General features: G+C 41.1%; 2 protein-coding genes across 9 annotated transcripts; one reads left to right on the top strand and one right to left on the bottom strand.

The window, feature by feature from the left end:
• Nucleotides 1-36348: 36348 nt before the first annotated feature.
• FGF20 (fibroblast growth factor 20) lies at nucleotides 36349-41051 on the bottom strand. The gene is given in 6 exon segments (XM_068171237.1): nucleotides 36349-37441; nucleotides 38151-38254; nucleotides 40535-40863; nucleotides 40865-40959; nucleotides 40961-41024; nucleotides 41026-41051. Coding segments are annotated over 6 exon segments (864 nt in total). The 3' UTR covers nucleotides 36349-37195.
• A 6276-nt stretch (nucleotides 41052-47327) lies between these two features.
• Nucleotides 47328-111216, top strand: MICU3 (mitochondrial calcium uptake family member 3). Of its 8 annotated transcripts, XM_068137504.1 has the most exons (15): nucleotides 47328-47622; nucleotides 63331-63484; nucleotides 68126-68157; nucleotides 69060-69138; nucleotides 72847-72894; nucleotides 73968-74050; nucleotides 79108-79179; nucleotides 80509-80547; nucleotides 84048-84143; nucleotides 88707-88807; nucleotides 90501-90672; nucleotides 97154-97262; nucleotides 99023-99180; nucleotides 103496-103570; nucleotides 108133-108217. In XM_068137504.1, exons 1-14 carry the CDS (start codon nucleotides 47341-47343, stop codon nucleotides 103562-103564), a joined length of 1494 nt encoding a protein of 497 aa, XP_067993605.1. In that variant the 5' UTR covers nucleotides 47328-47340; the 3' UTR covers nucleotides 103565-103570; nucleotides 108133-108217. The 8 variants fall into 8 exon arrangements, with proteins under 8 accessions (XP_067993605.1, XP_067993603.1, XP_067993606.1 ...); XM_068137502.1 differs by lacking the exon at nucleotides 103496-103570 and having other exon boundaries at nucleotides 108133-111216; XM_068137505.1 differs by lacking the exon at nucleotides 80509-80547.
• The last annotated feature ends 7082 nt before the right edge of the window (nucleotides 111217-118298 follow it).

The following is a 118298-nucleotide window of genomic DNA, read 5'->3' as shown; positions in this document are numbered from 1 at the left end:
AGTGACCATAGCTCACAGGTTCCTTGTCCATATCTTGATTCATTATGTATTGAAATTATCCATAATTCCTACTATATGGCATCAACTGGTTTTTACTGCCTTAAGCAAAGCAAGTAATAAATAGTCTTTGGAAAGCATTTAATAGAAAACAATCTGTGTTTCTCCAGATTTCTGCTGACCCTCGAAAACAGGAGACCCTAGGCATTACTTTATGTTCATTTGTTCTCAAGTCAACAATGATAGCATATTTTTCTTCTGTCTCTAGATTCTTTTTGCATCCATGCTTCTGGTCCTGTTTCCGGCTGGGACTCAAGTGTAGTCCATGCTTTAAAATGTTCTGTTTTGTAAGAGGTGGTTGTCTGCCACTATCATATTGCTCCATCAAGATAACAACAAATTGGTCCTAGTTTATTGCCACATTACAGAGTCTCTGTATCACGCAGGCCAATATTAGTAAGATTCTTAGATAGCAATTTAATTAATGAATTATTAAGGTTGGAGTATTTCCACCAAGAGCAAAAAGGAAAAGAAAAAGAAAGAAAGAAAGAAAAAGAAAAAGAAAACAAAAGGGAAAGGAAAAGGGAAAGGGAAAGGGAAAGGAAAAAAAGGAAAAGGGAAAGGGAAAGGGAAAGGGAAAGGGAAAGGGAAAGGGAAAGGGAAAGGGAAAGGGAAAGGGAAAGGGAAAGGAAAAGAAAAAAGAAAAAGAAAAAGAAAAAGAAAAAGAAAAAGAAAAAGAAAAAGAAAAAGAAAAAGAAAAAGAAAAAGGAAAAAAGGAAAAGGAATAAAGGAAAAGGAAAAGGAAAAGGAAAAGGAAAAGGAAAAGGAAAAGGAAAAGGAAAGGGAAAAGGAAAAGGAAAAGGAAAAGGAAAAGGAAAAGGAAAAAGGGAAAGGGAAAGGGAAAGGGAAAGGGAAAGGGAAAGGGAAAGGGAAAGGGAAAGGGAAAGGGAAAGGGAAAGGGAAAGGGAAAGGGAAAGGAAAAGGAAAAAGAAAAGGAAAAGGAAAAAGAAAAGGAAAAGGAAAAGGAAAAGGAAAAGGAAAAGGAAAAGGAAAAGGAAAAGGAAAAAGAAAAGGAAAAGGAAAAAGAAAAGGAAAAGGAAAAGGAAAAAGAAAAAGAAAAGGAAAAAGAAAAAAAGAAAAAGAAAAAGAAAAAGAAAAAGAAAAAGAAAAAGAAAAAGAAAAAGAAAAAGAAAAAGAAAAAGAAAAAGAAAAAGAAAAAGAAAAAGAAAAAGAAAAAGAAAAAGAAAAAGAAAAAGAAAAAGAAAAAGAAAAAGAAAAAGAAAAAAGATTCCCAAATTGCTTCTTTAGTTGTTTTTTTTTTCAATATAAAACATTTGGCCTCATTTCTCTCCAGTGGTACAGCAGCAGTAGCTTACATGGTCTTACCTGGATAAGAATTCTTTGGCTAACAGACCATACCATTTGTGATTTGAATAGAAAATCAATGCCGGTGCAGGTGGCATTTCATCCAGTAAACATGACATTCCAGAATGTGAATGTGAATGGTGTGGGTAAAATCCTGCTTTGAAGGCATTCTTAATCTCCAATAGACCTAAGCAGGGGCCACTTTTCACTTGATGAGTTCTACAGTTTGTCTCCAAAAATCTGAAGGTAAATAGCTGATAAGCCAGGTTAAGATGGAATCACTTGAAAAGTGTGAAAGGCATGAGAAATTCTTGTCTCTGCCTGAATGTTTCCAGTGAATTTGTGTTTCATGATGGCCTGACATTTAAATGAATTAAAATGAAAGTGAGCTCTAGCCATAAGAAAGCAGAGAGCCATAAGAAAGCATGTGAAAAGAGCATATATAATGTCATGGTCTGAAAAAAAGATACTCATGCCCTTTTAAACAGCAGAGATTCCAGTCTCAGGCAAGGTTAGTCCCTCCCAAACAAGCTTTTAAAATGTCTAATTTTATATCTCAATTAATAGATTCTCAGAAAAGCAAGGTGTTCACAGAATCTCTCACTTTTCTACTCTCTTCACAGTATCACAGTATCACAGTATCACTTAGGTTGGAAAGGACCTCGAGGATCATCTAGTCCAACCTATCAACACAGACCCCATGACTAGACCATGGCACCAAGTGCCACATCCAATCTCCCCTTGAACGCCTCCAGGGTCGATGACTCAACCACCTCCCTGGGCAACCCGTTCCAATGACTAATGACTCACTCAGTGAAGAACTTCCTCCTCATCTTGAGTCTAAACCTCCCCTGGCGCAGCTTGAGACTGTGTCCTCTTGTTCTGGTGCTGGTTGCCTGGGAGAAGAGACCAACCCCTTCCTGGCTACAACCACCTTTCAGGTAGTTGTAGAGGGCAATGAGGTCACCCCTGAGCCTCCTCTTCTCCAGGCTAAACAATCCCAGCTCCCTCAGCCTCTCCTCATAGGGCTTGTGTTCAAGGCCTCTCCCCAGCCTTGTTGCCCTTCTCTGGACACGCTCAAGTGTTTCGATGTCCTTCTTAAACTGAGGGGCCCAGAACTGGACACAGTACTCAAGGTGCGGCCTAACCAAAGCAGAGTACAGGGGCACTATGACCTCCCTGCTCCTGCTGGCCACACTATTCCTAATGCAGACCTCTCTCCCTCCCTTCCCAACTCTGCCCTTCTCTCTCCTCTCCAATATGACTTCTTGAAGGTCTGTGAACAGTATCAATCACACTGTTTTTTGCCTGGAAGAATGGCATCAATGTAACCTCTCCTTCTTCTGCCTGGTAACCTCTTTTAATGGAAATTCAGAAATCTTTGACACCTCCATCCCCATGTTAAATTTGCCCTGCAAACTGATTTTTCTGTTTGAAAGCTGCTGGGGTCTTCCAATACGCTCAGTCATATTTACCCAGACACATATACCTGTGCTATGTTTGCAGTCATTTATGTATGAAAGCAGTCTGACAAACAAATTGGGTTGTATTTTAGTTCTCTTTGATGTTATCATTTTATGTGAATATATAAATCTCATTGAAGTCCCACAAAGTAATCCCAATGGGTTGGGTTTGGTTTTTTTGCATGCATAAAAAACCCCAAACAACAGATGCCAAGAATAATCTGCAATGATCAACCACAAAAACCACTAGCTAGAAATGAACCCCTTAAACCCTTCAGATTTGACAACACAAGAACATAGATGCTTACTTTACATGGCCTGAAAAACTAACCCTGAAAGCTTACTGTATCCCACAGATTCACGATCCAGATGACTGCTTCCCTCTTCTGATATCTTTTGCCTCTATATTTCCCTTCAGACTTGGAGTGCTTACACTCTGCTAGCACAGGTTCCTCTGAAATCCACCACTGGATTTCAAAGTAACTCCAGTGATGTAAACTCAGATGATATCCATAACACAGAGTGATACTTAGATACATCACATTGATCCTTGTGGTCCCTTCCAACCCTGACTGATACTGATACTATGATCACATCATGCAAACTCAGAGCTGCAGAGTTCATCCTTGGAAAACAACCTTGGGAGTATGATTATGAGCTATGAAATTCACAACCAGTGCTATTCATAGCAATGTGAGAATTTTCTGTGCTCTCACCAGGAGCTTCTAGCTGTGCACACGTAGCAATGATTAGGATTAAAAGTTAAACAAGCAATTACAATTTTTCACAAGGGCTGCAGCTGGATAGTTTCCACTCTTGAAAACTGTTCTGCAGGGAAACAAAGGTATGTTACCAAACTGCAGACTGGTGGCTGATTATTAGCAGCATAAATTGTACCTACACAAATTCTTTATCATATATATAAATCAGACTGTCACAGGTACTGTATCTGTGTGTATTCATATGCCTATGCTGCACTGTAAGGTTTGGGAAATGAGAAGTTGTGTAATTTGAGAGTATTCAGCAAAGAAATCACAGAATCATAGAATCAACAAGGCTGGAAAAGACCTCAAAGGTCATGAAGTCCAACCTGTCACCCAAGACCTCATGCCTACTAGGCCATGGCACCAAGTGCCACATCCAATCCCCTCTTGAACACCTCCAGGGACGGCGACTCAACATATGCTTTATAAAAGCAACTACAGCGAGTATATTTCATATCTAGCTGCAGGAAATTTACCAGCAGAAACAGATTGTTGACTGAAATTTATTTGCTTAGCTTTGAGAATTCCTATGAAAACTTTAAACCAGAGGCAGAGTCCTGCATCACAGAAATAAAAAGAAAAATACTGCTTTCATTTGGCTCAAAACATGAACCTACTTCAGAGAAATTTGCATACTTAAGGACATACAGAATACTGAACTGAAATACACTAAAAGATTGACAAGACATAAGAATCAGAAATGTTTATTATAACACCTTATTCAGTTATGAACAGTTAAAAATACAGTATTTCAAAGGGCATTTCAGAGTCCCCTGAATGTTGCCATCTTGGCTATTTGGGAAAGTTTAGGGCAAAGTCAAAAGTAAATTCTACAGATCTGGGGTCTATTTAGCTGCTTGCTGGTGTCTTGTGGTAGGGCAAACACACTCCAGGTGCTCCTGTTCTGCTCTCTGTCTACTCTCTGTTTCCAGGATGTGACTGAAACGAGTAGCAGCATTTGAAGTCTTTAACCTTTAGACAGTTCTAAAAGCATTCCACATCCTCCTGAACATCACATAAGCCAATGTGCTGTTATATGCGCTGGACCCGTAGCCACATCTGATTTCCAACATGCAAACCCTTACTTGGGGGCTTTGATAGCCTGTTAGAAATGACAAGGAAAACAATATAAATGCTGCACATAGATTAGCAGATCATTATTAGCCCTTTGCACACTAAAAGCTGAAACCTCCTTGATCCTAGACTATAAAAAGCCTTCTGAAGCATTTTGAGCTTCTCTTTGATTCTTGGCCCAAGCTTTAATTTTCTCACAGTGCTGCAGCTCTGGGTTTCATTAGGGCTATCATCTCAAATTCCTTTGTGCCTCTACTTGTTTGGAAGTGTTACTTCCACCCTCACCTATGCGTACTTCTCCATCTGTGTCAAAAGTTAACTGATGATATCAAAATGCTTCAAACAATGCCTGTTAATGAGCATTGTTTATTTTTTACACCTAATACAATTTGGTTTTAGCATTCCCCTGGAGTATAAAAAACTCCTATCATCTGTCTCAAAGCAATCCATTCGGTGCCATGTTCTCAGTTTCTTTCCAAGTATTTATATTCTGATGCATTTTCAGCTAGTTAATTCTTTTCCCCCCCGGAAGTTTATTTTCCACTAAATATTATTTTTTATTTATGTTGAATATGAACTTTATTTTTTTGGTGGTGGGGTGTGTGCAGCCAAACCCACAGAGACTTCTACCTTGCAAGTGTGCATCTGTTACTCAAAAATATAATGCATTATACTCTTAGTACCTTTAAATCATTGTGAATAGACACTTTCAGAGGGATTCTGATTTGCAAACTATTACTTAGCTAATGTATCACAGTATCACAGTATAACCAAGGTTGGAAGAGACCTCGAGGATCATCAAGTCCAACCTATCAACGCAGACCTCATGACTAGACCATGGCACCAAGTGCCACGTCCAATCTCCTCTTGAACACCTCCAGGGATGGTGACTCCACCACCTCCCTGGGCAGCCCATTCCAATGACAAATGACTCACTCAGTGAAGAACTTCCTCCTCACCTCGAGTCTAAACCTCCCCTGGTGCAGCTTGAGACTGTGTCCCCTTGTTCTGGTGCTGGTTGCCTGGGAGAAGAGACCATTGCTCACTATTGCTCACAGTCATGATAAGTATATCATAATATTGCTGTGTATTGAGGGAAGGTCAATAGTGGACACCAGAAAGTCACATTTTTCAAGCTGTTTGTAGCCAGGTGGGGGTTGGCCTCTTCTCCCAGGCAACCAGCACCAGAACAAGGGGACACAGTCTCAAGCTGTGCCAGGGGAAGTTTAGGCTGAAGGTGAGGAGAAAGTTCTTCACTGAGAGAGTCATTTGTTATTGGAATGGGCTGCCCAGGGAGGTGGTGGAGTCACCGTCCCTGGAGGTGTTCAAGAGGGGACTGGACATGGCACTTGGTGCCATGGTCTAGTCATGAGGTCTGTGGTGACAGATTGGACACGATGATCTTTGAGGTCTCTTCCAACCTTGGTGATACTGTGATACTAATACAATGATCATGCTAATCCTTTGGTTTTGCTTGGCTTCTGTTCATCAAAACACCGATATATCTGTTAATAGACTCCTAGAAGTTTAGTTTCTGACTCATTTCACTACCTGTCACCTTATCTAGATAATAATCCTAAGTATTAATTAAAATATAAATTACTTCTATTAGTGGAAAGTACTAAACATCTTCCCAAGATCTAGAAAGAGTCAGGAGGGAAAGGAAAGCTGCACCAGGGGAAGTTTAGGCTCGAGTTGAGGAGAAAGTTCTTCACCGAGAGAGTCATTAGTCATTGGAATGTGCTGCCCGGGAAGGTGGTGGAGTCACCATCCCTGGAGGTGTTCAAGAGGAGATTGGACGTGGCACTTGGTGCCATGGTTTAGTAGTCATGAGGTCTTGGGTGACAGGTTGGACTCAATGATCCTCAAGGTCTCTTCCAACCTTAGTGATACTGTGAAAGAAAGACAAGAACATCAGAGTTAAAAGCAGTAACAAGGAGGAGAAAAGGCCATTTTGATGCCTAATTTTCATCTCTTCAGGCAGAAGAGATTACACTGATCAGAACAACAGGATGAGAAAATGCAGAGTTCATTGTGATGATAATAATAATAATAATGAACTCATTGCTTGAGATAACTGTTCTATGGAGCTAATAAATAATTCCAGTGAAATTTAGCCTTACAAACATTTTTTTTTGCTTCATCCAAAAAAAGTTTCTTGAATTCTTTGACTGCAAAAGCCTCATAACTGGTTAAAATGTACTGGGTGTTATGATCAGGTCTGAGAATATGTAATAGGAAAAAAGTAGTTATTTTTATAGCCTAGTAGTGTCACAAAACTGGCATCTGAGGTATTTCTCACTGTTACATTTGCATTTGAAGTGACTTTGTATCTCTAGCCAGACTTTGTCTTTCTCATGATGAACTGATTGAGGAAGATTTCAGCTACACCAGCACTGCCTTTTCTGAGAATGAAATTTTGGTACTTATCAGTCTCAAAGCCTCTTGTACTGAGAAGCTTCTATCTCCAGGAGCAGAGATCTAGAAGTTGTTTAGGCAGTGGTCCTGATGTGAAATGCACTAATTTCTATCTCTGAAAATTTCACATTACAGTGGTTGAGCTATGCCTTGCAAAGACTTCTGTTTGCATATGGTCAGCCAAGGTTTCCATGATTCCATCTGTACTGAGCGTACTGTTGCCCACAGAGGCAAGGATGAAATAGGACTTTTTAATGATTTCTCCAGCTAATTGCTAAATTATGTGACACAGGACCCTGGAGCTGAAAGCAAAATGTCAGTTTCTCCAACCCTCAAGTACCTTTCAGCTGGCTCCCACACAGTGCAGCTGAAAAGGAAACTGCTTATCTTGAATGCAGAAGAGTGACAAGCTTGGAGAGGCAGGTTGCAAGTTTGAGAGCTGTTGTAGAAAGAGAAAATCAAGGAAGGAGTTACAGAGTTAGGGGAAAAAGGGATACAGAAAACACAAATATCTGGAGTTCAGAAAGAGGAGCAAGGGTACTGTGAAAAACACATACAGAAGAGAAACATGGGGAAAAACTCATTTATTTCAGAAATAGTTAGAAAGTGCAAACTGAAAGAGGTGAAAAAAAAAGAGTTGAATTCACTCAAGTTTTGCATGATGCAGTTACATACTCAATGAGACATCTCAGTGAGATATCAGATATTTGCAAGAGGTTGCAAGGAAAGTCAGTGAGCACTGCAAGTCTGTACTAATTGCTTTCAAAAAGTTAAGTGTTCTTAAAAAGTAACAAACAAACCAAAACACAAATTCTCCATATGTCAGCCTTGGTACCCACAAGTGGACACAGTAAATTTGGCCTTAACCTGTTTGCACTCGGGTATCATAGCTGCAAAAGCAGGACACTGCTCATACACTTTCAAAGGGATAATAAAGACAGGTTTAGGAGCAGCCATCAAACAATTAGTTGGTGTGATAAGAGAATCAGAGAAGTTCCCAGGGAAAGAAATTAATAATTCTGCAGTCAGTCAAGATTTTGGATGCTGTAACATCAATAAGGCCTGAGGGTAAACCACATAGTGAACAGGATAAAAAGAAACGTTGGATAACCACTATTCACCTTATAAGCCAAAGGTTTCCTGGGAGAAAAACTGTATGTGATGGTGTAATTAAAGATTATATCACAACATTTATGCACAAGAGGATGAAATAAAGTTGAGTGGGAAATGTTCATTCCTGCCTGTCTTTCTTTTCTGTCTTCCAAAATGTCAGACCTACTATTTCAAATGTCATGTTAGAATAGAGAAGCATTGATGAGTTCTGCAAAGGCATAGCAAATAGAAATAACATTTCAAAATAGGGAAAAGTCACATCAGCAATGTAAAAGAAAACTGTTTGGTTCTTCAGTTAAAGAGACAACATAACATTATTCCACAAAAGAACCGGTTCAGAACACTCACATACAGCTGAAGTCACCTGTCGCTGCTTCATTCCTACAGTAATCACATGGCATAAATTCTCCTCTCCATAGGAATTGCGAAACACAGCAGACTGTAAATCACTGGGATATCTGCTGCACACCAGCATTCTTAGATAGCTGAAATTCTATCAGATTCTCATTATCCTGCGCATTTTCTTACCATTTTCTCTTTGATCTTTCCTGTCCAATGGAATCCAGAGGAACTTTCTGAACTCTGTCTTGGCTTTGAAATACTTTGCCAGCGTCAGCATTACAATGGATATCAGAATATACACAGGGAAGTCTGGAGTACACTTTCCCCCCCTCCCCCCCCTTCCCCCTCCCCCAATCCATTTGCATCACTTGATTGCTGGCACTGAAGTAGCTCCTGGGACAAGACAGATAAAATACCAACACATGCTGAAGATCCAAACATAGTTATTTAACTGATGTCAAGAAAATGTGTATGTTGCACTTTGCTATGCAAATACTGAACAAAAACTTTGTCTCACTACTTTCTTCACAACCAAAAGTGGATTCCCTCTAAATATAAACTTCATTCAAGATGAAAATGAGATTAAAATAAAAGAGTATGTGTTCTCCAATGCAATCTAAGATTAGCTGTAATTCTCATCACTGTCACTGGCTTTCTTGTTTCAGTAGCACAACTGATCCACTATTACTTCTGTATACTGGGGATGAAATCTCTATGGTAAAAATAAGCCAGCTAGCTTCCTTTCTTGCTGAGACACCTACTGATTTTGACAACCCAGCAGCTCTTTTAACTCTGGAGTTAATACAAACATAAGTCCAGGTTTAGGATTCCAACAACTGAATCAGAATTGCTGCTACCTTGTGACAAAGAAGGCTGGTTTATTTAAGTCTGTTTGGACATGGGAGTGGGTATATTTCTCCTGAGAGACTTTATGATGGACCAGGTTTCATATGCCTGTGGGCTTCTAACTGTAAGCCAAATCAATATTTGCTATGTTGCAGCAATGCTAAATGGTACATAAACCAAACTTGTGGAGTCTCCTTCTCTGGAGACTTTCAAACCCCCCCTAGATGCATTCCTGTGTGGACTACCCTAAGTGATGGTGCTTTGGCAAGGGGGTTGGACTCAACGATCTCTTGAGATCCCATCCAACCTCTACTGTAGTGTGGTACTGTAACTGTATTCTATGTTCTGATCAATTTGACAAAAGGGAATTATGGTTTTACAGCTGAACTACATCAAACTTGGTTTTAGTCAGATAATTTAGTGGATTACTGGTGTTCTACTAATGACCACAAATCCAGTACTGCCAGGAAGGTAGAAAATTCATTATTTTAGCTGCTCATCATTGATTTGGGGAAACCATTCTTCCTTTGGCACAAGGGATCAAAAGAATTTGTTTCAGGGAATTTTTAAACAAAATCTCTTTGTTGTTTTCATTATTCCTTTAGTTGCTGTGTAGCTTTCCTCCACTTCTCCATTTCTCTCCTTATTTTAATGCTTCTCTTGTATGTCCTGTGGCCATAAATAATATCTCACTGATTTGTATATCATTGTAGAAGCTGTCAGAAAAAGAATAATGACTGTCCTCTGCAAAGCCAGAGAAATGTAGAAAAATATGGTCTAAAGCTACACTGAACACATATAAAAGCAAACACCTTTCACAGTTACCAGTTCTCACTGGTAGCTCTGTTGAACAGGAACCACTTTTGCCTGAATTTTGTGTTCAGTTCAGACCTTTCTTTCATTGATCTGTAATGTGGAAAAACAACTGGCCACATTGAGTGTCCCTTTATTATCTTAGCTTCAATATAAGACTTAATAAAACCAGATTAACCCACTTCAGATTACAATCTACCAGATCACATGAAATTGAAAATATGGGTATGTGCAAAAGGTGTATGGAATGGAATGGAATGGAATGGAATGGAATGGAATGGAATGGAATGGAATGGAATAGAATGGAATAGAATAGAATAGAATAGAATAGAATAGAATAGATCAGGTTGGAAAAGACCTTTGAGATCATCAAGTCCAACCTATCATCCAACACTCTCTAATCAACTAAACCACGGCACCAAGCGCCCCATCCAGTCTCTTCCTAAATACCTCCAGTGATGGTGATTCCACCACCTCCCTGGGCAGCACATTCTATTCCATGCTATATGCTAAAGTTTTAGGGTGGGAGGGAGGGCTAGAAGGTGAGTATGTCTCACCTGCAGGTATTCACAACTGGTTGATGCATCATTGTGAGTACTTGTGCAAAAAACCCATTATATTCCCTGATTTTCAAGAGAGATATTTTACTGACATCTTGAGAACAAGCTGCAGTAGCCACTTTAATTTTTTAGGCACAGTAAATATAGCATTCACCTGATTTTATTTTTTTCCCCTTATCATTAGTGGGATTGATTTGTGTGGAGCATGAATGAAGTTTGTTTAGAACGTATGACATTTCAGGCTATTGCTGGAGAAAGTGGGAAGGAATAAAGTAGATTCGGAGGATTAGGGCATGATAACTGGATTTGAATACCTTTGAGAGCCTTCCTAAGTCCAACACTTCCCATTCTTTGAGAGCTGCATTTTATTAAGATGACACATTTAATAATATTTTACAGAAATGGTGCTTTAAAATCATTAGTGTTGTACTTTAATACATTGGTTTATTGTTTTAATACATCAGTTTATTGTTTTACTACATGGATGAGGTGTGGGTTGAATTATTAAGCCTCAGACAACTTTAGAAACTACACAGGTTTTACTTTCTGCTGTTTTCCAATCCTGAACATCCTGTTATTTTCAAATACTGAATTTTCTTCAGTCTTCACATCTGGAATGTCTTTCTTCTTAGTTGTCTTCCAATTCCAGCAGTTCAGAAAAATATTCCTCAATGTTCATGGCCAAAACTATTTAAAAGGATATTTTTAGAGCTTTGAAAATCAAAATAGCATTGAAAATAGTCCATGAATAGAAATAGAAATGTCGATGTATATCAACACAAAACCCAGGGCTGCTCTTAAGAATAAGGTAAAAACAGTATTCCCCTTTTGGCACCTGAGCTCCAACCTCTGATTTTTTTCTAATGCACTTCACTGAAAGTTAATGAAGTCGTTCTCTGTCACTCATGTTCAGACATGAAAGTGATTCAAAGCACAACATTTGCAACTTTCAGTTTAGGTTTCACAGGGCAATAAAACAGTTTGCTAATAGAGAACAATTGTTAAACTCGCCTGATTATCCGAGGAGAGGGAGGATTCCCAAATGGAGCCCAGTGGCAGACATTAAACCAGCAGCTGGTTAGCATTACCAAAATGAGTAATGAAGCACCAGTGACATCTGGATGGGTTCTAGGCAGGCTCTGATGTATGGAGAGATTTTCTCAGTTTTAAGGAGTGATCCTTTCAGTGTCATTGACCTGATGATAAAATGCTTCTTCACTTAAGCTGTGAGGTGTGTAATGAAAACCCAGAATTACAGTACCTGCTAAAAAGATTTGAACAGGGAAATGAATCATGAACAAAATTTCCTTTCTTTCCTAGTCAAAGCCATGTGTTGGGATGAGGAGATAATTCAGTAAGCATCACAACAAAATGACAGAAAGTCAAGTTTAACCTTTCTAAGTGTTTTGAGCTTATGACACAGCTGACAAAATCTCCCATATACAGAGTAACTTTTGGTATGATGATTTGTCCAGACCATAGAATTGTTTTCAAGCAGCAAATGCCTTGCTTTATAGCTTTCCATACGACATAGTTTTCAGTTCAGCTCAGTGACACAGAAATTATAGGACACAACCTTGTATGAGAGCATGTCCTTGTGTTTGCAGTTTAAAAACACACTGATGCCACAAATTTCTGGTCTATTATTATTCTCAAATGCAGCAGTACTTTTGAAGAATTATCTTTGAATGCACTTGAAATAGAAGTTGGTGAGTTAAGAAGAAGGAAAAAACACTTGTGTGGAACAGTTCCAAACTCTTGTGCTCTATTATTGCAAGCATTACTTGAGTATTCAAAAAGATGAATGCACCTGGGGGCTTAGAAGCAAGAATGGCTGGCAGCAAAATACCACTATTCTCTCCTTGCTGACAAAATATAGGACAATATAATTACTGTTCAACACTTTAAAAAACTGCTGGTGTATGTCTAAGGTCAAAGTTACACAGCTACCAGGAAATTGCTCAGAAAAATGGGATCCCCTAGTTGCCACAGATGCAGAATGACATCTTTGAAACAAAGCGAGCCAGTTCCTTGCTTTTCATACTGCCCTGTCACCCAGGAATACCAGGATACTCTCCTGAAAACCCTTCCCACTACCAAGTCAATACCTGCAAATAAGACAATTTTTTTGTAGGAACAGGTTTGGAAACAGATAGGAGGGATTGTGTTTTCTTTTCAGCAATTCTAATTATCAGACTAGTTCAAGCAATTTCAGGTGAGTCCCTGAGGGAAAGAAAACATGTCTTAAACTCACTCTGAGTTTCTATCCTGCGTGGCCTCCATGCAACATAAAGTCATGAACAACAACCATATGAGAGACCAGCTGTTCAAATTTAGTTCCACCACTCTTAATATGAAGGGACTAAACAAGTGGCTGCATGAGTGTTATAATTATTCAGAAGACTTTCATTATACTTTGTCAATTCGTAGAGGCTGGTGAGAGGCCTCGAGCACAAGCCCTATGAAGAGAGGCTGAGGGAGCTGGGGTTGTTTAGCCTGGAGAGGAGGAGGCTCAGGAGAGACCTTCTTGCTGTCTACAACTACCTGAATGGTGGTTGTAGCCAGGAAGGGGCTGGTCTCTTCTCCCAGGCAACCAGCACCAGAACAAGAGGACACAATCTCAAGCTGCGCCAGGGGAGGTTGAGACTCAAGGTGAGGAGAAAGTTCTTCACTGAGAGAGTCGTTAGCCATTTGAATGGGCTGCCCAGGGAGGTGGTGGAGTCACTGTCCCTGGAGGTGTTCAAGAGGGGATTGGACATGGCACTTGGTGCCATGGTTTAGTCACCTTGGTGATTCTGTGAGGACAGGGCAGAAAGAGGCAGTGATAGTTACTTGAGAGAAAGGAGTTGCTCTGCAGACTCTACTGACATTGAAGACACGTAACCTCTGCTAATCTAAAGGAAGAGCACCATTTCAATATCCATATTTATATGTGAAATGTATTTTGCAGCTGTTGAAATATTTTGAAGTTAAATGAGCTCTTTGTTTCTTCATTGTTTGTTCTTTAATGCTGCATACATAATGCAATTCAAAATGATATTTTTAATCATAAATTAGAAATGTTCTCCATTTTGCCAGCACATCTATCAGATCTTTCAGCATTTTTTCCCTTCTTTTTTTTTGGTAAGTTCAGACATGTACTACTGGCATTAAATGCATACATTTTATTTACCACATTTCCCTGATTATTTATCAGTAATTGCAGATTCAATTCATTGTCAGCTTGCTGTCCTTTACCTCTTGTTGCCTGTGCTTGTGTAGAGGAAGGTCTCCAGTAACATAAACCATCAAGCTAAAAACCCCCTCCACCTCTTAGATTGACAGACATAGCTGTGCTAGTCTTTTTAAACTTCAGACCAATAAGAAATACATTCTGTTTTATCCTATTCAGCCAAAACAACAAAGCAAGGGGGGTTTTCCTACAGATTTAGTGTAAAAGTCCCCAGATGACAAACACAAAAGCCTAGATATCAAACAGGATGAAAATGCTGATGTTCAACACCTGCACTGTGTGAGGGCCAAGTAAGCTAAAGCCTTTGCTAACCCACACACCTGCCTGACTGTGCAGTTTTTAACCCTTTCCTCTATCTTTTCAAATGCCTTACTTAAAATTGGAGAGGATTCTAACAAAATGATGCCATTAAAAGAGATATTAAAGCACAGTTTTAAAATACATTCTTCCTTCTTCTCAAGTTTTATCAAATCAGCATTTTATTAGTATTAAAAAGCTATTTAGCCTGACAATTTTTTAGTAATAGGGAAAAGTATTGTTTATGGTTATGAAATTGTGTATGAAAATTACACAGGATGTGTGGAACTGTTTTCTGTGCCTACCAAAATGTTTGTGTCATCATGTGATTATATCTTACCAGGCATATGCTGCTAACAAAAATGAGTGGTCTAACCTTTCTCCCAGCTTTTCAGAGACAGGTAGTGATAGGACTAGGGGGAATGGAATGAAGCTGGAGGTGGGGAGATTCAGGCTAGATGTGAGGAGGAGGTTCTTCACCATGAGAGTGGTGAAACCCCGGAATGGGTTGTCCAGGGAGGTGGTCGAGGCCCCGTCCCTGGAGGTGTTTAAGCCCAGGCTGGGTGAGGCTCTGGCCAGGCTGATCTAGTGTGGGGTGTCCCTGCCCACGGCAGGGGAGTTGGAACTGGCTGATCCTTGTGGTCCCTTCCAACCCTGAATAATACTATGATACTATGATACTATGATTAAAGGCCATCCAGCCAAAGCTGAGCCCAGGTATACACTGGGTCTGCTTTTGCAGTCTGTAAGCACTGAGTATCCATGCTGAAAGCACAAAGGGCTTATGTGTAAGGTCACAAACTCAGGAACAGGGGCCCATGTTGCAGGAGTTCTTACAGTCTATCATTCTTCAGTCCTTCAAAAAGAAGAATATTTGACTTTTTTTGTACAGGGTCATAATTAACACTAAAAAGGAAGGTCACATCATTGGGTCACTTTTAACATAATCTACAGAGGCTAATTGCCATTGTAGGTAAAAGCAGTTTGCCTAACTGTGAAAACTTGTGCAAGTGGCAGCTGACACTTAATTTAAAGCTGATGTTGCTTTCTGCTTCCTTCGCCAGCCCACACAGAAAACTCTTTCTAGTGTCTTCCATTACTGCTTGGAGAGTTCTAAATGTATTTGAACCCCCAAACTGTATACCAGAATAACATGAGGTATTGCAATGGGAGATGGTTATGCTTCTTACGACAGAAAGCAGAGTTGAGGCGGAAAGGATGCACTCAGTACAGTATAGCTGTGCAAATGGCTGAATCCCCACATCTCAGCTATACCAGGCTATGATTATAGAATAATTTCTAAATTACTTATAGAATCAAGCAGATTGGAAGAGACCTCCAAGATCATCCAGTCCAATCTACCACCCAGCCCTGCCCAATCAACTAGACCATGGCACTAAGTACCTCACCCAATCTTTTCTTGAAGATCTCCAAGGATGGTGACTCCGCCACCTCACTGGGCAGCCCATTCTAATGGCAAGTCACTCTCTCTGTGATGAACTTCTTCCTAATATCCAGCCTGAACCTCCCCTGGTACAACTTGAGACCGTGTCCTCTCATTCTGTTGCTAGTTGCCTGGGAGAACAGACTGACCCCCACCTGGCTACAACCTCCCTTCACATAGTTGTACATATCAATGAGGTCTCCCCTGAGCCTCCACTTCTCCAGGCTAAACAACCCCAGTTCCCTCAACCTCTCCTCATAGGGCTTGTGTTTCAGGCCCCTCACCAGTTTTGTCACCCTTCTCTGGACACATTACAGTACCTCAACACCTCTCTTGAACTGAGGGGCCCAGAACTGGACACAGCTTACTTACAGATTACACCAATGAAGCAGCAGCAGCAGTTCTGATTTTGTTGGAAGGATTAGCAGAAACTGGTCCTGTATAAAAATAAGTGATCCCATCTAATACCAAGAACTTCACTTGGTTTTAACATGAAGCATATTTGCATTTTTTTCATCTTTGCCTCCATATGAGGAAAAAAAAATAATAATCTATAAAACTACTCAGCAAGAGCTTTTAAACTTTTATTCATTCATATGACACTTCAGTTAGATGAAGAGCTGGCTGTCATTTAACTTAACCTATTTTTCAAGCCTGAACCCCAGAGAATAAATTCAGCAACGAGTAGCCTGATGATAAATTGACATCCCTTGATATGGCTCAGGAAACAAATCCTAGAAAATCCTAAATACAGAGGGTTTCTTTTAATAGCAATTTGAGAAAGGCTGACTGGTGCAGAAAAGAAGTTATATGAATAAAGAGTAGAGGATAACAGGTTTCATTAGGATCTCTAAATAAGCCTGTAAAAGTGTTCAAAAGGCTTAGGGTAACTGAGGCCGGACACCCATGTGGTTCTTATTACACGGTCCAGATTGGTGTATTCCCCTGCTAGTTACAATACAACAGGTAGGATTTTCAGGCACTTGGCAAAATCATTCTTAGCCAAACTGAATTTTGTGTCTCTTCTCTGTAAAATCAGGGTGTGCATAATGTTGGTGATCCAGAAAAGGGTCCACTTAGTTTACAGTACCTAATGAAGCTACCGTACAGGATTGAAACTGTACCAGAGCAAAACCATACGCTTATGAGACCTGCCAGTGTGGCAAAGGAGCTAAATGGTCATAGTTAAAACCTACTGAAGGGTAAATCCAGAGCAGAGTCTGCCACATTGGGACACCAAGCAGGAATCCTAGTTGGAGTCTCCCCAAAAGGGACAAGTATACCAGGGCACTAGGAGTCAAAATATTATCAAGCAAAACATGGGCAAATGTGGGAATTTAAGACATCTGGGGAGAGTGGTATTAAGATGGTGAGGTCACTCCTTCTTTCTTCTTGACTGTCTTTGGCTTATTTGATAGAAACTCCTGAAATGTTTTCAGTAGTGATAAAAGAAAAAGCATTTTTTATGCTGCATGGCCTCAGAGGCTGGGACATGGGCAATGTTAAGGTTTATTACTTCAGCAAGGATGTTTAAAGTATGCTTCACAAGAATATTCACTTCTCTCTCACAAAACAAAATTATAGCCAAAAGTTTGACAATATCCAAAATTATAGCCAAAAGTTTAACAATATCTGTGTGGAAACAAAGAAATGGCAGAACAAATTTCTTTTGACACGCCACCTCCTCTAGCCCATCCTTTTAACCTCCATTTGAACCTTTGCAGTAGTTAAATTGTAGATTGATGCTTTAAACAGAGCTAAAAAGTGCTGACAGTTTTGGAATAAAAGTTTGAACACACTAATAGGTTTTAGTGTCTGAAACTTTTGATAATCTGGCCCTGAGTGTCATGGGTCTCTCTGAGTGGATTCCATCTGTCCCATAAAGTTATGTATTGAAACGTAACACAGCCCTTTGATCTTCCCTGTGTGAAGATCCTTGTGTTCCATAAAGATCAACAAGGTGCTCTCATTCACTGAAAAGTCAGATCTTGGGCTTGGTGATTGGCAAGATTATACTACTTGTCAGTGTATGTGCCTTTCCCTGTCAATTTTCACTTGCAGGATGATCCCAACAACACTAGTGAAAAATCAAAGCCTTTATTATTATGACATAGCCAGCTAGCATCTGGCTCAGCTAGGCATAACATCAACTGAGACTGCAAAATAAACAGCAATGCTTACACTCTGTAGCAAAAAAACAAGTAATAGACATATCAGCAATGTTGTTTGTCTTCAGTGAAGCGTTTTAACAACTGTAGGTGTTCTTCATGGTGGAATTTATTATACAAACATGACAACTAGCAGGGTTACTTCAGCTTAGCATTGCTACAGTAGTTGCTTTTCCTTACCTCAGTGTGTAATTAGAAATAAAACTCAATTGAAAGCCCACTTGCAGGGTTACACAAAATACCTGTGCTCAAGCTACCCCAGATAGACCCGAAAAGCAGCTTGGAGGCACGAGATCTTTCCAGGCCAACCAGACATCCACAGTCCATAGCACAGCGTAGAGGGGACATGTGCATGGGCTTTCCTTACTGAGACATTCAACCCTGCCAGCAAGCTACTTAGGAGCCTTGCAAGACCACCAAAATCACCACTACAGAGGAAATCCAAACATGGCTGAATCCCAGCTGGCCTCCAACAGTCCCAGAAAAGAAGGCACTGTAAGCCCTCAGGGGATCCCCTCATCCTGCCTTAGCATCCAGATAGCAGGGCTGCTGTGTGTGAGCAGTTTCATGCAGTCAGATGTCAGGCAGCATTGGTGACTTACCAAGTTCACTTGAGACCTACCCTGCAAACAGAGCCCAGGTGCATTTAATGCCTATACACCCATCCCCAAAACTCATGTAGGTCCTTATGTGGCCTGTCTGGTGAAAACAGTGACTGCCACAGTTTAAGATTGCCTGACAGCCAAGGCAGGGAAAAAAATCCTATTATTATTGTAAAATGATTGACAGAACACTAAGGGTTGGAAGGGACCTTGAAAGATTATCTAGACCAACCCCCCTGCCAGAGCAGGGTCACCTAGAGTAGGTGACACAGGAATGCATCCAGGCAGGCTTTGAACATCTCCAGAGAGGGAGACTCCACAACCTCTCTGGGCAGCCTGTTCCAGCATTTTGTCATCCTCACAGTGAAAAAGTTTTTCCTTATGTTCACACAGAACCTCCTCTGCTCCAGCTTGCACCCACTGGCCCTTGTCTTATCATTGGGATCTCTGAGAAGAGCCTGGCTCTGTCCCCCTGACTCACCCTTCCCACATTTATAATCATTAATGAGGTGGGGTGTTTTCCCAGCCACTTGCCATATCATAAGCTAATGATATTATTAGTACAATTCTATTCATTAATAGAGGTCCTATCTTGCTATTATTATAAACACTATCAATATTGAAGTTGTATTTTGTATTATTCCATGTACTTCCAAGAACTGATGACAAAAGCATGAAATGTTTTCATGTAATTTACAGCTATCTCATTAGATGGCAGTGTAACATTCAAAACAAATGTTTGATTCTTTTCATAGTTTCATAGTTTCATTCAGGGTTGGAAGGGACCACAATGATCATCTAGTTCCAACCCCCCTGCCATGAGCAGGGACACCCCACACTAGATCAGGCTGGCCAGAGCCTCAGCCAGCCTGCTCTTAAACACCCCCAGGGACGGGGCCTCAACCACCTCCCTGGACAACCCATTCCAGGGTTTCACCACTCTCATGGTGAAGAACCTCCTCCTCACATCCAGCCTGAATCTCCCCACCTCCAGCTTCATTCCATTTCCCCTAGTCCTATCACTACCTGAGATCCTGAGAAGTCCTTCCCCAGCCTTCCTGTAGGCCCCCTTCAGATACTGGAAGGCCACAATTAGGTCACCTGGGAGCCTTCTCTTCTGCAGACTGAACAGCCCCAACTCCTTCAGTCTGTCCTCATAGGACATTTTATACATAGCTATTTCACACTCACCAAGACAAGCAGTTAATTTTATGTTAAGTGATCCATGTTTTTCCTAAAGAAAAATTTACTCTTACTTTTTGAAATGTTCAAAACTAATGCCCAGAAGTGCATCTTAAAAGCAAATATAAAGTATTGATAACCTGAATGATGAGATTCTTCTTCTTGCCATAAAGTTATAACTTTTAATAAATAAGATATTGTTTGTGGTCTTCTTTAACTCCTATGGCCTAGCCAAGAAATGTGTTGCCAGGAATTATGATTTTAAGCAATCTTCATACCTTTTTGATCCTTAGGTCAGCTGAGAGTCAAGTCAGCTCCAGATAAATAATAGTCTGCTCTAGTGTGGGGTGTCCCTGCCCATTGCAGGGGGGTTGGAACTAGATGATCCTTGTGGTCCCTTCCAACCCTGAATGATACTATGATACTAAAAATCTGGAGCTGCTTTAATACATTGTCCTCAGCAGAAGGAGCCTTTACAATGCCAAGGATCATTACAGAATTGTTCCTCTTGTATCATAACTACCTGAAGGGTGGCTGTAGCCAGGTGGGGCTTGGTCTCTTCTCCCAGGCAACCAGCACCAGAACAAGGGGACACAGTCTCAAGCTGTGCCAGGGGAAGTTTAGGCTGGAGGTGAGGAGAAAGTTCTTCACAGAAAGGGTTGGCCATTGGAATGTGCTGCCCAGGGAGGTGGTGGAGTCACTGTCCCTGGAGGTGTTCAAAAAGGGATTGGATGTGGCACTTGAAGCCATGGTTTAGTAGTCATGAGGTGTTGGTTGACAGGTTGGACTTGATGATCTCTGAGGTCTTTTCCAACCTTATTAGATTCTATGATTCTATAAATACCTGTGTTACACATTTCCTACACCACAATCTGATTTGTGCTGCTCCATAGCATGGAGCATACAGGATCTTTAAGGTCTGTTCCAACCCAGTCCATTCTATGATTCTATCATAGTGCAGATTTGCTATCTCACTTTTCAGAAGATTTAGTATTTCTAGAACTGGAAGCATATCTGGGGGCATTTTCTTTCCTAATTCCTTTACACTCCTTTCTCCCCTTGGTACAACTATTAAGAAGAAAGATTTAGTAAGAGACAAAAAAGAGCTTCTGCATTAAGGGCTACTAAATCTAAGGAAGATTGCATTCATGTAGTTGGTATGACCAGTAGTGAAATAAATCACATGTGTTCAAAATATCTCAGCTTCATATTCTCCTGTATTTACAATTTTAAACTTACTAATGCAGCCAGTCCTGGAATGGCTTTGCAGAACTGGCCAATGGTAATTTGCTTTGCCTGGGGAAGAATCTGGAAATTGAATCAATGATAGTTTTCACAATAATAAAAAGCACAAGACCTCTTCCCTAGGCTACAACTTATTAATTACAGCATATTCCCAGCATGCTAGTATGCATTGCTTGGACCTCAAGAGCTTCATACATGACAATTTATAGCATTAAGAATCATAGAATCAATAAGGTTGGAAAAGACCTCAAAGATCATCAAGTTCAACCTGTCACCCAACACCTCATGAATACTAAACCATGTCTTCAAGTGCCACATCCAATGCCTTTTTGAACACCTCCAGGGACAGTGACTCCACCACCTTCCTGGGCAGCACATTCCAATGGCCAACAACTCTCTCTGGGAAGAACTTCAAGAAGACCCAGATGGCTTCCCTTGAACACATTGGTTTATTATGGATTGATGGGAAAAAAGAATTGCTCTGATGTGAAGAAACTAGTCAAGAGGTCTGTGGTGACAGGTTGGACTCGATGATCTTTGAGGTCTCTTCCAACCTTAGTGATACCTTGAAGTACTATGAAGCACTGTGAAACCCAGCCCCCCATTAGAGTTGAGTAACATAGCTTTGCATGAAAAAACAAAACAAAACAAAACAAAGCAAAGCAAAACAAAACAAAAGAAAACAAAGCAAAGCAAAGCAAAGCAAAGCAAAGCAAAGCAAAACAAAACAAAACAAAACGAGAAGTTGTTATTAAATCTAAAAGCCAATTGCAAAATGTGAAGAAGGGTATTTTTTTAACCTACTGACCAGGTAGCTGAAATGATACATGAAATTCATTCCAAAAAAAGCACATGGAAAAAAGATATTTTACACAGCAGTGGAATCTGAACCAGCTATTATGGCTCAGGAAAAAGATTCTAATGTTAGAACAGCTAGTTCCATGAAAATAGAGCTTTGCTCAGCAATCGGAAGCAGTCCAGAAAAAAAAACCCAAACCAAAACAGAAAAGCAAAAACACTAAACCAAACAACATGGAAGATGGTAGGACTTATTTTACTTTAATTCCTTCTTAGAACACAAAACAAAAGCCACCCTTATAATCCTGCATATCTGTTTTCTTGAATTTAGCAGACAATTCCATCAGCAGTGGAAAAAACAGCAAGAAGAAAATAAAAACTAGGAATAAGTATGTTCGAAAGTATCCATATGAGCTATGAGTCAGAGAGACAGAGTGAAGGATGGAGACAGTTACTCACTGAATGTGTAATTACCTTGTGGAATTCTCTGACAGGGATAGATTTAGTTGCTAAAAGTTTGCATGAACTCACAGATGTTTAGACAAATTTGTCAAAGACAGAGCATAGAAACACAAACTTTTGAATACAAAGGCATTGACTCCAGTTCAAGGAATACCTGAGCTGCAAGGAGCTATCTAGAGAATGAAAGAACTTTGCTGGGCAAGTATTACTTATAGGCTTGTCTTAGTCCTATCTACTGCCCTTTTCATCTGGCATTGGCCATTAGATGAAATGCTGAGACTGACAGACACTCTGGTCTGGCCTTCTACCACTCTTCATAGGGAAAACAAGTAATAAAACTTATTCATGCTAGGTTAAATGTTTCACTTCATAACTCAGATTGTTCTCAAGTACTGCATGCTCCAGATGATGTCATGGTGTTGGTTTTTTTTCTGGGAATGACTTCTTCTACTGCAATATACAAACTCAGTTTCCACCTACAAACTGTTTTCAGCATTTTGACTCATTCCATCCATGCAGATCTATACTTTTGTGCTTGTTGTAAATTGATAGTGTTGTAAATTGACAGTCTCAGGCTGCGCCAGGGGAGGTTCAGGTTGGATGTTAGGAAGAAGTTCTATACAGAAAGAGTGATTGCGCTATGGAATGGGCTGCCCGGGGAGGTGATGGAGTCGCCGTCATTGAAGGTGTTCAGAAGGAGACTTGATGGGGTGCTTGGTGCCATGGGTTAGCTGTTTGGGTGGGTTGGATTGGTTGATGGGTTTGACACGATGATCTTGAAGGTCTCTTCCAACCTGGTTTGGTTTATTCTAATAAAGTTTATTCTAATAAAGTTTATTCTGATAGGTTTTCAGCATTGCTGGAGGAAAATGATATTAAAGAATTGCACTAGCTCTTCTTCAGTATTTCTTTATCATCTGCTGTTCTGACAGTGGAACTTTTTTCTGGGGAAAAAAATAATTCCCAGTTTAGAAAAATGGACTTTACACCTCTCCCTCTTTACAGCACTGCTACCAATGCTTGCTATCTTGCTTCCAACAAGGTTACTGAGGTACTGTTTGTTTTGATTGTTCTTTTCAAGGTTACAGGACTCATACTGCAGGTGCCTGGTAAGAGACAGCACCCTCCTCGATGCACTGATCTTCAGTATACGGAAGTCTCAGGCAGCGTGTTGAAGTGGAATGCTTTTGTTTCACACTATTCCTTGAGGGATTTGTATATTTTCAAATACTGTCTGATGTGACAAGCATTTTAAGAATCCCTGGTTCTTTAAAATTCCACCTATTCTTGTGGAAAGGCATGCTAGCAAAATGCCATGTCCTTCCTTTACTGCCATTTACCCTGAAGGCTAGGAAAGCATTTCTGTGAAAGGTGGAGCTCTGAGGATACAGAATTACAGTGGATACGCTGCAAAGCCCTGCTTATGCTAGTTGTTATTTTTGCACCCGATCAGAACTGACTGGATTTACCCATCCATGTGAAACCAGCATGTTTCCCCTTTTTTTTTTGATTCCCAGTGTTGTACAGCAGTGCAAGCATTTCACAGATTTGGCCATTAAGCTTGTGTCTCCAACAGCAATGCCTCTTTGGTGCCCTGCCTTGGGTTTTGTTGTATTTTAAATGGCACGCTTGTTTGTCCCCTTCTTTTCTTTACAACCTTTGATAACCATATTAAATTCTCTTCATTGCATTTCCCTCTTCAATTTATCAGCAAGTTACCTCAGTTCCAGGAAACTGGAAAGCGGCAGGGTGATGTTGTCATTGGGTTCTTGAGAGCAGGAATCTATACTTAATGTGAGATTACGTAAGTCTACTAAAGTAGAAGGAAAAAAACACAGGCCAATTATAATATATGAAAACAAAACCCTAAGTTGTTTCCCTTCCCCTCCCCATCTACATGGCTAGGAACTAAGCTTATTTTCTGTGGCAGCTTTGATCTAGCAAGCAGAAATGTAACTCTTAAACTAACCTCTCTAAAAATGAAACCCAGAAGTTTTTATACTACTACTACTACTACTACTATTATTATTATTATTATTATTATTATTATTATTATTATTATTATTATTATTATTATTTCAAAAAAGATATTCTAGACCATGTTTTATTAGCTTGTTAAGATGCATCATAGGTGGCTAGAGTTCCCAGTGAAGCTGAAGCACTCAGTAATGGCTTGTGTCCTATCATGTCTTCACACCTTCTGGCAAAATCTGTCTTCTCACTGGATACAATCAGATATTAACTCCAATTTGAACTACAGCATTCTCACATCCATCTTTACTGATATACTGATGTTTCAAATTAAAGGAATAATAAGTTATTGGAATATAATTAAAAACAAACAAACCAACCCTGAAAAGAAAATCAATGTGCTATATATTAAAGGGATTTAGGAAGATTTCAAGTGTAAACTAGACACAAAAATCTACAGAGGTGAACGTAAGCAGATAACTATGGTTTTATCTCTGAGTGGATGTGTCAGTCCAAGGCAGAATAGACAGAAAGTCTTTGTTTTTTTGTGTCATCAGTCATGGATAACAGAAAACCACATTACTATAAAATTATAGCTTGATCAGCATTCCCTATCAAATAAATTAATGCTCCTCATACAGTTTGTAGAGCATGAGAACAGCACCACTGTATTTGCTAGTGATCAGCTTGTTTTGACTGCTTATCTGGCTTGTAAATAAAATACAGAATGCTTAGGGATACAAAAACCTGTACCACAAGAGGCCTCAGGTGCAACAGTTCAGAGCAAATGGAAAGTGGTGTGTAAGGTTCTTCACCATGAGAGTGGTGAAACCCTGGAATGGGCTGTCCAGGGAGGTGGTTGAGGCCCCGTCCCTGGAGATGTTTAAGACCAGGCTGGATGAGGCTCTGGCCAGCCTGATCTAGTGTGGGGTGTCCCTGTCCATGGCAGGGGGTTTGAAACTAGATGATCCTTGTGGTCCCTTCCAACCCTGAATGATACTATGATGATGATGATGATGATGATGATGATGATGATGATGATGATAATAATAATAATAATAATAATAATAATAATAATAATAATAATAATAATAATAATAAATAAACCCGCTCATCTGCCTTGTAAGGACAGCCAGCCAATGAGATTTTCATCAGATCAGTTTCCAGATTCTGATGCTGCTTCCCAGCTATATAACCAAGGGCTAGCAACTAGATAACCAAGGGCTAAATGCTAGCAAAGCAGTTTGGTCTCAGACTGCCATTGTCTCCCCTCCCTGTACACACACTGTGGCTGCTAAGCAAAGCCCCTCAGTGCACTGCTCATACTCAGGCACTTCCTAGCCTTGTTCCTTCACCAGTCCCAGCCATGTCTCTTTGCACAGAAGCACACCAGAGTCAGTGCTGCAGGTTAAGGTGGGTGAGCCATTTGCCATGTCTCAGGGGGGAAGACAATGTTTTCTTCAGGAGCAGTAAGAGATGCCACTTGGTTAAAGCTGGGGCAGCTGCTCAGAATCCAGGGCTGCCCCTTATGAGAGTAAACACTAAACAACACAAGCACCTGTGGCATAGACTTCATCAGGAAAGTCCATCTCTCCCCAGTGGAACATGGGACACTGGTCATCGAGGGGTTCAGGCTACACTTTCTCAAAATGTGGAGGTCATAAGGAAGATTGGATTTCCCCAAGAACTTGAATGTGGCTTGTGAAGGGAAGATATGAGTCTACGTGTACAGAAGTATTGGTGACTGAGAGATAACTTTGGGAAGGAATCAGCTTCACGGAGAGCATAGTTTGGACAAATATTCACAGGTACTGAATTGATCAGTACTGGGAACTGATCATAATATGTTAATTCCATCCTGCCATTCTCAGTGCTTTGGACAACTGCCTAATTCTGTCTAAGGAGAAGAGAAGCAGAAATGTTAGACAGTTATGATTCAATTACATGAGCATTGCCATATCATTCTGACAAACTTGTAAGAGACTCATTTCCTGCTAAACTGTGTATGAGAGTGTATGTGTATGAGAGTGTATGTGTATGAGAGTTACACCTCTGTGAAATCCTGTGATTCTGTGATAAGTCAGCAGCAAAATACATTCACTTTAATATCATTACACAGTTATGAATTGTATATAGAAAAGCAGAATACCAGCCAATTTCCTTCTCTTTTATTTTTTCTCCAGCTATGTGAAGGAAAACCTGAACAAAACAAAACAAAACAAAAAGTTCAAATAAGCTCAAAGATCAAAAATATCTATCTTTTGATTATTTTCCCTCTACTATCAGATCTCTTCTGCTGATTTGAATAGGTTACCTAGGAGAAACAATGTGTAGAAGTCTGTCTTCAGATCTCTGATAGGAAATCCCCACTGCAGCAATAAATATTGTATCTATGGCAGGCAATTGGCAAGCTACCTTGATCATGATAGTCCCTGGCTGACAATCACACAAAAGTGAGACCAGAAAGTATATCTTAAATGTTTCAGCACTTGGATTTTCCTAACTACTCCTTTCAAGTTCTTTATGAACAACTTGTATATAGATCAAAACATGCTAATTTCATCATTGCTGGCCAGCATCATAAAAGAATCATGGGGAAACATATGGACACACTCACCAACTTTTAAAGCAACCAAATCTTCCATAGAGCTATTGAAGTTTCTTCATGAGATAAAACAGTTTTGCTGTTTTGAAACAATAGCACCTCTTCTTTTATTTCTTTTTTAATGTGAGTGTGCTCTGTGTTATACATCACCTGTCAGCTTTTCATTTAAAACACTGTCATGGTGCTGCCTTAAAATGGGAAGGTAGCAAGGGCCAGTACACTGCACAGCCAATAGAGGTTTGGGGTTTGACCCTGAACACAATGCCAAATTCCCCAGAGCAACAAGCAGAAAATATCAAAAGACATATGCAATACCTGGCTATGAGATGTACCTTATTTTCACTCTCTTGGAACAGTCTTTGAAGGAGCACTAAGGAGCTGTAAGTGATCTGTTCTGAGATGTTCAATGACAGAAAATGCATCCTAAAGAATGACTTAAAGAAGGCAAGAAGAGGTAAGAGCATTAAGGTGGCACTTGGTGCCATGGTTTATTCATGAGGTCTGTGGTGACAGGTTGGACTTGCTGATCTTTGAGGTCTCTTCCAACCTTGGCGATTCGGTGATTCTGTGTGAGTCTGTGAAATACAGATTTTCCATAGGAAAAATTGTCTCTAGAGCAGCTGGAATGGCTCAAAGCAAACTTTGCTAATAACCTAGAATTAGATCAGTTGAGATTTTCAAGGTGTATATGCCACCAAGAAAATTTACAGAAACATCTACATGTTCCTTACTGCACTCGTTAGCCTAGCACCATCATCAGAACAGAGAACACTTTACATAGTTAAGATTAGCAGACACATTCCTAGATAAAAGAATTTACCTCTTCATTACAGTAAACTTCAGGAGTTATCTATTAAGAACTACAGTTCTGAAAGTTTGACTGGAGGACCAGCAACAAAGCATAGCTTTTTAGAACCATGACAAGAAGTCTCTGGACAGATGGGCAGAGTCCAACAGCATGAGATTTAACACATCTATGTGCTGGGTTCTACACATTGGCCACAACAACCCCATGCAGTGCTACAGGCTGGGGTCAGAGTGGCTGGAGATCAGCCAGGCAGAAAGGGACCTGGGGGTGCTGGTTGACAGCAGCTAAACATGAGCCGGCAGTGTGCCCAGGTGGCCAAGAAGGCCAATGGCATCCTGGCCTGCACCAGGAATAATGTGGCCAGCAGGAGCAGGGAAGTCATTGTGCCCCTGCATGCAGCACTGGTTAGGCCACACATTGAGTACTGTGTCCAGCTCTGGGACTCTGTTTAGGAAAGATGTTGAGTTGCTGGAAGGTGTCCAGAGAAGGGCAACAAAGCTGGGGAGGGGTTTGGAGCACAAACCCCATGAGGAGAGGCTGAGGGAGCTGGGGTTGCTTAGCCTGGAGAAGAGGAGGCTCAGAGGAGACCTCATTGCTGTCTACAACTACCTGAAGGGAGGTTGTAGCCAGGTGGGGGTTGGTCTCTTCTCCCAGGCAACCAGCACCAGAACAAGAGGACACAGTCTCAAGCTGTGCCAGGGGAGGATTAGTCTGGATGTTAGGAAGAAGTTCTTCACAGAAAGAGTGATTTGCCATTGGAATGGGCTGCCCAGGGAGGTGGTGGAATCACCATCACTGCAGGTCTTTAGGAAGAGACTGGATGGGTTGCTTGGTTTAGTTGATTAGATGGTATTGGGTGATAGGTTGGTCTCAATGATCTCAAAGGTCTTTTCCAAACTGGTTCTGTTTGGTTCTATTCTATTCTATTCTATTCTATTCTATTCTATTCTATTCTATTCTATTCTATTCTATTCTATTCTATTCTATTCTATTCTATTCTATTCTTTCATAGTGTTAATGGATTATGCTGTTTTTTAGCAGATGGCCAAAGTGGTGCTAAATCTAAAAGATGAAGAAACAGTATTTGGCTGGCTGTAAAGAAGAAGTTTCTGGCTTGAGTGCCAAACCTGATAACCTAGTAAGCAAGAAAGATGTGCTAACTTTGAAAATCAGCTCATAGTTTGCAAAAAGTCTTCAGAATATTCTCTTTCTTATCATTTCGACTCCATCATGTTCATGCCAGCTCCAGACAACTGGCTTCCATCCATCCCTCTACTAGAAGAGGAATTTAAATTTTCTGGTTCCAGCAAAACAAGAGACATAGCAGTATCAAGATACAGATGGCTTGGTAGCTAATGTTTCCTCATGCTCCTAACCCAGGAACTTCCACACAATAGGGGTCAACTGCTAAAAACTTTTAGGTGTAAGCAGAGTTACCTATCAACACCTTCAGGTATCTCAGCCATGTACAGATGAAAATATCCTAAGGCAAATCTATCCACCTTGAGACCCCTGTTCATGGCTATGGCACCTTATAGCTACAGGAATTGTGAGACAGAGGGAAGATCTTGCATGAATAATAAAGAAACTAACATATTCCCTGAAAACAGTCAACAGTGAGACTGTTACTGCCAGGAACAAAGGAGACAAAAAGCATCTTTCATAAATATAATAAGCATATGCTAGGGTAGATATTTATATTTGTATATAAAAGATGGCGCTTGGGAGGTAAATGTGATGACTTAACTTGGGCTCTCTTCACTAATCAAGTAACACTCATGTCTTGAAGATAGTCATGATAGTGATAATACCTGGTTTATGATACTAAAAGCGATACTACCTGGTTTGTGATACTTATAGTTTCATAGTTTCATTCAGGGTTGGAAGGGACCACAAGGATCATCTAGTTCCAACCCCCCTGCCATGGGCAGGGACACCCCACACTAGATCAGGCTGGACAGAGCCTCATCCAGCCTGCTCTTAAACACCCCCAGGGACGGCGCCCCAACCACCTCCCTGGACAACCCTTTCCAGGGTTTCACCACTCTCATGGTGAAGAACCTCCTCCTCACATCCAGCCTGAATCTCCCCACCTCCAGCTTCATTCCATTCCCCAAAGTCCTATCACTACCTGAGATCCTGAGCAGTCCCTCCCCAGCCTTCCTGTAGGCCCCCTTCAGATACTGGAAGGCCACAATTAGGTCACCTCGGAGCCTTCTCTTCTGCAGACTGAACAGCCCCAACTCCTTCAGTCTGTCCTCATAGGAGAGGTGCTCCAGCCCTCTGATCATCCTTGTGGCGCTTCTCTGGACACCTTCCAGCACCTCCACATCCCTCTTGTAATAGGGGCTCCAGAACTGGACACAGTACTCCAGGTGGGGTCTCACCAGGGCTGAGTAGAAGGGGAGGATCACCTTCCTCGACCTGCTAGCCACACTTCTCCTGATGCAGCCCAGGATCTGATTGGCTTTGCGGGCTGCAAGTGCACATTGAGAGCTCATGTTGAGCTTTTTGTCCACCAGCACCCCCAAGTCTCTCTCCTCAGGGCTACTTTCCAGCCAGTCACTGCCCAGCCTGTATTTGTGCCTGGGATTGCCTTGACCCAGATGCAGGACCCTGCACTTGCTCTTATTGAACTTAAGTGTGAACAAACCATGATTCAATTTTCCTGTACACAAAGTATCTAAATCAAGACTTTACCACAGAAAGATTTGTCTTAAGCTCACTTTCAAGACTGCCTTTCTAGCACTCTTGCTCCTTTCCCTATGAACTGCATTTACTAGAGATGTGCTGTAACAAAAGAACAATGTTAATAGCGTGTTGGATATGTCCGAAATACAGAGAGCTACTGTCACCACTGCTTCAGTTCAGTGTTTTCTCTTTTGCCTGAACTTCCAGAATGGTTCTAGTGTCTGATCATGTTGCAGATGAAATAGTTATTCTGGCAAGCTGCCAACCAATTTCTGTTTGAAATTTAATCTCTCTCTCGAACTGGCAATAGAAGTAACCGTTTGACCTCGTCCCTGTTTGGTTTGCTGGTTTGGCTTTTTTTTCCCCTTCCTATTTGCTCACAACTTATTCACAAAGATGTCTTGGGTATGTATGTTTCACCTGAGAAGCTTTTACACCTTTCTGGGTTTCTGGCTGTGAATTTCTGACTGCTATGAACCTATACAGCATTGTCAAAAAAGCTGCAAAACTCTGTTTCAAAAACTTAGCTAAAATTAATGCTATAAAGTGAAAGCTAAAATTAATGCTATAAAGTGAACTGTCCTCATTAACATTTTGATGGCTTATAAGAGCTTCAGAATGTTCTTTTCTTTCTCTAGCAATATATTTATTGCCTTGTACTGAGACAAGTACACATACATCCAGATGCACAGTGACACCAAGTAGACCAACAGCAATGAATTCACCACAGCAGCTGAATCTACTACTGCAAAGGAAATTGTTGTAAGAGAAATGTCTGCTGAAGTGTATGTTGCTGTAGACACATAGGAAGTGTGAAATTTCACCATCATGTTCTTCAACACTGTGAAATGTTTACTTCACTTTTTTTTGCTCCATAAATGGAAATGAGCTAGAAGAGGAATTACTTCAGGTCCTAATTCTAGTCAACGTTCTACAATGAATGCCCAGAATGAAGACATTCAAGACCAGACTTGATGTGGCCCTGAGCAGCCTGATATAGTTGGAGGTGTCCCTGTTAGCTGTAAGGGGGTTGGATGAGATGGCCTTTGAGGATCCCTTCCAGCCCAGTGCAATATATGAATTTCTGAATCTGTGAATATACACCTCTCTTCTTACTTTCTTCTCCATGAATGGAGATGCTCTGCTGTTTGATCTCATGCAGCTGTCATTATATTCATATAACTAGAGCCTTCAAATGATTCCACCACTAAACCCCCCTACCAAATCATTGCAGAGAATGTAACAGAAATTAAGCAAATCGTTTTTTCTCACATAAAAAGCAAAAAGAGCAAAGGCTATGAAGACTTCCAAAAGGTCTCATTACTGATAGCATCTCCATGTAGCATGGAGGAAAAAAAAAGAGCAAAGCTTAAGCATCTTTTCAGTATGTTCTCAGTATTTATGACACAGGCTTGGTTTTAAAGCAATAATCAACATGCATTTGTGGTGTATAAAACTGCTGTACCTCTGTTCAATTCTCTGCTGTACAGAAAAAGGAGTGAAGCAAACGGAATGGTTTGCTGAGGTGTAACTAGAGCCATGGCACAGTGGTACTAGTATGATTACAGAAACTGAAAATAAATAAATGAATAAATAAAACACCCTGTCATGGTTTAACCACAGCCAACAATTAAGTACCACACAGCTGCTGGCTCACTCCTCCCTCCCTCCTGCCAGTGGGATGGGGAGGAGAACTGCAAAAAGAAAAGTAAAACTCCTGGGTTGAGGTAAGCAGAGTTTAATAACCAAACCACTACAATAACAGAAGTGAAAAAGAATGTCACCAAAAGTGAGAGAAATAAAACCCAAGAAAAGACAAGTGATGCACAATGCAATTGCTCATCATCCCCTGACCGAAGCCCCAGCAGCCATCTGCTCCTCCCAGCCAACTCCCTCCCAGTTTATATCCTGTATATGACATTCCATGCAATAACAGGGATGACAAAGCACATCAAGAAATGAATAAAAAAACATAGCTGGAAATGAAAGCTCTTATGAAAATGTACTTGTTAAATGACTCTCACATGTCAGAAACTATGAATTCTGTACAAGCCTGGAGTGGTAGCAGGGTGCATGGCAAGCCCAGTGATTTGAAATTCCAAGGAGAAACAGTGCCTTGAGTGCTGTGTCCAGTTCTGGGCCCCTCAGTTCAGGAAAGATGTTGAGTTCCTGGTATGTGTCCAGAGAAAGGCAACAAAACTGGTGAGGGGTTTGGAGCACAACCCCTGTGAGGAGAGGCTGAGGGAGCTGGGGTTGCTTAGCCTGGAGAAGGGGAGGTTCAAGAGAGACCTTATTGCTTATTGTTGTTTAGATGGTGTTGGGTGATAGGTTGGACTTGATGATCTTGAAGTCTTTTCCAACCTGGTTAATTCTGTATTCTATATTCAGTGCAGCAGGCTATCACAGCTGAGCACAAAAACTGACATCAGTAAGTTTACGACAGAAAACAGAAATATATTGACGGGACCAAACTGCTCCATGTAAGCACAAATGGTTCAGATCAGTTGAAGCACTCTGTGCCTTTTAGACTAGCTGTCCACAGTTTCCTGATTATATCATCTCTTCTAATAAAAAATACCCATTTGCAAAGGCGCTTGAGTTCTCTCATATCCTGTAAATAGTACAGCTGGAAGTCTTGAGAATCCTGCCTTCTACATTATGACCATAGTATCATAGAATGGTTTAGACTGGAAGGCACCTTAGACATCACCCACTCCAACCTCCCTGCCATGGGCAGGGATGCCTCTCAACCAGATTCAGCTGCTCAAAGCCTCATCCAACCTGGCCTTCAACAGCCCCAGGGAGGAGGCATCCACAGCCTCTCTGGCCAACCTATTCCAGAATCTTGCCACCCTCATACTGAAAAACTTCTTCCTAAATTCCAAAAGAATGAAGATTAATATAAGTAACAATTTCACTTCAAATATGCCCAGAAGGGAAGTTTATTCCTGGATTTTAGGAAATCTCCTGTATGGCTAGTATACTTACTGACATAGCTTGGAGAAGGGAGCATCAGAAACTCAAGTATGTGAAGAAATACAGAACTGGCATGGAGCACTCAGTTTCCAGCAATCTGAGACCAAAGGGTCAAATTTTACTGCTACTAGGAGAATCAGTGAGAAGCAGAAAGCGGAGCTGCCTCTGCTGTACAAACTGCATAACCACCTTGAATGGTTCTCTTTCCTGGATTAAAAAAAAAAGAAAGAAAGAAAAAGGCAGAAATAGGGCAGTCAGAGATGCAGGGATTTATTTCAAAATGTGACATTTTCTCTTCCTTCAAAGATTTCCTCTGAACCTTGAACAGCGTCACCTCCTTCAGATTACCCTCTTCATGACATTAATGCAACTCACAGCTTTTGGATTAAATGAGTAGTAAGTGAAATGATTAATTCTACTGGTTAAACAGAACCAACCTCTCTTTCTCTACCCAGTGGATCTTTCTGAGTGAAAAACACACACACAAAATCCCCTCAATCAATGGCAACTAAAGCTGTTAGTTTAATGTCATATGAAAATAGCTACTTTGAGGTGTTGCTTCTGCCACTTTGGAACTGCATCTGAAGATCATGATGGGAAGCATGTAACAAAGAGTAAATAATTTCTTCAAGCAAAAAGAAATGAGAAGACACCATGTCTCTTTCTTCAATATCAACACACCAGAATTAAGAACAGAAGGCTGCCACAGCTTTTCGATGCTCATGAAGTTTTGGAAAGTCATTCATCACCACCCTACCTGCTCCATTATGTTTCGTTCAAGGATTCTTGGCATATAACTAAAATGGGAATGGGGCAAGAAGATGACAAGGGTATAACACCCTTCTTCATCTGTATGTTGGCTAGGGTCTTTGGACTCAGAAGTTTCAGGTGATTTCATATCTTAAAGCTATCCTCAGTTACTGATCTGGACTATATTGTATCTATGAAATAAAGATTCATTATAATAATAAGGATGATTGCAACTCTTGCCATCTTCAAAGTACATTTGAGGTAGTTGCATTAACTGTAAGCTGCTAATCAAAAGAAAGATAATTCTTTTATTGTAATGATTTGAACATGAGTGTGCTTACCAGAAACATAGGGAGAATAGAATAGAATAGAATAGAATAGAATAGAATAGAATAGAATAGAATAGAATAGAATAGAATAGAATAGAACAGAACAAAACAGAACAGAACAGAACAGGTTGGAAGAGACCTTCAAGATCATCGCATCCAACCTATCAACCAATCCAACCCACCTAAACAACTAAACCATGGAACCAAGGTCCTCATCAAGTCTCCTCCTGAATACCTCCAATGATGGTGACTCCACCACCTCCCTGGGCAGCCCATTCCAATGGGCAATCACTCTCTCTGTATACAACTTCTTCCTAACATCCAGCCTAATAGGCCCTGAAAGCAGCCACTGTTTTGTTTTGGTTATTACCACAAAACTTATATGGCATAAAACACCTTTTAAAATGCAGGGGAGGCTTTTTCTATTGAAAGCACATACTTTCATCTTCAATTACTGATCTCTATCACTAACAGGATACAGTGTCACCCATAGGAATGGAATGGAATGGAATGGAATGGAATGGAATGGAATGGAATGGAATGGAATGGAATGGAATGGAATGGAATGGAATGGACCAGGTTGGAAGAGACCTTCAAGATCATCACATCCAACCTATCAACCAATCCAACCCACCTAATCAACTAAACCATGGCACCAAGCACCCCATCAAGTCTCTTCCTGAACACCTCCAATGATGGTGACTCCACCACCTCCCCGGGCAGCCCATTCCAATGGGCAATCACTCTCTCTGTGTAGAACAACTTATTATTATTTTATGGAAAGTTGAAGTCTGTTACAGTACTATTTTTACTCAGCTCAATTCATCACACTGCAGATCTTCCACTGCCTGTTTTTCAGCAAAATTTAATGAAGCCTTCAGCCACAGTAATAGTAATATACATATCACTAGCCACAAAATGCTGAAACAGCTTTTTCTGTATCTGCACTCAATTTCTATTTAGCAGAAAGCAAAATGATTTTGCCCACAGTCCATTAGTAATTTATGTGCATCCACTTCTCACTATAGATTGGAAGAAGTTCTGGTACAGTGATGGTTCCAGAAAGTGTGTTAAAATATTGGAAAATGCTTTTTGACAGTATTTAGATTCTGTGTAAGTGCAGTACTTTAACAATACACGCTTCCAGAAGGCTGAAATAAATTCAGTCATCTTGAGCTGCAGCCCACCAGAAGTGTTGGCACCTGAAACGTGAGACCACCTCTGGTACAGCATAAATATTGCTGCCCTCTCCTGGCCTGCCTTCCTCAGTCCCTTTCATGGACCCACCGTTCACCTGGAGGTGGCAATCATCTGATAGCAAGCTTCAGCAGGTTTAGACCTAAATCATATAGGGACTGCCATTAACCCTTAGTGTTCCTACAGAGAACAGAGACTTCCTCAACAGGCAGATGAGTTTGTGCTTCATAATTGATAGTCTTGAACTAAATTAGTGCAAATTAGTGTGATCTGTCCATTGAATAACTGCAACCAGCACAGAGACACAGCTCATCTTTGTCCTGACAGTCTTCACACAAAAACTTATTCTGAGATTATTCCCTAAAGGAGAAATTCAGAGAAGAAAGCAGCCTCCTTAGGCTCCTCCACACTCAGTGGAGAAACAACCTTCACTCACAGAAGCTTTTCATTCACTGATACCACAAACTTCATACCCTGGTACTGTTTCCCATTAAACATATCGATAGGCAATATAATTAAAGCAGCTCACATAGTGATGAGAATTCTACATGAATTCTTTTTAGTAATACAGAGAATACTAATTTTTGTGCTGGCTAACATAGTATGAACCATCTGGAAAAAAACCCACCCAACCAAAAAAAAACCCCAAACCCTATCAAGCATGTTGCAGTTTGAATTCATATTTCAAGAGCCAACACTACTTTTTCTTTCAGGGTAACTGCAGTACACTCTTCCCAGATGTTGCAGGTTTGAACTATTACATGTAGTGTGCTAGGAGCCTCTCAATCTAAAAATGACAGGAAACCAAATAAAGTCAAATATTGTTTAATTCCCTTTCAAAATGTGCACTGGAGTTCAATACAGATCTGTAAGGCACGCTCATAGGTAAAAAAAACCCAACCAAACAATAACATCCTTTCCAATAAGGATAGTCACAAAGAAATGGTATGTGTATAAAATATAACCTTATCTGTAACTGACAAACAATGAAATAGGAGGGTTCAGGTTTGAATGCATTGCAGTGTAATGTCATTTCTGTATCGTGACACTACTCAGAGTAAATATTGGCACCGTAAATGGTTTCTCGTCGGGGTTAGGGGCTTGTATTCTCTTCATATCCCAGTAAAAAATAAACTCTTTAATAAATAAATATATAAAATAAATATATGCTATCTGGAGATGTATAAATAAGTCCATCCTGAAGGAAAGTTCCAGCTCTGGCTATGATGCATTGACATCTAAGGTCCACCACTACAGTCGAGCCGCTAAAACTTCATATACAGTTCTCAGGATTTATTACCAATTCACAGTCCAATTCATTCTGTTTCTTCCAGCTGTTGCCTCATCCACACAATGCAGGTAGGTCTTTGCTAGTTTATAGACCACAGGTAATCCAGACAACACTGCCAAGAGTTTGTCACTTTTGAAAAAGTCACACTCCAACTTCCCTCTGGTTACTGGCTGCCAAGCAGTTCAGCAAGTCTGAATGAGGCTGCTCCACTCTTAGCTTTTAAAGGCTTTGTCTCCTAAATCCAAAAGTTAGAAAACAGAGGTTTGCCTATCACAAAGTAGCTTCTTCCAATCCAGCATCCGAGACCTCGGCAGGTTCCTCATGCTGGCACTGCTATGAAAGCAGGGGCAATGGCTCCAGTATGGGGTTTTTATCCCCAGTTGCCTCCTTCCTCAGCTGTATCCTAACACATCTTTGTACAGTTCTGGAACTCTTTCAGGATCCACAGGCCGGGGCAAGAAATGTGTAAATTTCTGGTGTCTTTTGGACCTTGCCCCATCTCTGGGAGTACCATCTTTGTTAAGTGCTACAAAATACCGCCGCCCTGAATCTCCGTGTTTGTAGACATTGGATGAGTAAGTGTTATACCAGTTTTCCTCAAACTGTTCCCTGAAGATGCATTCAGCAGTTAGTTTCTCCTGCAGGAAAGAAACAGTGAAGAAAAATAAGTCAAACTGCCACTAGATATCCAAGCACACATGAAAAAGATACCATAAAAATAAACACAGTGTGTTAGGCTTTGATTGTTAACTGTCAAACCAAACCCAAGCAGGGCATGTGGACTGGACACTGAGTTTGGAAGCCCATTTTAATCTTTATTCTTTAGAAAATAACTGTGACTCCTTAACTGTGACCTATGGCATTGTCCTCTTTTTCCCAGAATTTGAAAGAAAGATTCATGTTAAAAAGCCAGTGCCTGGAAGTATCACCTGCTGATTGGTAAAGAAGCATTAGGCTGTATACTAAGTATTTCATGGTACTATATTAATTGTTGTTTGCTTGTTCCATAATTATCCTTTTAACCTTTTCCCAGTTGCATTCAATGTTTTTGATCATAAAGTATGCACTATGCCACACTTGCAGGGTTGATAAAATGAAAATAGAATAGCAGGCAACTTAAATGTTGCTTGAACAGCTGGCTTAATTTAGCTGGTTTTGTCATCATTTAAGAGGACTGTTTCTTTGTTTTATTTATCTTCATCTAGGACAGGGAAATTTTCCCCATCAAATCTTTAGTATCCAAAGCTATACTGTACACAACAAATACATTAAACTGCCTGAGGAGGTTTGTATACTGCTAAGTGAATCAAGACATCGTGTATGAGCTGACATGAAAGTGGTACTTACAGAGCCATAGAGCTCTCCCTTCTCATTCATTCCGAGGTAAAGGCCACTGTCCACGCCTCTAATACTGACCAGTCCCACTGCCACACTGATAAATTCAAGGATACCTGGAAAACAAAAGAAGACACTACTTTAATTCGATTTGTAAGCATGCAATACGTAGCATCCAAAATACGGCTGATAAGTGGAAAATATCATAACAAACGTGCCTTTGTTCCTCTGAAATTTCAAATGCTGTGTAGAGATGTATACAACACTTACAGAAAAGCAGTCTGAGAAGTCTCATCTACAAGCAAGAGCCCTACACCATTTCAGAAACTTTACAGAACGTTGAATATGAAAGGATTTTATTCAGTGCTGAGGCTGAAGCCTTCAGTACCATGCAGTTGGTATCTATAATGATTATGCACTATTTGCCAAGCTGCCTACTCAAACACTGGAAGATAGGTTTGAATTACCTGAAGATATACTTTACTTACTCTATAGCATTATCTTAAAGAAACACATTCATTATTAGATCATTTGAATGGAAATCAAAGTGCAGATGGGAATTTTATATAATAGAATCTACCCAGAGGAAAGAAAGGATAAAAAAGCATTTAGCTAGCATATGGGTCCGCGCCTCTTGAAACAACTTGCTGTCTTCAGTGCAGGCTTTTTATGTGCATGAAATATGCTGCTGATTTGCTAGTGCTTGGATGATAGCATTATTTATATTAATTTAACAAAAATATGCAAGGCATATTAATAATATAAAGTATTTGAGAGATGAAGCACTATTTGAAGCCTGAACCTGGCAAGGGTATGCCAACATACTTAAGCAACTGATATGCACAGATTACAGTACATATAAAACATGAAAGAAAGGGAACGTGTGAACTGGCTTTTTGGAAGTTGTTAACAATGTAAACAAAGCCTCAAACAGAAGTTGTTCAAGGATCATACCTAAGATTTTGCTGTGCAGCAGCAAACCCACGAGACATTCAAATAACATCTGAATTTAAGATACGTGATTTTTAAATAGTGCATCTGATTTTGATTACTTTCTGTCAATTTGCTGTATGTCCGGTTAGCCTCTGGTGCTGTTTTCAAGTCCATTTTTCACTCTCAGACAGATGGATTGTCTGGACTACACCACATTATAAAATGTTTTTAATTTTAATTGAGCTTTGGCAGCTTTCTTACTTATGCTACCAAGCAGCAGAGAAAATAAATCCTTTACAAAGAGTAAGCATAGAAACTCTATTGCATGTAAATCATCCTAGTTTCCCAGTTCCTAAAGCATAAAAGTCCCATAAAAGAGATGGAGGTATTTTGTCTTTCTAGTATCATTTTCAAAGCCATCCTTTTTCAGAACTGTAATAAGCAGGTGATCCAACCCACAAAGCAACCACATCAGACAAACCTGCCGAGCATAGCGGCAGAATAAAGGAAGCACATTTCTAAAAAGCCCAGTAAATGTTTGATCTGGAGCTAACTATTTTCCCCCCCTTTAAAGCGAAGATTTATTTCATGTTTACATGCTGTAGGAAATCTTCCTTCTGAGAAGAACTATCTGTTTGACTACTTCGCTTTTACTTCTGAAAACATCCATGTGTTATAAAAGCAATTAAGGGCCATTCCAGCAGATTGTTTTGACTGTGGGGAGGATGATAGGAAGCTCTTTAATCACCTTTTTACGACTGCTAAATCAATACACACAAAACCTTCCTTGTAGTTGACAATGGCAGGTTTGTTCAGATGTCCAGTCCTTTAGCTACTCTTTAGGATCTACTCTTAGATCACAGGAAACATTTACATTTTGGGGTTCTCTTCACCTCCTTTTAGTTTATTGACAGAAAAAGTTGACTGGGAAGCATTTTAAGTATTTAAGCAAAAGGGTATTTTAGGCCCTTCTGCTTCAACTTTCTGCCATGCAAAACACAGCAGTCTAATGCATGCCCAAGTCTATGATCTAGAATATTCCATAATAACTCAAGAAGGTCCGACAGAAGTAATGCATACAGAAAGTATCAGTCTAACTTTTGACCTTTCCCACTAGACCTGCAGGCGTATGCATGTGTTTATACACACCCAGCCCAGGCTCAGCCGGGCATACATACATGCCTATCTCCTGCCCTACATAGCATGCACAGACCTCTCTCAATACCTAGCCGTGGTGCAGCCCCCATGGGTTCACGCCGAAGGATGAAGCCAATAGTGAGGGCTCATCCACCTGCCCCAGCACCACTGCCATCACACATCCCTCCCATGAGTACTGCAGCTCACGGCCATGTACACATGCATGCACTGACATACACAGACGCACCCAAACACACGCACACTTGATGCATACACGTGAGAGCACACGCGTGTATGCCGGCCGGGGCCGTGCCGCAGGCGCCTACCGAAGAGGCTGTGATCCTGGCGAGTGCCGCGCACGCTGCCGTCGGGCAGGATCTGCAGGTGGAAGCCGGTGCGGCAATACAGCTGCCGCCTTCGTAGGATGCCCTGCAAGTGCGCCAGGTCCGCCGCCGCCGCTGCCGCTGCCGCACCGCCGCGGGCCGCCCGCTCCGCCGGTGCCCGTCGGTCCCCGAGCAGCGCCGGGCGCTCCCCGGCGGGTGGCAGCAGGAAGTGAGTGCCCACGGGCTGCCCCAGGCCGTCCAGGCCGCCCAGGAAGCCCCCCACTTCGGACAGCGGAGCCATGGGGGCACGGGGCGAGTGGGCTAGGGCGCGGGAGAGCGGCTGCCGGCCTTTCCCGGAGGGCATGTGGGGGTGCACGGCGGGACCCCAAGCATGGGGAGCCGGCAGGGCAGAGCCGAGCCGTGCTGAGTCGAGCCGAGCCGTACCGGTGCGAGCCAGGCGGCGAGGTGGTGTTCATACGCCCCGCATGTGTATATATATATACGGCGGTCCCCCTGACATATGCTAATGAAGCCCTCTGCGGGGAGGCTGCGTTTGAAATTGTAAACCGGTTCCCCCTCTCCGCACCCTCCTCTGATCCGCGGTGACGGCGGGGAGCGAGCTCCCGCCGCGCCTCCCGCGCCCATCCGCGCGCAGTCGGTCACCCGCGGGCGCGCAGAGGCGCGGAGGGGGCAGCGGGGGCGGGGGCAGCCCCTGTGCGGAGCAGAGCGGGCAGCGGGGGGCGGGCAGCGGGGCCCGGGCGGGAGCTGCCGAAGCATTACGTGGACAGGTGCAAGGAGAGGCAGGAGGGAAGAAGGAGCAAGGGCGTTACCTGAGGGTTAAACCTGCCCAGACACACATGAAAGAAAAAACCCAAAGATCTGACAGTTTTACTCCCTGTTTCTAAAGCGCTCATAAAACCTACATGCATTACCCTTCCCTTTTATCGCTTCAGCTACAAGGAGGGGAATTTCTAAAGAAATTGGCATAGTCAGGGAGGTGTTTTCCCCTCTGCAAATTCTCCCTCACATTTCATTTATCATTAATGTGACACGAAACTGATCTATAGCGTTTGGGTATTGACACAAGGTCTTAAAAACATAAATGGGCAGGCCCCTGGTTTGGGATAAATATTTGCAAAACTTGCAGAGAAGAAGGAATGAAATATTGATAGATTACTCATATGACTCATCTAATCGATCTTCTCAGGGGTTTTGCAATGGACCTGTAACCAAAGTCTGACTGTCGCAACTTAGTGTTGATATCACCTACTGAAAGACCTGTGTTGTCTTTTTAATGTCTAGCATCTGTTTAGGACTTTGCTGTCCTGCTCCAGATGAGCACATGCTTTTTTATTTTCAATTCATCCCCAAAGTAGAACGGTTCACGCATGAAAATGTCTTGGTGGAACACGTGTTCATTATTAGCAATGGTAAAACAATGGTATATTAAGACTAAAAGCTTGGGGTTTGCCTTCTTTGCTACGTCTTCTGTAATGTCCAGTATATTTTAGGGCTCAAACTACAGCTTTGCGTTCAAGATAAGCAGTGCAGTTCCTTGCCTACGTTAAAATATGGTACAAAATGCAAAGGTCTCATAGTTAATTCTTTCAAAAGTTTGAGAGAATTGCTTGGCAGTTTAAGGTTTCATTTAAACAAAAACGTTGCAGAGAATCACGAAAGATTAGTTCTCCTGCCTTGCTTCATGGTCTTTTCAGGCAGAGTCTAAAGCTGAGAGATCAAATGGATTTGCCTGCTTAGCTTTATTTGCTGCGGAGAGTATAGGGCTAATTAATTGGCAGGTGCTTTAAAGCAGGTAATGCTACACCTTTTCATCACTGCAGTCCTAAGTACTGCCCCTGTGTGCACCTGAATTATAAAAAGGCTGCTTTAAAGCAAGTGATTTACTGTGGAGGGATTTAAAACTGAAAAAACTAACGCTAAATACAATGATCAGATAAATCACCTCAGAAGAGAGCGCAGGCAGACCTGCTCTGAAGGCAGTTACAGATAGATGTTATATTATTTTACCTTTCAGATAACAGCAGCTTGTCATGTGGTGGGACCCAAAAATCCACCATAATCGAAATTTCAAAGCACATCTGTGTAAACATTATCACATCAGTGTAAAACATCAACCAATGAGCTTTCTCTTTGAACCAAATCTACTTAATTGCAATGCTAAATCAAAGAAATAGATCAAAGTCGAATAATCTATATAGCACCTATTTCTCAAGTAGCCTGCACACCGGTTACTCAAATATACTTTAAGCATTTGAAACACGCATCAAGTGCTTTTATTGACACGATTGGCAGGTCAAAATCGAACTTCTTCACAGCTGCTAAGTTGCAGGACACGCACTAGGATGATACAGCTAAATTAAGAGGTATATTCCTCTAAGCCTACACATACTCCAGTACAGATAATGTTACCAGGTCCAAGCAGTACTCTCCAAGTCCTACAAACAGTAGAGGGTTCTTCTGGTTGGATGGCACCACTGTCCCCAGCAGAGAAGGTTTTTTCTTTTTTAAAACAAACCAACAAACTTCAGCCATCACAGACTGGAAGACCCTTATGACTAAATCTTTCCTGTTGTATAATGGACACATTTAAAGTAGAGTGGAATATGTAACACGGATCTTTTCCGAGTGGAGGCTTTAATGTCTGGGCGCTAAACCGGTTATGCTGTTTTATAAAGTACCAGAAAAGAAACAAAAAGATAAGAGTATTTTTGGTGTTTGCACTAGTCATGTGACAGGAAAAGATAACACTAAAGATTATTTTTTTTTGCACCTTCTGAGACTATACCATGGGAAGTTAAATAATTTTGAAGAGAGTACATAATTCAACTTAAAGTATACAGTACAATCTAATCAACTCGACATATACTTCCTAGAGACTGCACTTTCAGTGTTGTTGAACAAATACATATGTGGTCAAGTCTTTATTGCCAGAGCAATTAGTTAGGGCTTCTATAGACAATATAATTACTGTGTATTTCCTCAGAAGAGCTTGTTGTCATAGGAAAAAACTTGGTGGCTACCAAGGCAATGGAGAAAGCAACAGACAGAAATCTTTGATATATATATCTATACATGTATATAAACACATACATATATATGTGTGTGTATCATAGCATCATAGTCTCATTCAGGGTTGGAAGGGACCACAAGGATCATCTAGTTCCAACCCCCTGCCATGGGCAGGGACACCCCACACTAGATCAGGCTGGCCAGAGCCTCAGCCAGCCTGGGCTTAAACACCTCCAGGGATGGGGCCTCAACCACCTCCCTGGACAACCCATTCCAGGGTTCCACCACTCTCATGGGGAAGAACCTCCTCCCCACATCTAGCCCGAATCTCCCCACCTCCAGCTTCATTCCATTCCCCCTAGTCCTATCACTACCTGAGATCCTGAGAAGTCCTTCCCCAGCCTTCCTGTAGGCCCCCTTCAGATACTGGAAGGCCACAATTAGGTCACCTCGGAGCCTTCTCTTCTCCAGACTGAACAGCCCCAACTCCTTCAGTCTGTCTACGAGCGATTGGTTTGGGGTTGAGCAGCAAAAAGAAAGGAAAATTAAAAGCAAGTGATTTTGGTGTTTGCTTCTTGGTGGGAGAAATAGGTTCTCTTCAGCCTGAAAGGAAGTGTTTCATAGTTTCATAGTTTCATTCAGGGTTGGAAGGGACCACACGGATCATCCAGTTCCAACCCCCCTGCCATGGGCATGTGTGTTTATTTATTTATTTATATATCAGGTTGGTTAAAAAAACCCTGTTAGCTGTAAAATTTTATGCCCTGCAATTTATTGCACCTTTACTCGTTGCACCTTTATTCATTGCACCTTTAAAACAGTGCTGCGCCAGCCATAAAATTTTAATGATCTACTAAGATATTGGCTAGGAGAATGAAGGTTCACAAATAGATGTAGAAAGCAAACACAGGATGAAACAAGAGTAACTGAGGAGTTATGTCCAGCTGGAGCTACCTATGTGTCATGCTATGCAACTGGTTTTTCCTAGCTTTGGACCAAAAAACCATGGTTGGCTGCCTTCGACAAGATGGGCAGAACATGCAGAAGTTACAGTGAGAGCCCTTCAGAGCACTCAGGAAGTCTGAGTGAAGTAAGATGTATTTTCATGCAGGATTTACTAGGAAGAAGGGAGGAAAACAATTTTCAAGGCTCTGTGTACAAATCATGTTGCAAGCTGACGAACTAAAGCCTTTTAAATGGAACACATGCAGACTTTAAAAGCATTCAATAACTTTTTCTTCTGAACTGATACAGTTACAGGTACACATATATGCATACATACATGCACATGTAAAAATATTTTCCTCTGGCAAGGAAGTTCTACATTCCTTGCACCTCCTTTATTATTTTTTTTAAATAAGACAGAAATTCATAGGGCTTTTTAAGACTTGTGATTTTGTTATCCACATGTTTATGCAGATGCACGCGAATAACTCCTACATAAGTAGAATGGATACAGAGAAGCTAGGTAGTCAGAGCACATTTACAGCCAGTTACTTCCACTGAGAATTAATCTTTTCCACATTCAAATGCCTCATCTGGGAGCTTTTTTTACTAGTTCTGTAAGTGGATCATTGGATAAAACCACTTTGATCTATTTAAATTACATGGTTTCTCAGCCCTCATACATAAGATGTGTAGACAGCTCACGATTTTTGACTTGCTGCACAAATAAATTGTACTCTTGTTCCTGAGCAAACACCTCACTAGGGAAGTTCTGACTGACCAGGTGTAAGTAGTTACAGATGTGTATTGGACTTTTTGAAGTGACAAGAGATTAGCCTAAAGGTGTTATTGAAAAGCCATTAAAATGTGGCTAAGCAGTTTCAGGGAAACAATGTGAGCAGGGAGGTAACTCATGGTTCATGTCCACAGTTTAGATGACTGATGAGTCATCCAGCAAAACAGTTTACTTTGGGACACTACATTGACCAGAAGTGGTTTATTTTCCAATCAAATGGAAAAAACTAGACTAGCTGTTAAAGGCAATTGTATTGGTGAATGATGTCTCCTAATGAGGCAGCAAGAACTGAAAAGATCCAAGAGTGACGTTCTACAGACTGGATTCTTAGTCACATAACTGCAGGAGAGATACTTGAGTTTCAGTCATGCCAAGCATTTGTAACTATTACTGCCTTGTCACCTAAGTATCAGTCTTTTATCATTTAGTACAGAGATGTAGCTCAGAATTGGTGACAAGCCTTTCAATTGGGAAACATACATACAACATCAATAAAGCAGGAGGCATATTACCTCCAAAATCACCCCCTGAAAATGTTAGGGTTTTTTACAGCAGGGAATAATGAAGTCAAGGGAATTACATAGGGGATGAACTGGCTGATGGTATCTAAAACTATTGAAAGAAATGCAGTTACTCACCCCGGAGACCTGCTTTTCCAGATACAGCCCTGAGGTAATTCTACCTTGGCCATGTGTAGTTGTATGATCTGTCAGGCTGTTGATTGATGAACATGGCCACAGTTATATGTAATATATATATATGAAAAATATATTCACTGAATATATTATCATATGATCATATATTCAGTGACATAATCACTGTTTCTTAGAAACTGAAAATGTGCATCTTAAGCCTACCTAACTGAACAATAATGAATTATAGTTTGTGTATTTTCTGTAATCATAGTAATATACAAAGCTATCAAAGATTTATGGGGGGAAAAGAAGTAAAACCAGTTGAAACTTGGGAAGAACATATTTATATAAAGAAGTGAAAGACTTGAAGCTGCACTTGCCTACTGCAAAAAATGCTATCAGGTGTTCTGTGACTTTCAAGGTAAGGTAGATGGCAATGCAGGTGGTACCATGGACAATGCCCTAACTTGAACAAGGCCTCACAAGGCTTAAGGCTAATCAGTACCACACAGGGGAAAAAAACCCACCAACAAACCAAACACTCAGCAATTGGTCTTTAACTGGTGCTCGGTTATGCTAAGAAGGTTGCCTGCAGCCAGTAATATTTGTAACAGGAGAGGCTGCTGACTGGCAAGTGTCTGTGTTTCACTGATGAGAAAGCCTCCTAACACCAAGAGGATAAAAATGCAGGAGATACTGTGGCCACCTCCAGCCTTCAGGGTTACAAGGCAAACGAGGGAGGCTTTGAAGCTCTTCCTTCTCCAAAGCTAGCGTTCCCAGATTGCTGCAAAGGTGTACTGACGGGTCCTGCAGGAGAACTCGAGAGCAAAGCCACAAAACCCCAGGGTTAGGCTCTGGAGCACGTTACTGAGCACACATGGCACACGACGGATCTGTGAACCAGACTGCAAAGGGGCCCACGCACGGGCTCTCTCCCTAGCCACGGCAGTTTCCACGCATCCCCCTTTCCATGCACTTTGGCTTAAAACGCAGGTCCGTGCCTGTTCACCACATCTGGTCTAACCGCCTCGTATCTCCACTGTCTTGCCTGCGGCCCGTGGCGGACAGAAAACGTCTCGCTGCCTACCGCTGCCTTTCCCGAGAGCCGGACGTACCCCGCAGCGGCCCATCGGGCACCCCCGCGGAAGCACCACCTGCCACAGCCACGGTGGCAGCGGTGCCTCCAGCCCCGCCGGTGGCTGCAGAAGGACGGGGTGCACCGCCCTGCGGGCTGCGAAGCCGCCACCGCGGGCAGGCCTGCGGGGACAGCGCGGCAGAGCAGGTGGCGCGGGGCGGGGACTGGAGGGGGCCTCTCGCTTCCCCACCCCTTCCCCGCTTCTCGCGAGGCTTCTGCCGGCACCCCGGGGGCTTCGTCGGCCAGTCGGTAGGGCGGAGCGGCGGCGATGGCCGCCCTGCGCTCCCTGCTGCGGTGGCGCCGCCGCTTGGATCCCGCAACCGGAGCTCAGCCGGCGCGGCGGCTGTGGGCCGGCGGCGGGGCCGGAGCGGCGGGGCCGAGGCGGTGGCGGCGAGAGCTGGGCTGGGCGGTGGGGGCCGCCCTCGCCGGGTACGTGGGGTACCGGCTGACCGAGCGGTGGCGGAAGCCCTCCCTGGAGCCGGCAGCCGTCGGGCCGGGCGGGGCCCGGGCGCTGCTCCCCATCCCTGTGGCGGCCGCTGCCAAGGAGACGGTAGGTGTGTGCGCCGCGCCCCTCCCGCCTAGCGGCCCGGCGGCCTCTTGCCCCCTCGCCGCGGCCTCGCTCCTTGCCGCGCTCCGCGTGTTGGCTCGGCGAGCCAGAAGCGGCCGGATCCGACGAGGATGGGGGGTTCCCTGCCCTGCCGCTGTGGAAACGTCCGAGGCGGTGACGAGCGGCTTCCCGGGCTGTCGCGCAGAGGTGACCCTGCGTGAAACTGGCCCCTGGTCTGGGAGGCGAGGCAGCCTGAGCGGGCGGGACCCCCGGGGACGAGGACAGAGGCAAAAGCTTGTCACCGGCCCTCCATCAGGAGAGAAGAGCTGTCACTGCGGCGGCGTGGTGGGCAGCGGGGCCTTGGCACGCCTTTGCTGCGCCTCGGAACGCAAACCGTCTGCATCCTGCTCTGCTTTTCGTCTCTGGAGCTGTCCTAAGCAAACTTATTTTTCTTTAACTAGTTTGTAAATGGAACTGCTGCTGATAGTGAGTTCATCAAAACCTGTGTTCATCTTCTTTATGACAGTTGTCTGTTTAATACACAGTCTTCCGTAGATGGAAAGTGTTATGCAGAGCGCCCTAAAACGTGATACTGTAGCACTTGGTGAAAGTAAGTAACGCTGCAGTTCAAGTAATTCAGCAAAAAAAACATTGGTTGGCGAACGATGGGTAAGAAAAAAGTGGAGGTGAACCTGGAAAACAAAGTTTCCTGTGACAGTATTGCACCGTGTTGCAGGTAACATATGGTAATGATGTTGGGGTTTTGTCAGGGGTTTTTTCCTTGAAAAAATGAGGGCTTTTTTAAAATGTCAAGAGCCCCAAGGGGACAGTTTGTAGTATGATACCGGCTAAGACTGGAAATCAGGGGTGCAAATGGCCTGCTTGCTGTAGATCACGTTTATCTTATATTGGGGAAGAGGGTCTGCATTTTTGCAGTGGAGGCCTTGGGCGTAGATATGAATGTTGTTAGCCCTTTTGCCCTGAGTTGTTAGTTGAAAGGCAGATTCTGTTGGCAACATCCTGTCTGAAGAGAAGTTGAGCGAGGCAGTTTTGATTATTCATGTACAGAGTGCCTTCCATTCTGTATTGATTTGACAGAACTTCACATTGTTTAACTTAGCCGGTCTTCCATTTCAGTCATCTTTCAAGGAAAACGCGCCTTGGATAAGTCAATAAATTTAGTGTGATGCCTAAGACTGCATTTTCACACGCATCACTATGAAAGCATTGAGGTTGCAAAGTCAAAATTGAGGTTATATTTGAATAAATTTACTATTAAAATATGCATGAAATGTATCTTCTGTGGAAGCACAGACTATGCTTTGAAGACAAGTGCTGTGCTCCTATGTGGAAAAGTGTTTTAATTAATTCAGTTTTCCATCTGCCTAGCAGAATATTTGGAAGATTAACTTGAAATATGTCATTTCAGATTGTGTGGCCAGACTAAATGCACAGGCTGACATCTCAGAACACTAGCCTTGGGGTTTAATTTTTTTCTTTTTGAACAATTGACCTCACTGATTTCAAATTGCGTGGAGCACTTGGCATTCCTGATAAAGTATCCTTTCAGCTGAAGCCTCCTAAAAGTGAGGATCAATTAGGTGTGCAATTTTTGATCTGAGTTAGTGGGGTTTTGTGCTTTTTAAATTGTTGGCTATTGTGATGCAGAAGGGTTTATGTGACAATGGGGAAAGCCCATAGCATGGTACTGGATCTAGCTGGTGAGCTACAAAGAATAGTTTAACCATGAGCTCCATCTGTGATCTGTATTCCATTTATGACTGCACTCCACACCTGTGATGAACACCAACTCTTTCATTACAGGTTTCTAAAACACCTCCAGAGGTGCCTTCCAGGGAAAAAAAGCCAAACATGCAAATCCTGTTATTATTGACATTATGGTATTCTGCAATGGCATTGTGTTGTAATGTCCTTTATTAGAAGGCTGAATTAATGATGTCTGAGTGACAATAACTTTTTAAGTGCACCATGTGACAATCTGAATAGTATTTACCAGTTTAAAAGAACTATAGTAACATTTGAAGTATAAGTGTCTGTGTTATTAGGGTTAAGGCTCTTAGATCCACAGCAGAGTGTGTTTAGAGTAATGGCTGGAGTAAATATGAGGTATTCAGAGTGTTCAAGAGTATCCAAGATAACCATGGCTGTCTCATTCATACTGTTGGAGTTTAACCCAGGCCAGCAGCTGCTGCACAGCTCCTGCAGTGGGGTAGGGGAAAGAATTGGGAGGGTAAAAGTGAGAAAACTTGTTGGCTGACATAAAGATGGTTCACCAGGCAAAGCAAAAGCTGCTTGACCAAGGAAAGCATATTAAAGAATTCATTCAGTACTTCCCATCAGCATCTGTTCAGCCACCTCCAGAAAAGCAGGGCTCTATCACATGTAACAGTTACTTTGTGAGACAGACATCTTAAGTCTGAATGTGTATCTCCTTGCTTTCCCCTCCTTCCCCAAGGCATTTATTACTGAGCATGATATCATATGTTATGAGATATCCCTCTGGTCAGCTGCAGTCAACTGTCCTAGCTATGTCCCCTTCTAACTTCTTGTACACCCTCAGCCTACTTGCTGGGGACAATATGAGAAGCAGCACCGACGAACTTCATGTGGGCAGTACAAAAAAATACTTGCATGGCCAAGCGTATTGTTGGAGGTGTTCTGATAGAGAGTAAGATTTGTACAGAAGTGGTGTGGAGCTCATATCCCTACTGAATTGCCTTTTCCCAGACAATTCATAAGAATAATTCAAATGAGAATAATTCCATTCCTGAGGAGTAAGAGTTTACATGTAACTGCCTGGAGCAGAATCTTGAACACTGTAATAAAGCAACAGTTTTAATTCCAGGGTTTCTGCCACATAACGTTTCAGAACCAAAGTAAAATTGTGCATGCAAGAGCTACTGTTTTTGTGTCTGAATGTTTTGGTGAAGACTGGAAGAGCTCTATCAGCATACAGCTCCTTTGAAGTCTAGGAGGTGCTTATGGAGAGCAGGAAACTCTGTAAGAGCTGGTTTTGATACCAATTTTCTATACCGACAACTGAGAACAGTATTGATCCAAGAAAAGCCCTGATCCAGTGTCCTGCTTACGAGGTATTTCCCTTGTTGGAACAGCTGTTATAGTACATGTTTTTCAGAGAAAACCAATGATTTTAGAAAAGCATAAGCCAGTGTCATAATTCCTCAGAGGAATTAATACTTGCCTTCCGGTTCCTTGCTTCCATGTTCCTTACTTCAAAAATACCTGTGTCATTTGCAAAGGTTATTAAAATGGTCTTGGAAACAGAAATGATGTCTCTCTCTCCACTCCAAAGAAATCTTTTCTGTAGTCACGTTGTCATTTTGTAAAGGAATTAAACTCCAGGTCTCTTATTTATTTTTACAGAATATTCTCTAAGAATTAATTCCTTCAGATATTGTTTAGGAATTAAAAGAGGGCAGGGAGAGACAGACACACAGTAAAGACTTTATCACATTTCTTGAAGGCCTACTGAGTGTCAGGAGGAGGAAGGTGTGTACTTGGGGTGCTATTTTTTTCCCCCCTAGTACCTTAGCAGTACTGTCAAACTCTCTCTATGAAAATACTCAAAAGGTCAAGTTTATTTGTAGCAGCACATTTCTAAGTGGATTACATCATGTATTTCTGTCTCTCTGAAATGAAGAACAAATCTTTAACTCCAAAAAGTAAGGGCAAACTTCCCTTGGGAGAAGATTATCCTGCCTGCTCAAAGACGATACTGTTCCAAGAGATGCATAAAGCATAATTTTTACAAGAGCCACCAACTAAACTTTATTTTTCCATAAGCATTATGCATTTTATGTCACAGGTCAATTGCCCAGTGTAGGAAGATGGGTTTATGCTTTGGCTGACGACATCTGAAGCTCCTAACTGTCATGCTGAGAAGGACCTTGGTTGCTAGCCAGCTGTAGTGAGAGCCATGCTGAAGGAAAAGAAAGATTTCTCTCTCAGCATTAGTTCTGTGTTCCTCAAGGTGTTAAAAAAGGGCAATACATATCTGGGACAGACCGATCCATCTGGAGCCCCTATTCTGTTCTGGAGCCCCTATTACAAGAGGGATGTGGAGGTGCTGGAACGTGTCCAGAGAAGGGCCACAAGGATGATCAAAGGGCTGGAGCACCTCTGCTATGAGGACAGACTGAAGGAGTTGGGGCTGTTCAGTCTGCAGAAGAGAAGGCTCCGAGGTGACCTCATTGTGGGCTTCCAGTATCTGAAGGGGGCCTACAGGAAGGCTGGGGAGGGACTTCTCAGGATCTCAGGTAGTGATAGGACTAGGGGGAATGGAATGAAGCTGGAGGTGGGGAGATTCAGGCTGGATGTGAGAAGGAAGTTCACCATGAGAGTGGTGAAACCCTGGAATGGGTTGTCCAGGGAGGTGGTTGAGGCCCCGTCCCTGGGGGTGTTTAAGCCCAGGCTGGACGAGGCTCTGTCCAGCCTGATCTAGTGTGGGGTGTCCCTGCCCATGGCAGGGGGGTTGGAACTAGGTGATCCTTGTGGTCCCTTCCAACCCTGAATGATACTATGATACTATCTACTAGTATGTTCTAGTCTTGCATGCAGTGAAGCATATGGACATGTACAGCAGGGTATACATGCTGACCAAAGCTTCTTGAAGATCTGAGAGACATTAAATGACTTACATATGAAACTAATATAAGAAGGCCTGTCAAAGTATGTTTTGCTGTAATACTTATTTTGGAGGCTTTCTGGAATAGCTGTGCTTACAGATAAACATTGTTACCCCAAGGATTTCCTGTAGTGGTTGTATTTGAGCAGGGCCCTTTCTACAACATTTTAAACAGATTCCAGCTTCCTGTGCTTGTAAATATTTTAATACAATAATGTCCTTATCTCACTGAAGCGGGATCAACTAACAAAATTGTTGGCTGTACTACTTCTAAGTAGTCTGCTAGAAATACAACTTCAGTAAGCATCAAAACAGTTTTGTCTGCTTTGGGATTTTCCCACACTGGGAACGTGACGTTTAACCTTTTGGCCACCCAGCATGAAAACAAAATCATGCTACTTTTATCTACATGGGAGCATATTAAATAAGCCTGAAGTCAAATATAAACGAAGGAAGTAAGGAACAGCATCTCTTTGAAAACCTTTTTATTTTAATAGTTTGCACAGATTCTCACTGATGGAAGACAGATTACTTTGCAAGCGAAAATTCAAAGAAACTCACTCACTTGAAATAAATGAAAGAGTAAACTACTGTAACAGAACATAATTTGGACTGCAAGCAAAAGATAACTTTTAGTAGTAAATGTTGGCTTGTTTAGCTAAAATAGTCTCGCCTTTATCTCAGCTGAAAGAAGCAAGAACACGCTGATTTGACTTGGAACACAGCAGAGTTGTGGTTTATTGTGTGATACTTTTTGCCCCATTTGCACGCACATACAGCAGGCCTATTTTTACCTATTTGTAGGTATTTTCAGAATGTGGGAGATGGAGTAGTGTTCTGGGTTTTGATAATGGATTCTTCCAGATTACTTCTGCAGAGCTTGAAGGCATCAGTTTTTCTAATTCTCAAGTGGAAAATCCTGTAGCTGGCATTTAAGCTTGTCTCTGTGGGGAAACTAGGTATTCTGCCACTAAATAAAACTTCTGCATTACTGACTTAATGTAATGGGAGACAAACACTCGACAAAGAACATTTCTGTTGTATTTTTTAATAGAAAGGGTAATGAGGTCATGTTTTATCTTGTTCACTTTACTTCCGGTGAGCCTGAGCCAGCTCACTGTCATTTATTCATATTTCACACAATTTGGGGTCATAACTACTGCACAATCACAATTATTGTAACGTCACTCATGTCCTGTATTAGGCCATCTTACAGCAATGTAGAGTTATCACATGGATTTCACTGCAAGGCCATGCAGATTCATTGATTCATGTAATTCCAAATTAAGACACACCGTATCTCTGAGGTAAGAGAGTCAGTAAGACAAACATGAAAGCAGAGTGGAGATTAGCCCATGCTTCAAGGAAGTCCCCATCCCATGCTACAAACGTGGGGAACAATGGCTAGTGAGGTGTGTGGCAGAAAAGGCCCTGAGGGCATTGATTGACAGGAGAGTGAATGTGCCCAGTTGGCCAAGAGGGCCAACAGCATCCTGGCCTGTATTAGAAATAATGTAGCCAGTAGGAGCAGGGAGGTGATTGTCCCTCTGTACTCAGTGCTGGTGAGGCTGCACCTTGAGTCCTGTGTTCAGCACCACACTACAGGGAGGACATCGAGGCACTGAAGTGGGTACAGAGAAGGGCAGCTAAGCTGGTGAGGGGCCTGGAGAACAAGTGCTGTGAGGAGTGGCTGAGGGAGCTGGAGCTGATTAGTGTACAAAAAAAGGAGACCGGGGGGAGACTTCATTGCTCTCTACAGCTACGTGAAAAGAGGTTGTGGAGGTCGGCATTGGTCCCTTCTCACAATGATAGAATGGGAGGGAATGGCCTCAGATTGCATCAGGGGGGGTTTAGGCTGGACATTAGGAAAGGTTTTTTCATGGAAAGGGTTGTCAGACACTGGAACAGGCTGTCTAAGGAGGTGTTGAGTCACCATCCCTGGATGTGTTTAAAAGCCATCTAGATCTGGTGCTTGGGAACATGGTGTAGTGACAGACTTGGTGGAGTGGGCGAAATGTCTGGACTTGATGATCTCAGAAGTTCTTTCTGGCCTTATGATGTGATTCTGTAATACATGAAAACCTTTGGTGGGAGCACCAGACTTTCAGTGCAGTTTGAACTTGTCTCCACTGGTAAACACAGGAGAAGAAAAATGAACCCCAAAAGGCAATGGGCTTTGGACACTAGTTTTGCTTGATAGAAATCCTACATTTTCTTCCCCCAAAGGGGAGAAAATACAGATGAGTATCATTCTGAAAGGTTTGACAAGGAATGCTTTCAAAATGGATTAACTTGAAATGTTGTGCTCATAAGAAAGGCCTGTTAGTCAGAGACACATGGCAGTGTTACTTCAGCCTCAGATGGCCCTCTAACTACAGTACTGGTGAGAGAGCATTATCATTGTGTTTTAATCTGCATAATGAAATTTTTTTAGGCCTTTTCCAGATATTTTAGGCTGTTTGTAATAAGTTTGTCACACAGGTGGAAGCACAATGGAAGCACACGTAATTGAAGAGTGGTTCCATTCAAAGGAGTATTCAGCCACATTACTATTTGGTCTTCAGTTTAATTTTTTCTTGCCTCATTTTGATGAGCTAATGTTAAAATCTACCATTTCTGTGAAAAAACCTTCCCTCTGTTTCCCTTGTCTGGTGGTGGCTGGCATGTAAGTGCTGCGTCCATTCAATGCATTTTAGAATGTGTTTTGTAATGTCTTCTGTGTGTAAGAATTAGGCATGCATTTCTGCATTAGGGAATGGTAAGATAACAGGCCAAGATCACTTTTTGATGTTCACCTGATGTAAACTGAGCTTATAAGAGCCACACAGTCTCTGTTCTTGGTTTTGCAGAAGGCAGATGGAAGCCAAGACACTGAAAAGGTGCTGCATTCCCCCTGCAGTCCTCCTGCCAGAGTATGGTACAGGAGATAGGAAGTGAAATATGGAGCAATAAGGCAGCAGAGTTTGAAAACGGAAGGATGACAACCATGAGCTGTTGGATTACAGCTACTGGAATTTTTGGAGAATGGGGAAAAGATAATATATCATTCATGAGTGCTGGTGAGCTTGGCCACAACAACCCCATGCAGTGCTACAGGCTGGAGTCAGAGTGGCTGGAGAGCAGCCAGGCAGAGAGTGACCTGGGAGTACTGGTTGATACTAGGTTGAACATGAGCCAGCAGTGTGCCCTGGTGGCCAAGAAGGCCAATGGCATCCTGGCCTGGATCAGGAACAGTGTGGCCAGCAGGAGCACAGAAGTCATTGTGCCCCTGTACTCAGCACTGCTTAGGCCACACCTTGAGTACTGTGTCCAGTTCTGGGCCCCTCAGTTTAGGAAAGTTGTTGAGTTGCTGGAATGTGTCCAGAGAAGGGCAACAAAGCTGGTGAGGGGTTTGGAACACAAGTCCTATGAGGAGAGGCTGAGGGAGCTGGGGTTGCTTAGCCTGGAGAAGAGGAAGCTCAGGGGAGACCTTATTGCTGTCTACAACTACCTGAAGGGAGGTTGTAGACAGGTGGGGGTTGCTCTCTTCTCCCAGGCAACCAGCACCAGAACAAGAGGACACAGTCTCAAGCTGTGCCAGAGGTGGTTTAGTCTGGATGTTAGGAAGAAATTCTTCATAGAGAGAGTGATTGGCCATTGGAATGGGCTGCCCAGGGAGGTGGTGGAGTCACCATCACTGCAGGTGTTTAGGAAGAGACTGGATGGGTTGCTTGGTGCCATGGTTTAGTTGATTAGATGGTGTTGGATGATAGGTGGGACATGATGATCCTGAAGGTCTCTTCCAACCTGGTCTGGTCTATTCTATTCTATTCTATTCTATTCTATTCTATTCTATTCTATTCTGTTCTGTTCTGTTCTGTGCTGTTCTGTTCCGTTCCGTTCCGTTCCGTTCCGTTCCGTTCCATTCCATTCCATTCCATTCCATTCCATTCCATTCCATTCCATTTTCTTTACCTCATGAATTGTAAAGTTGGAAGATGAATATTCTGGCTGACAGATTCTTGGTTCCACCAGTAGGGCTTCTTTACCCCCTGAAAGTTCTAATAAGAAAGTAGGTTGGTGTCCATGTGCAGGTAAAGCAGAGTTAACTTGCTATACCTAGGATTAAAATAATACTGCTATGAGGAGATGTGTGATATTCTGCTTGAAGGAAATGTCTGTATCTTAATTCAAAAAGGCAGAGAACCATAACATGATACAAGATCATAGTAATTAGTAAGCAGGATTGCCAAGAGGGTTAGTAAACAGAAGCATACAAAAATCTCCTTTCTTCTGTTTGTCAAGGAGATGGGCTTTCATGAGACTTTTTGAAGATTGTTGATAATTACAGAGAGATTTTTGTCTGGATAAGCTCTTGCAACTTCAAATAGAAATTGGAATCTTAGTGAATTTTGTTCACTCCTTCACCAACAGTACCTTCCCTGAGGTGTATCACATCAACCCTCTGTGTCTTGTTTCTGTGTCCATTGGATACTAGGGTTGGGCATAAATATGGAATAAATCCATTGTGACAATTGGTGTCACTAAGTCCTATTACCTGCTTCAGTGCACTATGATCTGCTAATGTGGGGGTAAACAGGAAACATTTCATCATTATGTGTTGACATTCATTTCTTAAATGAATGCTTGAATAGATGTGACATGAGGTCACTGAGTTTAGAATGGTGTGGCTTTTAATTAGCATAATGATTAGTCCCTAATAATTATGGAGGCTTGACGTCTCACCTCTGTGCCTGGAAAGATCATGGAGCAGATCCTCCTGGAGTCACTACTCGCTCAAAAGAATAGTGAAGAGGTGATTGGGAACAGTCAGCATGGCTTTGCCAAGGGCAAATCCTGCCTGACCAACCTGGTGGCCTTCTATGAGCAGGTGACAAAATTAATAGATGAGGGGCAAGCAACTGATGTCGTTTACCTGGACCTGAGCAAAGCCTTTGACACTGTCCCGCACCACATCCTCGTCTCCAAACTGGTGACACATGGGTTTGATGGGTGGACCACTAGATGGATAAGGAACTGGCTTGATGGCTGCACCCAAAGAGTGGCTGTCAATGGCTCCATGTCCCAGTGGAGGCCAGTGACAAGTGGAGTCCCTCAGGGATCAGTCCTGGGACCTGTCTTGTTCAACATCTTTGTGGGGGACATGGACAGTGGCATTGAGTGCACCCTCAGCAAGTTTGCTGATGACACCAAGCTGTGTGGTGCAGCAGACACGCTGGAGGGAAGGGAGGCCATCCAGAGGGACCTTGACAGGCTGGAGCGGTGGGCACAAGCCAACCTCATGAAGTTCAATAAGAGCAAGTGCAGGGTCCTGCATCTGGGTCGAGGCAATCCCAGGCACAAATACAGGCTGGGCAGTAACTGGCTGGAAAGCAGCCCTGAGGAGAGAGACTTGGGGGTGCTGGTGGACAAAAAGCTCAACATGAGCTCTCAGTGTGCACTTGCAGCCCACAAAGCCAATCAGATCCTGGGCTATATCAGGAGAAGTGTGGCTAGCAGGTCGAGGGAGGTGATCCTCCCTCTCTACTCAGCCCTGGTGAGACCCCACCTGGAGTACTGTGTCCAGTTCTGGAGCCCCTATTACAAGAGGGATGTGGAGGTGCTGGAACATGTCCAGAGAAGGGCCACAAGGATGATCAGAGGGCTGGAGCACCTGTCCTATGAGGACAGACTGAAGGAGTTGGGGCTGTTCAGTCTGGAGAAGAGAAGGCTCCGAGGTGACCTAATTGTGGCCTTCAAGTATCTGAAGGGAGCCTACAGGAAGGCTGGGGAGGGACTTTTCAGGATCTCAGGTAGTGATAGGACTAGGGGGAATGGAATGAAGCTGGAGGTGGGGAGATTCAGGCTGGATGTGAGGAGGAGGTTCTTCCCCATGAGAGTGGTGAGACCCTGGAATGGGTTGTCCAGGGAGGTGGTTGAGGCCCCGTCCCTGGGGGTGTTTAAGCCCAGGCTGGATGAGGCTCTGTCCAGCCTGATCTAGTGTGGGGTGTCCCTGCCCATGGCAGGGGGGTTAGAACTAGATGATCCTTGTGGTCCCTTCCAACCCTGAATGAAACTATGAAACTATAATTGCTGTACCTAAATTGACAAACAGTAATAGAAGGAGGAAAGCTCTGGTCAGGAAATGTGGACAAAAAGTTAAAATGTTCTCAAAGTTTTGTTTGTCAGTTTGCTGAGGTATGTATCTGGAGTCTTCTGTAGCCAAACCTTGCTTTTATTTGGACATTTAGTGTATGGACCAGGGCTCTAATACATATTAAGCCCTGTCTATGCTTGTTTGAATTCATGTTGTATCAACAGCAGAAACAGCTTGGTTTGAGTCTCGCAGATAAAAGCACAAAGTTTAAAATAAAGTCATATTTTTGTTCCTTAGAATAAAATTATGCTTGAACTTGCAGTTTTCTCCTCATTAACTTGAATTAGGTGGAGTTTGCTGCTCAAACAGGTGACAGTTTATTTTCTGTCACCTGCAGGTTCCTGTGGCCTAGGTTTTGTTTAATTGAGTAATTGAATAATAATTGAATAATAATTGGATAATTGAATAATTGATCTTGTGGGATAGTTATAAGCATTTATCTGACTTAAAAATAACGCCACAAAACCAAAAATTTTCACTCAGACTGGTTCCCTTATCCTTTTTGACATTTAGAAAAATGAACAGAAGGAGCAAGGGCGTGCAGGGTATGGAGCCTTTAACGAGGCACTTCTCTTTCTGGTGTTAGGCTGTATTCATACTGCATGACATGACTTTGAACCAGAATGTGCTCTTTAACATCTTTATTAATGATCTGGATGAGGGCATTGAGTCCATCATCAGTAAATTTGCGGACGACACCAAGCTGGGGACAGGAGTTGATCTGCTGGAGGGTAGAGAGGCTCTGCAGAGAGACCTCGACAGGCTGGACAGATGGGCAGAGTCCAACGGCATGAGATTGAGCACCTCCAAGTGCCGGGTTCTGCACATTGGCCACAACAACCCCATGCAGTGCTACAGGCTGGGGTCAGAGTGGCTGGAGAGCGGCCAGGCAGAGAGGGACCTGGGGGTGCTGGTTGATACTAGGTTGAACATGAGCCTGCAGTGTGCCCAGGCAGCCAGGAGGGCCAATGGCATCCTGGCCTGCATCAGGAACAGGGTGGTCATTCTGCCCCTGTACACTGCACTGGTTAGGCCACACCTTGAGTACTGTGTCCAGTTCTGGGCCCCTCAGTTTAGGAAAGATGTTGACTTGCTGGAACGTGTCCAGAGAAGGGCAACAAAGCTGGTGAGGGGCTTGGAACACAAGCCCTATGAGGAGAGGCTGAGAGAGCTGGGGCTGCTTAGCCTGGAGAAGAGGAGACTCAGGGGTGACCTTATTGCTGTCTACAACTACCTGAAGGGAGGTTGTAGGCAGGCAGAGGTTGGTCTCTCCTCCCAGGCAGCCAGCACCAGAACAAGAGGACACAGTCTTAGGCTGCACCAGGGGAGGTTCAGGCTGGAGGTCAGGAGGAAGTTTTACACAGAGAGAGTGATTGCCCATTGGAATGGTCTGCCTGGGGAGGTGGTGGAGTCGCCATCGCTGGAGGTGTTCAGGAGGAGACTTGACAGGGTGCTTGGTTGCATGGTTTAGTTGGTTGGGTGGTGTTGGATGGTAGGTTGGACACCATGATCTTGAAGGTCTCTTCCAAACTGGTCTGGTCTGGTCTGGTCTGGTCTGGTCTATTCTATTCTATTCTATTCTATTCTATTTTATATTGGCATTACTGTATAGTCAGCAGGACACTGTAAATTGGCTATAACGAGGGAGAAATTAAGGTTTTATAGATTTGGATTCTCAGTTAGGTGTAAGCATGTCTTGAAAATTCCATGCCTACAGTGTGTTATTTTATATTTATAGCAGCATAGAGTACTTGAGATAATGTTGAAATATGTGTCTGAGAATTTAGTAAATGTTTTTGTGTCTCAAGCAGAGTATTTGGCAGTAGTACCTGAGATAGTGTGAATTTCTGGAGAGCAAAGAATCTCAACATGCTTTCCAAATACTAACAGTGATCAAAACTAAGACAACATTTCTTGAGGGATACTTTATCTATGGATCCTCTTGATTACAGGTGATTGATTATGGTCGATTACAATTGATTCTACATACTGCATGTGGAATATCACCTTGAAGCAGTTTCTTCTCTGAGAATTGATCTTGCAGAATTATTGCTTTATTCCTCATGCCTACAAACTGCATATATTCAAAGGCATGTTTGCCATAGTGATAAAATAACATTTGTATCCAAAATAAGATAGATTATTAAGATTCAAATGCAGAGATAATCAGTTATGTTGCTTAAGGTTCTACCAAAACAACTGAGTCCTGCAAATCCCACATGAAGGCATAGCTTGGATGCCACTGGACTGCTGAAGGATCCGTAAGACCATAATCAAATAGTGAGATAAGACAGAAGTATTTTGGCTTGCATCAGGAGAAGTGTGGCCAGCAGGTCGTGGGAGGTGATCCTCTCCCTCTACTCAGCCCTGGTGAGACCCCACCTGGAGTACTGTGTCCAGTTCTGGAGCCCCTATTACCAGAGGGATATGGAGGTGCTGGAGCATGTCCAGAGAAGGGCCACAAGGATGATCAGAGGGCTGGAGCACCTCTCCTATGAGGACAGACTGAAGGAGTTGGGGCTGTTCAGTCTGCAGAAGAGAAGGCTCCGAGGTGACCTAATTGTGGCCTTCCAGTATCTGAAGGAGGCCTACAGGAAGGCTGGGGAGGGACTTCTCAGGATCTCAGGTAGTGATAAGACTAGGGGGAATGGAAAGAAGCTAGAGGTGGGGAGATTCAGGCTAGATGTGAGGAGGAGGTTCTTCACCATGAGAGTGGTGAAACCCTGGAATGTGTTGTCCAGGGAGGTGGTCGAGGCCCCGTCCCTGGAGGTGTTTAAGCCCAGGCTGGCTGAGGCTCTGGCCAGCCTGATCTAGTGTGGGGTGTCCCTGCCCATGGTAGGGGGCTTGGAACTAGATGATCCTTGTGGTCCCTTCCAACCCTGAATGATACTATGTTACTATGATACTACGTCATGTGAGTATGCCAGAAGAGAATTCAGCTTTTCTTTTCCTGGCATTCTAAGGTGAATTTCTGGGCTTTGCTGTTAGATTTTTTGCCCCCCTCTCCCCATATTTAATTTAGTAATCATTTGAAAATTACAAGGTCTAGGTTTAAAGCTGCTTCTCAGGCAGAAGTGCAGAATATTTGTATGCAGGGCAGTCCACTGACAATAAAATAACTGTATAAGCATTTCTATTATACTCACTTTCTATGGCCATTTTTTTTTCTATCAAAACAAAACATTTTCAAACACACACAACAGAAACAGTAATTTGAAAATGATTAGAGACAGCCCAGTGAGAGAACTATGAAGTCAGTTAAAATGCCTTAGATAATGTACTGAAGCACTAAGATTCCCATATATAAAACCAAAACATAGGGAGTTTTCTGTTACGTTGTGACTTCACATGTGATCTGGTTTGGGTTTAGTTGCTTTCCACATAGAAAGTGTCTGACATGTTCATTTTTTATTTGTCTGCCTTACAGACATCATTTAATCTCCTAGTTACAACTGAAGCCATAAAATTTTGTTTCACTGCAGTTGCCTCACTGATGTGTTATTTTTGAAGGAGATTGTTTGAAAAGCAGAAGGAAAATAAGGCCAAATATTTGACTGCCCAATAGAAATGTGCCTTTGCTTCCAAACACTGAACTCTGAAACCTATTCTTAGAAAGATTTTGGAGAACCAATTTCCATTTGTTGTTCTTGTTGTTGCTTTTCCTTAGTTTGACACTTGAAGAATTTGAGGGATACTTTATGAAATGACAAGAGTAGTGGGGACAAGGTCAGCTTGTGGTGTTCCACTGATAAAATGCTGCATTCTTATTTAACGTACTGGGAGAAGTTACCAAGATCATTGCTTTACCCTTTATGAAACAGTTTAGGTTTGGGTTTTTTCATCACTGAAAAAAAGTTCAAGGTACTTGCATTTTCTAGTCATGGGTCTGTGGTGACAGGTTGGACTCGATGATCCTTGAGGTCTCTTCCAACCTTGGCGATACTGTGATACTGTGATGCTAATTCCACAGAGGAGTTTGCCTTATTATGAGCTTAAAAAAAAGGTTTGAGGTGGCAGTAGCTAGTTTCTCCTAAAAGGTCTGACAGCCTAAACCAGAAATTTAATAATTCAGAACACTTACAGTTTTGTACTACTAAGTTCATGTGTAAATCAGCTGAATGGTCAATATATCAGGAACTTCTGAGGTCTGTAAACTCTTGTAAGATGAGAACTTAATGCCATACAGCACTTTTGTAACTCTGGAGGAGTAGTTATGTTCTTCTTCTGTTCCTCCTCCCAGTATGGTAGCTTTAATTGCATTGGATGCTTGAAATAGCAGTATCCCAAGAAGATCTACACTGGAGTATAAATACCTATTATGGAGGTGTCTTGATATTTTTCTCAGTAGCTGCAATCTAAGAAACAGTACACAAAGTGTTATTCCATTGTAGTTGTACTTGTTGCCTTTCCTTAGTTTGGGACTTGAAGAATTTTATGGATACTCTATGAAACAACAAGAATAGAGACTCTTCTGGAAATGTCAGGCAGTTCAAATAACTGGACTTCCTTGACTTAGAATTGTCCCTTTCTTGTGATTCAAGATCCTAACTTACCTTTTTCTCCTTCTCTCTCTCTCTCTCTCTGTAAATATATACATATATATATATATATATATATATATATATATATATATATATATATACATATATATATATATATATATATATCCCCAGCTGGGGTAATGTCAAAAATTTCTATGCATAGAATTGTAGGAGACCAAAAATTACAGTAGTGAAATCCTGATTCTAGTTTCAGCTCTTAAACATACTAAAAACATTTGGATGCATTTGACTTTGAATCACCACCTATGCATTTACAGTTTGTTTGGGTTTTTTATGATGAATGGCAGTGACAATGTAAACCAAAACTTGTTTTCGTATGTTAAAATGGTTTCCTTCTGTCTTTGAAGGTTGCAGAAAACAGATCAGACCTTGAAGATTTACATCTGTATGCAACTCCTCGGGAGCAGCGGTTCCGTAGGTTTGCCAGTTTGGAATTTGAAGGACAGCTCTATATGACTCCATACGACTTCATTCAGGCTGTCACGAGTGATGAGCCCAAACGTAAGCAGGAGGGGTTTTTGTTGGTAAAATTGCTAAGGGCAATGCCAGTGGTGTATGTTATTTTTCCATTTGCTTTTGATGACTACTGCTTCTGTTTCTGACTATGGTAGAAAGGTACTGCATCTTCCAGAATTCTATTTTATTTAATAATCAGTTTCCTGATACTTATTAGATTGTAAACATCTGTGTGTTAGTCATTAGTTAGAACATTCATGCCACAGAGGTTACAGACAGCTCAACATGCACTCAAGACAAGAAGCTGATTTGTATCATTGTCATTGACACCGTTACAGTTGTGGTTTCTTTCTGAGCAGGCCCATACTGCTGTAAAACTTTGGCCTTCTCCTCCGTATAGTCTCTGTAAATAGGCAGGCAAGATATGAGGTCTGGGAGGGTTCTTCTTCTCCTCTACTCTGCCCTGGTGAGACCACATCTGGAATAATGTGTCTAGTTTTGGGCTCACCAATTCAAGAGAGAAAAGGGATCTACTGGAGGGAGTCCAATGGAGAGCTAGGAGGATGATTGTAGGACGTTAACATTTCTTCTGCAAAGAGAGACTGAGAGACCTAAGGATGTTTTTTCTTGAGATGAGAAGGCTGAGAAGGGGTCTTATCAACCTCTGTAAATATCTGAGGGATGGGTGTCAAGATGAAGGTGCCACTCCCTTTTTAGTGGAGCCCAGTGACACGACAGGGAACAACAGGTACAAGCTAGAACACAGGAGGTTCCACGGGGAGACACTTCTTTATTATGAGGGTGATGGAGCAGTGGAACAAGCTGCCCAGAGAGGTGGGCTCTCCTTCTCTGGAGGTTTTCAAAACCCAACTGGATGTGTTCCTGTGTGGCCTGCCCTAGGTGATCCTGCTTTGGCAGAGGGGTTGGACTTCATGATCTTTGGAGATCCCTTCCAGCCCCTAATGTTCTGTGATTCTGTGAACAATTTAGGATAACATTGTTTTGCCATTTTTACCATCTTAAATTGTCATTTACTATCATGTTGGGATTTTTTTGCCCTACAGAGGTTTTACATCCATATCATGGCTTTTGAATAACATGCTTTGAGGAAGAGTTTCAGTCCTCCAGGGGATCAACTTTCTACACTTAAAAGTTGCCGGAGTTAGCACTGTGTGTTAGTTAAATTAATGAAAAACAAACTATCAGCTTTAGTTCACTTACTGCAAATTTTTTGCTTTAAATATCAAAGACTGACTAAATAGTAAGGTGATCCATTTCTGATCTAGTTTGATTTCCTGGCCCTCAGGCTTGCAGTGCATTGGTAGCAGCACACAACTTCTGGGGAAAGTGAATATCTTTTCTCAGGTGTGACATGTATAATAACTTACCTTAGGACTTTCTTCCTCAGGTCTACACCACAAAGCTAGTATCAAGAACAATCAAAAGCAGCTAAAACAGTCAGAGGAAGCTTAAAGCTCTGTGCAGATGTTAGATTTTCCCCCTTTGTTCTCTTAACAGTAAAGAAACAAAGGGAAACAATTCAGCTATGGCACATCAGTGATAAAACTTTAGTAATGTTTGAATAAAGATATAATCTCATTGTAACAATAAAGGCAGAAGATAGACCTTAGCTGGTGAAAACTTGCAATACTTTGAAACTCTTAGCAGAAAGGAAATTAATTACATTGTTATTCTTTTTAATTCCTCCACAGCCAAAAGAGAGGAAGCAGATTCCTTACCACAGAAGTAAATACAAATACACATCAGCACTTTATATCTACTACCTCTGTCCAGATCTCCAAGTCTTCCTTTTTTCTTATTACTGTTTTTTTTGTTTGAATTGTTTGTTTCACCATGTATGGTCATGAGGTGTTTGTACCATATGGCACAAATGTTTAACTGGATGCAAGTTAAATATTTCATTTTAACTCCATTTTATGACAGCTTGACGGGTTCAGCTATTAAGGTTTTTCTATGTTAATGACTTCTATGTTTCCTCCTCTCTCACAGCAAGCATTCAGGTTTTGAAACCAAAATGAAAAGCATTAAGTTCTTTCATGCCAAAGGAGATCCAGAGCTGAACACTCAGACACCTTTCTGAGTTCAGTGTAGCAAGCCTTTTTTGTATCAAAATCCTTCCTGTGCATCCAGTGCATCTCTGAGGCTGAAAGCAAAACTAACCTGGATGTCCTTTAGTTTATAGACTAGTATCAGGGATTACATGATGGAGATAATTATTTTAAGGGACAGTGTAAGAGACTTACTAAGAAGTGGATGACTTAGTTGTAGTGGAAGTCATATTGTCTGGGGTATTTGGACAGAAGGCTGACAAGTAGGAAGCAATAGATGACCTGAAATAGATGACCTGTAGATTACCACTTCCAGCTTCTGATCTCTATGTTAATTTTAACCTTTGTACCGCAGCTTTGACAAAGTACTGCTTTGTCTGTTAGGGCAAGTCTTAGTTGTCTGTCTTGCTCTGTTGAAGGTGGTAAGTTTAAGGAAGGTATTTTTCAGAATAAAAGAACACATTCTAAACTTCTAATTTTGTCATTTTTGGGATCATTTTCTAACTACGCTGCAAGTTGTAAATAGTTTGATCCATTCAGGCTGACACGCTAAAGCATCTATATTTTGCAGGAAAATACCCCAACGTACACCTGGGTTTTTTTTTTTTAAGGGATGAAGACTAGAAAAGTCTAGTTTTGTCAAAAATGCCCTTTGAAGGGTAGTAATAGTAGCCCTTTATGTCTGCTGTATAGAAAAGCTAATAATACTAGACTTGAATGAGATTTGTGATGGAGTGAATGCGTCTATTGTGATTGATTTACTTTGGAAATCTTGTAAACCCTACAAATGTCAAGAGGGTGTTCACTTCCTTTTTTTTTTTGATTAAACACTAACTACTATGGTAAGAGTATGTTTTCTTTTAGAAAATGTAACTTTTTTACTCCAAACAGTTGTTATAAAAATATAAAGTAAGTGGCTGTAATGAACTTCTTGTTGCTGCCTTTACCCTGCAGGCTTTCATTGGGGAAAATGCAATATTTTTAAGCAGGCATGCATGATACATTTTTACAATCTCAATATATGTTTATATAGTTAGAAAGCCAAGTAAAAGAAGAGAAAATAGATTTTGTTCCCTCTAGCTGTATCTATAGTAACTTTATCCTAATACTGAAGTGTAAGGTGCATACACACATATTTTCAACTTGCCTGCCTAGAAAGAAAAATCTATAGATAATGCATGAGGCTGGGAAATAGATGTATTTATTCATCAAGTTTTTTATGGTAGGATTAAATGTACATTAATTTGTGGGGGAAATTGTGTGGTTTGGATTTTGTTTAGTATTTTGAGACAAGACTTTAACATTAGTGAATTAAACTGGAAAGTATAACACAATTTTGCATGCTCATGTTAGGATGTTACTTCATATTGTTCAGCAGTAGAGTTAAAGTGGATTTCGTGGACAGTCTTGGTGATAGCCTTCACCAAGATGTCAAGCTAAAATTTCAGTGAATTTCTAGCCATGACCTAGTGTGTGTAGCTTCTGTTTCATGTTAATTATTTAACAAAGCATGAAGTTCATCATGAGGAAGGGATTTCTAATACCACAGAATGTTTTGCTCTGTGGAGATGAGCCTTAACCGACCAAAATGTTATGAATTTGACCATATGCTGTTCTACCTCTTATATCTTTGTGAACTCTGATATTCACAGTGCTTTTTTGGAATACTGAATCTGCACAGGGGTTTGTCTTGAGAGGGAGGCAGTGAACCTTGAGTTTTGAATTTTTGGATGCTTGTGGACAACTGTTATAAAATGTCTTTCTCTATTCCTGGAGTCTGTCATATGAGGTGTTAGGAAGAAAGCATCTGCTCACTCTTACTCATCAGTTTTCATTGTTAACAAGCAGTTCCAGTTCTGAACCGGGGGCCCTCTTCACATCCTCTACTCACAAAAACATATGCCTGACAGAAGCTGTAAAAGGGAGCACAAATCTGAGTTAGAATGGCTGAAGGGAGTCTTCAGCACCTGGTGTGGTTTCAAAGATTGATTGATTGATTGACTTTTCTGCATTTGCTTTAGAAGGTATAAGTAGTCCCTGAAGCAAGAGTCAGAATCCAGGTCTCCCAATAATCTGCATTGTAATACTACTGCTACTAAACAATCATTTCAGAATGTTGATACCACAGGTTACCATGAATGTCCTCCATTTCCTGTTTAATGTTTTTAATGGTGTATTTTGGAGGCAGAAAATATTTCCTCTCTCTGAAGAAGAGTTGGATTAAATCCTGTACATCCAAAAGGGTGTTTTAAAATTAGGAGTTTAGGAATATGGATGCCCCCCATCCCTGGAGGTGTTCAAGGCGAGGTTGGATGAGGCCTTGAGCAACCTGGTCTAGTGGAAGCTGTCACTGTTCATGTCAGGGAGGTTGGAACTAGATGGTCTTTAAGGTCCCTTCCAAGCCAAACAGTTTTATGAATCTATAAATATATTGAGCCAGTTATTTTTTTGATAACATAAAGAGAATTTTTTTGAACCACGTTGAAGTTTAGCCTTATAGGGCAGGAAAAATACCTCTTCTTTGACTAGAAAACACAGTATAGGTGCAGTCTAACTTTACAACACCCCACTGGCATCACTACGTTCTGTGCATTCATAACTTTGTCTTTTATTGCAGGTACTAAAAAGTGGCGATCCCTTTCAAAGCAGGTAGGCAATAATTCCTGTGCTGTCTTAAAATCATAGATGTTTATGCAGTTTCTTTCATTATGTCAACCTAGAGTCACAGAAAAAATAAGGGAGTTTCTAAATCTCTATTTAAGAAAAAAAAGACAAGAAAAAAAGTCTTTAATTTCTTTGATTTTGTCACTTCAGGCTCAGTTTAATCCAGAATCTCAGATGCTTGAGCAGCTGTGTCTGTGCTGTTGGATTTACTGACCTGCTCAAGCCTGTGTCAGTTCTTTCCTTAGCCCGTACCTGACAAGTTTCTTCAGTGTGTAACAGGTTTATCCAAAGCTGCCTGAAGTATGGATTTTAAGTAAAGTATATTCCTATTCATGGGTGATGTTTCCTTTATTTCAGGTTGAGATTTTTAAAAGAACAGTTCATTGGGCCTTGCATTGACAGCTTTACTGAAATCCAGAGAGATTCCTCATTGGCTTTACTGAATATGAACAGTTGTTAGTAGTTTCAGCGACAAATATGTTGCATGTCCCTCTCCCACTCTGTAAACACTTAGAATTCATGCAGATGAGCAATTCTTGGAATAATCATATGTGCAAAAGTTCTGTATGTGTTTAAGACCAGGCTGGACGAGGCTCTGGCCGGCCTGGTCTAGTGTGGGGTGTCCCTGCCCATGGTGGGGGGCTTGGAACTGGATGATCCTTGTGGTCCCTTCCAACCCTGACTGATACTATGATACTATGATACTATGATATGTGCTTGAGTCCCTCCAAAATCATTGTGGTAAACTGAAATTAAATCAACTGGTAGATCTGCATGCAGCTCCTTGTGCTTTCTATTGGTTTGCTATAATTTACTCACGCTCTGTTAACTACATAATTAAGTATTTAAATATATACTTCTATCTCTTTTGTAATGTCATTTTTTAGGAACTGAATCAGATCCTTATGGAGACGCCCCCAGTTTGGAAAGGATCATCTAAACTTTTTCGTAATCTTAATGAGAAAGGTGAAGAAGAAGTTCTTTTCCTGAACTAGGTTATCACTTGTATTAATTTATTGTGGCTAGAGTGATGTTGTATTTTAATCTGCGTCACGTCTTCAGAAGGGTGAAAAGCGTTTGTTGCTTTCTACATGTTACAGCATGGGAAAGTTCCCTTCAGTGTTTTAGTTGTGACATCTTACAGCTAGCCTCCGTAGGTGGATTAGTGCCTTGGAGTTTGTTGAATTGATGTTTGAATGTTTCGAGTTCAGTTTGTGTGAACACTGATCTGTAGACCACAGAGAGAATATTGTAAACCACAAAATCGGAGCACTGAAGGAAGGCTGAGAAAAGTGGGTTTGTTCAGCCTTGGGAAGAGAAGGCTTAGGGGAGACCTCATAACCATGCAGAAGTACATAAAGGGTGTCTATCATGAGGAGGGAGACTCCCTTTTTGAGTCACATGGTGAAGACAATGGGTAGTGGACGCAAATTGCTACCGGAGAGATTCAGACTGGATGCCAGAAAATTTTTTTGCACCATTTGAACTATTAGACATTGGAATAAACTCCCAAGGAAGGTGGTGAATTCCCCTACATTAGACAGTTTCAAGCTTGAGAGGGTGCTGGGCCATCTCATTTAAACTATATTCTTACCCTGAAAGGTTGGATTAGATGATCTGGGAGGTCCCTTCCAACCTGGTATTCTATGAAACTATGAATCTTTTTACCTTTTTCAGTAGATTCAGTGATGTGATTAATTTTAAAGACAGTAATGCTATCCTCCATCACTGAATAAGCATTTTCTTCTCAACATAGAGGCAGTTTCAGAAATGCTGTATATCCCGTTAAATTCTGCAGATACAGGCTTTGATTGCTTTTAAAAGTCAGGCTTGGTAAAGGAAGAGTCAAGAGCGACTCATGGTCTCGCTTCTTCTTTCTTAATAAGCTCTATCCCTTCAAAACCAATAAACACAGAAAAAAAAATCCCAACTGTGGTGTCTTGTATGCAGATATTTAAAAGCTATTTATGATAAATAATCACATTCTCTTTTGCTTATATTCAGAATGGCAAATGGAGCATTCTAAATCTATTTAAAAGCAGCCACAAGTACTTGCTGTAAAAGAAAGACACTTTATGAATGTTTAAAGTAAGCATGACAGTAACAAAATTCCAATTACATGTGTGCATGTAACTGAGTAATTCAACAGTGGCTGAAGTTTATCAAAGGAGTAAGTATGCACCTACTCTCAGAGGAGGGTCCCAGCTCAAACCACTAGTCTATGGAGACACTCCTATTTCCCCCTGAGTCTGCAAGCAGAATTCCAGAGAGGCAGAAACTGGCACATCTTTTCATCGTATGTCATGGAATCATAGAACTATGAAATGGTTGGGTTTGTAAGGGACCTCCAAAGGTCATCTAGTCCAACCTCTCTGCAGTGAGCAGGGACATCAGGTTGCCCAGAACCCTGTCAAGCCTTGCCTTGAATACCTCCAAAATTGGGACCTCAACTACCTCTCTGGGCAACCTCTTCCAGTGTGCTACTACCCTCATGGTAAAGAACTTCCCCCTAACTTCTTTTCTTTCCTTCTCTTTCCTTGCTCTGTATAGTCAGAACGGCGGACTTTGGAAATATTAATTACATAAAAATTCAGCTTCAAAATCTGTTAAATCAGTACATTATCAGTTTGAAAGAAACATCTGGATGCTGCTTATTAAGTCTGTAATAAAATGTTGATAAAAAATAAAGCGTTGATTCAACAGTATCATACTGCAGTTTTCTGCCAGTGAAATTCTGCAGAAGCTGATGGAATGAAGAGGACTCAGAACTAACACAACAAGCTGATAAAATTAGCAATAATATTTAGCACTTATATGGGTTTTCAGTATGCATCACAAAACAAAACTAAGTTTGTTACTCCATTTTATAGATAAGAAAATATGGTAGGTCTTATGACTGATAAGACCAGTGAAAAGTATGGCAGTGGACTTTTAGGTCACTTCATTGTGATTTGGTGTTTATTTAGTACATGACATGAAAACTCCAAGATTAATTTACTTGTTTTCTTTAAAACTGTGTAAGTCAAATTTTAAAAGTCATTTCAACATCTAAAGATGTGGCTGTTTGTAGAAACACTTTTGCACCTGACTTGGACTGAAATCAAGGAGACAGCCAGCAGCTTTTGAAAATTTCAGCTGATAGACATCTTTACTCTCAGGCATTGAAATACTTTTTTTTCCTTTCTCTTTGAAATAGTCTAATATTGAGGACTGACTTAACACTTGGTTTTGGAGGACAGACAAAATCATTTGGTTGGAAATTAGGAACCAGTTTTGCTAGTTCAGCCTCAAAGCTCATTAGAGCTAGGGCTTTGGGGAGAGCTGCAAGTCATTGTTTTCAGTTCTTGCTGAGCTATAAGATGCTTCTCTTCATTGTTACTACAGACACCAGCAAATTTACCTCTTTGCCCCTGAGCTAGAAAAGTAGAAGTACAGCTTATATTACTAGCCATGCTATTTGAATATGATCTCATCTCTAATTTAAATTTTGCCTTCTGAAGATAAAAAAAAGGTGCCAGTGAGCACTGTAACTGCCCTTGGACATTTAATGAAAGGTGAAAAATCTTAGCATGTATTCTTTATGGATACTCTGGTGAGGGGTTTGGAGTACAAGCCCTATGAGGAGAGGCTGAGGGAGCTGGGGTTGCTAGCCTGGAGAAGAGCAGGCTCAGGGCAGACCTTATTGCTCTCTACAACTGCCTGAAGGGAGGTTGTAGCCAGATGGGAGAGGTTGGTCTCTTCTCCCAGACAACCAGCACCAGAACAAGAGGACACAGTCTCAAGCTGCACCAGGGGAAGTTTAGGCTGGGTGTTAGGAAGAAGTTCTTCACAGAGAGAGTGATTGGCCACTGGAATGGGCTTCCCGGGAAGGTGGTGGAGTCATCATCACTGGAGGTGTTTAGGAAGAGACTGGATGGGGTGCTTGATGCCATGGTTTAGTTGAATAGATAGTGTTGGATAGTAGGTTGGACTTGATGATCTCAAAAGTCACTTCCAACCTGGTCCATTCCATTCCATTCCATTCCATTGTAAAATGTGCATATAAAAGTAAGTGCAAAGCCCAAATCTGTGCTGAAGTTATACGAGGCCAAGTTTTCAATTAATATAGGACATGCATTTATAAAACACATCTTAAAGACAAGAACTGTACTCAAACAGCATGTTTGAATCAGGAGAGAGCACTATTAATGTTCTCAGAGTAAATGTTTTCATACTGTTGTCATGAATTATTGGTGGGTTTTTTAATCAAGGAAAAGAAAAGGGAAAGGGAAAAGAAAGGAAAAAGGAAAGGAAAAGCAAGGAAAAGAAGGGAAAGGAAAAGAAAGGGAATGAAAGGAAAAGAAGAAATAATATTAATGTCTAAGAATCTAGTGTTTAATGACCCATTTTCCACTGACTGTAGTTGTTTATTTACCATATTTAATGTATTCCTTCCCTAAAAAACCAAAACCCAGTCAAAAAAAACCCAAAACCCAAACCCCAAACACCCCATAGAGCAATATTTTTAGACAAATAACTCACTGACTAGGTTGAATGCAGCCACATGCACACAAACATGAATAATTCTCCTTATACATAGATTGAATATTCTTTAAGTTTATGATGTGAATACAAGATGAAACTAATATGGCATAACCTGACATCTTTTTTTTTTGTTGTTGTTGTTATCTCCAGGTGTGATTTCTTACACAGAATATTTATTCCTCCTATGTATTTTAACAAGTAAGTATTTTTGGAAAGCCCAAATGCTTCTTTACAAGTTTCTTACAAAGATCAAATTGTACTGATGTGCATTAGATTGTTTTGTTTTGGGGTTTTTCTTTGTTTGTTTTGTTTTGTTCTTCTCCCACCCATAACCCCAAAACAGAAGAACTTGTAGTTAGAGTAAACTACACCTGATATAGACTTTGATAATTGGAAAGGTGTTTTCTGGGTAGAGGTGAAGTATCTTGCTTGTCTTTCATTTGTATGTAACTAAAACATTCCTACTGGATTCACCCTCTTATCCAGGGTATTTTTCAGACATGATCTAGGCTCTTACTATGAATTAGAGCAGGAGCTTGACCCTGAACAATTACAATCCCTAACTGCTGGAGTGATGCATGTTATTCCATAATGTCTTTGTTACCTGGATTAACAGTTGGCCATAATTCATCCATATTGCATCCATTTGTATCACTAAAATGTTGCCTAAAGGCTTCACTTACTAATACCTTCAAAGTCCCCATGTGTTGGAAATAAGGTAAAATTCTGATCTGATTTCAAATTTCAACGATTCTGAAGCATGGAACCAAGAAAATGCTGCACTTTTTTCAACACATGATTAATAAATCATTAATAAATTAATCATTAATAAATCTGGTCAAATTATTGACCAGAAATGGCATCCTGTACCCATGTCCTTTTAAATACTGTTTTCATTGAAAATGTGTCTTCTACAAATTTGTGTCTTCAAACATAAAATGGACTCTAGTTATGAACTAACACTCTTAACTATCCAACCAGTCAGTATTATGAGGTACTTCTCTTGTCTATTTCATGTATTTCTACTGGCTCTTTCCTCTAATCTATGAATTTGTGAGCATGCCTTCTGTTTTCATAACATGGGTAAGACCGTTTTGCAGATGCTATGATTTGCATTTAGCATGTGCACAGATGTCCTAATTTAAATTAGATGAGGGTATGGCTTCTAGTAAACAGATAGCAAATAAATTATTAATTTTTTTTTTTGAGTTTGATATTTGCTTTCTTTCCAAGCAACTAAATAATTGAATGGGTTGGGGTTTGGTTTGCAGAGCCACATGCAGGTTTTAGGATCGCGTTCAACATGTTTGATACTGACGGCAATGAGATGGTGGACAAAAAGGAATTCTTAGTGGTATGTATTTATAGATTTTGATGTAATCTTGAAAACTCTTTGTCTGGATGGTGACTCATGGTGATATCCATGATCATGAGGACACCAGCTGTTCTTCACTGAATGCAGTTGGTTGGTCATTTACTGCAAATAGTTAACATAGTGTAAATTGTAAAGAGTAGCTCCAGATTACAGTGGGTGGGTGTGTTGTGTGTAATGAGTTTTGAAGTTTAATTCCAGGTTTTATTCTGGATGTTTTTAATTGCTGCTGTATTCACAGATAATTAGGCTATTAAAAATATATTGCTGTATCAATGGTCAGCACCATTCTTTAATTAACATAATGATGGAGGGACCTACAAAAGAATCTTTTTCCTGGGAGAACACTTCCTTTTGTTGTTCATTTTGCTTAGTCCCTGGTGAACCTGGGTTGACTGGCATCATGTAGCACTATCATCTGCTTTGGACAAGATTTGTCATGAAATAAAGTATGCAGATAATCTAGCTCAGCCCACAAAATCCATATGCTGCAGCAATTTGCTAAAGTGGGGTTCAGCAATTTCCTTACAAGGAGAATATTCCACAGCAAAATTTACTTTGAAATGAGTAATTTTTGTATGCTGTGGAACAGTTGGCAGGACATCTAGAACTTGGCAGCAGTTTTTGTTGCATTCAAGGTTTTGTTAGATCACAAATCTGAGTTATACAGTTTTTTCAAGCTAGAGCTTGACTCAGTTTAATGCTTGGGAAAAGCAGTTCTCTGAATTCTTATTAATTACTTAAGCAAGAAGTTTTGGGTATGTTTGTTGGGGTTTTTTCTGATTAGAAATTTAAACAGTTCTAAAAGGCCTGGACTTCAGAAAAACATACATTACATCATTGAGATTTGTGCATTAAGAACAAAAAATCTTCAGAAATCTTAAATAATCCAGAGTGTTTTGATTTTGATCATGATAGACCTCATAATTGTTTCTTAAAATTTGAGTACTATGACATTTTTCAAGTTACAGGATCCACTAAATACAGGAGAATGCACTGACAAGTATAAAATTAAAACTCCTTGGAGCACAAGGACTACTTCAGATTTATGTTCATTTCATGTATTTTCTGGTCTCAAAATACATGAGAGGAATAATTAAGTGAATGTCAGTGATGAAATAAAAAGTTACAATTAAAAAATCGTGAAATGCAGAAAACATTCAAGGTCATCAAGTCAAACCATTATCTAACTCTACCAGGGGCCACTACTACACCATGTCCTTGAGCACCATATTTAGACTGCTTTAAAATACATCCAGGAATGGGGATTCAACCACTTCCCTGGGCATCCTGTTCCAGTCATAGTATCATAGTATCAGTCAGGGTTGGAAAGGACCACAAGGATCATCTAGTTCCAACCCCCCTGCCATGGGCAGGGACACCCCACACTACATCAGCCTGGCCAGAGCCTCAGCCAGCCTGGGCTTAAACACCTCCAGGAATGGTGCCCCAACCACCTCCCTGGACAACCCATTCCAGGGCTTCACCACTCTCATGGTGAAGAACCTCCTCCTCACATCCAGCCTCAATCTCCCCACCTCCAGCTTCATTCCATTCCCCCTAGTCCTATCACTACCTGAGATCCTGAAAAGTCCTTCCCCAGCCTTCCTGTAGGCCCCCTTCAGATACTGGAAGGTCACAATTAGGTCACCTCGGAGCCTTCTCTTCTGCAGACTGAACAGCCCCAACTCCTTCAGTCTGTCCTCATAGGAGAGGTGCTCCAGCCCTCTGATCATCCTCGTGGCCCTTCTCTGGACACGTTCCAGCACCTCCACATCCCTCTTGTAATAGGGGCTCCAGAACTGGACACAGTACTCCAGGTGGGGTCTTAGCAGAGCTGAGTAGAGCGGGAGGATCACCTCCCTCGACCTGCTGGCCACACTTCTCCTGATGCAGCCCAGGATCTGATTGGCTTTGCAGGCTGCAAGTGCACATTGAGAGCTCATGTTGAGCTTTTTGTCCACCAGCACCCCAAGTCTCTCTCCTCAGGGCTGCTTTCCAGGCAGTTACTGCCCAGCCTGTATTTGTGCCTGGGATTGCCTCGACCCAGATGCAGGACCCTTTCAGTGTAGTTTCTCCTAATGTCTAACCTAAACCAACCCTAATGTAACTTGATGCCATTTCTTCTTGTCCTGTTGGTTTTATTATGTGATTCAGTATAACAAAATGCAGTGGAATAGACTGGCAAGCTGGGTTTTTTTTGTTTATAAATGAAATGCTGCCATTGCAACAGCTAAATGTGACGAAATTGGAGCATGAGGCTTTGTCTTTCAGAAGCTGATGCTGGAAATGGCATCAAGTATATAAGGCAGGAAACAAGCACAACATTTAACTATAGATATTGCATCTAGTTGTCTTCACATCCTGGTTTTATTTGTTGTCTGTCATGGTCCCTGATAAGAATTTCCCTTTCTTATTATTTTTCTGTTACCAGACTTGATGAGTAGAAGAAAGAAAGGAAAACTTTCAAACATTAGACAGTTCTTCACTTAGTACTCTATTTAACTAATTTGTATAGATTAAACCTGACCCTAATGCTGCTTGATGTGTGCATCAGAGACCCTTCAAAAGTCAGAATGTTGGAAATGACAAGAGCTAACATAGGTAGGTAGATAGTTACTGTGTAAAGAGAAATCACTATGAAAATCAAAGTTGATGAAGTGATGCTGCACCTTGTGATAGACTTGATACCAGAACATACATTTGGCATCTGTGCTCTCTTTGCTTGGGTATGCATCATTTCCTGTGTGCCTGGAACCAGGAGTCTGTAAGCTTTGCCACTTGAACTATACCCAGCATTTGCAAAATACTTCTCCACTGATTAGAGCCAGCCATCATAAAACTGAAAGTACAGTTAATACTATTCAGTTTTGCAAATAAGGAGACTTTGAAGAGATTGGTGTAGGGATCATATGTGATTCTTGAAGAGTATGTGTAGTGCAAAGTTGAAAATTACTTGATTTTTCTGGTAACAGCTTTAGCGTTTTTGTAAACTAATTCCACAGCATTTGTCCTTTCCTCTCTGCTTATGTCATAGGGGTGAGGTCAGGGAACAGAAGGATTGTGTTGCCTTGTTACAGGAGATCTTGGTTTTCTGCTTTCAGCAATCAGTCTCATTATCCTGTTTCAAACAATGTTCCTATGAAAGTACTCCTGGATCCATTTTGCATTCACTTTTCTACTTGCTGGTATCCTATAGCACTCCTTCTGAACAAAAGATCCATTTCCAGAAGCCTTGCAAGTGCTTTAATGATGAATGCAACAGAATCCTGCTCCCTTAGCCTCTGTGGCAGGGGAAGTACATCCAGGGATGCATTGGTTTGTACCAATCTTGTTTGGTTTTTCAATTACTGCCACTCTTCTCTCCTTCTTGACGGCTTGTCACTTCTCTTTTCACAAGCTATTTTCTTTCTGCTTCTCTCTCTTCATTTACCTTTCTTCATGCCACAGTTGCAAAAGGCCATCCAGCTAGATGTCCTATCCTTATCAGCATATGTTACAGTAATTGTACCTGTAGGCTTGCAAAAAACTAGAAAAAAACATGCTGAGGTCTGTAAATTGATCCCATGCCCAAACCCAGATGCAGTGGCACACACAATATTCTGGTCTGTATTTGCCTTACAGGGAGCTGAAGAACAAAGCAGTCAATTTTAGAAATTCATAAATTTCAGATATGTTTGCAATTTAATCCCTAAACATGGTTTTCTTTTCTTTCAGTGTTGGGTGTCCTATTATCTCAGCATTGTCATACCCTTGCAATAGAGCTTGCTGATGCTTTTGTCTAAGTTGTCAGCCTTCTCTGAAACACGGTGTTCTGAAATGAAATTTGGGAAGTTTAATTGCAAAATCCATCATACACTTTATCTTCCCCATACCAATCCCTGGGGACCTCTGTGTGCAAGCCATTACAGTATCAGGTTTTGTATCAGACTTCTGGTAGGTAAAATCAGGTCTTTGAAAAGACTGCCACAATTGTTTCTGTATGCCATGTTCGGTTCTAGGTAGGACAGCTTTGTCAGCAGCAGTGTTTATTGTTGTTGTTTTTTTCCAGCCCACTCTAGCAAATGCTACAAGTGGCAGTACAATATTTTCATGTGCAATTTTGGTGAAGCTGAAGTTTACTGGTAGGAATATCGATGGCATCATAGTCGACGCTGCTCTCTCTTGCTGTGAAGAGTCGACACTGACACTTGTTTGCTTTTCTAATGGTTTAGGAATACTAAGAAGTATTACTATAAATAAAAATATGTAAATAAAACAGATACAAAGGAAGTTAAGTACAGACCAGTTCTTGCTCTGAAGACTTTATAATTAAAAAAAGAAAAAAAAACCAGTTCAAGAATCTGTATGTTTTAAGTCTTGTATTTGAGGTTTCCTCAGAAGTCATGTTTAAAGCTCTTAGTGCAGAGAAAGTTGTGAAAGGGGTATTTTACAAGTCCTGAAGGTATTCTTTGAACAGACTTGAAAAAAAAAAGGGTACTTGATGAATTACTCCTGAATAGTAGTAGTTTGTTGCTGCTGAAGGGGAATGTTTCGCCCCTACCAGATGTTTCCACCCCTCCTTTGTGCCAGCAGGAGTAAGAACTGATCTGGTCGGAACCTGGTGATATGAAAAAAGGATTGGTTCAGCAGACTACATAGTCACACAGATAGTAATTACTACCCAACAAGAAAGGATATGCCTAGAGCTGATGAAAAAGGCTGGAACTCCCCCTTCTCATCTAGGCTGGACTGGCTAAAATATGAAGTTAAATAGGATGTGCTTAGTAGACAGTAAATGTGCTTAGTAAATAGAATTATTAGCCTAACTTTGTGGAAAAAAAGTGTTTCCTTTTTCCTTTCTGTGTGATGGGTAAGGTCACAGGATGAAATGATGGCATTAATATGAACAATAAAACCTCACTGAAACACTGATATTTTGGTAAAGAACTACATTTTTTTATAGTTTGCAGTGTTCCCCACAATCAATGATTGTTATGCATGTGAAGTAGCCTGAAAACTAAATGAGAGCAAAATGGTTTGGGCTTTTTTTTTTTTAGCTGCAAGAGATTTTCAGGAAAAAAAATGAGAAGAGAGAAAGAAAAGGAGATGAAGAGAAACGTGCACTGCTGGTAAGTAAAACTATAGTTGCAGCTGGTAGTTGGTTCGTTTCTTTGATGTAAGGACAAAATTATGTATAGATGTTTCACTAATTCATATTTTTAAACAATACATTCATGTCATTGAAAGAATATGAATCACTTGTCTCTAATGAAGAATGTAATATTTAGCCTAAACTGTAGTTATTGGGGAGGGAGGGGGGAAATGTGGGGAAAACCTGTAGTTACTGAGGGGAAAAATTGTGTTTAAATACTGCCACATATTACAGTGGTAGTGTTGATTCTATTCAGAGTCTAATGATCAAGGAAAAAGTGAAGTGTGAATAATAATATCCCACTCTTATTGTCTAGAAGAGTGAGAGATCTCAGCAACAAGACCAAAGTATACTCCTATCCTCATAACTAACTGAAGCTGTTCATGTAGTCATGCTGATCCTTGTATTTGTTACTAAAATAGTAGTTTAAAAATAGCTGATGAAATATTGCAGGTAAATGTAGGGGTTTTTTTTCCAAACTTAGATTTTTGTTAAATACTGCTTATGACCCATGCAAAATTATTATTATGGTTGCTTATATAATCTGAAGAGATTTTTGTGGAATGCTGGATGCTCCTTCTTATAGACTGTGAAATTTGCATTTCTTATGAGCATACGAAAGGTAAGTCAGAAATAGCCAAGCCTGTGGTCATTTTTCTGGAGGATGGCAGCAGGAGCTCATTTTACTGTTGGACAAGTAAAAATCAGGGTCCAGCCTCTATCAAGCACACAGTAGAAAAAATCATGTTCATTTGCAATTTGAATATTTGTGGCAAGAATTCCTTAGCATAAGGAACATTTTGACCTATATGCAAAGCTTCTCGCAGTGCCTATTACATTTTGGGCACTGTAGGTGCTTCATCTCATGTCTTTGTCCCTGCAGCTGTAGGAAGTTTGAATTTCAAGAATTAATACTTTTTAAACATTCCCTGAGCATAAAAGGGAGCTTTTCTTCCATCCCAGAGAGACCTCTCCTTCTCAGCCATTCAAAACTATATGTCAGTTGTTGACACTCTCACACACTCTTTACTTTGAACAAGAAAACTTACACTCAAAGGAAGAGCTTTTGGAAAAAGTAAAGATGCAAAAGAGTAATCTCTGTAACCCTGTTCTTCTCCTCTGAAAATCTGAAGAGTTTGAGGATAAACCATTTTTTCATCACTGTCTCTTGAAAAATAAAAATATATATAAAGATTTGCTTGTCTTAACCTATTCTATTGTCTTTTTTTTTCCCCCCACCTTCTTCTTATTTTGGCTTCATTCTGACATGTGATACTTGGCTTGGCCCGTTTTTACTCTATGTCAGCGTCTTCAACTTTATGGATATCACACTCCTACTAACAGTGTATGTACTCTAATTATCTTCCATTTATGCCTTCTTCACCAGTGAGGACAAATAGTGTGCTATAAGAAAATTTGCTATGGTTATCTCTTTCATCAAGTGAATTACTTCTGCTAATCAGTAAAAATGTGCTGGATCATTAATTGCATTGTGCATGCTTGTTGCATGCATTCTGGAACAAGCAAGCCTAACGGGAGGAAAGGTTGCTGCCTCTGTTTACATAAAATGAAGGAAAAAGATATTTTTAAGTGAAAGGACAAAAGTTATCTTAAGAAATGATAGACTTGTTTTTAATTAAGGCATATAAATTAAGTCATCCTGCATGAGTCATTTGATCCAGGTCTGTCTGATCTGCTTGTGTAAAATGTGAAGCAATAATTAGTCAGATCAGCTCTTCATCTCTTTGTTCCACACTGCACACAAACAGACCCTCAAAAAATAAGAAAACCAGCAGACAGCTTTTATACTTTGGTGCTTCACTCACAGAAAAAGTAAGAACTATCAATGCTGAACTGTATTGTGTAGGTGACAGCAAACTTTTTTCAATCATTTTTGTGAGAGAATTAGCAAGAGAGAGAGCTCTTCTGCATTTCATAATGTCTTCATCATGACTTGGTTAATTTTTGGATCACAGCAGAACTAAAGTTGTTACTAAAAACAAAAAAAAAAAAGGATTCATTTGCTGTTGAAACAGAACCATTAAACATGGTTTGGTGTGATTATTTTTCTATTCAAATCAAGGGGAAGGAACACACAAGAATCAGACAACTAGTGAAATTCCAGTTTTAAACTCTCTTTCTTTATACAGTCATTCATAGGAATGCCCAGATTTATTTCCTGTGAAGTTGGCACATACAACTGGGGCAATGTGCAGGAAGGAAGGCTGTTCAATGGAAAGGTGCAGTGACATGATGTAGATGCTGCAATGCTCCCAGAGTAATGTGGTAGGAAATGTGAGGCCTTATGCTTCACTGGATTTTAGATAAGGCCTTACTGCAGTGAAAGATGCTGACTAGCAGTTACCATATTCCTGTCCTGCCTCCTGTTTTAAACTGAAACCAAACTAATTAGGCTTTCCTATTCCTATAGTAATTTTCAGCTTTAGTAAATGAATCTCCTTCTAGACTCCAGCCACATTTAAACCCTTTATCAAAATGAAGCTCAGGTGTGCACCATCCTTTTCTAGTCTCCCACTACCTGAATGGAGATCTTCATGCAAAGGAGACTCATCTGTATAGGAATTCACAGTATCAAACAAATCCCCAACCCCAGAAAGTTGTTTTGGGTTTCTATTCCTCCTACTGGGATAAGAAGTCTAGTAGCCTCTTCAGTTTCCCTTGATTTCCTGAGCAGCTGAAGACCAAGGGGCAATGACTGTAAATGACAGCACAGGAAGTTCCACCTCAACATGAGGAAAAACTTCTTTCAGGGTCACAGAGCACTGAACAGGCTGCCCAGAGAGTAGAGTCTCCTTCTCTGGAGGCTTTCAAGACCCATCTGAGTGCATTCCTGTGTGACCTACTCTACAGTCTATGGTCCTGCTCTGGCAGGGGGGTTGGACTCAAAGATCTCCAGAAGTCCCTTCCAACCCCTAACATCCTGTGGTCATGTGAGATGCAGCCTAAAATGTCTAGGATAGTAAAAAGTGCTCTCTTGGGCCCTTCTCTTTATCCTTCAAAACAGTTCTAATTTTTTGGGAAGTGTCAAGGTCTCTAAGCCATAAAGTGCAGACACCAATGTTTTAAGTGGGTTAAATATGTTTTGTATGTTGTGTACATTAATTCTTTCAAGTCATGTTCTGGGGCATACCACAGTTGTGTGTCAAGGCTACTACAGTATGCATTGCATGAGTGTTCTTACTAGCCAGATGCCAACCAGAACATGATATTTATGATGAGATGCATGTCAGGAAAATAAAACATGCATGCCCGGAAGCACTAATTCCATTGGCTAAAGTTAATCTACACTCAGGAAACAAATTTAGTGAATACTTAGAAAAGATAATCACCCAACTGTGTGCATAAAAGAATGTGGTGGTGTTCACTCATGTGACACAGTAAACTTCAAAGGGATAAATAAGCATAAGGAAGAAATTGTTGAGGAGCAAATCTTGTACCCACTGAAGTAAACAAATTTATTTAAGGCTAGCAGATTAGGAGTGAATGGAATTATACATGAGAATACTGTGGCCACAATGTAGGAACTGTTACTCCATAGTATGAGAAACATAATGCCAGAACTTTTCCAAAAGGATGCAAAAGTAAATGATCCATGAAGCATGGGTACAATTTGTGGTACTTTGTCATGTTTCCTTGATGGCAGTTTACAGAAAGGGCTGAGTTGAGTTGGATAGTGGGGGAAGTGTGTAACAGAACTTGCAGAAGCAGTACATATAAAATGCGTTGGTGTAATGTGGAATACATGGAGGTAATAAACCTTCAGCTCTGTACAGTATTCTTTATGATAACAATGTGGATTCGTACATCTCAAAGCTGCATATATCTTCTAAGAGAACAGTATGTGCTGAGCCAAAAAAAAATGAAATAGTTCCAGTTAAAAGATTAAACTCATTCTGTCTTTGTCTTACCTGCCCAGAAGGGTATGAGTGGGGAGCCATGAAAGTAGGAGATCTAGTTTAGATTAACTTGTGAAGAGAAAGAGGAAAATTCATGCAGTTGCAATAACCCTAACCAAGTTCAAATAGCCTTCTGCTGTCTTTAAGCTCACCTCCCCTGGATTTTTTGGCCAAAAAAAAGAGATACATGTATTGCAATAGCTCTTCCAGGAGTAACTGTAAGCTAAAGAAGGCCTGTTTTAATAAGGGAGGATTTTTCAGACTTCAAAAATGCAATGTTTCAGAGCAAAAAGGTAAGCATACTTTCCTGTCAGAGATTAAACACTTATTTTCTGTTTAACAAGGTAAGTTTGATCATCAGATATGCATAGTGATATGCATCCCTTGATGAAGTATGTTACAGTTGAAGGTGGACTTAACTGCACTGATTTTTTGCATTTCTTTATTTGAGCAAGGGTGTCACACTGATTATTGGATGAAATTAATTTTACATAGGTAGTGGTATGGTGGTAGTTATGTTTTGACTAAGGAGAAAACACATTTCACACATGTATAAGTAAATAATTTGGGGGGTAAAATAATTGCTAGAAAAACCAGCAGCAAAATCCTGAATTGAGATGGGTATTTTCACATGTACTCTTAGTAAATATTTTCACTTCATGCTTTTTCTAATGTACTTTGTTTGGGCAAGTGGAACCTGTTGTTACTTCTGGCACAGCCAACTTATGAGTAAGAAGCAAATAGCTCTAAGTGACCCGTGTCCTTTTATTTATGAAGTGTCATATAGCTGCATAGAAAATTCTGCATAGAAGCAAAAGAATTAAGCTGTGCTTTTGAAAATCAGCTGGAAAAGAGTTTTAAAGTCTGTAAGTAGTTGTTTTATTGTCCTTTGCTTTTCAAACAATTGTGCTTCTTGAAACTTCTGCAGGTTCTTAAAACAGAAGGAGAGGACCTTGTCCCCAGAAGCTATTGGGATACTTTGAGACGTAGCACAAGCCAAGCACTCTTTTCGGACCTTGCAGAGGTACAAGACAACCTCTGCAACTTCTGTCTCTGGTCCATTTTCCTACTCTGATTATTTTCCTATGCACTTTGTTTCTTCTCTTTCTTTTAATTGCTTTTTTTCTTTTCTTTTTCTTTCTTTCCCCCCCTCCCCCAAACCTGAAAGTCTTCAGATGAAATGGATTTGTTTCTCTGCAGTGTGGTAATTGAAAGTTGTCATTTCCCTGTGAAAGCCAAGTTACCTTTTGAAAGAGTTGAAAGATCAAGTTCTCTTCAGTGATTTGAATGGGAAGCGTTTTCTAACACTAACAGTGACAATATTTCACAGTTAGAGAAGTAATTCAGGAAACCTTTGTCATTTAGGCTCAATCCAGCAATAGGACAACTTCAGTATCCCTTCAGTAGCCCTTTAAGCTTTTCATCTTTAGGTCCTTAATGTACTTTTCATATATGTTATCAGAATGTATCTTCACAAAAACAGCACCATGCAAAGATCATTTTAATTGCTTGCTCAAACCAGGAATGTTTTAAGGTAACCAAAACATTAGCCAATCTTTTTTAATATTCTATGGTCATTATGGAGCACTAGCAATATCACTGAGCTGTCAAATCAATTCCCATAATGCTTTAAATTCTAATAAGATTCTTGTTTCATGGTCTGCTTTCAGGCAATTAAGATAATTTATTTGTATTGATCATTTAAGGTGGTCAGAAAACTAGATCATTTAGCCTTCTTTATGCTCTATACAGTGAGGATGATTGCTCTGCTGGTTATGGGCATTAAGGGATAGACAGCAACTCCCCACTGACTCTGGTGTCAAGTTTCACGCATCGTAAGTGGGATCATAATGAGAGAAGAACAAGGAACTGAAACAAACCTCCAGAGTAAAGCAATCTTTTGCTTTGCTTCATAAGCAAAGTGTGCTCCATATTAAAAGTAATTAGTGTTTTGTCCCTGCTGGCCCTCTGCAGAAGCTATTAAATACCTTGAGGATTTGGATGGACTTTTTCTAATTTCCACATTGAATTTACTCACAGTCTCTTCATACCAGTCTGTTGTCCCACAGATTTCATAGGGCTATTTATTCTTGAATCACAGAATCACCAAGGTTGGAAGAGACCTCAAAGACCATCAAGTCCAACCTGTCACCACAGACCTCATGACTAAACCATGACTCATGGTTGTGTTTGTAGATGTAGTCATGACCCTCAGGTTTGAGTATCATAGGCTGCACACAACAAAGCCTGGCTTTCATCCGTGTCTTCCCCAGATACTCTGATACTCTTATATCTGTATAATATTATAGCCATCTGTACTGAGAAGGTGGCATAAAGGTAGCTGACACTGGAGTGTGTGTTGTTTCATAGCCTTTTGAGAAGTTGAACAGGGTAGTAAATTAGGTTAATTATTGTGAGAATCAATTTACAAAGTCTTTTTGGGTGTAGGTGTTATTCACCTCATCCAGTTTCTTTCTAGGAACACTTACAGTGCTGTTTTTGTTATCCCTAACTTATCCACTGCACCATCCTGAGGGAGCTGGGATTGTTTAGCCTGGAGAAGAGGAGGCTCAGGGGTAACCTCATTGCCCTCTACAACTACCTGAAGGGTGGTTGTAGCCAGGAAGGGGTTGGCCTCTTCTCCCAGGCAACCAGCACCAGAACAAGAGGACACAGTCTCAAGCTGCGTCAGGGGAGGTTTAGACTCGAGGTGAGGAGGAAGTTCTTCACCGAGCGAGTCATTCGTCATTGGAATGGGTTGCCCAGGGAGGTGGTTGAGTCATCGACCCTGGAGGCGTTCAAGGGGAGATTGGACGTGGCACTTGGTGCCATGGTCTAGTCATGGGGTCTGTGTTGATAGGTTGGACTTGATGATCCTCGAGGTCCTTTCCAACCTAAGTGATACTGTGATACTGTGATCCTGTTGGACTATGCCAGTTACCACTGAATTCAGTTTGTGGGTTTATTCTTGAATTACTACATGAAACCGGAAATTGGCAGATTTCTTAGCACTATTAAAAATCAAGGACTTGCACTAAGAATGCTCTTACTAATTCAAAGCACAATATGCATACTTTATTCTCTGAATATGTTGCTGCAAGTGGACTAAAAGTGCAACGTTTAGTCAAAAGCTTGAAATGATTTAATGCTATCAGTGCAGAAGTAGCACAGGAGTAGTTTTCAGCCGTCTGCAGTTCTGCAGAGAAGCATACTGGCTTGAGTTTCTGAGGTGAAGCTCTTGTTTGGGGTTTTTTCATTTAGTGAGGCTGACCAAATGGGAATTGTGAAAAGACTTAGAGAGTGTATTTTTGTTTTTTAATGGTTCTTTAGATATGGGTGAATGCAACCCAAGTCTAAGGTTTTGAGATGTTTTTGCAAGATGAAAGGCTGTAATTTAACATTTGATATCTTTTCAGTGTACTTGAGGGAAATTGTTTGAATGTGCCTAGGGATTTAGTTGCTTAAAAGACTTAAGAAATCAGGGTATCTGCATTTCAGTATATTGTGTCCTATAATGGAGGATAACAATATTAAAAGACAAATAGTGATTACTTTTCAGAGTTAGCTTGCTCACTTGAGGAGCAGAGCTGTCTTAATTGAAGGACATTAAATATCTTTCTACCTATATATACACTATGTCATCTTATTTCTCCCTGGAGAAGAATATGAGAATAAAGAGGTAGCTGGAGTACATGAAATACAATCTTGAGAATCCTAAATAGATTATACTAAAGCACTGAAAAGTCTCTCTCATTTCTTTAGTTCTTGGTTGTTGAAAGGGAAGGATTTGTGTTTTTATTGTCTCATGTTTTCTCTTGTTGTTGATACATAAATACTCTTAACTGATATGTAAATACTCTTAATTGCATTTTCCATTATTTACAAGTCAGTATGTACATTTGAAAATAATACAGGATATTTTCACACAATATAGATATTTTTTTCATGATACATGATGATAAACTACTGCATGCTGTTCAACCTTTCTTCCTAATGTCTTCATTTAGAGTTTCTCCATCTGTGTAGATTTATAGCCTCTTCAGCTACAAAATAAAGTCAGACTTAAAGGACTTGTGTGCAGCTCTGCACGTGCAGATCTTTACAGATCTGCATGAACAGATCTATTTCTACTCTTAAGATTAAATCCTATGAATTTATAGTCTATCATTTACCACCATAATAGAATAAACTTTATAAAGTTTATTTAAAAAGCTTATTTATAAATTTTATTCTGTTATGGTGGTAAATTGGTACTGTTACATCTCCCAGATACCTACTAGGTTTCTGGACCATATATTGTGGTTTGTACTTTAACGCGGAATCCACAGGCACACTTCCACAGAAATACAGTGTTGCTGATGGGTGGTAGCTTGCCTGGGAAGAGCAGACGCTACTGCCTCCCACTCTGCTTTTCTTAAGAACTTGTCTTTGTAAGAAAAGTGAGATGTCAGACAGAAGATTCTCCCTAGGCAGGTGAAACAAGGAGACTAACCGTGTTACTTTTTGAATTTCAAATGTTGGCAGACGCACATGAATGCCAGAAGGACACTGCCATGGTGGAATACTGTGGCTTTTTAAAGAGCCTTATATTACTGAATTGTTTTTCTAGCTCATCGATATATCAAGAGTTTCTTTGTAAAAGAGGAAAAAATCAGTGCACATACACAAGAGCTGAAGGTAATTAATATGTAGCAAGCAAGTGGAATGTTGCACGTTCACTTTACCCAGGTGATGGTTACTTCTGACCCTACAATGATGGTGATAGTTACTGCTGTTTATTTGTGTGCCTTCCTGTTTACAACTCTTGCTCTTGTAAATGGTCAAAATGAGTTGGTTTTACCATTCTAATTCTGCGCCTTCAAAGCCAGTAGCTATTTATTAACATAAAGGTATTAGCAGAAGCTCAAAGTTTGCTGTCTGATGCAGGGGCCACATAGTCAAGAGATGAGGAATATTCTTTTGAAACAGGAATCTAAATAGTACTTCAGTATTTCAAAATTTCTTACAATTCTGCTGCTTTAAATACATCTGAGCAACAAAATTTAAATTGTGGTCATCTGCTGCTTCATAGCAAAGAGTATCAGGTACACCTGACTGTTGTGAGTGGGTTTGGAATACAATTTCATGCTTAATACTTCTTAAATGTAAGACTATGTGAAGTAATTCCATTTAATTTCTTTGTAGTGGCATAGTAGAAGGGAAAGGAGATTGTGTGCTAAAGGTGTTATTGTTATGGTTTACTTCAACTGACTAGAGTGTTGGGTTTTTTTCTCTCAAGAGTTCCTGGGTTTATTTTTCATGCTTCCCCCCACCTCCCTTTCATTGCAGCTTGTATTATATTACATTGTTGTTCTAAATGTTTCCTACTAAGTGCAATTAACAGTCTAATGCTATTTTGTGTGAAAATTGCATGCCTAAATTAATTTAATGGGGTTTGGGACTAAACTCTTTAAAGACTGTGAGCATAAAGCACAAAATCTTCTAACAGAAAGGTCTGTTGTGATGGTAGGCATTCTGTAATGCTCAGATTATGCTTCTGTAACTGATCCCATCGTGGCTTTTAATTTTTTCTCTCCTAATGCTTCAGCGTGCCGACGATATTGCAAGTTCTCTGTCAGATACAACGCTGCTGGTACACTTTTTCGGCAAGAAGGGAAAAGCTGAACTGAACTTCGAAGACTTTTATAGGTGAGTCTCAACTTGATTAATTCCTTGTGGCAATGGTAGCAATAAGCGGTGTGAGCAATCTGGCAGCATAGGCTTGGAGTCTGACATGGTGGTAGGCCATGCTCAGCATAAGTGCAGAAGTAGCTAGCAGTTTAGCAAAACAGTGCTGTGCCTGCGGCATGTAGCTAAAGCAAGGCACTGGTAGCTATAAACACAGAAAGTTATCTGGGAATAACAGGATGCACCCCTGCATCGTTAGGCCTCACCTCAAGTACTGTGTCCAGTTCTGGGCCCTTCAGTTTAGGAAGGAGGTTGACTTGCTGGAATGAGTCCAGAGAAAGGCAACGAAGTTGGTGAGGGGTTTGGAACACAAGCCCTATGAGGAGAGGCTGAGGGAGCTGGGATTGCTTAGCCTGGAGAGGAGGAGACTCAGGGGTGACCTTATTGCTCTCTACAACTACCTGAAGAGAGGTTGTAGACAGGCAGAGGTCGGTCTCTTCTCCCAGGCAGCCAGTACCAGAACAAGAGGACACAGTCTCAGGCTACACCAGGGGAGGTTTAGGCTGGTTGTTAGGAAGAAGTTCTATACAGAGAGAGTGATTGCCCATTGGAATGGGCTGCCCGAGGAGGTGGTGGAGTCACCATCATTGGAGTTGTTCAGGAGGAGACTTGATGCGGTGCTTGGTGCCATGGTTTAGTTGTTTAGGTGGGTTGGATTGGTTGAACACGATGATCTTGAAGGTCTCTTCCAACCTGGTTTTATTCTATTCTATTCTATTTATTAGTAGGTTGACCAATAATCTATAATAGTACAATGTGTGGTCACTCGTGGGGAACCAATGAAGCTATGCCAATGATGCTCTCCAAGTCTATATAAGCTGTAGAAGTTCCCTTAATAAAGGAACAATACTAGAACAATGCTAGATCATATTGGTCATCCATATTGACTCCATTCTCCGTCCCCAGCAATTCCTAGTAGAAAAAAAAAAACCCACACTGTCATGTTTGTTCTAATTAATGTAGGTTGCATCACTATACATGGATTTTATACAGACATGCATGAAAAAAGTTTAATGTTTCCTTTGTACATATTCTGTGTACAAAGGATGAAAATAAAACTGTGAGTGGACCAACAGTAAGATGTCCTGTACTAACACTGCTACATTTGCAAATTTTATTAGCACTTGTTGCATAGCTGGTTTGGGGGTAGAGAGGTTATACCCCAGCTGTGCCCTTATTGGTATGTTGGAACTTTTTTCTTGATTTTGTATGATTTTTATTTTTTCCCCTCTGTCAGAGCTTCAAAAGGAAACTTTTGTTTGCATCTCTGCTCTTAGGCACATTAGGTAGTGATAGGACTAGGGGGAATGGAATGAAGCTGGAGGTGGGGAGATTCAGGCTAGATGTGAGGAGGAGGTTCTTCACCATGAGGGTGGTGAAACCCTGGAATGGGTTGTCCAGGGAGGTGGTCGAGGCGCCGTCCCTGGAGGTGTTTAAGCCCAGGCTGGATGAGGCTCCGGTCAGCCTGATCTAGTGTGGGGTGTCCCTGCCCATGGCAGGGGGGTTGGAACTAGATGATCCTTGTGGTCCCTTCCAACCCTGACTGATACTATGATACTATGATACATTCTGTTTGGCTTTATTTATATTCTGTGAATGCTTTAAGGACATGGGTAGTAGAAATATGAACTGTTACTGTTTCTTTGTGCTTTAGGTTTATGGATAACCTACAAACTGAGGTTCTAGAGATAGAATTCCTTTCCTACTCTAATGGGATGAACACCATCAGTGAGGAAGACTTTGCCCATATTCTTTTGAGGTATACAAACGTGGAAAATACATCAAGTTACCTGGAAAACATGCGCTGTAGGATTCCTGAAGAAAAGGTAATTGTTTAGCTAGGGCAGCAACGGGCCACAGCATCCATTCCCTGTGTCATCAAGATGAAAATGTAGCCTTTCTGGACTGAATGAGATTTTGTCACTGCATTAATTAGCACCAGGATTTTATTCTGATCAAAAAACTGAGTCTCACCTTTTTCAAAGTACTAAAAATAAAAAGAGCAAATAGTAGAGGATTATATTCTATAGGATTTAGCTGGTAATATTTTGAAGTTTAGATAACAAAGTTTTATGTTACATGAAAACTCAGTTTAGACAGCAAAAACTACAAGAGTTGAAATGTTTTCATCAGTGAGGCATTTTAAACCCCTTTAATTCTTAATTCTCTTTTGCACTGCCACTGGGGGAGAGCAGCTGTTCAGAAATTACACTGACACCCTCTATCTGGTTCTATAATCTTAATAATGGATCCCTTGTATGTAATTATTGCATGTGGTTCTCATTAATGGCTGAAGAGATAACAAAAGCAATAAAGATCACGAGGTTGATAGTCCTTAATTTGTTTGACAACAGATGGGTTGTCAGAAGTGTGTCAGAGAGAAATGCAGTCGCAGCTATGCATCAATGGTAATCCATAGGATAAGGTTAGAAGTCACCTTTCATTCAAGGGGTGTTTTGCATATAGTCCTTCTCTTTGTATTTATAGAAGGATATCAGATTAATCTGTCCTAGAAATCTAACTCTTTCAATAGCTATGTATTTCAAAAGCATTGACAGCAGAGCTTGTGAAGAAAAGTGATAAATCAACTTGGGCAGTGTTTGTAGAGTCACAGAATTGTTTTGGTGGGAAAACACCACTAAGCTCATTGAGTCCAACCCTCAACCTAACAGCATTATGGCCATTAAACCACATCTCAAAATGCCATGACCATACACTTGAACGACTCCAGGGATGGTGACTCCACCCTCTCCCTGGGCAGCCTGTGCCAATGCCTGACCACTCTTTCAGGAAAGACATTTTTCTTATTATCCAATCTAAATCTCCCCTGACACAATTTCAGGCCATTTCCTCTCATCATCACTTGACACTGGAGAAAAGAGACAGATCCCCACCTCACTACAACCTCCTTTCAGGGAGTTGTAAAGAGAGCAATGAGGTCTCCCTTCAGCCTCCTCTGCTCCAGACAGGGGTTGTGGGTTTCTTTTATCTGAGAAGTTGCATTGTAATTTCAGCACAGACTAAGTAAAACCAGTCAGTTGATCTCATAGAAACACACTAAAATTCAACATTTTTTGGTTCATATATCTGGATCTCTGATTCTTCCTGTAGTTTTACAGGTTGGTCTCTTCTCCCAGGCAGCCAGTACCAGAACAAGAGGACACAGTCTCAGGCTGCACCAGGGGAGGTTCAGGCTGGAGGTCAGGAGGAAGTTTTACACAGAGAGAGATTGCCCATTGGAATGGGCTGCCCGGGGAGGTGGTGGAGTTGCCATCGCTGGAGGTGTTCAGGAGGAGACTTGACAGGGTGCTTGGTTGCATGGGTTAGTTGGTTGGGTGGTGTTGGATGATAGGTTGGACACAATGATCTTGAAGGTCTCTTCCAACCTGGGTTATTCTATTCTAAATATAGCTGGGGAGTGAGAAGGGAAGGCAGGACTGATTCTGTTGTACCACATTAGATGTGAGATGAAGTAGTATGATTTGGATCAGAGTTCCCACTCAATCACCCTTTCTGCATTCCTGGCCTGTAGACTGAGTCAATTCATTCTAACCACTGTAAAATGCCTCTGCAGCTTTCAGCATTCAAAACCATAACAGTGCAACAGAAGTGTTTGCATAGTTCCCAAATGGTTTTTGGTTTCTTTCCACATATAGTTTGATATATACAGAAATCTGGGGGGGAGAAGAGTCACTTTGGTCCTCATGTAACAGCCATGAATTAAGTATCAATTGAGTAACTGGAAAATAATTACTACTGGAGGCATAGTAGAGAAATATTTCTTTGTCAATCATGAGGTTGAGTAGCTATAAACACAAATGCTTTCTTTTAAACACAAGGAAGTATTCTTTGAAGTTCATCTCTAAGTCTCAAAATGGCACTGTTCTGATAGCAAGTCTTCCACAGTAGTTTCCTCTTCTTCATCTATGGTGGGACCACCAGCTATGGAAAACTTACACACTTTCTGTATCACTCAATTACAGGTTTGCTTATGTTGCATTTTGGGAACATCCAGGCACATGAGCAGTGCTATGTATCTGTATGTCATATGCTATACTCCCATGAAGTGAAACAAGACATTGCTCTTTTTCATAGCTTCTTATCACTGCTGTGGTAAATGTGCTGTCAGTACAGTGGATAAAGTAAAGCCCTGTGACATGCATTGTGCTGGCCAGAGGATTCTGAGAAGGGGACTTTGCCCCTTCTTGCTGTGGAGGTGTTGTTCATGTGTTTGCTCTTCTTTACACTTGTAATAACATTATAATTCCAAAGTTATACAGTGTGCTCTGAATTCTATTACAGTGATACACTATAATACTAATACAAACTGGAGCATTCCACTTAGAGGAAAGATGAGTCAAGCCTGTAAATCAATAGGCAGCTACACTCACAGTTGGGACTGTTAATCTTTCATGGCACTGTGTGTAGAAGCCTCTAAAGCAACGTGATGATCAGTTGGTATACTGCAGTCACGTTCAAGTGTTCAGCTGGCATAGTGCCTGCTCACAGGATGTTTTCCCCCTTTTGCTAACTAGATGCCAGGCAGTAATTCATTTAAGCTGTCATCTTGAATCACTATAGATGTCAGCTTCTAAAGAAAGTCTAGGCATTTTTGATAGCATTGGTGCATTAATACACCACTTTTCTTGGCTGCAGTAAGATATAGTCTGCCCTTTTACACAGAACATCTTTCATTAAAGGTTTTGGTTTTAACAATATTATGTTGCTCTCCACATCTACCACACTCCTTTCTGTCTCATACAGGTTTATGCCCAACCTCTGCCATTTCCTCCCATGCCACAAAGCTTCTTACATATTTTTCCTGTGTTCCAGCATAATGACTATGTGTGTTTTTGAGGAGGTGTAGGTCAAGATTTTAGTTTGAAGAGAAAGGCTCTCACAGGTATCTCTATTGTCTTCAGGTTTATTTTCAAAGAGGAGTAGTTAAATAGGATGAAAGAATAAGAGCAGACATAAAAATAGGAAGGAATGATAGCTGAAGGAATGATAGCTAAAGGAATCTAGGATGATAAAGGTTTGACAAGGAATCCCATCCAATGTTCAGAGTGGCTGACAGACCATGGAGAACAAGATATTAGCAATGGTCCTTGCTTAATTCAAAGGCTCTGTTTAAGGCTTCTTTCAAAATAAGTTGAGAGAGAGTTTATTGGGTCTTTGGATTTGTAGCTAAGGATAACAGTAATTTCCATGTGGACGAGGTGCTGAGCCATGTTTTTGCTGAGGAAGTCTGGACCAGATGATGATGATCCTTGAGAACCCTTTGAACCTGGTATTCTATTATTATACAATAAGAAAAGCAGAAATATAATGAGGAAATCATTAAAAATAATCTCTTTTAGTAATAGAGCACTTTCAGATAAACTTCCACAAGAGATATTCTGAAGTCTGGTCAAAATGCAAACTTGATACTTGGAGTATTAGCTAAAGAGGCTTAAGTGTCTAAATCAGGGTAGGTAATAACTTCACCTTGAAGCACAGAACTTCAGTTAGACTGTAACATGTACTTATAAATTTATTTGATGTATTTATGAATTATTGATGGGTTTGGGTTTCCGCCCCCCCCCTGCATTTACCACCATGAAACATAACCACAATGGAGAAGATGCAGCCTTTTCCTGTCTGTTCTATGTGAAATTTGTCTTGTAATTCATAAGAAATGATTCTCACTCTCCAACCTGCCCCGCTTCCTGAAGGCTTCATGTTCAGAGCTGACTGATAAGTGAATGCACTTTCCAGATATGCTGTACTACTTTTTTTCCCTCCTTTCCTTCCTTATTTCTGAGAGGAAGCAGTGAGGGGGAAGAAATGGTCTGTCAATGAGGCACAAAAGCAGAGATTTATTGAATGATGAGAGCAGACTCAAGGGGCCTCCAGGGAAAAAAAAAGTGTAATTAGCATAGCATCATGACTAAACAGCTCCTGCTCCACCACCACCATTTTGTGCCCATCCCAGAGCCAGGGGCCAAGACCCTCACCAGCCAAGCGACCACAGAGAGTAGCTCAGCTCCAGTGAGGAGGCCCAGGCAGCACCCATGGATGATATTGGAGTAGCAATCAATCCTGTTCCTAACAGCCGGGGGGCCACCAGGCCCCCCGGCCTTTGTTGTCACCACCACCATCACCCAGTGTGCACCATGGGCACTCACCAGTGATGAGAGGAGGATCCTCAGCCCAGATGGGCTCAGCTTGGGGCTTCTGCTTCTCCTGGTGGGGAATAAAAAGGGGAGTGGGTGGGGAGGGCCAAGTGGCCACACCTGGGGTGGGAGGAGACTTCAACAGAGCTCAGGTGCTCTGGGATTTGAGGGGAAAAAGGGAGAAAATGGGTCAGGTGAGGGTCTTTCAAGGTGTCAGGTAATGACAGGACAAGGGGCAATAGAAAAAGAACTAGAAATGGGTAGACTCAGATTGGATGTTATGAAGAGAGTCTTCCCCATGAGGGTGGTGAGACACTGGAACAGGTTGCCCAGGGAGGTGGTAGAAGCCTCATTCCTGGAAGTTTTTAAGGCCAGGCTGGATGTGGCTCTAGGCAGCCTGATCTAGTGTGAGGTGTCCCTGCCCATGGTAGGGGGGTTGGAACTGGATGATCCTTGAGGTCCCCTCCAACCCTGACAATTCTATGATTCTAAAACAATTTTGCAGTTTAGGCTGGATGTTAGGAAGAAGTTCTTCACAGAAAGAGAGATTGGCCATTGGAATGGACTGCCCAGGGAGGTGGTGGAGTCACCATCACTGGAGGTGTTTAAGAGGAAACTGGATGAGGCACTTGGTGCCATGGTTTAGTTGATTAGGTGGTATTGGGTGATAGGTTGGACTTGATGATCTTGAAGGTTTTTTCCAACCTGGTTAATTCTGTAATTCTGTGATTCTATATGCACCTAGACACTCATGTAATAGTAGTTTGTGGGTTTTCAGTAGTAAACATACTCCAATATTCATACAAACCTAGAGTCTTATTCTCTGTATTAACTACCATATTGTAATAATCCTGTAATTCTTAAAGAATGTCTTAAGCCATGGAACAATATTTTTGACTGCTTTTGGGGTGAGAATTGCTTAGTGTTGCAGTGACAAAGAGAAAAGACATCATAGTATCATCATAGTATCATAGTATCAGTCAGGGTTGGAAGGGACCACAAGGATCATCTAGTCCCAACCCCCCTGCCATGGGCAGGGACACCCCACACTAGATCAGGCTGGCCAGAGCCTCATCCAGCCTGGGCTTAAACACCTCCAGGGACGGGGCCTCAACCACCTCCCTGGACAACCCATTCCAGGGTTTCACCACTCTCATGGTGAAGAACCTCCTCCTCACATCCAGCCTGAATCTCCCCCCCTCCAGCTTCATTCCATTCCCCCTAGTCCTATCACTACCTGAGATCCTGAGCAGTCCCTCCCCAGCCTTCCTGTAGGCCCCCTTCAGATACTGGAAGGTCACAATTAGGTCACCTTGGAGCCTTCTCTTCTGCAGACTGAACAGCCCCAACTCCTTCAGTCTGTCCTCATAGGAGAGGTGCTCCAGCCCTCTGATCATCCTCATGGCCCTTCTCTGGACACGTTCCAGCACCTCCATATCCCTCTTGTAATAGGGGCTCCAGAACTGGATGCAGTACTCCAGATGGGGTCTCACCAGAGCTGAGTAGAGGGGGAGGATCACCTCCCTCGACCTACCAGCCACACTTCTCCTGATGCAGCCCAGGATCTGATTGGCTTTGTGGGCTGCAAGTGCACATTGAGAGCTCATGTTGAGCTTCTTGTCCACCAGCACCCCCAAGTCTCTCTCCTCAGGGCTGCTTTCCAGCCAGTCACTGCCCAGCCTGGATTTGTGCCTGGGATTGCCTCGACCCAGATGCAGGACCCTGCACTTGCTCTTGCATTCCCCAGGAGACTCAAAGTCTTTACTGACTTTCAGGCTTGAGGTGAGGAGAAAGTTCTTCAACGAGAGAGTCATTCACCATTGGAATGTGCTGCCCAGGGAGGTGGTGGAGTCACCATCCCTGGAGGTATTGAAGAGGGGATTGGATGTGGCACTTGGTGCCATGGTTTAGTCATGAGGTCTGTGGTGACAGGTTGGACTCAATGATCTTTGAGATCTCTTCCAACCTTGGTGATACTGTGAAGATACTGTGACTTTCAGCACAAATCTGGTGGGTTTTGTTGTTGTTTTTTTTCCAATGAGTGTAGTTTCTATTCTTAAATGAAGCAGACAAATGTCCCTGCAAGTTTATTTATTCAGTAGTCATCACTGCTGCTAATTCTTATGGTGCATGTGGTTCTTTTATTTTTCAGGGTATCACATTTGAAGAGTTTAGATCATTCTTCCAGTTCTTGAACAACCTTGAGGACTTTGCAATTGCAATGCAGATGTATAATTTTGCAAGTCGTTCCATAGGTCAAGGTATTTATATTTTTATAAAAATCCATTGATAAAGATCCTGAACCACTGACAAGAATACAAAAGTGTTTTATGATAGCTAGTTTGTTTCATTTTACTGTTTCAGATTCAAAGTGAAAAAGGGTAAGACTCCTTAGCCACTGAGGGGAGGAGGAGGCTCAGTCGTATCGTAGGAGATATGATAAAGCTTTTACAAAATCTTAGAAGTGGTGGATAAGCTGAATGTAGAAGAGTTGGTTGCCAAATCCTACAATAGAACAGGAGTTAAGACACTTGATAAACTATTTAAAGCAAACAGTAGCATGAATTTATGCAGTGGCTGTCAAGAATCTGTCCTATAAAGTTTGTGGAAGGAAATGGTGTCAGGTCTGAAGAGCGATTAGGCAGATTTTGGAACAAATTAGTAAGTGGGTGCTGAAAGAGCTAGGCAGATATGTACTGTTTAAAGTCCTTACTACAACAGTTGAGATGCTTGACAAACTGCAAGGTGAAGAATATGTGATCAGACTTGCATGCTCTCCTCATTGTGCACCTTCATGGGGCTGGCAGTAACACCATCATAGTCCTACCTCATGGGGCCTTACCAAAGGAGGATATTGTTTTCTCTGTGCTGTTTCTTTGGTCCTGTTTTGGGTCAATTAAGTAGGTGTCATTATTATATAACATTGTTCTAATTGCAAAATGGTCTTCTGATTTTGTTATTACATAGTGTGGTATATGGAGTATTATCTGTTGTGTAAAACAATTAATACCAATTAATCATAGTATCATAGTATCATTCAGGGTTGGAAGGGACCACAAGGATCATCTAGTTCCAACCCCCCTGCCATGGGCAGGGACACCCTACACTAGATCAGGCTGGCCAGAGCCTCATCCAGCCTGGGCTTAAACACCTCCAGGGATGGGGCCTCGACCACCTCCCTGGACAACCCATTCCAGGGTTTCACCACTCTCATGGGGAAGAACCTCCTCCTCACATCCAGCCTGAATCTCCCCACCTCCAGCTTCATTCCATTCCCCCTAGTCCTATCACTACCTGACATCCTGAGAAGTCCCTCCCCAGCCTTCCTGTAGGCCCCCTTCAGATACTGGAAGGCCACAATTAGGTCACCTCGGAGCCTTCTCTTCTGCAGACTGAACAGCCCCAACTCCTTCAGTCTGTCCTCATAGGAGAGGTGCTCCAGCCCTCTGATCATCCTCGTGGCCCTTCTCTGGATACGTTCCAGCACCTCCACATCCCTCTTGTAATAGGGGCTCCAGAACTGGACACAGTACTCCAGGTGGGGTCTCACCAGGGCTGAGTAGAGGGGGAGGATCACCTCCCTCGACCTGCTAGCCACACTTCTCCTGATGCAGCCCAGGATCTGATTGGCTTTGCGGGCTGCAAGTGCACACTGAGAGCTCATGTTGAGCTTTTTGTCCACCAGCACCCCCAAGTCTCTCTCCTCAGGACTTCTTTCCAGTCAGTTACTGCCCAGCCTGTATTTGTGCCTGGGATTGCCTCGACCCAGATGCAGGACCCTGCACTTGCTCTTATTGAACTTCATGAGGTTGGCTTGTGCCCACCTCTCCAGCCTGTCAAGGTCCCTCTGGATGGCATTTTATATCATTTGAGAACTACTTGGTTTAGAACTGTGAAAATCAATCATAAGGCTTCACTGATTTGTTTCCTTTTTTTGAGTGTTTAAGTGTGGAAAGTTAAAAGTTAACTTGTACTAATGGTTTGGGTTTTTTTCCCCCCTTCTGATGTTCTCCTTATGCAGATGAATTCAAACGTGCTGTGTATGTAGCCACGGGTGTGAAGCTGTCACCGCATTTGGTGAACACGGTGTTCAAGATTTTTGATGTCGACAGGGATGACCAGCTGAGTTACAAAGAATTTATTGGCATTATGAAAGACAGACTCAACAGAGGGTTTAGGGTAAGGATTCAAATTTTCATACTTATCTTAGCTGACTTCACTCCTTACCACTTATTACTTTAGTGCCTGTAGCACCAGCAGGTTGCAAACCAACAGCCTTTAAAGACATAAATTTTATAGAACTCCTGAAGCAGTCTGTAAGATAAATTCCTTCTTAAGTTCTTGATTCTTTTTTTTAATACAAAAAAATATGTTTTTATCTATTTTATTGCATTATTTTTATCTATTTTATTTATATTTATATATATATATATTTAGCAATACATAGAGGACCTAATATACCTATGTAGGACATAAGCCAAATTGGGGATGCAAAATCCCTGCATACTGTCATTTCTTCAGGACTGTGTGATGGCTAGATTGGCAGGGAGAATTTTAATAAGGGTAGCAATTACATCTGGGTTGTTTGCAGGGAAAAGAAAGTTTGTCTCCTTCAGACACAGGCAATTTAATGAAAGGTCAAACACTGGCTCTTCTAAAACGTCATATAAAATACCAAGTGTTGATAGCGACTGTTGGAAAGAGTTGCAGCAGAAGATAGCTTTAATGTTAAATAAAGACTTAAGGAAGTGGCACTGAACAGTGCTATGTTCTAGTTCAAAGCTGCTTTTGATAATTTAACCCTGTATCTAATACATTAAATAACAAGAAGCTAGAGGGCAGGAAATTACTTGCAGGAAATCTTCGCAGGGAACAAGCTTGTAAATCATGCTTTGCCTTTTAGGTGAACGTATATGCCTACTGCCCTCTTCAGGTGCAGTGTAGTACAGGGGAGTTTTGTAGTAGCAGAAATCTTTTTTTACTTAGAGTATGATCAATACAAGTCACGTTTTTTTTCTTCACATGCCAGCTGTTAAGATTTTTAACTAAAATGCAAAATTGTGTTCTTACTGGCGTAAACTTTAAACTGTATTACAGTTCTACTAAATTCACATTTCAATATGTTAATTCTGTGATGTAGTTGTAGTCACTGCTACCTTCCTAAATATGACTTCAGAATTTTCTGTGAAGTGGTGTTGAGTCTGATAGTTTCCTCGTTATTTTTGTGACATTATGATTGAATGTAAAATGTGGATAACAACCACTGCATTTGTAACAAACTTACTTCTCTGTTGTCCTCAATTCCTTTGACTATGGTGTGGGAATGGTGATTGTTCCATAACTGTTTCAAGATGTTCAGCTGTTTGTTTTAATTGTTTACTAATCATAAGTGTGCAGTGTATGTTAATTTAACAAGAAAGCAGTCTGCTTACTAAGGAATTCTTGTAAATGTATTACATGTTTCTATTTCACAAAATGCATGACAGAAATCACATTTAATCCTTAGGAAGCTGTATCACCCAGCATTATTGAGTCTTATGCATGTACCTTTCTTTTGCTTAGGCCACCATAAAATATTCCAGTGGGCTGTAAAAAAACTGCAAAAATAGCCAAGGATGTTCAGAAGCATAGCACCATCTTTCATAAATGATTTGATACATTTCCTGGGCTGCATAGGAGATCATCATGATTTGGTCCTATAATTCATCTGTATTCAGACATGTAGAATAGAATAGAATGGAATGGAATGGAATGGAATAGACTAGACTAGACTAGACTAGACTAGAATAGAATAGAATTAACCAGGTTGGAAAAGACCTTTGAGATCAAGTCCAACCTATCACCCAACACTATCTAATCAACTAAACCATGGCACCAAGTGCCCCATCCAGCCTCTTCTTAAACACCTCCAGTGATGGTGACTCCACCACCTCCCTGGGCAGCCCATTCCAATGGCCAATCACTCTTTCTATGAAGAACTTCTTCCTAACATCCAGCCTTGTGAGATTATCCAGAAAAATGCCTTCTTTTCACTAACCAGTAGTATTCCAAGACAATTACAGTACCAAGCATAGGAATTACAATTTCCACGAAGTTTTTGTGTCACAGAAACCTGATTTTTCCAAGAGTAGGTAGTAGTAAAAGCACTGAAAAGATTTTGCTTTCTCAGTTTCATATACACTCCCCATCCACCCCAATTTTGTTTTACAATGCAAAGAAGGAAACATGTAAGAATCTCTTGCCCAGAAAAAAATGGTAGAAAATGTCATTAACTGCTTCCTATTATTTGTACATTAGAAGATACACAGTTTATTTAGGGTGGCCAGAGCAAGTAAAAGTTTACCCACTTGCTCCTACAATATGGAGAGCTCAAATGTTGTGTCGTGCTAAATCAAAACTAACAAATCACTAACTTTTTTCTATGTTAGTTACTGTTTTGAAACCATATTGAGATTTGGTCAGCTCCTTTACTCAGCTAAAAGAACGTTTTAGCTTCTGCTTATGCAGTATTTTGTAGCAAGGTAGAAAGTTTTGCCCTGAGCAATTTGAACCTATTTATAAAGTGTAAGTACCTGATTTTGATATTAAGCATGATACAGTTAGTACTTCAGCTCACATCAGTGTAGTCTTTGATTATAGAATAGAGTAGAGTAGAGTAGAATAGAATAGAATAGGATAGAATAGAATAGAATAGGATAGAATAGGATAGGATAGAATAGAATAGACCAGGTTGGAAGAGACCTTCAGGATCATCGCATCCAACCCATCAACCAATCCAACCCACCTAAACAACTAAACCATGGCACCAAGCACCCCATCAAGTCTCCTCCTGAACACCTCCAATGAGGGTGACTCCACCACCTCCCTGGGCACTGTTGAAAACATCTAAACCCCCAGTTTAAAAACAGGCTATTGATTTCAAGTATAATTTTACCATTTACAGCTTATACTTTGCAATATTTTAGAAGTTGTTTTGCTAAAATGTTTGCCCAGCAGAATCTTGAGGGTGTCACAGAGCATGGTACTATGGCTGTGTACTTCAGTAAAGGTCATTTTGTAGTTGTATGGTCTAACTAAAACAAACATGTTTAAGAGCAAAGACTTACCCAAGTCCAGTGAAACTGGAGTTCTGAAAGGTTGGTTAGTACCTACCAGCTTTGTCCTATTTAAAAGCTCAACCACAAACTCGTACACTTGAGGAAGGTCAGGTACTGCCCCTTACAGGAAATACAGGAAATATTCATCTTAACATATATGTTAGATACATTTTTTTTTTAAAAGTAAATGTCTTAAAGAGATTATCAAATTAAATGTCTCTCTTTCTGGAATGTAGAGTAGTTTGAAACTAGCTAGCATATTAAGCTGCCATCAAGTGATCAGTCGGAGTATTGCCATAGAATGTGCAGGCATGAAAAGCTTTGGGTTTGCTTGCAGTTTGGTTTAAAATTGTTAATTCCTTCCTTCCTTCCTTCCTTCCTTCCTTCCTTCCTTCCTTCCTTCCTTCCTTCCTTCCTTCCTTCCTTCCTTCCTTCCTTCCTTCCTTCCTTCCTTCCTTCCTTCCTTCCTTCCTTCCTTCCTTCCTTCCTTCCTTCCTTCCTTCCTTCCTTCCTTCCTTCCTTCCTTCCTTCCTTCCTTCCTTCCTTCCTTCCTCCCTCCCTCCCTTCCTTCCTTCCTTCCTCCCTTCCTTCCTTCCTTCCTCCCTTCCTTCCTTTCCTCCTTCCTTCCTTCCTTTCCTCCTTCCTTCCTTCCTTCCTTCCTTCCTTCCTTCCTTCCTTCCTTCCTTCCTTCCTTCCTTCCTTCCTTCCTTCCTTCCTTCCTTCCTTCCTTCCTTCCTTCCTTCCTTCCTTCCTTCCTTCCTTCCTTCCTTCCTTCCTTCCTTCCTTCCTCCCTTCCTTCCTTCCTCCCTCCCTCCCTCCCTTCCTTCCTTCCTCCCTTCCTTCCTTCCTTCCTCCCTTCCTTCCTTTCCTCCTTCCTTCCTTCCTTTCCTCCTTCCTTCCTTCCTTTCCTCCTTCCTTCCTTCCTTCCTTCCTTCCTTCCTTCCTTCCTTCCTTCCTTCCTTCCTTCCTCCCTTCCTTCCTTCCTTCCTTCCTTCCTTCCTTCCTTCCTTCCTTCCTTCCTTCCTTCCTTCCTTCCTTCCTTCCTTCCTTCCTTCCTTCCTTCCTTCCTTCCTTCCTTCCTTCCTTCCTTCCTTCTCTTTCTCTCTTTCTTTCTCTCTCTCTTCTTTCTCTCTCTTTCTCTCTTTCTTTCTTTGTTCAATTGAAATTATATAAGAAGGTTCCCCTTCCCTGATAAATTCCATTTTTAAACTAAAGGATTTGGAACTTAATGACCAAGTGATAAGCATTTGACCTAGCACATATGTACTGTATCTTCTAGCTATTTGTCCCTTAAAGCCATTTTTTTGTATTTTCATGATACTGTTGTCTTATGCTTACTTCTGGCTGCCTTCACATGTTGTCTGCATCTGCGCACTTCTCCATCTTCTGCTCCACAGGGCTACAAACCTATACAGAGGTATACTACTTTCAAATCCTGCGTGAGGAAGGAACTCTATAGCAGATAAATGACGGTATGTGTTAGCCGCCCAGTCGGAGTGTGCTGGCATGCTTGCAGGAATGGCTGAATGTTTAAATCTCACTGCTGTGTTTCCTCTTCCAAAAGTCAGAAATAGGTTATCTGACCGTAAGCAATGTAGTAGCTCAAGGCATCACGTTGTGTTTCTGACTGAAGCAGGAAAACTGTATTCTGCATTTGGCAACGACTGACTCACCCTGTCGCCGTTCTGTAAGGCAGCTGTGATTTTTGTGCTGTGTTTGGAATAAGGAAAAGTAATCCATTGTAGTTTCTGTTGCTGTTTCCTTGTCTGTCCTGTGACCACTTTTCAGTAATTTCTCAGATATCTATAGCTAATAAGTATTTATAAATGAAGGCTCTCTCTTTCTGAGAGACTGTGAGTAACTTGATTCTACTCTGGTTTATAGTTATGCTTTTGAAGACAGTAATGTATTCTTGGCACTGTTAATGCTGTAGCAGCAGTCTTCAAAAAACAAACACTGTGCCCACACATGATCACCATGCCTGTTCCTGCATCTCTGCCACATGAATATTCATTCCTACAGTTAGATGGCACTGTGGGTTTCAGAGCAAAAGCTGTGGAGTGAATGTTGTGGAGCCATATTGTGAAACTGTGTGTCACACAGTGGACACAGCAGAAATACATCAGCAGACATTTCTCTTTGCTCTTTTGCAATTTAAGATTTTGATGCCAGTGCTTTTTTCCTGTTTATAACTTTGCAGCAGTTGGTAGGAAGAATGTTTATGTCTACTGTAGGTACCAGATATTTTATTTTGCTGTGGAACCAACAAAGAGATGTACACCGTGATGAACGTGGCCTCATAGCCAGTGGTCTGCTGTGAGTGGACCCCATGTCATATCTAGCATATCTCGTGCTTCTGAGCCAGAAGAGTTTGACTGTCATTCTCCCACTGTTTTCAATTCTAAGGCATGATATTAAGATGAGATTTCTTGTTAAATAACCATATTCAGATGACTCTATGCACCAGCATGTTGGCATCTGACCTTCTAAATCGTTCTCTTTTCCCCACTCATGCCTCTTTGAGCACTTGTATGCCACTGAGCATTCTGGGTCTCTGGTTTAAATCTTTCTTCCCTACCTCTGAAATGGCATAACAGGAGGGTGAGGAATGTAGGTTCACTAACCAGACATTTCTTGGATCTTGCTTATCTGGAGTGATGGCTGGCTTCCAGCCCGCTGGGAAAGCCAAGTCTGTAAGGATGAGAGGTAAAGTCCAATTGCCCAGACTGGCTTACCCCTCATACTCATGTCTTCTTTGTGTAGATCCCTGTGTGAGACAGGTATGGGACAGGTAGTAATGTATCTACAATAGTCAGCTGCTACTCTTCAGAAACTGCTCCTTGTTTACTGTGATGAATTACAGTAGCATATCCAGTTGTTAGCTATTCCAAGTTCCTTTTTGTGCAAAGTGTTCCTTGACTTGCAGAATTTCCTCAGTTTTGTTTTGGTAAATATTTAAAGTTTGTTGCAAGCCCCAGTTAATGGAAATGGAAACTTCAGGTGAAATGTGTGAAGTGACTCAGAGTTAGTTACTGGGGAGGAGAAAGAAATGAATTCTGTCTTTGCCATCAAGCATGGAGTGAAAGTGAATTTACATAATTAGAAAAGGAATTAATTTCTATTTAGTTCATAAATTGAAAAGATAATAGAGACAGAAACATTGCAGGTTTGAAATGGAACAATTTCCATTGGGTAATTGAATTTCAGTCTGAGGTACAAAAGCCCACAAGAATGTATGTGAAATACAAAAATCCACTGCAATTACATCTCAAGATTAGGTGCAATACAATAACTCTTATGTTTACTTTGTTCCAAATATAAATGCACAGATCATTGTCTGCTTTGAAACACTTTTTGTGGCAAGCAGAGAAGTCTGATGGAAGAGATTAAGGTACTTGGCATACCTACCAGAGATGATATCATACTTTGAGTCTGCACCCTGAAAAGGGATAAACAGAACATTGTGCTGTGCGTTGCAGATCTCTGAATTCCACTTAATGCAATTTATTTAACACCACAAAGAATGTTACAGCCTTATAATAAACAATGAAACTCTCTCCCTGGGGACCAGCTGTGCAGGTTCTGTGTGATCCAAAGAGCTGGCAGTGTTCTTGGAGAGCTTGTCTTGCTGCATTGCTCTCCTTGCAGGGCACACAGCCTGACTCGGCATGGGCAGATACTCTTTTGACTACACTGCAGGGGGAACAGGAAAAAACATGTTAGTAGGGAACTGCCAAACAGAGCTGAGAGAAGAGATCTACTACAAGTGCCTTGTGGGAGGGTTATGCAGGAAATTTCTAACAAAAAACCCTTCAGAGCTAATTTCTGAAGAAGAGAGAGACAAACATCAGGAAAGATTCAAGTCCATCTGAAAGTACTGTTTGCTAAACTGAAATAGAATAGAATAGAATAGAATAGAATAGAATAGAATAGAATAGAATAGAATAGAATAGAATAGAATAGAATAGAATAGAATAGAACCGAACCAGGCTGGAAAAGACCTTCGAGATCATTGCATCCAGCCTATCATCCAACGCTGAACTAAACCATGGCACCAAGTGCCTCATCCAGTCTCCTCTTAAACACCTCCAGTGATGGTGACTCCACCACCTCCCTGGGCAGCCCATTCCAATGGCCAATCTCTCTTTCTGTGAAGAACTTCTTCCTAGCATCCAGCCTAAACCTCCCCTGGTGCAGCTTGAGACTGTGTCCTCTTGTTCTGGTGCTGGTTGCCTGTGAGAAGAGACCAACCCCCACCTGGCTACAATCTCCCTTCAGGTAGTTGTAGACATCAATAAGGTCTCCTCTGAGCCTCCTCTTCTCCAGGCTAAACAACCCCATCTCCTTCAACCTCTCCTCACAGGGTTTGTGCTCCAAACCCCTCCTCAGCTTTGTTGCCCTTCTCTGGACACATTCCAACATCTTTCCTAAACTGAGGGGCCCAGAACTGGACACAGGACTCAAGGTGTGGCCTAACCAGTGCTGAGTACAAGGGCACAATGACTTCCCTGCTCCTGCTGGCCACACTATTTCTGATACATGCTAGGATGCCAGTGGCCTTCTTGGCCACCTGAACTGGAAATTACAGAACCCAAACTTTTGATCCTAAACCACACTAGAATCTTAAAAACAAACCTGGATAGTGGGATGAAAATGTTACAGTGAAAAAAAACCTTCTGTAATATGTGGGACAAAATGTTTCTTCAATGGATTGGGTACACTGAGAGTAGATGAAACAAGCGTGTGTGCATTAGAAATAGGTAGATGAACAGTTAATACACTTCAGTGTTTCTTTTACTGAGTTTCATGAATATATTCCTGAACCTGTTTCATAAACCCAAACATAAATGCACTCACAGCACTGGTTAATCAACTGAATGTGCCTTTGTTTATTGACGCTGTGCTTTTTGCAAGTAATGGATTTCTTTTGGCTCTAAATCTCAACTAGATCATGCATTCATGTAAGTATTATACCTAATTTTTAATTAAAGTCTGGATTGTGTGTACTGCTGTGGATTAGATTGTTTTCTGAATATTTACAACACTTGCATAATGCTCTGTGCTTTTTTACTTCTACAAGATGTGCAAAAAAAATGAGTGGAAAGTAGCCTTTCCTCTCCAATGGTTGGGTTTAATGTACTGCAATGTCACAGTATTTTTAACTTCCTCATTCTGTTCAATGAAAACAAGCTATCACACAATCTCTCAAGGTCTTTTACCTTGACACTTGTAAGCATTTTCCTCCACATACTGGACTTAAGTTCTAAAACTGATTGCCATTTAAAATTACTTGTAAATGCTTCTGACTTACCTACAATTACAATTCCTGTTATTTACTCAGCCTCTTTCCCCTGGTGATGTAATATTTAGCCCCTCTTACTCCTTCTGTTCTTCCTATGAAATTAGACTTGTGAAGTGAGGAACAGCAGAAGAAATAAAGAGATCCAGTGGTACCTGCAGACAATAGAGAGTCTAGTGACTCTCCCAGGCCAGCCTTTGGCCAATATTCCTCTCCATTCAGTGGGCACTTATTAATGTTAATAAACTCCCACGCAGTTTAGGGTTAAGATAACCTAGTATCAAGGAGCTTTCATGTCATCTGCCTCTTTTGTATTTGGCTGTTGCTAATGGCTGAGTTTCATGAACGTTGATGATATTCTATGCTTTCATTTGATTTTATAAGGGAATTTTTTAGTACAGTGTCAACACAAAGAAGCAAGAAACAAAACTAGAGAGAGAGCAGGATATAACTAAATAACAAGGAAATCCTTTCTTACAGCTTTCAGTAAGCACAGGCTATTTGTTGAATGTTAACTGTGTGCTGTGAGGTGAGGATGCATTCTGAATACTTAACCTGTGCAGGGATTTATAACCCTCATTTTACACAAGTACTGCTGAGCCATAGAAGTATTTGATCTTCCATGATTTTAATAGTAAAACTTACATCTACTTTGTATGTGTCAAATGTAATGTAATAGTAAGGAATTTAGTGAACAATATCTTCTTGCAATTGTATGCTTTTCACTTTTCACAGGAGACTCCAAGATATGGGTGGCAGGAATATTACTCTTGTGTGATGACTGTAACCAGTGAACATCTCAGAGATCTATGGAAGCAATTTCGGAGACGAGATATGCTGAGATAAAGGAAGGAAGGAAGAAAGAAAGAATATCTGCACTGGTCAGAACTATTTATTCCTATGAATTCTTAATGAAGAACAAACTAACTCAAGTGAATTGTGAATCTTGCAGCTGAAGTAAAAAACACAGGACTTCTTTTCCATTTAATATAGCGATCATCAACTCTTACAACTGCTTTTCAAGATGTATCTTATTTAAATGACAAACTGTCACCTGATTGGCAGAAGTCTTTTTCTGAAGAACAGTAATAATTTATATTACTTTGAGATGTGTTTTGTCATTTGAAAGAAACCCAACTAAGTTTGACACCTGGGTAGGCAAACATTTTGGCAATGCAGAGAGTCACCTTAGACTGTGAATTCACTTTCAGAAGAGCATTATTAAACGTTTGTGCTACACTGGGAATGAGAATACACTAAGTAACGTAACAGTTGTACATGAGTTGAGTGTAAAAAGGAAACTCTTGCAAGCTAACAAAGCTGTTGCTTTAAAAAGAGTAAAGCTGTTACAGCTATAATGTGAATGATAGGTATTTACCTAGGAAGGGTACTGTATGGACTATAATGTTCAGATTCTCCAAGTCTTACTGTCATGTTTCTTAATTTATCCTTTTAAAACATTAGAGCAGATTTTAAAGAGGTCTTATGAGCAGTGAAAATGTTCAGATTCATGTTAAGTAAGACACACTTTGTTATATTTATTTGAAATTTTATTGCCATAGAGATAAATCCCCTGGTACATTTCTGGTAGAGTAAAACTTCATGTGTTTCTTGTGAATAGTGGACTTTTATATGAAATAAGATGTGACACTAAATAGAAATGGCAATTGTCTGATTTGCTACTCTGGAATGCAGTGTCTGAAAACAGATAAATGCCCTTGTGTTTGTGTCAAACAACAAAGCAAAACAACCCGAGAATGCATGCAGCAGCACAGAGCAACACTCATTACATCATACTATTTGAACATTACACATCAAATATTAGACAGAAATTAGGCCTTACAAAGTTTATGGAGATTTCAGGCAGTCGGTAGCCACTGTGAGCTTTCATTCTCTGCAGGTTTAGAATAAGAATAGAATAGAATAGAATAGAATAGAATAGACCAGACCAGGTTGGAAGAGACCTTCAAGATCATCGCGTCCAACCTATCAACCAACCCACCTAATCAACTAAACCATGGCACCAAGCTGTTACTGAAACAGTGGCAAGGACACTGCTACATTTAGGGTTTTCATATCCTCTAAAGATAACATTTTGAGGGGTTTTCTTCCTTTCTTCCGTCCTTCCTTCCTTCCTTCCTTTCTTGAATTCTTGCTTTCTTTCTCTTGCTTTCTTTCTCTTTCTTTCTTTCTTTCTTTCTTTCTTTCTTTCTTTCTTTCTTTCTTTCTTTCTTTCTTTCTTTCTTTCTTTTTCTTTCTTTCTTTCTTTCTTTCTTTCTTTCTTTCTTTCTTTCTTTCTTTCTTTCTTTCTTTCTTTCTTTCTTTCTTTCTTCTTTCTTTCTTTCTTTCTCTCTTTCTCTCTTTCTTTCTTTCTCTTTCTTTCTTTCTCTCTCTCTCTTTCTTTCTTTCTCTCTCTCTCTTTCTTTCTTTCTTTCTTTCTCTCTCTTTCTTTCTTTCTTTCTTTCTTTCTTTCTTTCTTTCTTTCTTTCTTTCTTTCTTTCTTTCTTTCTTTCTTTCTCTTTCTTTCTCTCTCTTTCTTTCTTTCTTTTTCTTTCTTTCTTTCCTTTCTTTCTGTCTTTCTTTCTTTTTCTTTCTTTCTTTCCTTTCTTTCTGTCTTTCTTTCTTTCTGTCTTTCTTTCTTTCTTTCTTTCTTTCTTTCTTTCTTTCTTTCTGTCTTTCTTTGTTTTTAACCTCCCTTTTCTAGATGTTTCTTAGGTGGTGTGGATTAAACCCAAACAAACAAGAACATGTATTTCTTACCTGCTTCTTGAAAAGATTCTCTGGATATTAACTAAGTCTGTGCCTGTTTAGGAACAATCTCTGCCTCAAAATATGTATAGTTGAATACACACTGAAACTAATTGGAATAAATTGGTTTGGGGAAGGCAAGTGTTTGGTGGCATTTGACCATTAAAATAGAGCCAAAATAATGGTTTAAAATATTTTATTACTTCAAATACTTGCAAGAAAGCTTTCCAAAATTGTATTTAGTGCACATCAAATACCATCTTGCACCACATATGAATATAAAACATATACAGCATCTGTGTACACCTAAGTTTAGAGATGTTTAATTTTAATAAGATTAATCTCTGCTGAAAAAATGAAAACAAAATTAAAAGGAAGATGGCTTTAGGAAATTCCACTCTGGGAATGTTAGAAAGAATATGTTGGATGTGGCTTTTATCTGAAAAAAAGGCAGCTCAGAAAGCTTTTGAAGGAAGCTACTTTAGTTAATGTTTCATGGTAAATACTTCCACCTTGGTGTCCTTAAAGTACTGACAACAAGAAGAATCAAATAAACTGGGATAAAGGCACAATAGAACATGGATAAGCTGCAGTCCCTATGTGATCATCTAGGGAACGAATTGTATTCAATGTATCATCTTGGTACGCAGAACTGTCTCACTGCTTCTTGTCAGCATATGCAAGCCCCATTCCAGTACTTCAATGATGAAGCACACACACAAAAAAATGGGAAGAAAGGATAAGGAGTTATTGAAGGGATTTCCCTCCTTCATATTCATTCACCAATGCCCACTCACAGTAATCCTCCCAAGGGAGGAAGCAGCAGCACTATCACCAATTTGCTCCTCCACTGCCCTAGGCAATAGTGCACTTTGCTTTAATGGCTGGCTTGAGACAATTTTATTGTTTTTCTATGTATTTCCTAACTATAGTCACTTAATATCAAATAGAATGTGAAAGTGTCAGATTAGTTTCTAAGATAATTTTTTCCTCATGTTTAATAATAATTTATTTAATATAAATATGAATAAATGCATATATTATACTTGTTTACTTCGAAATAAATGCACTCAAAACTCATTTTCTTTGCAGAACAGACTCTTTTCTTGCATTACATGAATACACAAGTACTTCTACAGCATCTCACCATCACCAAAGAGCATTATTTGTTTTGTTTCTTTCATTTGTTTCTTTCGATAGCATTGCTTTTCTGCCACAGAATGCTCTCTAAAAGAGCTGGAAGTACAAGGACAGACAGGTGAAAACAAAGCAGGATAATGGGAATGGGCCATCTGCTAGAGAGGCACCCCTCGGATAGGCAGCAGTCAGTGTGCTCAGTAAAAGCTTGTTCCAAATCCACCAAATCCCTGGCAGCAGAGAAAGCATGTACACTGCAACTGAATTATGTGACAGTTGCATAAATGAAGGCTTTTTGTAAAACCAGGTCTTGTTCTCTTCTGAAAGCTCAAAACAAAACAAAACCATAATATACAAAGATACTCAGTGGATGCTCAGGAACTACCCACTGCTAGCCAGACCAGCTGCAAATGGTGATGAAATGGTGATTATTAAACCTGTAGCTTTGTGATAATAACTTTTGTCTAAGCGCTGATGAATTCCTACCTGGTGATGTTCTGATGTTTAAAATCAGGCAGGCAGTTTCCCTCCTTGAAATGTTTTGACAGTAAATTGATACAAATTACTTGCACTGCAGGCACGGGTTTTGTATGCCACAGAAGAAAGTTAGCAACCTGAAAAAAAAAACCCCAGACAGCTATTTAATGGTAACTTGCAGCATATTACTGATTGTTCTGCCTGGTTTTCTGTAGTTATTTGCTCTCCTCTTTTCCATCTAAATATCTGCATAAGGAAGGTAACAGATGAGACAAAACAAAATGAGGGGTTGGGGGGAAAGATAGAGGAATTTTTCACTTTGATTCAACATTGTGTAATATTCTGCTCATACAAAGTGTTTTGCTGCCTGGTCCAAATGGGGATAATTTTAAGACAGTTTCCAACAGAATAACTCCACAGTAATACTTGCAGAAGGAAAAGAATCAGACCAAAAGCTCACTATCAAAAAATTGAATCTCAAACAAAACTCATCTGTGGCAACACGAAGTCTAAAGTCAACTTACAATCAAACCCAAACTAAAATGAATATTTTCTAATGAATAGAATAGAATAGAATAGAATAGAATAGAATAGAATAGACCAGACCAGATTGGAAGAGACCTTTCAAGATCATTGTGTACAACCTATCATCGACACCACCTAATCAACTAAACCATGCAACCAAGCACCCTATCAAGTCTCCTCCTGAACACCTCCAGTGATGGTGACTCCACCACCTCCCCAGGCAGCACATTCCAATGGCCAATCACCCTCTCTGTGTAGAACTTCCTCCTAACCTCCAGCCTAAACCTCCCCTGGTGCAGCTTGAAACTGTGTCCTCTTGTTGTGGTGCTGGTTACCTGGGAGAAGAGACCAACCTCTGCCTGTCTACAACCTCCCTTCAGGTAGTTGTAGACAGCAATAAGGTCACCCCTGAGTCTCCTCTTCTCCAGGCTAAGCAACCCCAGCTCCCTCAGCCTCTCCTCATAGGGCTTGTGTTCCAAACCCCTCACCAACACGTTCCAGCAAGTCAACATCCTTCCTAAACTGAGGGGCCCAGAACTGGACACAGTACTCGAGGTGTGGCCTAACCAGTGCAGTGTACAGGGGCAGAATGACCTCCCTGCTTCTGCTGACCACACTGTTCCTGATGCAGGCCAGGATGCCATTGGCCCTCCTGGCGACCTGGGCACACTGCAGGCTCATGTTCAGCCTACCATCGACCAGCACCCCCAGGTCCCTCTCTGCCTGGCCGCTCTCCAGCCGCTCCGACCCCAGCCTGTAGCACTGCATGGGGTTGTTGTGGCCAGTGTGCAGAACCCAGCAATATGTGAGGTCTGGATATGTTTTTCCCTATATCTGAAAATCCATCAAAGCATTTGGCACCCTGAACCTGTCAGCAGATGGTGCCCTTGGATATATTGTGCTTTTTCTTACACACACAATTGAATACTTGTGGGTGTGCTTTGATCTTGAATGGGTAATGCTAATTTTTACCACTAGTTTGACTTAGAAATTCCTCCCACAGAGGAACATTATAATTAGCTAGAAGTGTTCCATAAAAATCTTAGCACCCACTCGAATATCTTCAAATTCAGTATGTAATTTTATATATATATCTATGAACATGCACAGAAAGAGCAACATACAAAATAAGTTTCAGTAATATGTTTCTGTTTACTAAACTCAAGCAGATAAATTATTATTCCATGCTTCTTCTTGTTGTTTTGGTGTTTTTTTGGGGGGGTTGTTGGTTGGTTTGGTTTGGTTTTTTTCAAGTACAAATTGGTGAGTTAATACCTATTAAATTAAATTAATATTGCACAGGAACTTTTCAAGTGCTGCTTCATAGCTACTCGTTGCAAGTAACTTTCCATTTACAGTTTTAACAATGAATGTTAATCCTCCTCCTTTTTCAAGCAGTCATACCCATAATCCATGCCTTTTTAATGAGTGGTTTTACAGCCAAGTGAGTTTAGGTGACTTGCCTGAGGTTGTAATTTCTGGTTCAAAACAGGGAAGTCTTAACTCACTCTAACCCTGACTCAAAGGCTACAGCCTAGGTTCAAAAGAGTGTAGTGCTGTAAAAATAAACTTTCAGGTATTGCAAACTCTGCAGTAAGATCCTGAGCCTTAAGTTAGTCACTTAGGCTCTCTGAAAACGTATGCAGAGAACTGCACAGGATCCATGAATCTATCTAAAGTTAACAAGTTACCTAAACTAGTTAATCAGGCAGTACAGAGTACAGGGACATCATAAGGTTTTGCTCCTGGAAGCTGGGCATTCTCAAGGCCTTTTTTTTCATGCCCAGTAGTACCTCTGTGTTGTGGGGGTGAGGTGGCTCAACTAGAAATTAATGCAGCCAGAAAGGTCAGACATGTATGTGTTGATGTAATTCAATGGGAAGAGCTCCCCATCACAAAAATGCTCGGGGCAGCATATGCAAGGGCCGGTAGACATACAGTGCCTGAAGCAGAGATGAAGAACAGGATAAGGGCAGTCTGGATTCAGAGAAACTTGAGCTGCTGTGGAAGTTGCCATCAAATTATGCTTCTTGACAGAGATAACATATCTGGTATAGAGAATATGTCCCTGCACTTGAAAATTTGACAAAACAGCCGGCTGAATGTGAGCCTGCAGTGTGCCCAGGTGGCCAAGAAGGCCAATGGCATCCTGGCCTGCATCAGATATAGTGTGGCCAGCAGGAACAGGGAGGTCATTCTGCTCCTGCACTCAGCACTCGATAGGCCACACCTTGAGTCCTGTGTCTAGTTATGGGCTCCTCAATTTAAGAATATTGAGATACTTGAACGTGTCCACAGAAGGGCAACGAGGCTGGGGAGAGGCCTTGAGCACAAGCCCTGTGAGGAGAGGCTGAGGGAGCTGGGGTTGTTTAGCCTGCAGAAGAGGCAGCTCGAGGGAGACCTTTTTGCTGTCTACTACTACCTGAATGGAGGTTGTAGACAGGTGGTGGTTGGTCTCTTCTCACAGGCAACCAGCACCAGAACAAGAGGACACAGTCTCAAGCTGTGCCAGGGGAGGCTTAGGCTCAAGGTGAGGAGAAAGTTCTTCACGGAAAGAGTGATTAGCCATTGGAATGTGCTGCCCAGGGAGGTGTTGGAGTCACCATCCCTGGAGGTGTTAAAAAAAAAAGATCGGATGTGGCACTTGGAGCCATGGTTTAGTTAGCCATGAGGTGTTGGGTGATAGGTTGCTCTTTTCCAACCTTATTGATTCTGTGAAAACCCAGTACAAGGAGGAGGGGCTAGAATCCGGAAGTCCTTCTCTTGGGCAGATGCCCTGAGAGGCTGCTGAAGTATTTCCTTTCTCCGGTCTGGTGAATCCTACATCCTTTTCTATATCGTTTTATAAAGCCAGTAGACAAACTGGCAAAACTGGCCTAGACACTGACAGTTAAAACACTTCTATTGGAAGTGGAAATAAAGAAATTGTGGCTGTCACTACATTTTGTGCAGAGACATATGCTCAGGATTCCCAGCCACACAAAGCATCAATATGGCATCTCATCCCAGGACATCATCAAACCGGAATGTATGACTAAGGTACTGAATTTTCTCGGCTCTGTTAAAACATTTCAGATCACTGGCTGTGTAAAACTGGGTTTAACTTGCCTGATCTGACTAATAGTTTTACATTTAGATGTCTGTGTTTGGAGTCAAACATTAAGCCACATAACTGATGCTCCTAAAGGGCAGAAACCACTGGATAGATGTATACAGGTCTTCAGGAGCTTTCCACTCTGGGAGTCATGATTTTTGCCTAAGTAGAGACACATATTGTAGAACTGGTGTACATTTTTCCCACTTTTAGTGGCAAAAGGAGAAGCATCAGGGGAATGAAAACTTCAAGATAATTAAGCCTGGGAAAAAACAATGCAATGAAAAAATTACTGCTGAAAGTGACAGAAGAGTGGGTGGATAATAAGCCCAAATATGACTTTAAACAACTTCCCTGACAGAAGACTCTGACAAATATTATACAGTATCTATCCAGGGGTAGCAATCAATAAATTCCAGGAAAGAATTCATAACTTGAAAAGGAGCTAAATGAGTCTCCTGTGGAGAACCAGGCAAATTTCCACATTATGGAAAAGTTTGTAAAGAATTTAAAGAATAATCTTAAGATACAGTTAGGTTTGACTGTCCAAACAGTTGAAATAATTAAGTGCCTAGCTAGCATGAAGGGAGAGCAAGAGGATTAATACATCTGGGGCAGCCCTTTAATTAAAATACATCTGAAATCTAGAGTAAGACTGCAGAGGCTACTAAGCTGCTTGGGTTTGTGTAGCTAGGAGCCATGAACTATACACAGATGGTACTTGACTCCAGCTGGGATGCAACATACATTTTCTAAGTGATATCTTATGCCAGAGATATTATAGAGAGATTTCTTTCTCTACATGTGGCAAGCATGGTCCAACAGCCAGATGTTCGGGTGAGAAGCAAGCAGCACAGTTGCTGTTGTGAGGGTGGGAGAGCATCCCAGTAGAGCCATCGGTTTGCCTGGTCAGTACTGTGTGCCTGCATGTCTGTGTCTGTGCACTCCTGTGTCTAGCTGCTGTATTGCATTTGCATGAAGGCAAATCTTAGCATCTATGGGCAGCTCTGGATAGTAAATATGCAAGAGCCTAAATGAATGCTAAAGTAATTCCTTGACAAATCCTCTCTTACTGTAGTACTGTGGTATCCAAGAATACTGTTAATTTAGGCAACCATTTTTGTTTCTCTTGTGGCTTATTTAGCTTTTTCATATTGTTTCAAAATGTTGTGACCTTTGAAACTGGTACAAAACTGAAGAGCCTTCTGTGCTAAACTGAATTTACTCTGCCATATATTAAACATTTTCCCTTGCTTAAGATTTCCTTCTCTGACATTATGAGATTGCTGACATTAATTTATGAGATTATCTTACTAAAATACATTCAATCTATCTGTGTAACTTAATTAGATGTGTACAAACCTTCTACTACTGTTTGTTCTAGATGGATGACTAATTAAGATCCTAGTACAGTTTCTTTCTCCTTAAATACAAACAAATGCTCTTAACAGCTCTCCATATGCAGTGAGTGTTGTAGACATGCAGCATGACTGGACTAGTAAGTGCCAAAGAGCTCAAAGAGCTTCACAGTTAGAACCACAAAGTAATCCTTTCTAACGCTGTTTCAACAAAGCAGAGCCCTCTAGACTTGCACAGGAGTAGCTTTCAATTGTGACTGCACACTAAGGTACCAAGATGGCTTCCTTTGGAAAGAGGCAGTTTGTACTGTCTAGTTCTGTATCTGAACCTGACTGGAATCTACATGTCAGTGCATGCGCAAGAAGAGAGTGCCTGCTTCATTTAACATCATCTGACCAAGGACCTTATCAAGAGAGATAACAAAGAGAAGGGGGAAAGCCAAATGCAGAGAGGCACAAACCTGATGGAACAAAACTCAGAGACACAAGAGCGGGGAGCAGCCCTGGTCAGCCAGACTGATTGTTTCAGCAAGATGAGAAGGGAGGAGGACCTCAAAGATGCAGTGAGCACCAAGCTGGGCCTGCTGGTGAGTGAGGGCCCATGGAGCAGGCTGGAATGTCCCTTTGGCTAGGTCGGGTCCGCTGTCCTGGCTGTGCTCCCTCCCAGCCTCTTGTGCACCTGCTTGCTGACAGAGCATGGGAAACTGGAAAGTCCTTGACCTAGGATAAGTGCTACTTAGCAACAACTGAAACATCAGTGTGTTAGCAACAGTTTTCTCACACTAAATCCAAAATGCAATGCTGTACCAGCTACTAGGAAACAAATTAAGTCTCTCACCCGAAACCAAGGCATAGTTTTGGTGGGTTGAAATAACACCCAACATTTTCTAGGCACAGCGTACAACTACCATAATAGTATTAGAAATGTATTCCAAAAGAGCTACTGCCTCAAAAAACCCACCAGCAATACCTTATGTATCCCTCCTGGAGGAGAAAAGCTGAGTGGCACCACTTACAACAAGAACACTTTGTTTAGACTTGACAAACACTCAGGCCTCCTCCTCAAACCCCTTCAACACAGCTCCTGGCAAGAAGAAAAGCCAGTAAATTACCTTTGTTTCCTCTTGTGAACATTTCTTATGAACATCAATAAACTGTGTCCCAAGTAACATCTCTTGTTACAGAAAGAAGCTACCCAAGTACAGTCATTTGTCACATCTGTCCATGAACACCTAATGGTTTAGATTATGGCAGAATTTGTTTCTGTCACAATGCAATGCCTCTTGGAGTATGCTTGCTCTTATGTTTTGCTGTTAGACTAAAATTTCTGCAGGTCATATGACAGAGGAAAGAGGAGGAAGAATGGTATAGAAGAAAAGGTCTCTTGTGGCCCTTCTGGAGAGTGGTAAGAGTCATGGAAGGCAGAGAAAGGAACTGTAAACATGAAGAAGAGCTAGAAAGCCCACATCCATGGGAAAAAGCCATGAGTGCAAGGGCGGGGGGGGGGGGGGGGGGGGGGGTTCTTTATAGCTTTCTGACCAAAGGATGATCCAAGGTAATTG

Source organism: Melanerpes formicivorus, unplaced genomic scaffold (genome assembly GCF_026170545.1).
Source record: "Melanerpes formicivorus ecotype bairdi unplaced genomic scaffold, bMelFor1.0.p_v2 SCAF_4, whole genome shotgun sequence".
Taxonomy (NCBI): domain Eukaryota; kingdom Metazoa; phylum Chordata; class Aves; order Piciformes; family Picidae; genus Melanerpes; species Melanerpes formicivorus.
This window is presented reverse-complemented; position numbering and strand designations above follow the sequence as displayed.

Coding starts and splice junctions, on each gene's coding strand:
- MICU3 (XM_068137502.1), top strand. CDS start 47,341: ATGGCCGCCCTGCGCTCCCTGCTGCGGTGGCGCCGCCGCTTGGATCCC. Junction 80,548..84,047: donor ATCACACTCCTACTAACAGT/GTATGTACTCTA, acceptor AAACTTCTGCAG/GTTCTTAAAACAGAAGGAGA. Junction 90,673..97,153: donor GTAGGATTCCTGAAGAAAAG/GTAATTGTTTAG, acceptor TTTATTTTTCAG/GGTATCACATTTGAAGAGTT.